At 38.6% G+C, this 144,179-nt stretch overlaps 1 protein-coding gene, 1 long non-coding RNA gene and 1 pseudogene across 5 annotated transcripts; 1 reads left to right on the top strand and 2 right to left on the bottom strand.

Annotated features, from left to right (window-relative positions):
* Positions 1-48,090: 48,090 nt before the first annotated feature.
* LOC143663192 (uncharacterized) lies at positions 48,091-79,408 on the bottom strand. Of its 2 annotated transcripts, XR_013165856.1 has the most exons (4): positions 60,103-79,408; positions 59,697-59,862; positions 53,046-53,129; positions 48,091-48,332 (listed from the first exon to the last, which is right to left on the bottom strand). It is a non-coding gene; the product is annotated as an uncharacterized LOC143663192 (long non-coding RNA). The 2 variants fall into 2 exon arrangements; XR_013165855.1 differs by having other exon boundaries at positions 59,697-60,138.
* Positions 79,409-79,576: 168 nt separating this feature from the next.
* Positions 79,577-117,051, top strand: BEND4 (BEN domain containing 4). 3 transcript variants are annotated; one of them, XR_013165854.1, is made up of 5 exons: positions 79,577-80,170; positions 89,623-90,186; positions 105,662-105,753; positions 111,881-114,085; positions 115,476-115,576. XR_013165854.1 is itself a non-coding variant. In XM_077136760.1 (5 exons), exons 1-5 carry the CDS (start codon positions 79,657-79,659, stop codon positions 115,691-115,693), a joined length of 1,629 nt encoding a protein of 542 aa, XP_076992875.1. In that variant the 5' UTR covers positions 79,577-79,656; the 3' UTR covers positions 115,694-117,051. The 3 variants fall into 3 exon arrangements, 2 of the variants coding, with proteins under 2 accessions (XP_076992875.1, XP_076992876.1); XM_077136760.1 differs by having other exon boundaries at positions 111,881-112,121; positions 115,476-117,051; XM_077136761.1 differs by having other exon boundaries at positions 111,881-112,050; positions 115,476-115,592.
* Positions 92,318-92,620, bottom strand: LOC143663580 (small nuclear ribonucleoprotein G pseudogene; annotated as a pseudogene).
* Positions 117,052-144,179: the final 27,128 nt, after the last annotated feature.

Below are 144,179 nucleotides of genomic sequence, written 5' to 3'. Positions count from 1 at the left end.
GGGATACAATTCTCACCTGCCATGCGGGAGACTTGGGTTCAATTCCTGGTCCATGCTTTTCCTAAAAAACAAACAAACAAGCAAAACAAACAAATTTAAAAACAAACGAACAAAAATTCAACAAATGGTGCTGCAATAACGGTATACTCACATGGAAAAATAACAAAATGTGGCCCCACCATACAGTATACAAAATAAAAAATAATTATGTTTAAGGAAGCAAGCTCAAGTTTCCCCTTCAAGCATTTGAAAATATTTTATTGGGGAGTTTTATATGAATTCAATATTCAATATTTTCCTAATACTTTGCCTTTTAATCATAATTATATACTATAAAGAAAATATAATGACTTTTTTACCAAGCTCCATAGAGACATCCCTAATTCTGTCTGATTTGCCCTAGGTACCCACAAATACTATCATTTTCAATGTCTGCCTTGGCATGCAAAGGGCCAGGAAACCCTGATTAAAAGAACTAATGATGGAGAAAGAGAAACACTTTGGAAGTTGTTGGTATTGAAACATATCCCCCACCAAAGACATGTTCAAGTCTTAATCCTCATTCCTGTGGCTGCAAACCCATTTGTAAATAGAACCTTTAAAGATGTTATTATTAGTCCTAGTGAGGCTAAAGTGAATCAGGGTGGGCCTTCATCCATATGACCAGAGGCCTTATAAAGAGAGGAAATTTAGCTTCAATCAGTTAAAAGAAGTAGAAGCCAGAAGCAGAAGTCAGAAGAAGCCGAAAAGGAAAGAGACATCACCCTCTGATGGAAGACTGCCATTACCCGGGATGAACAGACTCCAGGAGAAAGCACAGCCTTGTCAACATCTTGATTTTGGACTTAATAGCCTTCAAATCTATGAGACAATAAATTTCTGCTGTTTATGCCAGCCCACTACGTGGTGTTTGTCATAGCAGCCCTGGCAAACTAAGAAATCAAATTGGAAGGACTGTCATGGCAGCCAGGAATTCATTTGTTCTGAGTGTCCCTATGGGTGTAGACTTGGACCCTCAAGTGAAAGCTCCAGAGAGATGGATTTCAGCCAAATCCTAAGGATTAGCTCTGCTTAAAGTTAGAGTCCATGAATGTTGGACACAGTCTGGCTGACCATGCACCAGCAACATCATAGATGGAAACCCAAGCCTTAAAGGGTAACTGGCCTAAAGAACCTGGAAAACTTCTGACATCTAGAGTCTATGATATGATACCAACCAGTTCAGGATGCATTCCAGCATCTCCATCCCTGACAGCACTTACATTCTCAATATGGAGAAAAAAGAAGTCATCAATCAATATAAATTAGAAGTCATTGTCATGTCATGCGTGGCAGAAAAGATTTTGAAATAAGATCAACATTATGTACCCAGAAGCATCTCAGTGTCTACGGTCTTGACAATTAAGAAAAATGTGTGGGGAGACAAGCATTGACCATGGCTCAATGACCATGGCTAGTCTTTTCTAAGCCACCTGCTAACTACTAGGTACTAGGTAAGTCAATTGGCCTCAAATTTAATTTTCTTATCTATATAAACAGTGAGGGCAGGGTGGAGAAGCTTAATTGATCACTAAGATCTCAGCAATAAAAAAATTTTTTTGTGGGGAGCAGGCACCAGGGATCAAACCGGGGTCTCAGGCATGGCAGGTGAGAACTCTGCCTGCTGAGTCACCACGGCCTGCCCAGCAATAAAATTTTTATGATGAAAGATTGTAGATGTAACTTCTCTTGGTTTAATTTTTCCTTATATACATAATGAATAATACAGAAGTGCCTCTTTCACAGGGTGATTCCACTTATTTCAACATTCATTGAGCATACTCCATATCCCAGACTCTGTGCTAGGAAATATGGACACAAATATAGTAAACTGTAATAGAAAAGACCACAAAAGAAGAGCAGAGAGAAAGTGTAACAGAAGGCTAAGGAAAGGTAAGGTCAAAGGATGGGGTACCGAAAGAGGCCCTTGAAGGAGCCAAAGGGCACTGAAACAACTCTTGGGTTATATGGAAAATGATGATGTGGAAAGAATAAAACCATGTTGGTGACCATTAGGGAAATGAAATAAATTCTTCTACTCAACCCTACTCTCCACAGTGAGAGGGGATTTAGGCCACTGTGTGAGTCTCGAGCAAAAAGCAGTCTGGACAAGCAATAGTGACTTCATGGCCCAGGGCTTCCATGGAGAGAAGAAATAAGAGATTGAAAGTTGAGCAATAAACAAGGCATGGAAAGCAGCAATTGGAGAGGAACCATGGTTCCCCTAAGACAAAACTGAGAAGGAATTCCTGAAAGTGTACTAATGGAGTTCCAGGAAGCCAGAGTTTCAAAAACAAAAAGACACACATATGCTCACCAAGAGCTTCCTGGCCTACTTAGGAAAGGGAACACAGTGACAGTGGTGCAGGTGCTTTGGTACACGTAGGCCAACCAAGAATTCCATGGCCAAATGCCATCCACCCATGTTGATGTGTTACATATACTTTCTGCTCATTTAACAGCTCAATAAAATCATACAATATAATTTTGACAATGCTTGTTCTATAAATCAGATAATCCCAGAAATGCTAGGCAAGGGGATTTTTCCACTTGGCAATTTTCTTTGAAACAAATTACCCAGGAGAATTCAATGAACATTGGAAAGAAGAGGATCTTTATAAGATGAGTAAGACCCAGTTCCTGCAATCGTGGAATTTTAAAGCTAACGGGGTGTGCAGACATGTATTCAGGTATCAGTGTGAAAATAATGTGAAGATTAAATAGCATATCATATGTAAAAAGGGGTTGTAAACTATAGGCTGTGAAGCACATCACACATAAAGTATATTTGTATTAGTCGTATCTAGAATGTTATTGTCACAGAGCACTTCTTGATTTAGACCAACTTCCCTATAGTGAAGGGGCATAATCTTTCTCTCTGATCAAATGAGTAGCACCTAAACAGTGTCTGTTTCTAAAAATCATTATTCTATGCAAGTCTATTTTGTCCCTCAGCTGCGTGCTAAATGTCATTTTAACCAAGCATTTCTAACACCAGTGCAGTATGTTATATAATCCCCAGTTCCCCAACCCCACATTGAGTGTCTCTTTTTTTGTTTATTACTCTGCTTTCGCACAGAACTTGTCTGAACGGGCTGGATGCTTTCAATCAGGCCTTATCAGAGATCATGGTTGTTATTGGAACTCTCTGTATTTTACAGCTTCCATCTCATTAATGCCAGCACTAATTTGTGGTCCAATCCACAACCACCCCCATAAGATCTGCATGAACACATACTGGATTTCAATCTGCCATTCAATAAGCATGAAATCCTTTATGTTCATTATTAGCCCAACAGCCCCAGTTTATTTTCTCTGCATTCTTTCCATAGGGAAATAATTTTTCTATTATTCCAAAGCAGTTGCTTTTGTAGGAAATATGAGAAGAAACAAAGACAACAATAACACCCCTTCTTTCTCTTCCTTTTCTCTAGCAAATTTAATGTGGAGCCTCCAGTTCAAATTGAGTCACCGACTTGTTTATTAAAATCTTCTTTGCCAAGGGAAATGTTAGATTATATGTATGTTAATAGAATAAAAGTTAAAAAATTTTTTTCCACTATAAAAACAATAAACCCCAAGTTAAACTATGGACTTGAATTAATATTACAATTATAAGAACGTGCTATCATCAATTGTAACAAATGTTCCACACCAATACAGGGTATTGGTGGTGGGGTAGTTAGTATATGGGAATCCTTTATTTTACACATGATTGTCCTGTAAACCCTCAACTTCTCTAATTAAAAACAAAAAAAATCCTCTTTGCCAAAAAGAGCTCTTACCATGAAATTTTTGTGGTATATTATAAAATGGGCCTATTATTACTCTCAAAGGAGCAGAAGGACTGTTGAGATGAAAACTAACTCATATTCTGGCAGATATTTAAATCGGATTGCCAAACCCAAGCAAACCAATGGTACCAACGCCCAAGGTGCCAGGATGACCTCATCCTGATGCACCATTTCTTTTCCTAGATACTAGAATCTGAGGATTGTTATCATGGAATTCTTCTTTTTCAATTTACATGGTTAAATGATTTTTCTTTCACATCATTTCAACCCTATGCATCATTAACAAAAGTACTCCAGACTGCTATAATATTCTGTGATTCCTGTTCCAAGGAATGCCTCCTTCTTCAAGCTACTCACATACTTTTCTGTTCTGCAACAAATTTCAATCACAAAATTGGTTTGAGTAGGCTTGGCTGTTTGTATTTTCAGATAAATCAAAACTAGACTGAAAGTTGGTAAATTACAAATGGTGCAGTATCTATTTCAGCAAAAAGACCTTGCCAGATTTCAAAAGGGGTCATTTTTTGTAGAGCTGTGTTCCAGTAGCCATATTTCTTGAGGATGATTGAATAATGATACAGCTGTTACAATGTGACTGTGTGATTGTGAAAACCTTGTGTCTGATGCTCCTTCTATCCACCTTGTCAACAAAGGAGTAGAATATATGGAATAAAAATAAATAATAGGGGGAAAAATGCCAAAATAAATTTAGTTTGAAATGCTAGTGATCAATGAAAGTGAGGCGTAAGGGGTATGGTAGGTATAATCTTTTTTTTTCTTTCCTGTGTTTGTTTTATTTCTTTTTCTGAATTAATGCAATGTTCTAAGAAATGATGAATATGCAACTAAGTGATGATATTGTGAATTACTGATTATGTATGTTGTTTTATTTTGTTTCTTTATTTTTTAATTAATAAATAAATTTTTTAAAAAGGGGTCATTTTTCCAAGACAGAAAATCTCAAAAGTGAATATTTTCTCATACAATAAACACCTAAAAATTACTTCCTGTCCACCTCCATCTGAAACCTGTTGGCAGATTGCATTCCCCAGGAAGCAGATGATTTGCCTGAAGAGCTGTATTCAAGAGTGCTCTTGATTCAATACCAAGGAAGAGAAGGAAGTAGGATAGACAGAGGGAGAAATTGGGCTGCAGTGCAGTCACTCCAAGATCTCAGCCAACTTCTTATGTAGGGCTGAAGCAAGAATGTGCCTTCAAGTTGTCCCCATTCAAGACATGGGAACAGGGCTTTTATTCCTCAGCAGCTACCAGTAGGTGCATGAAGGCTGTCCCTGGGAAGGGACGATGACCCTGGGCAAGAAGGTGCTCTCTCCAGCTGATGGCAATTCCCAGGGATAGATATCAGCCAACAACCTGCCCAGAAGCTGAGGGCCATCCTGAAGGGGCATCTGGGCAAGGCAGTACAGTATCTAAGGCCCTTGGTAACCACTTATAACATGAAATATCTGATTAACCACCTTAAACTGAAACAGATTTCATGAGAAGATCTTTTACTAAAACTATTTAAATTCTATTTTGATGATTGGTCCCAATCACTGCTAAACAATTTACTCTTTATTGGGTCAAAATTATATATATTCATCCCCTATCTTCATAAAGAACAAACTCTTTTACTTGTGGTTTAAAAGAAAGTGAAGGTTTATGTCTCTCAGATCAACTACTTGTGTGCCTTAAATTGTCACTTAAACTCTCTAAGACTCTGCTTCTTCACTTGTAAAGCAAGGATAATGATATTTACTGTATCTTCCTCACAGGTTATTAAAGGAGGCAACAAATGTGAAAGCACTTTGTAGATAATAAAATGCATATACATACATATATATGTATAATGTATACATACATGCATACATACGTACACAGTGCATACTTTAAAGCATTTTGGCAGAGTAGGTGCTCAAAAAATATGTCCTGAACTGATGAAGGAACATGATCATAATTTCCCTACTTCCCCATCAAGAGTCTACATTTCTTGGCTTCCTTCCAGCACATTACAGTCTGGGTATCTCAATCTACCATCTTGTGTAAGGGAAGAAGTATAATTTAGTGTGAAGTGGAGGCACACATTCTACTGTGTGTGTGGCAAACAGTGAGACAAGAATTCTCTCTACCCTGGTGTCATGACTTCAGTCTTACAAGCCAAGGAAGGTCTCCAGAAGCAAATAATATTGTTGCCTAATTGAATCTAAGAAATAGCTCTTGATCAGTTATGCCACCTTGAAATTATTTTTTATGATAGACGTTGTCTTAGTTAGCCAGAGCTGCTATTACAGATATCACAAACTGGTTTTGGTTTAACAACAGAAATTTTTTTTACTTATGGTTTTGAGTTAGAAGATATCCAAAATCAAGATGTCTACAAAGGTTGCTTTCTCCTGGAGTCTAGTGATCTGTCTGGCTACCTGCAATACTTGGGGTTCCTTGGCTTGTATTTCTGCCTCCTGTCACATGGTGATGTCCTCTCTGGCTTCTGTAACTTCCAGATTCTCTTTAGAAAGCCTCTAGTAATCCAGATTAAGGCCCACTGTACTTCAGTGGGCCACATCTTAACTAAAAATAACACCTTTAAGGTGTCCTATTACAATGGGTCCACGTCCACAAGAATGTGGAGTAAGATTAAGGATGTGTTTGTTGGGTACATAATCCAACCTACCACAGGCATGCCCCCATGTTCAAATGGAAAATATTAAATAAGCCCATCCAACAAGTCAATTCGTATTCAGAAATCTTGAAAATATTGCCATAAGATGCAGGTGTGCAATCCCTCCATAGTTTCAAAATCAAAAAGCTCTGAAAACCAAAATTTTTCCCTAACTTATTTGGTAGCAAAAGCTCACCTGAGCCGATATGAGGTCATTTATGGTCTTCATTTATCCCTCTTAGTGTGAGCAGTCACACATTTCATTGCCAAAAATATCTCTGTGTTTTGATTATCAGGTGCTATGCAGATCCTACTGGCAGTGTTGCATAACATACAATATATGTTCTCAGACATGGTACAACTAAGGGTTTGGATATGGGAATACAGTGGACCTGCAATAATAGATGAAACTTATTAAGGGATTGCTATATATTCAAAACTGTTCTAAATGCTTAGCATGTATTATCTCAATGAATCCTCACACAACGTTATGAGGTACATTCTAAAATCTGCCCTTTTTTAACAAATGAGAAAATCCAAGCCCCCTGAGAGTATGTAAATTATTCAAGTCACACAGCTAGTAAGTGGCAAAATTAGGAACTGAAACCAGGCAGTCTGAATTAAAGTCTGCCCCTCCCTCTGCATGGAACTCATCTTGGCAAATCCTATAGTAGTCAGCAACAGGCAAAATTAGTCACCTTCAAGAAACATATTGAAATTTTACAGTGACTAAGGTGTTTCAGTCATTTCTACTATTAAAATTATCCAGTCTAAACTGGATCTGCTTACATTTAACATTATAGTTTCATTGGATCACAAATTGGGCAATTAAACATATAATGTTGCCCTTGGAGAAAGATATGCTCCTAGGCATAGACCCTTTGAGACACATTGGGTGCAGAAAGGATAGCAGAGTTGGTAATATACAAGGTGACCCCTTTGGATTTCACCAGAGAAGACTCCCTATTCATCTATGGTGTTGCATTTATTAGTATGGTTTTGTTCACAAGTGCTCAAAACCAAACTGAAACCAGATTAAGCAAATAGGGGGACTTATCATCAGGATTTGAGGGCCAATGAATATGGACACAGAATCTCTTCCTTCAATACCAAAAGTCAAATTTCATCCATAGATGAAATTTCATCAATAACAACAAAAAGGGGAAGGTAGCTGTATTGGCTAGGGTTGTCTAGAGAAACAGAATCAGCAGGAGATATCTGTAGATATAAAATTTATAAAAGTGTCTCACATAACTGTGGGAATGTAGAGTCCAAGGTCTGTAGGACAGACTGCAAGCTGGTAACTCTGATGAAGTTCCTCAATGAACTTCTCAGGAGATGCTGGCTGGACAATCATGAGAATGGAAGAGTCCAAAATCTGTAGGGCAGGCTGTGAAGCTGACAAGTCTAATGAACGGTCTAGATGAACTCCACAAGAGAGGCTCACTGGCTGAAGCAGGAAGAGTGACTGTCTCTTCTGAATCCTCCTTAAAAGCCTTCTGGTGATTAGATTAATCGTCACTTGTTTTCAGAAGATATTCCCCTAGTTGATTACAGATGCAATCAGCTGTGGATACAGCCAATATAATCATGATTTAAGTCCATGAAATGTCCTCATAGCAATAGACAGACAAGCACTTTCCCAACCAGACGACCGGACACCACCACCTGGCCAAGTTGACATATGAACCTGACCATGACAGCAGCTACAGAAAGAAACAGGAATTTCTGACATTCTATGGCTCTTAAGCATGACCTTTGGCCCTGATACCTTCCAACCATCTACCACCACCACCTCTGCAGTAGCAGAGTAAAAAATTCTAAACTGCAACTAATTTATTCCAAATTTGGAGAAAAGTGAATTAAGGGACCACCTTAATATTTTTTCCTTTTTGATTGGGAGGGAATAAAAATGGCTCCTAAGATGAGAGGGATGAAATGAGAAAAGGAGTCACCTTTGGGCCATTTCCTCTGCCAGAAGAAGGCTTCAGGGCCCATCGCTGAATCAGAGGGAACAGCCTGCAGCCCAGGGACCTCATCAAATGGGAATACAATCCTCTCCCAGCTAACTAGGTGAACTCTCCTACAGAATACTTGAAAAAATCCCTCAGAAAACAGAACTTGGTTTTCTAATAAAGATTTCCCACAGCTTTTGCCACATTTTCTTATCTTCCCCTTAGTTGCCATTGTCCAGGGTTAAAATAAAAAAAAAGGAGAAAGAAAAAATATCCAACCCCCAAGCTACCCAAAGTAGAAAATAATGAGGTCTTAGATAGAGTGGAAGGGAATCAAGGAGAATTCATGGCACTATGCCAGAATGGATAAACAGAAAAAGCTTATCACTATAAGCATAAGCAAAATGAAGAAAGGTTGTAAGAAACTATTCTAGCACAATATAGCAAAGAAGGACAAGGGAAAAGAAATGAAAGGAAGAAAAGGAAGGAAGGAAGAAAGGAGAAAGGGAAGGGAGGGCAAAAGGGAAGGAGGGAAGAAAGAAAGAAAAGATAAAGAACTAATCAGACTGGAATAAAAATGTAACCCAAGAAACAGAAGAAATAATCAATGATAAAGTATGTTTAAGACCACGAATTCATAACACAGTAGGTGTTCATTGGGCAGGGCCTAGGGTGTGTCCTAAGCAGATCCTCACTTGTATGACCTTGGTGGGGTTTTCCCAATTGCTTAGACCCAGAGAAGGTGAAAACTTGGGTTCATTCAAGGAGGGACTTTTGCCAGATAAATGTGACAAAACATGACAGAGTCAAGGAATTCAAGACATGTATCTCCTGCCCATCTTCTGAGAAGGATTCCCTAGTCTCCCCAACTGTAAGCCACCAAATAGCCTTCTGATAATTTCTTTTCTGCTTAAATTAACCAACGTTGATTTTTGTTGTTTGAAACCAAGAACCTAAATTGATACAGGTAGTGAACAATTTACCCATTTAAGTATAAAACTAAGATTAAATACTAGAGGGAAGTAGAGATAAAAAGCAGATGTAAATGTTATAAACTTTGCCAATATATAATAAACTAATTTAAATAGCAAAAAGGAAATAGAAGATGGAAGTGAAAGAAAGTAGGGGTGCTAATTTCTTCATCGTCCCTAGCCTGGAATTAATAGAAACTAATTAAAATGGAAACACATCTTTTTTTTTTTTGCATAGGCAGGCACTAGGAATCGAACCCAGATCTCTGGCAGGAGACATGTAATTTTAAATATATAGTAACTAATAATGTTTTTCATAATCATTTTATAAGTCTTTAAAGTGACATTTTAGGGAATACAGGTGAGGAAGCTTAAGTTCAGAAATGATAATTGACTCACCAAAACCTTACAGCTGGTTCATTCAATCAAAAATTCAAGAAATGTATCTGCTAGGAGCTAAGCATTAGGCAAAGTGTCAGGCTTACAGTGGAAGAAAGTTCAACATGGTCCCAGCCCTCATGGGGCTGACAGTCTAGTGAGGGAGTCAGACATAAACAATTGTACCAAGATATAAATATGAAATTACAATGCTGATAAATGCTGTGAAGGAAAAGAACAGGGCACTCTAGCAAAATAACAGAGAGGTGAGGCCCACTTGATACAGGGTGGACATAGGTGACACTTAACATGAGACTTCAAAATTGGGAAGGAGCCAGTATTCCAAAGATAAAGGGGTAGAAAGACAGAGGGGTTCAGCACATCCTAAAATCCCAAGAAAAGAAAGGATTTGGTGTGTTGAAAGAAATAAAAAATGATGAAAGTATAGTTAGTGAATGAGGCACATGAAATGAAGATGTAAAAGATAGGAGGAGTGAAATCTTGCAGGACAGGCTTGTGTGGGTTTGAGATGGCATTCAGTTTTTAGTCCAAAAGCAATGCGAAGTCTCTGAATAGTCTTTATCAAGGGAATGGCATGATGCAATCCACACTGTATAAAGACCACCATGGCTGCTGGGTGGAGAGAGGTTTGGAGGGCTGCCAAAAGTAGAATTGAGAAGATAGGTTAGGAGCAGACATCCATGAGAGAAATAGCATTGGGTGAACCTGGCTGATAACAGTAGAAATGGAAAGAAGTGAATAAACTGGAAACATATCTGGAAGTAAAGTCCAAAATCTTGGTGATGGATTAGACATGAATGATAAGGAAGACAGAAAAATGAAGGGTAAATCCCAGGGTTTTGGCTTGGATTATTGTGTGATATTATTTATTGAAATAGAGAACACTCTGGGATATACATTTTGGGGAGTGACTATCAAGATTTTTATAGGCATTTCACATCAAAGATAAGTGTGAAACATGGAAATGCAAGTAGCCTATTGGATATCTAACTCTGAAGCTCAAAAGAGAAATGGAGCCTGGAAACATCATCACACAAAATGGCATTTAAAAACATGGGAATGGAGAGAATGACCTAGGAGTGTGTAAAGGAAAAAGGAGGGCCTCTCACCAATGCCTGTGACAGTCCAGGACTTAGAGGTAGAAGAGAGGAGAAGGAAACATGAAGATAGGCATAAAACCAGGAGATAGTGATGTCCCAGCAGCCAAAAGAAAGCGCTTTAAAGAGGAAGGAGGGCAGGCCATGGTGGCTCAGCAGGTAAGAATGCTTGCCTGCCAAGCCCAAGGACTCGGGTTCTATTCCCAGTGCCTGCCCATGTAAAAAAAAGAAAAAAAAAAAAGAGGAAGGAGTTGTCAACTGTGTTCACTGGTTGCTATCATGTCAAATAAAATGAAGACTGAAGGTGGTCCATCAAATTGGTCAATCTATGAAAACGACAAGAGCAGTTTTGGTGGAGAGGTAGGAACAAAAGTCAGACAGCTCTTTTGAGTAGTTTGACAATGGTGAGAAGCAGAGAAATGCAACAATGACTAAAAAAGATTGGGTAAAGGGAGGAATTTGAGGATCCTTATGTGATTGAGTAGAGAAGAGAAATTGATGACTGATTAAAAAGAGAGGAGAGGTTCCAAGATGGCGGCTTAGTAAGGTACGTGCGTCTTAGTTCCTCCGACTCCAAATCAATTAATAGGTGAACAGAAACAATGCAGAACAGCTCCCAGGGCTACGGCAGGGAATGGACACACAGCATAACCCAGTCTGGACTGGCTAGTCTGACTGCGAGACTCAGCTGCGGTGAGATCCCCGAGCGGCGTGCGATTTCCCGAGCAGCGGCAACTGCGGCGGTCGGAGCTACTCCCTCCCTCCTTCCTGGGCCGGCTGAGAGTCTCGGAGAGGCAAGTTTCCCAAGCCGAGGCGGCCGGCGCCTCTCTTTTGCGGGCGGCTACGAGTCTCGGCTTCGAGTCCGTGGCTACGAGTCTCGGCTCAGAGGGCTATCCAAAGTCTGGACTGGCTAGTCTGACTGCGAGACTTGGCTGCGGTGAGACCCCCGAGCGGCGCGCGATTTCCTGAGCAGCGGCAGCTGCAGCAGTCGGAGCTACTCCCTCCCTCCTTCCCGGGCTGGCTGAGAGTCTCGGAGAGGCAAGTTTCCCAAGTCGAGGTGGCCAGCGCCCCTCTTTTGCGGGCGGCTTTGAATCTCGGCTTCGAGTCCGTGGCTATGAGTCTCAGATCAGAGGGCTATCCAAAGTCTGGTCTGGCTAGTCTGACTGCGAGACTCGGCTGCGGTGAGATCCCCGAGCAGCGCGTGATTTCCCGATCAGCAGCAGCTGCGGCAGTCGGAGCTACTCCCTCCCTCCTTCCCGGGCCAGCTGAGAGTCTCGGAGAGGCAAGTTTCCCAAGCCGAGGTGGCCGGCGCCCCTCTTTTGCGGGCGGCTTCGAGTCTCGACTTTGAGTCCACGGCTACGAGTCTTGGATCAGAGGGCTATCCAAGCCGCAGTGGCCCCCCCCACTGTGGGAGGCTTCCTGGTCTGGTGGGGAATCCCCCAGGCCCGCTGCGGCCAGTGACCAGCCACAGGGTCAAGCCGCGGCAGCTGACGCCCCCACCACGCGCGGCCCCTGAACCAACGGAGAGAATTGGATCGGAAAACCCCAGGCCATGGAGATCGGTGACCAGGGGGGACCCATTCCAAACACTTGAGACAAACGTGTGCCACGTGCGCCACCTACTGGGCAAGATAAGAAAAACAGATCCCAGTGATTTCACAGAAAAATCTTACAACCTTGCTGGGTCCGACACCCAGAGAAATATAAATAAATGCCCAAACGCCAGCAGCAGAAGATAACTGTCCACGCTCAAAAGATTGAGAATATGGCCCAGTCAAAGGAACAAACCAATAGCTCAAATGAAATACAAGAGCTGAGACAATACGAACAATTGCTGAACTGCTGAATACGAATAATGCTGAATATATGAACAGAAATGGAAAAACTCTTCAAAAATGAAATCGATAAATTGAGGGAGGACATGAAGAAGACATGGGCTGAACATAAAGAAGAAATAGAAAAACTGAAAAAACAAATCACAGAACTTATGGAAGTGAAGGATAAAGTAGAAAAGATGGAAAAAACAATGGATACCTACAATGAAAGATTTAAAAAGACAGAAGATAGAATTAGTGATTTGGAGGAAGGAACATCTGAATTCCAAAAAGAAACAGAAACTATCGGGAAAAGAATGGAAAAATTTGAACAGGGTATCAGGGAACTCAAGGACAATATGAACCGCACAAATATACGTGTTGTGGGTGTCCCAGAAGGAGAAGAGAAGGGAAAAGGAGGAGAAAAACTAATGGAAGAAATTATCACTGAAAATTTCCCAACTCTTATGAAAGACCTAAAATTACAGATCCAAGAAGTGCAGCGCACCCCAAAGAGATTAGACCCAAATAGGCGTTCTACAAGACACTTACTAGTTAGAATGTCAGAGGTCAAAGAAAAAGAGAGGATCTTGAAAGCAGCAAGAGAAAAACAATCCATCACATATAAGGGAAACCCAATAAGACTATGTGTAGATTTCTCAGCAGAAACCATGGAAGCTAGAAGACAGTGGGATGATATATTTAAATTACTAAAAGAGAAAAACTGCCAACCAAGACTCCTATATCCAGCAAAATTATCCTTCAAAAATGAGGGAGAAATTAAAACATTTTCAGACAAAAAATCACTGAGAGAATTTGTGACCAAGAGACCAACTCTGCAAGAAATACTAAAGGGAGCACTAGAGTCAGATACAAAAAGACAGAAGAGAGAGGTATGGAGAAGAGTGTAGAAAGAAGGAAAATCAGATATGATATATATAATACAAAAGGCAAAATGTTAGAGGAAAATATTATCCAAACAGTAATAACACTAAATGTCAATGGACTGAATTCCCCAATCAAAAGACATAGATTGGCAGAATGGATTAAAAAACAGGATCCTTCTATATGCTGTCTACAGGAAACACATCTTAGACCCAAAGATAAACATAGGTTGAAAGTGAAAGGTTGGGAAAAGATATTTCATGCAAATAACAACCAGAAGAGAGCAGGAGTAGCTATACTAATATCCAACAAATTAGACTTCAAATGTAAAACAGTTAAAAGAGACAAAGAAGGACACTATATACTAATAAAAGGAACAATTAAACAAGAAGACATAACAATCATAAAAATTTACGCACCGAACGAGAATGCCCCAAAATACGTGAGGACTGCAAAATACACTGCAAACACTGAAAAGGGAAATAGACTCATATACCATAATAGTTGGAGACTTCAATTCACCACTCTCATCAGTGGACAGAACATCTAGACAGAGGATCAATAAAGAAATAGAGAATCTGAATATTACTATAAATGAGCTAGACTTAACAGACATTTATAGGACATTACATCCCACAACAGCAGGATACACCTTTTTCTCAAGTGCTCATGGATCATTCTCAAAGATAGACCATATGCTGGGTCACAAAGCAACTCTTAACAAATTTAAAAAGATTGAAATCATACACAACACTTTCTTGGATCATAAAGGAATGAAGTTGGAAATCAATAATAGGCAGAGTGCCAGAAAATTCACAAATACATGGAGGCTCAACAACACACTCCTAAACAACGACTGGGTCAAAGAAGAAATTGCTAGAGAAATTAGCAAATACCTCGAGGCGAATGAAAATGAAAACACAACATATCAAAACTTATGGGACGCAGCAAAGGCAGTGCTAAGAGGGAAATTTATTGCCCTAAATGCCTATATCAGAAAAGAAGAAAAGGCAAAAATTCAGGAATTAACTATCCATTTGGAAGAACTGGAGAAAGAACAGCAAACGAATCCCAAAGCAAGCAAAAGGAAAGAAATAACAAAGATTAGAGCACAAATAAATGAAATTGAAAACATGAAAACAATAGAGAAAATCAATAAGGCCAGAAGTTGGTTCTATGAGAAAATCAATAAGATTGATGGGCCCTTAGCAAGATTGACAAAAAGAAGAAGAGAGAGGATGCAAATAAATAAGATCAGAAATGGAAGAGGAGACATAACTACTGACCTCACAGAAATAAAGGAGGTAATAACAGGATACTATGAAAAACTTTACGCTAATAAATACAACAATTTAGAGGAAATGGATGGGTTCCTGGAAAGACATGAACAACCAACTTTGACTCACGAAGACATAGATGACCTCAACAAACCAATCACAAGTAAAGAAATTGAATCAGTCATTCAAAAGCTTCCTAAAAAGAAAAGTCCAGGACCAGACGGCTTCACATCTGAATTCTATCAAACATTCCAGAAAGAATTAGTACCAACTCTCCTCAAACTCTTCAAAAAAATCGAAGCGGAGGGAAAACTACCTAATTCATTCTATGAAGCCAACATCACCCTCATACCAAAACCAGGCAAAGATATTACAAAAAAAGAAAACTACAGGCCAATCTCTCTAATGAATATAGATGCAAAAATCCTCAATAAAATTCTAGCAAATCGTATCCAACAACACATTAAAAGAATTATACATATGACCAAGAAGGATTCATCCCAGGTATGCAAGGATGGTTCAACATAAGAAAATCAATTAATGTAATACACCATATCAACAAATCAAAGCAGAAAAATCACATGATCATCTCAATTGATGCAGAGAAGGCATTTGACATGATTCAACATCCTTTCCTGTTGAAAACACTTCAAAGGATAGGAATACAAGGGAACTTCCTTAAAATGATAGAGGGAATATATGAAAAACCCACAGCTAATATCATCCTCAATGGGGAAAAATTGAAAACTTTCCCCCTAAGATCAGGAACAAGACAAGGATGTCCACTATCACCACTATTATTCAACACTGTGTTGGAGGTTCTAGCCAGAGCAATTAGACAAGAAAAAGAAATACAAGTCATCAAAATAGGAAAGGAAGAAGTAAAGCTATCACTGTTTGCAGACGATATGATACTATATGTCGAAAACCCGGAAAAATCCACAACAAAACTACTAGAGCTAATAAATGAGTACAGCAAAGTAGCAGGTTACAAGATCAACATTCAAAAATCTGTAGCATTTCTATACACTAGCAATGAACAAGCTGAGGGGGAAATCAAGAAACGAATCCCATTTACAATTGCAACTAAAAGAATAAAATACCTAGGAATAAATTTAACTAAAGAGACAAAAAAACTATATAAAGAAAACTACAAAAAACTGCTAAAAGAAATCACAGAAGACCTAAATAGATGGGAGGGCATACCGTGTTCATGGATTGGAAGACTAAATATAGTTAAGATGTCAATCCTACCTAAATTGATTTACAGATTCAATGCAATACCAATCAAAATCCCAACAACTTATTTTTCAGAAATAGAAAAACCAATAAGCAAATTTATCTGGAAGGGCAGGGTGCCCCGAATTGCTAAAAACATCTTGAGGAAAAAAAACGAAGCTGGAGGTCTTGCACTGCCTGACTTTAAGGCATATTATGAAGCCACAGTGGTCAAAACAGCATGGTATTGGCATAAAGATAGATATATCGACCAATGGAATCGAATAGAGTGCTCAGATATAGACCCTCTCATCTATGGACATTTGATCTTTGATAAGGCAGTCAAGCCAACTCACCTGGGACAGAACAGTCTCTTCAATAAATGGTGCCTAGAGAACTGGATATCCATATGCAAAAGAATGAAAGAAGACCCATATCTCACACCCTACACAAAAGTTAACTCAAAATGGATCAAAGATCTAAACATTAGGTCTAAGACCATAAAACAGTTAGAGGAAAATGTTGGGAGATATCTTATGAATCTTACAATTGGAGGCAGTTTTATGGACCTTACACCTAAAGCAAGAGCACTGAAGAAGGAAATAAATAAATGGGAACTCCTCAAAATTAAACACTTTTGTGCATCAAAGAACTTCATCAAGAAAGTAGAAAGACAGCCTACACAATGGGAATCAATATTTGGAAACGACATATCAGATAAAGGTCTAGTATCCAGAATTTATAATGAGATTGTTCAACTCAACAACAAAAAGACAGCCAACCCAATTACAAAATGGGAAAAAGACTTGAATAGACACGTCTCAGAGGAGGAAATACAAATGGCCAAAAGGCACATGAAGAGATGCTCAATGTCCCTGGCCATTAGAGAAATGCAAATCAAAACCACAATGAGATATCATCTCACACCCACCAGAATGGCCATTATCAACAAAACAGAAAATGACAAGTGCTGGAGAGGATGCGGTGAAAGAGGCACACTTATCCACTGTTGGTGGGAATGTCAAATGGTGCAACCACTGTGGAAGGCAGTTTGGCAGTTCCTCAAAAAGCTGAATATAGAATTGCCATACGACCCAGCAATACCATTGCTGGGAATCTACTCAAAGGAATTAAGGGCAAAAACTCAAACGGACATTTGCACACCAATGTTTATAGCAGCGTTATTTACAATTGCAAAGAGATGGAAACAGCCAAAATGTCCATCAACAGACGAGTGGCTAAAAAAATTGTGGTATATACATACAATGGAATATTATGCAGCTTTAAGGCAGGATAAACTTATGAAGCTGTAATAACATGGATGGACCTAGAGAACATTATGCTAAGTGAGTCTAGCCAAAAACTAAAAGACAAATACTGTATGGTCCCAATGCTGTGAATCGACACTCGAGAATAAACTTGGAATATGTCATTGGTAACAGAGTTCAGCAGGAGTTAGAAACAGGGTAAGATAATGGGTAATTGGAGCTGATGGGATACAGACTGTGCAATAGGACTAGATACAAAAACTCAAAAATGGACAGCACAATAATACCTAATTGTAAAGTAATCATGTTAAAACACTGAATGAAGCTGCATCCGAGCTATAGGTTTTTGTTTTGTTTTGTTCTGTTTTGTTCTTACTATTATTACTTTTATTTCTTTTTCTCTATATTAACATTCTATATCTTTTTCAGTTATATAGCTAGTTCTTCTGAACCGATGCAAATGTACTAAGAAACGATGGTCATGCATCTATGTGATGATGTTAAGAATTACTGATTGCATATGTAGAATGGTATGATTTCTAAAAAAAAAAAAAAAAAAAATGGTCAGCACAATACTACCTAATTGTAATGTAATTATGTTAAAACACTGAATGAAGCTGCATCTGAGCTATAGTTTTTTTTTCTTATGTATTTTTGTACTTTTTATTTTTATTTTTATTTTCTCTCTATATTATCATTTTATTTCTTTTTCTGTTGTCTTGCTATTTCTTTCTCTAAATCGATGCATATGTACTGTATTAGTTAGGGTTCTCTAGAGAAACAGAATCAACAGGGAACACTTGCAAATATAAAATTTACGAAAGTGTCTCACGTGACTGTAGAAACGCAGAGTCCAAAATCCACAGGGCAGGCTCCGAAGTCGATGACTCCAATGGATGGCCTGGATGAACTCCACAGGAGAGGCTCACCAGCCAAAGCAGGAATGCAACCTGTCTCCCCTGAGTCCTCCTTAAAAGGCTTCCCATGATTGGATTTAGCATCACTAATTGCAGAAGACACTCCCCTTTGGCTGATTACAAATGGAATCAGCTGTGGATGTAGCTGACGTGATCATGACCTAATCCTATGAAATGTCCTCATTGCAACAGACAGGCCAGCGCTTGCCCAATCAGATGAACAAGTACCATAACTTGGCCAAGTTGACACCTGTCCCTAACCATGACATGTACTAAGAAATGATGACCATTCACCTATGTGATGATATTAAGAATTACTGATTGCATATGTAGAATGGAATGATTTCTAAATGTTGTGTTAGTTAATTTTTTTTAATTAAAAAAAAAAGCCTATGGGCATAAAGCAAAAAAAAAAAAAAAGAGAGGAGAAGGCATACAGAAAACTTTTGAAAGGAGGGCCTGATAAGACAGACTAGTAAGGGGATAGGTGCAGACACAGGAGAGTGTAGATAAGGTGATGGAAAGATAAGGGTGCTCCCATCCCATGGCTTATTTTCTCAAAGAAAAGTTCATCTGTTAAAAGTTGTTGGGAGAAATGGAGGAAAGACTGGGAGGTTTGAGGAATCAAATAAGTCATAAAATAGCCACTGGGGAAAGTAGGAAAGCAAGCTACTTGAAGGTATGAGAGAGGACTGCCACCCAGTATAATGTAACAACACCCAGATGTTTAGGTGTAGACCCACTCAAATAAAGTGAATACATGGGTTCATCCAAGGTGGGAATTTTACCATGTAAAGGTGACAAAATACGATAGAGTCAAGGAATTCAGGATATCCATGAGGTATTGATTATAATAATGTATCATGGGATCTAAGTTGATTAATGAGTGAAATAAAGGACAGGAGGTAATTATAAGATACTGAAAAGGAGGTACTGACAGAGATCAGAGATCTCAATGACACCAACAAAATGTTTCAACAGGAAATCAGAAAAGACAACTGGAAGTATAGGTTTCAAATGAAGAGTGGGATGATTGCAATGGTAACTTTGGTAGTGTTATAAACTATATGCTTCAAGAAGCAGAACTAGAAATAAAAACTACATGACTAAACTATAAAACTCCACCCTGACTCTGGGTGGAACTGGGGGCTGGAAAAATCAATTTACTGACTGGTAATAATCATGACAAGTTTTTCTCCCCCTGGAGACTCCTCATTAGGAAGCATGGCAACGCTACTTGGGATAGAGACCACCAGGGTAAGGCTGCAAGATCAACCGAAGTAGGAGGGTCCTGCCTGGGAAGAAGAAAGATGCAGAGAGGAGAAGAGGAAATACACATTGAATAAGCACCTATTATGTGCTAGACTTGAGGGCCACTCCCAGGTGTAAGGTTCTGCCAGTTGTGCACTGCACAAAGGCACCACATTCAAAGTGTTAATACTATAATTTTGTATATTTATTCTGACAATTTTCTGACAAATGGCAGTAAAGTGTCTTGTTCTAATTATCAGCATATCAGGACAGTTTTCTACCATGTTGAAATAAAGTCACTTAAGGAAGGGGTGATTCACAGAAAGGTCCCATGTAGAGAGGAGGAAACTGAAGCCCAGAGAAGTTTAATGACTCGCCCAAGGCCACACAGTTTAACAAGTTGTAACTTAAATTTTTAGTCCTTTTTCCCTTTGCTTACCTTATACTCCACTATTAAATGGTCCCTCTTCTCATACTGAGTGTTTTCTATGTAATCTATAGAACAGAATAGACTTTCTCCTGTTTACCATATTATCTATACCCCTTTAGCAGGCACAACATCATCAAAAATAATTTACAAAGTAAATAAGGTAGCAGTTGTCTGATAATGCATTTGTTCCCAAAAAAATAAGTAAATGAAGATCAAGTTAAAGTTAAGCAATAGTTTCATTTTATCAAATAAATTTCTAGCTCTGCTTCTTGATGCATATAGTTTTTATTTTGTTAACTTGTGAATTTCACTCTAAAGATTTATTTGGCCCTCTGTAAAAAGCATATGGATTAATATTCAGCCATGAAATGAATCTTTTTTCATTTTCATTTTAGTGGAAATCAATTTGTTAAAATATTGTTGAGTGCAATTTGTTACTTATTCACTTCCATTTTTCTGCTTGAGTCGAAGTATTTGGAAATATCTATATAAACACTTTCTGTCAATACTACCAAGATTTATGTTGCCAAGTTACTGTAAACTGTTATCCCTGAAAGCACTATGAATTATATCTTGTGATGTTAAACTTTATTGAATTTATGTAAAAGAGAAGTGATCAATTAAAAAAAAAAAACTCAATGATTTTTGTCTCCAGAAGGAAGACTGAACAGCTCTCACCCCTTTAAAGTACGAAGAAACGGCACCTATATTAAAGAGATACAACCAAAACACTGGGTGTGATCTTCTTAACCAGACTGTCTTATCTAGTATGGTTTGGAGGCATTTCCATGCATTTCTTAACCCATTTCATATGGTGGTACTAAGCAGAATGCAGCACTATCAGTGCCACTTGGGCAGATCCTTAGAATTAGAATTTATTCAGAACTAAATATGTCTGTATTTTTTCTCTCTGTGTCCTTCTCTCTCAATATATAAATAGGCTCTTTCATCTCCCTTCTTATAAATAAAAATAAGACCTACCATGACTTTTATTCTTTCTTCTCTTTCACAGATTCTCAGGCAGACTCTTTCTGTATTTCCCCATCTATTTATTTCTAACCCACTGTAATCTGGCCCTCACCAAACGTTTCTGGCAAGTTCACCAATGACCACCTAAATTTTAAATCATCTTACTTTATAATCCTAATCTTACCAAACCTCTCTGTGTCTTTCAAACCTGTGAATCATTTCCTCCTGCTGAAACTGGCTTTCTAGGTTTTCACTCTCCTGAGATTCTCCTCGTCCCTCCACCTCAATCTTCTCACCATGCTCCCCAGATACTCCATGCTTCTGTCACCCTCAACCACCTGCCCTCCGATGACTCCAGTCCATGAATTTGACAAACATCTCTTCCTTGAACTCCAGGACATTCCCAAGGGTTTGCTTTCCAAATCCTTCTGTGTCTCAGGTCTCCTAAAATTCAACATGTCTAAATAGGACTCTTCCTCCTCCACATCTGCTTCAGTGGAAAATGACACCACCACTAGCCTAGGTGCCCCAGCCAGAAACCTGGAGCCACTCTGTCAATCACCCCTACTCTTAAACAGAAAATCACATAGAATTCCAATACTCTTTCCCTTAAAGTGCTTTGAAAATGTGATGCATAATTCACAACAGGGTTTGGAAAGGACTCCTTACTAGCCTAAAATCTGGATTGGTCTCACACGGACAAACAATAAATTAGAGCTACTTAAGTACAGAGGGCAGCACTGTTCCACCTTGCATGTTAGATTTCTACCCCTCCTTTGTGGTGCCCCTGAATCCCTGGCTCCTGCTGACCTGAACCTTCAGCCTGGACCCAGGTCCAACTTCTCCAGTGGGCACAATAAGTGTGATGCCTGGGGCCATGATCCTTTTAAGGGCCCATGAAAATATATTTTAAAATTAGAAGAAAAATATAAACTAAGAGCAGCTATTCATCTTTATGCCAACATCATTGTAAAATATAATTTTTGATATTTTTTTAATGGAACAAATGACCCATAGAGGCAAAAGTGTTTAGGACATAAAGCAGCCCCATCTCAGCTCTGTCCCTCTATGATTATCTAATGAAGAATTAAGAGTTAACAAATTGTTATAGTTACTGAATCATATACTTTCTTACTTTCTAGCACACTGTAGAATAGCCCAAAGTAAATACCTGAAACTACCAAAACTCACTGAACTGTAACCCAGAGACCTATTAACCTCTTGATGTAGCCAGAAGCAGATATCTATCTGTACCTATCCTAATTTACTGAACTGTAACATGATGGCTTGATGCTTTGATGATGATGCTTTATTGTGTAACTGTATCATCTTTACCTTGAAACTGTAAAACGCCATGACAATTTATAACTGGCCCAGCTTGTACCCCCTTATCCTATGTTGCATCTTCAAAGCCTTGTAATCACATAGGCAGCCCTTTAATGTTTATTAATGAAGGCACTTGAGTCAGCTCAGAGATAACCCACCAATTCCTAAGCTATCTTGCTAGACAAGGCTAGTTCTAATGAGAATTGACATGCCTAACATGCACAGTAGATAAACCTTAAACCAGAGGTGACCTATATCTCATTATAGTACTAAAATCATCAAGTAAAGTCTACCAACTGAAAAAGGAATATCTGTGTACGTACAAGAATAACCTCCAGAATGACCTCTTGACTCTATTTGAAACCTCTCAGCCACCGAAACATTTTGTTTCATTTTTCTTCCCCCTTTTGATCAAGAAAAAGTCTTTCTCAATCCCACAAAATCAGGGCCAGGCTCAACCCCAAGCTTCATATTCCATGTTTCCAGGGAGCTTTACATCCTGGGAGTCATATCCCACGTAGCAGGGAGGAAATGCGTTCACCTGTGGAGGTGGGTTAGTGAGAAAGGGCACTTCTGAGGAACAAAAGAGGTTCTCTGAGGGTGATTCTTAGGCATAATCATAAATAGGCTTTGCTTCTTCTATGCAGGAATAAGTTTCTTGAGGGCAAGCCCTAAGATGGAGGGCCTAGCCCATCAAGTTGGCAGTCCCTAGTGTTTTCAAAAATATCCAGGTCTTCCCCAGTCCCTCAATGGGACTTTGCAAATAGTTTTAATCTTCTTTTCAGATTACTTGGGGATCAGGGCATCCCACCAACCTGTATAAACCAAGATCTCACTCCCTATTTAAGGTTCTATGTAATTATGGTGTCCGAATAAGCTGACTATACAAGTTAGATTAGATACTGTGCTACTGAAAATAGAAATTTTGTTCCAAATAAACATCTCTTCTTTTGGTTTCAGGTAGAAGTTGAAGTTTTGAAACACAGTCAATATGATCCTGTACCCTTTAGCTTGCTTTTCCATAGTCCTACCAAGATCAGCTTCATTCTTATCTCTAATTGAAATCTGATCACTTTTTCAGTGTTTTTAATAATTGCTATACGGGGTAATGCTGGTTTTCATAGCTTCAGAGTTCTAACCCTGAGTCTCAGGTGTCACACATATACTCAAAGTTCCAAGGAACAACCAGATTATATACAAATAGCGCAGCATCTCAGAATTTAGAAATAATAGACACAACTCTGGAATAGATGTGACTACTGTAAGCAACTAGGAACCTTTATAGTAGGACTTAGCTTGATAAACTATGCTCTTGATTTTAATTCTCCAAATTTGTATATGATAGTTAATCCATATGAGTGAAGCATGATAATAATTGTCTTTTTGTCTCTGACATTTCATTCAATATACTGTCCTCAAGGTTCATTCACCTAGTTGCATGCCTTACAACTTCATTCCTTCTTGCAGCTGGTCTGTAGTCTGTTGTTTGTATACATTACAATTCTCCCTTCCATTCTTCACTGGATATACCCTTAGGCACCTCCATCCATTGTGAATCACAAAAACTGCCACCACAGGCAGCAGTGTGTAAACGTCCATTCATGTCCCCACCCACTCTCAGTTCCTTTAAGTATACAGTGAGCAATTGGTTGCAGGATCATATGGCATCCACATCCCTAGCCTCCTGTGGAGCCACCATGCTGCCCTCCAGAGGGGCTGCCCCTCTCTACTTCCCTACTAACAGTGAATAGGTACATCTCTTTCTCCACATTTTTTCTAGCATTTGTATCTCTCTGTTCATTTTTAAACAGTTTTATTCACACATCACACAATCCAACCTACGTAAGAAATCTTGGTTCCTGGTATAATCACATAGCCATGTCTTCACCACCATAATCTATAAAGACATTTCCTTTTCTTCCACACACACAAAAATACCCCTACCCCAAAACCCCTATTGACATTTAGCTTTGGAATACTGACTTTGTACTGGAAGCATACTACAATGTTACTGTTAATTATAGAACCTAGTTTACATTGATTATATATTTTTCCCATAACCATCTGTGCTGGTTTGAAAGTATTATGTACCCCAGAAAAGCCATGTTTTAATCGTGTGTCAATCTTGTAGGAGCAGTCATTTCTTCTAATCCTGATTGATTACTGTAGGTTGGAGTCTTTTGTTCAGATTTTCTCCATGGAGATGTGACACACTCAGTTGTTGGTGTAACTTTTTATTGGATGGAGATGTGACTCCACCCATTCCAGGTGGGTCTTGATTAGTTTACTGGAACCCTTTAAAAGAGGAAACATTTTGGAGAAACCTCAGAAATGGCAGGGCCTAGAAAAATGACAGAAGCCTCAGAGCCAATAGAAACTTCAAAGCAGAGCTGATACAGATGAAGAGACATGGAGAAGAGATGTTTGCAGAAGCTTGGAGCCCAGCTGATGTTGCCATGAGATGCTAAGCAAGCCAGAATCTGGAGAGAACTAAGGGAAGCCAAGAGGTGAAAGTCAACCCTGGAGAAGCAAAGTGAGGACCCCCCACAAAAACAGAGACTGAAAGCAATGGAGTCCAGGAGCAAGGGACCAGCAGATGCTACCACGTGACTACCCACCTGACAGAGGTGCTCCTGACCCATCAACCTCCCTTCAATGAAGGTACCCTTCCCTGAATGCCTTGGATTGGACATTTTCATTGGCTTAGAACTGTAAACTTATAACTTATTAAATTCCCCCTTTTTAAAAGCCATTCCAGTTCTGGTATGTCGCATTTTGGCAGCTTATTAACTAGAACACCATTCCATTTTCAACACCTTGAATGTTGGCATTCATTTGTTCTCCTTCATACAAAAATTTTCTTATATTTTGTCATGGTCAGGTTATTGTGTCAGCTTGGCTAAGTGGAGATACCCAGTTGTCTGCTGGGCAAGAGCTGGCATGTCTGTTACTATGAGGACATTTCATGGACTTAAATCATGACCATGTTGGCTGCATCCATAGCTGATTGCAAATGCAATTAGCTAAAGGGAATGTCTTCTGCAATGAGTAATGCTTAATCTAATCACCAGAAGGTTTTTAAGGAGGATTCAAAACAGACAATCACTCTTCCTGCCTGAGCCAGCCAGCCTCTCCTGACAGTTTGTTGAGGACCTTCATTGGAGCTGCTAGCTCACAGCCTGCCCTACAGATCTTGAACTCTTACATCCCTATGGTTGCCCAGCCAGATTCTCCTGAGAGTTCTTTGAAGACTTTCATTGGAGCTGCCAGCTCAAGGCCCTACAGACCTTGGAGTCTACATCCCCATGGTTATGTGAGAAACTTTTATACATTTCATATTTACAAATATCTCCTGCTGATTCTATTTCTCTAGAGAAATTAGCTAGTACATATTTATACATTTGATCACCATCATTGTTCACTCTAGGTGTTGCTCAATTATACTGTCACCAGTTTTTCTGGTGTCATACATGCCAACAGTCCTCTTCCCTTAACCATACTCACACTTAGCTTCTGTCAGTTTACTTACAATATGAGGTTACAATCACATAGTTTTGTGCTATCCATTTCTGGATCAGACCTGTTGTGCTAGGAGCAATGAGACAGAGGTCACATGCTCACTGCAGAGATATAGCAAAGCTGTCTCTGTGGGAATAGGCACTTGATATACTGAAAAGACTAAAGTGTTTCTAAACTGCTTGTGTCTGGGCCAGAAGGAGGCCTTGGGAAACGTGTGACTTTTGACTCATCCAGTATCAAGGAAGAAAGTGGTTGTTCTAGTTTGCTAGCTGACAGAATGCAATATACCAGAAACAGAATGGCTTTTAAAAAAGGAATTTAATGAGTTGCTAGTTTACAGTTCTAAGGTTAAGAAAATGTCCCAATTAAAACAAGTCTATAGAAATGTCCAATCAAAGGCATCTCGGGAAGGATACCTTGGTTCAAGAAGGCCAATGAAGTTTAGGGTCTCTCTCTCAAGTGAGAAGGCACATGGCGAACAGGGTCAGGGTTTCTCTCTCATCTGGAAAGGCATGTGGTGAACACAGCATCATCTGCTAGCTTTCTCTCCCGGCTTCCCTTCACAAAGCTCCCCAGGAGGCGTTTTCCTTCTTCATTTCCAAAGATTCACTGGCTGGTGGACTCTGCTTCTCATGGCTGTGTCATTCTGCTCTGCTCTCTCTGAATCTCTCATTCTCCAAAATGTTTCCTCTTTTATAGGATTTAAGAAACTAATCAAGACCTACCCAAATGGGTGGAGACACACTTCTACCTAATCCAGCTTAACAACCACTCTTGATTAAATCACATCACCAGGGAGATGATCTAATTACAGTTTCAAACATACAATACTGAATAGGGATTAGAAGAAACGGTTGTCCTTACAAAATGGGATTAGGATTAAAGCATGGCTTTTCTAGGGTACATACATTATCTCAAACCAGCACAGTGGTTCAGCTCTTGCTTCCTTCTCCCCCATTCTTTAGTTACATTTTTTACTTTCTTTACCTTGCAGCCCTATAAAATAAACAGTGCTGAACCTCTCGGGGTCTTTGAGTCTCCACCTGAGCTCAGAGTCCCACCTGGTCCCAGCTTTAACTTAATCTTTGTCTATTGTGTTTCTTTCTCAATTCCCTGTCACCTCTCTTCAGTCCCAACATTGAGCCACGCTGGTCATGTCACTGTTGAGTATTTTGTACTCCTTCAACATCAAATTGTCAATGTCTATCTTCTTACTATCATCAGGTAGTTACTTAACTACCTGTGTTCTCAACTTTAACTCAAAATTTGCTTATTAATGCCAGCTCATATTACTGAGGCCATACAGTATTTGTCTTTTTATTTTATTCCTAAATATTTGATTCTTTTGGTTGCTATTGTAAATGGAAGTTTTTCTTGATTTCCTCCTCAGATTACTCATTGTTGGTGTATAAAAACACTATTGATTTTTGCGTATTGATCTTGTATCCTGCCACTTTGATGTACTCATTTATTAGCCATAGTAGACTTACTGTAGATTTTTCAGGATTTTCAGGATCTATACACGATCATACCATCTGCAAACAGTGAAAGTTTTACTTCTTCCTTTCCAATTTGGATGCCTTTTATTTCTTTTTATTACCTAATTGCTCTAGCTAGGACTTCCAGCACACGTTGAATAACAATGATGACAATGGGCATACTTGTCCTGACCTGATCATAGAGGGAAAGCTTTCAGTTTTTTCCCATTGAGTATGATGCTAGCTGTGGGTTTTACATACATTCCCTTTATTATGCTGAGGAAGTTTCCTTCTATTCCTATCCTTTGAAGTGTTTTCATCAAGAAAGGATGCTGAATTTTATCAAATGCCTTTTCTGCATCAATCGAGATGATCAAGCAGTTTTTCTGCTTTGATACACTAATGTGGTGCATTACATTAATTGATGTTATTATGTTGAACCATGCTTGCATACCTGGGATAAAACTCACCCGGTCATGATGTATACTACTTTCACTGTGCTGCTGGATTTTGTTGAGGATTTTTGCAACTATATTCATTAAAGTGATTGGTCTGCAATTTTCTTTTCTTTTCTTTTCTTGTAGGGTATTTGCCTGACTTTGGTATTAGGATAATCTTGGCTTCATAGAATGAGTTAAGTAGCTTTCCTGCCTCTTCAATTCTCTTGAAGAGTTTGAGCAGGATTGATACTAATCCTCTCTTGAATGTTTGATAGAATTCACATGTGAAGCTATTTGATCCTGGACCTTTCTTTCTGGGGAATTTTTTTTTAAATAAATCTTTTTTTATTTTTATTTTATTTTACTTTTATTTTTTATAAACTTTATTAATTAAAAAAATTAACAAACAAAACATTTAGATTCTTTACTTATGATTGCTTTGTTGAGGTCATCTATTTCTTCTTGAATCAATGTTAATTGTTCATACTTCAAGGAAGTTGTTGATTTCATCTAATTTGTCTAGTTTATTAGCATATAATTGTTCATAGTACCCTCTCATTACCTCCTTTATTTCTGCAGGATCAGTAGCTCTGTCCCTCCTCCCATTTCCAATTTTATTTATTTGCATCTTCTCTTTATTTCTTTGTCAGCGTAGCTAAGAATCCATCTATTTTATTAACTTTCTCAAGGAACTCAAAAAACTTCTGGTTTTATTGATTCTTTCTATTGTTTTTATGTTCTCAATTTCATTTATTTCTGCTCTAACCTTTGATGTTTTTTCCTTCTGTTTGCTTTGCAGTTAGTTTGTTGTTTTTTCTCTAGTTCCTCCAGGTGAGCAGTTAATTCCTCAATTTTTGCTCTTCTTCTTTTGTAATATAGGCATTTAGGGCAATAAATTTCCCTCTCTGCACTGCCTTTGCTGTATCTTATAAGTTTTGAAATGTTGTGTTCTCTTTTTCATTTGCCTTGAAATATTTACTAATTTCTCTTGTAATTTCTTCCTTGGCCCACTGGTTGTTTAAGAGTATGTTCTTTAGCCTCCACAAATTTGTGAATTTTCCAGGCTGCTGCTTGTTTATATTTCCAAGTTCATTCCATTATGATCCAAGAAAATGCTTTGTATAATTTCAACATTCTTAAATTTATTGAGACCTGCTTTGTGCACCCACATGTGGTCTATCCTACAGAATTATCCATGAGTACTTGAGAAAAATGTGTATTCTGCTATTATTGGGTGCAATGTTATGTAAATGTCTGTTAAGTCTAGTTCACTTATTGTATTATACAAGCTCTCTGTTTCCCCATTTGATCCTCATTCTAGATGTTCTATTCATTGATAAAAGTGGTGTATTGAAGTCTCCAACTACTATTGTAGAAGTGTCTACTTCTCCCTTCATTGTTATCAGGGTTTGACTCATGTATTTTGGAGCACTCTGACTTGGTGCATAGATATACATGATTGTTATATCTTCCTGATGAATTTTCCCTTTTATTAAAACATAATGTCCTTCTTTGTCTCTTTTAATTGTTTTATTTTTGAAGTTTAATTTGTTAGATATTAGTATAGCTATCCCTGCTCTTTTCTGTTTTTTGTTTTCATGGAATATCTTTTTCCAACCTTTCACTTTCAATCTGTCTTGTGTCTAAAGTGAGTCTCTCATAGACAGCAGATGGATCCTGTTTTTTTTTAATCCATTCTGCCAATCTATGTCTTTTGATTGGGTAGTTTAATTCATTAACATTTAATGTTATTGCCACAAAGGCTGTACTTTCTTCAACCATTTTTCCTTTTAGATTTTATCTGTTGTATCTTATTTTTTCTCTTTTAACCCTATTAGTTACCCATCCTGCTACTCTTCCTTTCTATAGTCTTCTCCAAACCTCTCTTCTTTCTTTTCCTGTCTGTCTGCAGTACTCCCTTTAGTATGTTTTATACAGCAGGTCTCTTGTCTATGAACTTTCTCAGTATCTGTTTATCTGTAAATATTTTAAACAGTCCCTCATTTCTGAAGGACAGAAATGTTATAGAGTTCTTTGTTATAGAGTTCTTTGTTGTCAGTTTTTCTCTTTCAGTATTTTAAATATATCATATTACTGCCCTCTCACCTCCATGGTTTCTACTGTGAGATCTACAATTAGCCTTACTGAGCTTTCCCTATGTGATGGATCACTTTTCTCTTGCTATTTTCAGAACTGTCTCTAGGTCTTTGACATCTTACAATATGATTAGTAAGTGTCTTGGAGTAGGTCTATTTGGATCTATTCCGTTTTGAGTACACTGCACTTCTAGGACCTTTAGTTTTATGTCTTACATAAGAGTTGGGGTATTTTTATTGATTATTTACTCCATTAATATTTTTTTTCCTCTGAAACAATTTATTGGACAGCGAAAAGCATAGGGAAGAGGTAATGGAATGACAGTAGATGTTAAGTGTCCCAAGGGGAGAACAACTTGCTGTAGTCCTAGAATCCACTTCTTTAAGAAATGCATTTGAGAGAGGGGTTGGTTGTCTTTAGAAATTATAAAGGAAGATGTATTTATATGGATTCTTTTTCTAAAGATGGATCCAGTCATCATTCCATAGACAAATGTGTAGTCTTGATGACAAATGTTGATTGAAAATTTGAGTCTGAGTCTTGTGGCAAAAAGACTGAATTGCATTAGAAGATCTGGACTAGAACTGAGTAGACATGGAAACTTAATACCACAGCAAATAAATCTGGCAGTACAATTTAAAGCTTCACTCAAGAAAGGCCAGTGAAGTTCAGGGTTTCTCTCTCAGCTGGGAGGCACATGGCAACATCTGCTAGCTTTCTCTCCTCATTTCCTAAGGCTTCCCTGGGGCATTTTCCTTCTGCTTCAAAGGTCTCTGTCTGTGTTGGTGCTGCTGGTACTGGTGGTTCTATTGGCTCTCCTCCATTATTCTTTATGCCACTTTTCCCTTCTCTTCTCCTTCTAGGACATCCACAAAACATGTATTTGTGCACTTCATATTGTCATTCAAGTTCCTGAAACTCTGCTCAAATTTTTCTGTCTGTTGTTTTGTGTGTAGAATCACAAATGTTTTGTCTTCTAGTTCACTAATCTGTTTTTCCACCTCTAAAAATCTGCTGTTCCATGTCTCCATTTCCTTTTTCATCTCTCCTACTGTGAGTTTCATTCCCATAAGTTGTCACTTGTTTTTCCAAGCTTTCAAGTTTCTGAATGGACACTCTGTGTCTTCTTTATGTCTTTATTTTTTTCTATATTTTCTTTCAACTCATTGAATTGATTTAGATGTTTAACATCATAAATTAGTTGTTTCAATTCCTGCATTTTTTCTTCCTTTGGTTGGGTCATATCTTCATTTTTCCTGATATGAGTCATAATTTTTCACTTGTGTTGAGGCATCTGATTTTCTTGCTTAGTTTATTCTAAATGTCTTTTATTTCTTTTGCCTAGGGTTTATCTGTTGGTTGGATCTATTCTCTATCTGTTCATGTCTCTCACCAGCCAGTTGTCAGACTTGTTCTGTCCTCCAGTTTCCCCCCAAAACCAGACACCTGCAGTGGCCTGCTTTAGGGGTGGGAGTAGGTACTGGGCACCACAGCAATGTCTTTGCTTGTGGGTAAAACAAGTCTTCTGTCTTCCAATAGTGCTGTTTTTCATGGTACTACAAGAATAGGGTTAGTTTTAGGGTGCCTCTTAACTGTTGGGTCTTACTTGTTTCCTAGCCTAAACAGGGGTGGGTTCCCTTACAGGAGGTCTAGACCACTCCAGTCAGCTTGAAATAATTTTCTGGGTAGTCTCTGAAAAATCCCTCAATTCTCTCACACTTTTTGTTCTACCTAGCAGATGGCATTACTCAATAACTTAATTTTACTCAAAGTTATGTGCCTATGGAGCATAGGTTGTGCCTGACAAGCTCAGGTTGACTGTCAGGTTCCTCTTACCTCTCTTTGCTGGCAAAAATCTGGCAAAAGTATGGGTCTGTGTCCACCATTTCATTTGTAGTGGAGTACACCACAGCTGTTCCAGTTTTTAACTTCCCCCAGGCTAAAGATTAGGTCTCTTACTGCTGTTTCTCAAACAGGTGTGGGGGAGGACTTTCATACTCAGGGCTAACCACATCTTTTGTCCATGTTTTTTCAGCCTCTCTGAATGTCACTGACCTGGGTCTTGAAATTCTCTCCCCTGTCCCTCAGGTGTCCAAAGGTGAGGGTCTGTCCCACTGCTGTGAGAGATTTAATATTCTCTGTCCCTATTGGGAGGGGTCCCTGCTGCTGTTTCTCTGGCTGTCCTGTGCTATAAAACCAAATGAGAGGGAGGGGAGAGGCCAGTCCAGGAGAGAAACTTCCTACCTGATATTCTTCTATTTCTTCAATTCTGGATTTGTAGGGTCCCTCTCCAGTCAATATTCTCCTCCAAATTTCTAAACAATTCAGAACTTTTCTCTTCTTGGAAGAAAGATTTTCAGTAGCTGTTCAAGTCACCATGTTGACAGCATCACTCAAAAGACAGAATTTAAGAATGATGAGCCAGAATATTTAGCAGAAGAGGTTTCCAAATGAAATGTGGAAAATGCAACTTGGTTTCTCCTTGCAGCTTATAGTAAACTGTAAGAGGAAAGGGAAAAGCTGAGACGTGAACTTTTGAGTAGAAAGAAACCAGAAATTGATAGTGTTCTTGTTTGAAACTATCACGTACCCCAGAAAAGCCAAGATCTTCTAATCCATTCTTGTGAATACAGACCTATTGTGGATGGGACACTTTGATTACGTTGTTTCCATGGAGATATGACATTACCTATTTAAGTTGGGTCTTAATCTGCTTGCTAGAGTCCTTTAAAAGATAAACATCTTAGAGAGAGCTCAGAGCCTAGAGAAGCTAAGCTGAAAAAGAAAACACTCCCAGAGGAGCCAGAAGGACCCACAGGAGCTGAGGGAGCCATTTGAAAACAAACCCAGGAGAAAAGGGTCAGCAGATGTCACCATGTGCCTTCCAATATGACAGGGGACTCTGGATGCCAGCAGCCTGTCCTCCAAGAAGGTGGCCTCTTGTTTGTGTCTTAATTTGGACATTTTTACAGCCTTAGAATTGAAAGTTGTAACTTAATAAATCCCCTTTGCAAAAGCCAATCCATTTCCTATATATTTCATTCTGGCAACTTTAGGAAACCAAAAAAGATAGTTTGAAAATTTCTGAGCTCCTGGTAAATGAGTCTTGTGATAGTTAGGTTCTGGTGTCAACCTGTCCAAGTGATTATGCCCAGTTGTCTGATCAGACAAGTATTGACCTCACCATGCTCCAAAGATATTTTGTGACTGATTGATAAACTGGGAGGCTTGTCATTAAATTATCATTCAGTTTATTACATCTGTAGCTGATAAAATCTGTGATCAACTAAGGTGTGTCTCCCACTAATAAGATAATCCAATCAGCTGAAGGCCTTGAAGGAAGAAGACAGATTTTTCACTGCTTCTTCAGCCAGTGAGCATCTCCAGTGGAGTTCATCCAGAACCTTCATTGATGCTGCCAACTTCACAGCCTGTCCTACAGATTTTGGACTCTTCCACTCAATGGTTGTGTGAGAGACCTTTATAAATCTCATATGTACAGATATCTCCTCTTGGTTCTGTTTCTCCAGAGAACTCTGACTAATATAAGTCCTCAGAGGATAGTCCCCCATGTGAGGATTTAGCCAAATCTGGAACCAGTCAGCCATTTTATTTCAGGTCAGGATTGGAGATAGAGTTATCCAGAAAAGATTTGTAAAAAGTTCTATTGTCCAACAGATCAGACCCTGTGTGCTGCATGCAAAACAAACAAGTTTGTTGCAAGATCTGTATGAACAGAATCACTGTCAGCCTGAATTAAAAGGGACATAAAGGAGACAGATTAAAAGAAAAATGACTTCAAAGGCAGAACCATGAAAACCGAGGTCTGGAACCAAGGAAACTTGGATCAGGAGAGAAGACCCACCTATATCCATGGAAAGGGGGTGTTTACCTCAGAGTTTACAGAGAGTGGGTCTTCCTCACCACTATTCAGGAAGAGTGCTGCTGTCTCAGGCCTCAGAAAGGGTGTATCATGTTCCCCGTGGATTGGGGAGAACCTGACCACCACCCAACTCATCTGAGGAAGCTGAGTCTGTGCCCCAGAGATGGCAGAGAGTTTGGCTGCCAGCAGATGCTTGAGAAGGATGAAGAGAAGAACATGGTGGCCTGCCCAATGCTTGGAGATGTTGGAGTCCAACCCCAGTGTTAAGAGAGAACAGGGCAGCTGCATAAGCCCTTGCAGAGGGTGGGACTGCTGCTGTCTCAAGCCCTGAGGATAAAATCTCATTCTACAGATGACCTTCAGCCCTTAAAATCTAATGAAGTATGACCTACAGGTTTTCAGAAATATTTAGGTCCAGTGCCCCATTTTCCTTCTGACTTCTCCCTATGGATATGAGAACATTTATCCTATGACAGTTTCTCCTTTGTATATTAGAAGCAGGTAACTTGTTCTCAGTTTCACAGGTCCACAGCCAGAGGGGAATTTTACCTTAGGGCAGATCACACCTATAACTGATTCTGATGAGACTTTGTACTTAATATTGTTCCTGAAATTATTTAAGGCTTTTGTGCTATTGTGATGAAATTAATGTATTTTGCATATGTAAAGTACATGTCTTTTGGGGGTCCAGAGGGTATAGCATGCTGGTTTGAAGCTATTATACACCCCAGAAAGTGCCATGTTCTTTTTTTTTTTTTTTTTTTTTTTTTTTTTTTTTTTTTTTAGAGAGAGGGAGGAAAGGAAGGAAAGACAGAGAAGGAAGGAAGGAAGGAAGGAAGGAAGGGAGGAAGAAAGGGAAACATTTTTAAACATTTTCTTGTTTTATTATATTTTGTTTGTTTGTTTGTTTTTTACATGGGCTGGGGCCGGGAATCGAACCGGGGTCCTCCGGCACGGCAGGCAAGCACTCTTGCCCGCTGAGCCACCGCGGCCCGCCCCAGTGCCATGTTCTTTTAATCCATTCCTGCGGGTGCAGACCTGTTGAGGGTGGAATTTTTTGCTTGGGTTATTCAATTGAGATGTGACCCACACCATTCAAGTTGATCTTAATCCTTTACTGGAGTCCTTTATGAGAGGAAAAGGACAGAAAAAAAGCTGAGAGAGTGAGACAGAGAGAGAGAGAGAGAGAGAGAGAGAGAGAGAGAGAGAGAGAGAGAGAGAGAGAGAGAGAGAAACACCTAGAGAAGTTTGGAGAGAGCTTAGAGAGAAAATACCTGGAGGAACTAAGAGGGGACCCACAGAGGAAATCACTGAAACCAGAGCTGAAGGCAATGAAACTCAGGAGTGAGGAACTAGCATACGGTTGCCATGTGTGTTGCCATCTGAAAGAAGAGCCCTGGATGCCAGCAATCTTTCTTCAGAGTCCAGGTATCATCCTGTTGATGCCTTAGTTTGGATTTTTTCATGGCCTTAGAACTGCAAATTTTTTAATTAATAAAACCCCTTTGGGAAATCAACCCATTCCTACTATATTACATTTGGAAGCTTTAACAAAGTGAAACAATCTCATCGACCAGATGTGGCCTCTTTCTCAAAGCCCAACTCTGCAAGTGAAACCATGGACTTCCCCTTATGTGGAACAGGACATTCAAGGATGAAAGTCTCCCTGGCGGTGTGGGAGATGACCCCCAGGGATGAGCCTGATCCTGGCACTGTGGGATCAATAATGCCATCCTGACAAAAAGGGGGAAAAAGAAGTGAAATAAATAAGGTATTAGTGGCTGAGAGAGTTCAAGTAGAGTCTAGAGGCTACACTGGAGTTCACTCTTACACACGCTTTAGTTAGACACGACCTATCATAACTTGCCAAAGCCATACCTGCCAATCCTGAATAATACCTAGAGTATTTTATAAGATTCTACAAAGGTACTATGCACTAGGGTAACTCTCCAAAATCTACAACCTCCAGGACCAGATAAGTTCTGAATTGCAGAAGGGCCAGTCCTTCCAGAATACCAACTAGTTCCATCCCCCTATCTCATATTATCAACAGCCCCTTCCAACATGAAAAAGTTAGAATGGGCAGTTCCCAAATACCCCTAAGGAGTGGGAGAAAGAGCAAAGATTGCGGTGGAGTTATACAGAGAAGGCCGGGTTTAACAAACGAGCATGACTGCTGAATCATTATACTGATACTTCTTTTAGTCTCTAGTATCTTAGAGCGGCTAGAATTAAAAAACTAAAATTGTGGAATTGTAATCCATACCAAACTTTGAAATCTGTTCTACAACTAATTCTTGCGAGGTACTTTGAAATGTATTCCTTTTATGTATATATGTTATTTAAAAAGAAGGAGGAATATAACACAGAAGATAGGATTTAACAAATGAGTATGACTGCTGAATCATTTTATTGATATTTCTGTTGGTCTCCTGTATCTTAGAGTAGCTAGAAAAAAAAAATTGTAACCCATACCAAACTTTAAAATCTGTTCTATGACTACTTGTTAAAATGTACTTGGAAACTTATTGCTTTTTTGTATATATATCATATTTCACAATAAAAAATGTTTAAAATGGGGGAAACTGTTAAGTCTTAGAATTGATGCAATACTAATTTTTTAAAAGGTGAATGATAATGCCAATAAATAATAAAACCTCTGGAAAAAAATATCCTTTGGATAATCCATCCAGTCATTTACTGATATAAGATTCTAAGTTTTCCATTACCAAATGAGGAGTTCCATTTGCTTCTTTTCCTTCTGTTCTGACACATTGTCTGCTGCCTAACTCCTGGCCAAGAACTGCTTTAATACCTGTAACCTAGCAATATAATATGCTTTCAAATCTGCTGGGCTAAGACCCCACTATTTATCCCACATTTTTGAAATGTTCCTGATTATCCTAGTACTTTTATTCTTTCAGATGTAGGCAGGGTCAGAGAGAGAAGACAGATGGAGGACATGATAGACAAATGCATTCTAGGGCTAGTTCATATCCTCCTCAGTCTGATTTTCTCCAGGTGAAGTGTGGCATAATTTTATTCTTGGCCTGGTGGCTTAGTCTCTTTCTCTCCCTCCCTCGCCATTTTGGCACGTCCGGTTCTTCTAAGCCTCTGAATTACAAGCCTCACCAGCGACTAGTGATGATGCAGCCTTGTCTCTCTAACCCTATTGGCCTTCTCCTTAGTCCTCCACCTACCCAACATCCTCTGCTATGGGTACACTCAGGAACAGCATCTCTATGGTCACAGTCACTCATCCGTCCTCCCTGTGTGATTGGCTACCCTCCCCTGGAGGCCACACCCTAACTCCGCCTCTCCTCAAACTGTATATAATCCAGGGCTCGTCAAGCCTCGTGGTCTTTAGCTTCTGGCGGCCCTGGCATAAGCGTCTACCAACAATAAAGCTACCTCACTTCATGCCTTAATTGGCTCGGCCTCCAGTCCTTTAGACCCGCAGCGAGGTCTCCTGCGCGCGCCCCTTGGACCCAGACCCCCGGCTCGAGCCCCTTTTCTGCGTGCGGCAGTGTCGTCTAGCAAGCAGTGAGAAGCTGAGGAGTAGAGGGTCCCCGATAGCTTAGCGGTTGGGCCAAACCGCAGTGAAGGACTTCAAATTCCATTAACATTTACTGAATGCAGTGTGACTTAAGCACATTCATGTAAATTACATTAATTTCTTACCCTTCAGTGTTAATATCCAACTTTTTAATCAATTTCAAGTTTTTTATACTTGAAGGTTCAAAGGATATAGATAAGTCTTTTAGATTTTCAGAATTGTGAAATAAAATATTAGAGAAGTGAACATCCTGTGGACTGATATTCCTAGATTTCTCTCCACTTCTGAAGGGGGACAGACAAATATATCTCAATATCAGGGATTCACATCCAGAAACTCACTTGGCTGACAAGCACCATTTTCATTGTTTTATGAATGCATGTAAAAAATTCTGAAATTTTAGATGTGCAATTTTAAAAATTCAGCTTTAAACAGTAAATATCCATCCAAAAAGAACACATAAGTGCCGATAAATTAAAGTCCCATAATCCAGAGCATTAGGGACAGTTTCTATGTTGCCACCAGATGATGGGCTCAAGTAAAGACACATTTAACAGAAGGTGTGGGGGATGTGAAATCTTTCTCTCCCTCTGCCCTCTAGATCTAGTCTTCCATCTAGATCATTCCAGATAAACTGGACTGCCCATCCTGGGCAATGGTTGTATCCAGCAGCAAAAGAGCAGGTCTTGAAACCTGCATGATTTGAATCTGTTATGATCATTCCAGATAAACTGTACTGCCCATCCTGGGTAATGGTTGTATTCTAGCAAAAGAGCAGGTCTTGAAGCCTATGTGGTTTGAATCTGTTATGTATCCTAGAAAAGCCATGTTCCTTTAATCCATCCTTGTGGGGGCAGACCTATTGTGGGTGGTACCTTTTGGATAGGCTGTTTCCATGGAGATGTGACCCATCCCATTCAAGGTGGGTCTTAATTCCCTTGCTGGAGTGTTTTTCAGACGATAAAAGACAGATGAAACTCAGAGAACTCAGTAGAGAAGCTAAAAGAGAGAGAGGAAAACACCCTGGAGATGCAAAGAAAGGACCTACAGAAGCTAAGAGAGACAGCCATTGAAACCAGAAGCTAAACCTGGGAGAAAAGGACAAGAAGATGTTGCCATGTGCCTTCCCATGAGGAATCCCAGATGCCAGCAGCCTTCCCTCAGAGAAAGTATCCTCTTGTTAATGTCTTAACTTGGGCATAATTTGGCCTTAGAATTGTAACTTGTAACTTAACAAATTCCCATTGTTAAAAGCCAACCCATCTCTCATATATTGCATTATGGCAGCTTTCACAAAATGAAACAAAGCCTCCTAAAGGTAGGCTCCCAACCTTAAGTGTATCGCTTGCTTCTATTTGATGTTAGGCAAATCCCTTTACTTTCAGTGATCATTTCCATATAACATGAGAAAACAATGCCAAACTTTTGGTTTGTTGCATGGATTGAAAGGGTTAGTGCAATATTCATTAAAGAGCCTGTCAGGGAATAGGCTTCTATAAATAATTATATACTTTACAGAGGCTTTGAGTTTTTAATGACTTATGTCTTTTAAAATAAATATTAAAAACTCAGGACCTAGCACATAATTGTTGCTCAATAAATATCAGACAACAACTAATTAAGGCAATATCTCTCCAGAATAATGAATTTAAAAATCCATGAAAACACCCTTTTGGCTCTCTGAGTGGCACTATGGCAATTGGCAAGAACAAGTGCCTTACCCAAGGTGGCAAAAAAAGAGCCAAGAAGAAAGTGGTTGATCCAGTTTTCTAAGAAAGATTGATATGATGTGAAACCACCAGCAATGTTTAATGTAAGAAATATTGGGAAAACACTAGATACAAGGTCTCAAGGAACCAAAATTGTATCGATGGCCTTAAGGGTCATGTTTTGAAGTAAGCCTTGTTGATCCGCAGAATGATGAACATGCATTTAGAAAATTCAAGCTAATTACTGGGATGTTCAGGGCAAACACTGCCTAACCAAATTCCAAGGCATGGATCTTACCTGTGACAAAATGTGTTCCATGGTCAAAAAAATGACAGACCACAATTGAAGCTTATGTCAATGTCAAAACTATCAATGGTTATTTGCTTCATCTGTTCTGTGTTGCTTTCACAAAAAAACAAACAATCAAAAACACAGGAATCAGATATGGAAGACCTCTTATGCTCAGCACCAACAAGTTCATCAAATCTGGAAGAAGATTATGGAAATCATGACCTGAGAGGTACGTACAAATGACTTGAAAGAAGGGGTCAATAAATTGATTCCAGATAGCATTGGTAAAGACATAGAAAAGGCTTGCCAATTTATCTATCCTATCCATGACATGTTTTTTTAGAAAAGTAAAAATGCTGAAGAAGCCCAAGTTTGAATTGGAAAAATTCATGGAGCTTCATGGTGAAGGTAATATTTCTGGAAAAGCAACTGGAGATGAGACAGGTGCTAAAGTAGAACCAGCTGATAGATATGAGCCATCAGTCCAAGAATCTGTTTAAAATTCAGACTCTCAAAAGTGACAAATAAAAAATCTTATTTGTGATGGGAAAAAATCCATGAAAATGTCATACAATATCACTTTTTGTAAAACTCAAACATTAGAATTTTGTCTGTTCATCAATGAATGTAAAGGAAAGGAAGCAAAAATGACACAGTCCACTAAAAATGATAACCTAATTTACAATTTATTTTTCAAAAACTTAGTATTGCATTACACAGGCAATTCCAGCTTTGACTACATGTGTTCCTGAAGATGGGTGTGGATAATAGATCCAATTTTGAACAGGTTTCTATTTCTCATAAAACTAAAAAGGATTATAAATTTTCTGTATAATGTTTCTTCTTAATTTTGCCCTTTTCTTTCATCTTTAACCAAAGGAAAAACGCAACTGGTTTAAACACAAATGGTCCAGCTGAGGTTAAGATTTATAACTCTTTGCCTTCATAGTACTTTCCATCTTTGACTTGATGGAGTTAAGTTGATAAAATATTCATTTCCCATTATTTTAATTTTGACAATTTCTACTTGTTTTTATAAGTAATTAGGGCAATAAAAACAGTAATTTGGGGTACATGATGGGGGTATAGTGAGGTGTGGAATTTAGTTCATCCTCCAGAGAAGCTAGTAAATAGCCAGGAACTGTACAGAACAACTGCTAGGGGGACATCAGTGACCAGATACACAGCATACAGCAGTCTAAAATGGTGGAAATGCTGAGATCCCTCATAGAACTGTAAGTCTCACAAGTTGCAGAAGCTGGTGCCCCTACCCCCAAGGCCACAGCAGGCTGGCTCCCCAAGGGGAAAGCAAACAGACTTTATTAGGAGTAAGCACTTAGTGCAATCAGCCTCCAATTGTACAATTAATCAACAAATCCTGACTACTGAAAACAGGCACTGAGCACAGATAAACCTAGAATAAGCACAAAAGAAACCAAGAGTTTTCACCCTGTCAGAGAGGGGGTAGGGCTGACAGAAAAATAAATGAATAAATAAATAAATAACCAAAAGCTTTTCTAGTTGAATAGTACAAAATACTGGAAAAGGGCTGGATGCCAAAAAAAGATGGCACATAGACCCTGGGGACACATAGAGCCATGTACCAACTCCAGCTCTTTATTGACAAATCTGGGGGTAGGGATCTGGCTCTGAAAAGGCTTTTTGCTTTCTTGTTATATCTTATCAGCTCATTAAATAGAACTACAAATACTATCAGGTTCCACCACTGCCCCAGGCAAGGGTGGAACTAAAGCATGTCTAGGAGACAAAGTAACTATTCATGTTTAAGGAGTTAATTCCCTAAATGGTGTATCTTTCCCAGGAAAGGGAGGGCGGGTCCTAGATCAAGTGGAGGTCCTCCTTAATGGAATTCATGCCCCAGGGGCTGGAAAACAGAAACAATCAATGCCCACCTATTACTCCAGTTTCTGTCTCAACCGTGACCCTGGAAGGGAGAGGCTGCTGAAATTAAAGGCACCACATCAGTTTACATGAGTGGGAAGCCACAGGCAGACAAGCACCACAAGCTGGGCAGGATAAGAAAAGCACAGAGTTTAGAGGCTTCAGAGGAAAATCTTCTGGGCCTCACCCTCAGGGAAAACTCTGCTGGCTACACTCTCATAAGATGTGAGCCTGTCTGGTCTGGGAAAATCTGATGGGGATAGATAATATTTGAGGAGACCCTCCTCAAAATAAAAAGGCTCCATTTAGGCAGGGCAAGAAACAGAAAAACAAGAACTGAGAAATTATGATCAGTTCAACAGAACTTATGCTAGAGGCCTAGAAGTAGGTGAACTGAATGTCAAAGAATAGATAAAGAACAAAGCCATTCAGCAAGAAACCCCTAGGTAAAAGAGTGAAAACAACCTCCAGAATAAACCAATTAAAGAAATCAAATGCATAGAAAACAGCAGAAAATAATGAGTCATACTAAGAAAATCAAAGATACGGACCAGTCAAAGGAACAAAGCAACACTTCAAATGAGATACAGGAATTGAAATAACTTATTCAAAATGTTTGAACAGACGTGCAAAATCTCATCAAAAATCAAATCAAGGAGTTGAGAGAGGATATAAAGAAGACATTGGGGGAACATAAAGAAGAGCTCAAAAGTCTGAAAAAGCAAATCACAGAACTTATGGGAATGAAAACAACAGAAGAGATGGGAAAAAATGGAAATCTACAACAATAGATTTTTTATATTGTTCTTATTTTTATTTGATATATTATAGACAAATTTTCTACTGTCCTCTTTAATGCTACATATAATCCCATCCAAACAATAGGTCTGCCACCATAAGATTGGATTAGGATAAAGAATATAGCTTTTCTGAGGTACATAACAGCCCCAAACCAGCACAGATGCTATAAAACAAATATCATAAAGCTTTAGTCCATACAAAGTGAAGTCTCCAGTGTTATCAGAGTCCCTGATTTGATTAAAATTCAGGATTTTAGAACCCTCTCCAGGGAGACTGGACCCTGAGTGTGGAGGCAGGTATGGCAGATTAAGTTATATACCCAAGGGAAAAAAAACATTTTACAATAGATTTGAAGTGAATTAAAGGACTGGACATTTGAAATCTGACACACAGTAGAAAATATAGGGAAAAGAATGGAAAAATATGAGCAGGGTCTCAGGGAATTGAATGACAACATGAAGTACATGATTATATATGTTGTATGTGTCCCAGAAGGAAAAGAGAAGGGAAAAGGAGCATAAAGACTACTGGAGGAAATAATCACTGAAAATTTCCCATCTCCTGTGAAAGACATAAATTTACAGATCCAAGAAATGCAAGATCAAACAGAATAGATCCAAATAGACATATTCCAAGATACTTACCAAATAGATTATCAAATGTCAAAGACAAAGAAAGAACTTTGAAAGCAACAAGAGAAAAGTAATCCATCACATACAAAGCAAACTCAATAAGACTATGTATGGATTTCTAAGCAGAAACCATGGAAGTGAGAAGGCAGTGGTATGGTATATTTAAAATTCCAAAAGGAAAAAATGGCCAACCAGGAAATCTGTACCCAGAAAAACTGAAAATTGAGAGGGAGATTAAAATATTTTCAGTCAGTTACTGAGAGAATTTGTGACTAAGAGAATGGCTCTACAAGAAACACTAAAGGGAGGACTACAGGCAGATATGAAAAGACAGGAGAGAGAGAGATCTGGAGAAGACTGTAGAAATGAAGACTCTTAGGAAAAGTCAAAAAAGAAAAATATAGATATGACATATAAAATACAAAAGACAAAATGGTGGAAGAAAGTACTGCCTTTACAGTAATAACATTAAATATAAATGGATTAAATTACCCTATCAAAAGACATAGATAGGTAGAATGGATTAAAAAGCAGATTCCATCTATATGCTATGTACAGGAGACTCACTTTAGCCCTAAGGACAAAATTAGGTTTAAAGTGAAAGGTTGGGAAAAAATATTTCATGCAAATAACTAGAAGAGAGTAGTAGTAGCTATACTATTATCCAATAAGTTAGAATTCAAATAGAAGACAATTAAAAGAGACAAAAAGGACACTATGTATTAATAAAAGGAACAATTCAACAGGAAGACATAACAATCATAAATATTTATGCACTGAGCCAGAGTGCTTCAAAATACATGAGGTGTACACTGACAATAGTGAAGTGAGAAGTAGACACCTCTACCATAAAAGTTGGAGACTTCAATTCCCCACTCTCATGAATAGACCACACATCTAGACAGAGGACAACAAGGAAACAGAGATCTTGAATAATATGATAAATGAACTAGACTCGGAATGTTACACTCTACAATAGCAAGATACATACTTTTCTCAAGTGTTCATTGATCATTCTCAAGAATAGACCATATGCTGGGTCACAAAACAAGTCTCAATAAATTTAAAAAGATCAAAATCATACAAAACACTCTCTCAGAACATAGTGGGATGAAGTTGGAAATCAATAACAGACAGAAGGCCAAAACATTCACAAATATGGAAGATTAACAACACACTCTTAAAAAACCATAAAAGTGGGTCAAGGAAGAAATTACAAGAGAAATCATCAAATATTTCAAGGAAAATGAAAACAAAACACAACATATAAAAACTTATGGGATGCAGAAATGGCAGCGCTGAGAGGGAAATTTATTGCCCTAAATGCCCATATTAAAAAAAGAAGAAAGAACAAAAATTGAGGAATTAACTGTTCACTTGGAAACAAACTAGAGAAAGAACAGCAAACTAACCACAAAACAAAAATAAAAGGAAAGAAATAATGAAAACAATCAAGAAAATCAACAAAACCAGAAGTTGGTTCTTTGAGAAAATCAATAAAATTAATGAACACTTAGCTAGGTTGACAGAAAGAAAAGAAAGAGGATGCAACAGATAAAATCAGAAATAGAAATGTAGACATAACCACTGATTTTGCAGAATAAAGGACATAATGAGAGGATACTAAGAGCAACTTTTGCTAATGAACTAGACAATGTAGATGAAATGGACAAGTTCCTAGAAAGGAATGAACAATAACATTGACTCAAGAAGAAACAGATGACCTGAACAAACCAATCACAAGTAAAGAGATTAAACCAGTCACTAAGAAGCTCCCAAAAAACAAAAGTCCAGGACCAGATGGCTTCACATGTGAATTCTACCATACTTTCAAGAAAGAACTGGTACCAATTCTGCTCAAGCTCTTCAAAAAAATTGAAGAAAAGGAAAAGCTACCTAACCCATTCTGTGAAGCCAACATCATCCTAATACCAAAGTCAGGCAAAGATACTACAAGTAAAGAAAATTACAGACCAATTTCTTTAATGAATATAGGCAAAAAGAAAAAAAACTCAACAAAATACTTGCAAATTGAGTCCAGCAGCACATTAAAAGAATTATCCATGTACAGAATCAGTAGCGTTTCTATACACTAGTGATGAGCAATCTGAGGAGGAAATCAAGAAAAAAATTCCATTTACAATAACAACCAAAAGAATCAAACATTTAGGAATAAATTTAACAAAGGATACAAAAGGTCTATACACAGATACCTACAAGAAATTGCTAAAAGAAATCATGGAAGATATTTTTAAAATGGAAGGGCATACCATGTTCATGGATTGGAAAACTAAATATAGTTAAGATGTCAGTTCTACCTAACTGATTTATAGATTCAATGCAATACCAATTAAAATCTCAACAGTTTCTTTGCAGAAATAGAAAAACCAATAACCAAATTTATTTGGAAGGGTAGGGTGCCCTGAATAGCTAAAAATATCTTGAGAAAGAAATATGAAGGGGGAGGTCTCACACTACCTGACTTCAATGCATATTATGAAGCTACAGTGGTCAAAACAGCATGGTACTAGCATAAAGACAGATATACTGATTAATGGAATTGAATTGAGTGTTTGGATATAGACCGTTTCATCCTTGGACAATTGATCTTTGATAAGGCAGTCAAGCCAACTCACCTGGGACAGAGCAGCCTCTTTAATAAATGATGTTTGGAGAACTGGATATCCATATGCAAAAGAATGCAAGAGGATCCATATCTCATACTCTATACAAAAATTAACTCAAAATGGATCAAAGATCTAAACATTAGAACTAAGGCCATAAAACTTTTAGAATACAATATAGGGAAATATCTTATAAGTCTTGTAATAGGATGTGGTTTCCTAGACCTTACACCCAAGGCATGAGCACTGAAAAAGGAAATAGATAGATGTGATCTCCTCAAAATTAAATACTTTTTTTGCATCAAAGAACTTTGTCAGGAAAGTAAAAAGGCAGCCTATGCAATGGGAAACAATATTTGGAAACTACACATCAGATAAGGGTTTAGTATCCAGAATATATAGAGATTTTTCAATTCAACAACAAAAGACAAACAACCCAATTAAAAAATGGGCAATAGTCATGAACAGACAATTTTCAGAACAGGAAATACAAATGGCTAACAGGCACATGAAAAGATGCTCAACCTTACTGGCTATTAGGGAAAAACAAACCAGAACCACAATGAGGTATCATCTGATACCCTCTAGAAAAGCCATTATCAAAAAAGGACAAAACAACAAGTGCTAGAAAAGTTGTGGATAAAGAAGCACACTTATCCACTGCTGTGGGAATGTAAAATGGTACAACCACTCTGGAAGGCAGTGTGGCAGTTCCTCAGGAAGCTACATATAGCTTCATATATGAACCAGCAATCCCACTGCTAGGTATATATTCAGAGGAACTGAAGTCAAGGACACAAATGAACATTTGCACACCATTGTTTATAGTGGCATTGTTTACAATTGCCAAGAGATGGAAACAGCCCAAATGTCCATCAAAGATGAGTGGCTAAACAAGTTGTGGTATACATACAATGAAATATCACACAGCTGTAAGACAGAATAAAGTCACAAAGTATGTAACAACATGGATGAACCTTGAAGACATTAATGCAAGAGAAATTAGCCAGAAACAAAGTGACACACACAGTATGGTCTCACTAATATGAACTAACATTAATGAGTGAACTTTGAGAGCTGAAGTTAAGAACACAGATTATCAGGAGAAAGAAAGAGGGTAGAGATTGTGCATTTGGTGCTGAAGGAATACAGATTGTGCAACAGGACTGATCGTAAAAATTCAGAAATAGATAGCACAATACTACATGATTGTAGGACAATAATATAAGTATGCTGAATGTGAGGATGGTTGAGGGTGCAGGGCGGGGGGCATGTGTGAAATTAGAAGGAAACACAGAGGATAAAGACTGAAATGGTATAATTTAGGAATGCCTAGAGTAGACAATGATGGTGATTAATGATGATACAAATATAAAAACGTTTTGCATGAAGGAGAACAAATGAATGTTAACATTGCAAGGTGTTGAAATGGATGACATGCCAGTTTGAAAATATTATGCACCCCAGAAAAGTCATGTTTTAATCCAGATCCAGTCTTGTGGGGGCAGCCATTTCTTCTGATCCTGATTCAACACTGTAGGTTGGAAACTTTTGATTAGATAATCTCCATGGTGATGTGATGCACCCAATTGTGGGTGTCACTTTTTGATCAAATCAAGATGTAACTCCACCCACTCCAGGTGAGTCTTGATTAATTTACCAGAATATTTAAAAGGGGAAACTTTTTTTAAAAGCAGAAACATTTTGAAGAAACCGCAGAAATGACAGAGTTGACAGAAAATTTAGAGCAGAACTGACACAAATGCAGACACTTGGAGAACAGAGAGAGATATTTGGAGATGCTTGGAGCCCAGCAGATATGGCCATGAAATGCAAAGCAAGCCAGAACATGGAGAGAGCCAAAGGAAGCCAAGAAATGAAAGCCAGCCCCAGAGAAGCAATGTGAGGAACCCCCAAAGGAATAGAGACTAAAAGCAAGGGAGCCCAGGAGCAAGGGAGCAGCACATACCAGCCACATGACTTCCTACTGACATAGGTGTTCCATACCCATTGGCCTTTCTTAAGTGAAGGTAACCTTTTATTGGTGCCTTAATCTGTACACTTTCACTTCCTTAGAACTATAAATTTGTAACTTATTAAATTCCTTCTTTAAAAGTCATTCCACTTCTGGAATATCACATTCTGGCAACTTACAAACTAATACAGATATTAAACAGGAAAAAGTATAATCAATGCAAGTTAGGGTCTATGGTCGACAATAGCATTATAATATGCTTCCACTGAATGTAACAAAGGCATTATGCCAAAACTAAATTTCAACAAGTGGGTATGGGGGAAGGAGTATGGATTCTTTGTGGAAGAAAAGGAAATGTGTTCATATTGATTATGGTGGCAAAGGTATGTTTACTTACTTAGGTTGGATTGTATGGTGTGTGAATAAAACTGTTTAAAAATGAGCAGAGAAACAATTGCTAGAGAAAATGTGGAGAAAGAGAGGTACTTATTCACTGTTGTAGAGAAACTAAGAGATGCAGCCTCTCTGGAGAGCAGCATGGTTCCACAAGAGATTAAGGATGGGGTTGCCATAGAATTCTGCAGTTTCCATGCTAGATATACACTTGGAGGAACTGAGAGTGGGGACAGGAATGGACATTTGCACACTGGTATTTATATATTCAGGAGTTGTAACTATTATTTCTAAATTCTGAGATACTAAGCTATTTGTAAATAACCTTGTCATTCCCAGAAACTTTGGGTATTAATGCAACACCTGAGACTCAGAGTTCGAGCTCTGAAACCAGGAAAGTCAGCATACCCCATTGTTGGTTAGCTGATGGCTGGTTAGCTGATGGCTGGGGGTAAGCGGCCATACTGAGTCAGTCACACAGACACAGAGCATACAGCACACGACTCAGGGGTGAGTGGAAGGTGTCCGCTTTATTGAGGGAAGTGCACAGGCTTATATAGGCTGGGAGCATGCAGGGACACGTGTCGGATGGGGATTGGTGGCCATTGTTGCTAGGACGGAGGGCAGATTTCTGGGATTGGTCACCGTTGTTGCTAGAGCGGAGGGCAGATTTCAGGTCAGCCATTTTGTGTTGCCTTGCATCAGCCACAGCAGCCAGGTGAGCGATATTTTATGGCTTCTACAACATCCCATTAACAGCAACTGTTAAAAAAGTTGAAAAAGTGATCAGACTTTGACTAGAGAAATGAATGAAACTGATCTGAATAGGACTGGGGTAGATCAGACTACAAGGTAAAGGATGACATAGTTCATATTTTAAAACTTCAACTTTTGTGTGAGACCAAAGAGATAGATGTTTATTTGGTGTGAAATTTATATTTTGGGTAGCACATTACCTAATTTAATGTATAGGTTGTATAGTCAGTTTAGCTGAACACTGTAAGTACTTGGAATCATGAATAAGGCGTGAGATCTTCTTGGTTTGTAAAGGTTAGTGTGGTGTCCTGATATATCCCAGAGTAATTTAGGGCAGACAATAAAAACTTGTTTGCAAACCTCCCTTGGGTGAATGGGGAGAAAGTAGGAAATATTAAACTTTCTGATTTGGGGGAATTACTAATATTTTCACAAGCAGAGGAGACAACCAATTCAATAGGCTGAATCTTCTATCTTGGGGTTTGCCTTTATGAAACATATTCCTAAAAAGGTGAAGTTAGGCCTACTGATAATCAGTCCTAAGAGTCACCCCAGGAACCTCTTTTGTTGCTCAGATGTGACCTTTCTCTTTAAGCCAACTCAGCAGGTGAATTCACCTTCCTCCCCACTACATGGGACTTGACTCCCAGGGTTGTAAATCTCACTGGCAATGTGGGACAGAACTCCCAGGATGAGCCAGAATCCAGCATCAGGAGATTGAGAAGCCCTTTTGATCAAAAGATGGAAGAAAGAAATTAGACAACATAAAGTTTCAGTGGCTGAGAGAGTTCAAACAGAGTTGAAAAGTTATCCAGGAGGTTATTCTTGTGCATTATATAGATATTCCTTTTTAGTTTATGGTGTGTAGGGGTGGCTGGAGGGAAGTACCTAAACCTGTTGAGCTGTGTTCTAGTAGCCTTGATTCTTGAAGATGACTGTATAATGATATAGCTTTTACAATGTGACTGTGTGATTGTGAAAACCTGTGTCTGATGCTCCTTTTATCTAAGGTATGGACAAATGAGTAAAAAAAATAAGGATAAAAAATAATTAAATAATAAAGGGAGATAAAGGGTAAAGAATTGGGTTGACTGAAATACTAGTGATCAATGAGAGGGAGGGGTGAGTGGTATGGGTTGTATGAATTTTCCTTTTTTCTTTTTATTTCTTTTTCTGGAGTGATGCAAATGCTCTAAAAATGAGTATGGTGATGAAAACACAACTATGTGATGATATTGTGTACCCCTGATTGTATACTATTCTAGTTTGCCAGCTGCCAGAATGCATATACCAGAAACAGAACAGTTTTTAAAAGGGAGAATTTATTAAGTTGCAAGTTTACAGTTCTAAGGTCATGGAAACATCCAAATTAAAGCATATCTATAAAAATGTCCAAATTAAGGCACCAACAAGAGGTTACCTTCATTCAAGAAAGATTGATGAAGTTCAGGCTTTCTCTCTCAAATGTAAATTCACATAATGAACATAGCAATCTGTTAGCTTTCTTAGCTTTCTCTCCAGGCTTCTTGTTTCATGAAGCTCCCCCAGGGGCATTTTCCTTCTTCATTTCCAAAGATCTCTTGCTGTGTAGGCTCTTGTCACTCTCATGGCTCTTGTGCTCTTTCCAAAATGACTCCTCTTTTAAAGGATTCCAGTAAACTAATCAAGATGCACCTGGAATCGGTGGTCACACATCCCTCTAATCAAAGGTTAATAACCACAATTGGGCCAGCCACATCTCTGTGGAGGTAATCTAATCAGGTTTCCAATCTACAGTACTGAGTAGGGTTTAAAAGAAATGGCTGCCTCCACAACATGAATTAGGATTAAAACAAGGCTTTTCTAGGGTATATAATCCTTTTAAACAGGCACATATACCATGTATGGACTCTGTGTGAGTGAAGATTTCTCAATAAAATTAGTTTCTAAAAAAACAGTAATTTTCAGAAGTTTTTATAACAATCAAAATCTTTCCTCAAAAAAATACTCAGTAGTCAAATATGTATAACAGATCCAAGTGAAGCTGCTCTGGTTGAAGAAACCTGGAGTCTTGCTATCAACAACTACCCTCATTTCCAATGTGTAGGGTCCCTAAATCAGTCATGTCACACCTTGCTTAAGACCCTCCAGAGTTTCCTATCCACAGAGATTAAAACTCAAAGTTCACACCTTGCCTGACTTTTTCCACCCCTGACTACCTCTCAATTTTTTATGACCTAACATTTTCCTTCCCAACATCACCATCACATCCCTATGACCACCCCAATACCCTACTCCACCATCATGCTACTGTTCCTCACTACTCCTTGAACAAGCCAAATACTCCCTTCTTAGCTCTTTTGTATTTGCTGTTCCCTCTACCTGTAATGCAAATTCCCCTGAGCTCTAGTTTGCTAGCTGCCAGAATGTGATATACCAGAAATAGAATGGCTTTTTAAAAGGGAAATTTATTAAGCTGCAAGTTTATAATTCTAAGGCTGTGTAAATGTCCAAACTAAGGCACCAACAACAGGTTACCTTCACTCAAGAAAAGCCAATGAAGTTTGGCTTCACTTGGCGACATCTGCTAACTTTCTCTCCCAGCTTCTTGTTTCATGAAGCTTCCCCAGGGGTGTTTTTCTTCTTCATCACCAAAGGTGTCTGGCTTTGTGGACTCTGGTTCCGGTTGCTCTAAAGCATTTTCCAAAATAGTTCCCTCTTAAAGGGATCCAGTAAGTAATCCCACCTTGAATGGGTGGAGGCACATCTCCATGGAAACCATCTAATCAAAAGTTACCACCTGGAATTGGGTGGATCATATCTCAATGGAAACAATCAAAAAGATTCCACACAGCAATACTGAATGAGGATTAAAGACATGGCTTTTCTAGGGTATACAACAGATTCAAACTGGTACACCCTGTAATGCAAAAAGCCACGTGGTTTCCTCCACACCTCTTTCAGGTCTCTGCTAAAATGCAATCTTCTCAGAGTCTTTCCTGGTCAATCTGAACAAAGCAATACCCTCCCCCCTCATCATTAGCTATCCTTTACCAATTTTTTTCTTAGCACTTTTTATTATTGACACATTTTATCTATCTATCTAATATATATGGCCTCTTGTATAATATATACAGCCTCTGTGCCTCAATGAAATGTGAGCTCATTAGGATAGGGGCTTTGTTTTGTTCACCACTGCCTCACAAAATGGCATTTGGTGTTTAGTAAGTGCCCAATAAAGATGTACTGATAGGAAAAATGGTTGAGAAATCTATGCATGTTCATGAGGGAGTTTTTAAACTTCTGCAATAAAAATTCAAATATTATGTAAACAAGTTCTATTCTGTAAGACAAATACAGGGCACTTTGGGTTTTCATCTCTGTGGATAGGGAAACTTTGGAGAGTCTTATATACTGTGAAAACTGGGAGAAAAAAGGGGACACTGAAAGTGAAAATCCAAAAGTACAGTTGTTTGAAAATCTTAATGTTGTGTCTTAGGCCTAGAGTCAAGAAAAGCAGGGATGGTATGTGGATGATGAAATGAATCTCACAGATGCAGATTATTTTTGCACACAAGCCTCATGGAGCATCAAAAAGGATATGAGTTTTCTAATTTGAAGCTCTTAAGGTTACAGATGAAGGGCAACCCAACAGAATTTGACTCAGCTCAAAACCAGAAGTAGCCCTGGTTGAGACATCATTTGATGTTGGGTTTATGCTGTCACCAAGGATATAGGGGTGATAACTTTTTTCCTGCCTATTTCTGAGTCCTGGCTTTGCTCTAGGCTGCTCCCTTGTTGGCACCGTTGGCACTTACAGACTTCATTCTCTTCACACCAGGCAGAAAAACATTTCAGAAGTTTTCACAGAAGAATGGGTAAGATCTCTTAGCCAACATCTCCTCATGTCTCACTGGCCAGGGAGATGAGATAAAAATCTCAACTGTAATCATGAAGCTGTCCTTGAGCTCCAGGAGGAAGTTATTCCTTCTGAATCAAGACTGAAAGTGGCGCTAAAGTACAGCCCTGGCTGCACATTGGAAGCACCAGGGAAAGTATCTAGTAATTTTGTTCACTGGTAATGGATGGAGTCCAGGTATTGTACCTTGTTTTTTGCTTAATTCTCACATGTTTCTCCTATGCAGTCTTGGTTGAAAACCCTAAGGAATAACTATGCTGCTGGTAGGACAGGAAACAGATTCTGGGAAGAGCCTCTAAATGGTAACAGAAGTATCCTATAAGTCTTAGGAAAAATGAAATGCATCTCAGAAGTACTGTTGTCAGTTTCTATTTTTCAATTAGTGGAAAAGTAATGGATGAGCGGAGCCTCTGTTGCTGAACTCTAGCTTTTGAACTCTGACAGCATTGGCTGAATGTTTTTGCATAGATGATAGGAAGTTAAGGGCAGGGGTTAATATGAGTGGAAGACTAAGTTACAAGTGGAAGACCTTTCAAGCCTACTATACTCAGTAAAGTGACATTTTCTAGTCACTAATGGTTTAGTGCAACTAACTTAGTCTTCCCATCCCTTATTTGCTGCAAAAGTAAGGATTTTCTTCCAGTTTCATGGATGTGCATAAAACCCTATTTTGCCTTTTGAGGATAGCAGCCTTTTAAAGTCCCCTTCATGTAACGGAATATTTAATGCATATGTTTTTTAATGCTAGAAATAGTGAGCACTTCGGCTGAATGCTTATTTGAAGCTCTTCACTACAAATTTCTAATGTGGAGTACACTAACCTCCATGCCAAATTGCATATGGTCTCCGAAGCTTAGGGCATGTCACTCAGATCCTTGGTTTTCTCAGCTCTTTTGGTCCAAATTCTTCAAAAAAAGGGATGGGTAAGAGAAATAATAAAACTCCTATGAATCTCCAGGCTGCTCTTCCTTTCCCTCTTACTTCTTACTCTACCTGCCCTTTTTTTTCTATCCTTGCCCAAACATGAATCCTTTTAGGAAAACTGGGTCCAAAATCTTTAAAATGAGAAAAGTAAATGTGGAAATAAACCTCAGTACCCTGTTTTTGTTTTAGCATGGAGTTGCTTAGTGGCTTCAAAGGGATAGGTATAATAATACAGTTTGATTTTTAAAAGGCATGAGGCTTGAATTTACAGATGTGACTAAAATATGATAATAGGCAGAAGACAGATGATTTGCAAAAATATATATATATATTAACATGCTAGTTTCCTTGGAATTAAAATCCATAGAGGTATTTTGGACATTCTTGTTAAACTTACCGGTGGGTAAATTCTTGGAGAATAAGTTTTTATTTTTTTACTATTTTATTATTTTTAGAGCTGCTTTAGTCATAAAGTACTAGATAGCCACTAATTTTCCACTGTTTTACAAAGTGTTAATGTCTAAATTGCTAGTCATTTATTAATAAACCCAAATATTTTGCTCATAACAGTTTAAAATGAGACGTTAATAACTTAGATATTTGTGCTTATAACTTACTATTTTCAGTTTTTTATTACTTATAGTAAGACTGGGTAGGTAACACACAGAAATTTCATGAAGCAAATACCAAAACACAAACAGCTAACAGTTTGTTTGTTGCAAGAATCTTTAAAGTATAACGTTAAGAAATTAAATTTCATTTCATCTGACCCCAAAAGAATTGAAAGTAATCCAAGTGTTCACCAGCTGTGATGAATGGATAAACAAAATGTATATACACTCAACGGAATATTATTCAGCTATAAAAAATGGATAAAGTTCTGATACATACTAGAACATAGATAAGCCTTGAAGATATGTTGAGTAAATCAAGCCAAATATAAAAATTGTATGATCTCACGTGAAATACCTAGAATAAGCAAATTCATAGAGACAGTTAGTAGATTACTGGTTACCAGAAGCAGGGGTTCAAGAGGTATGGAGAATTACTATTTAATGGGTAAAATTTTCTTTTGAGGTGATGAAAACTTGGGGTTCTGGATGTTGATGGTAGCACTATATTGTGGGTGTAACTAATACCACCGAATTGTACAATTTTGAAAAGGATTAAAACAGGACATGTTGATTGTATGGGTTAATTCAATAAGTATTTTTAATTAAATAAAAAAGAATATGAGGGGCGGGCCACGGTGGCAGAGTTCTCGCCTGTTATGCCAGACACCGGGGTTTGATTCCCGGTGCCTGCCCATGCAAAAGAAAAAAGGATAGAGAACGACATGAGCAAAGGCTATGCTGAATGAGCACGTCTTCCTGGTGTCCACCAAGGTTGTGGTTTGTGATGCATAAACAGTCCATCAGGTCCAATAATCCCCACCAAAGGGGACCCTGCCATTTTGCTTCTACCCCACGCCCTGCCAGAAGGGTCATGTCAGTTCCCAGAAACAGTTTATACTGATGTACAGGGCATTAATTGTCCTTCTCATTAGGCTGCATACACAAGCCCGAAGGCTAGGGTTTCCATCCAGAAATTCTTGCTGCACCATTTTTAAGCAATATCTTTTCTTCACCTGTGCCACAAGGATCCAGGAATTTCTCTTATATGTGCACTTAGGGAATTTCCACGGGCAGATTCAGCCTACCAAAGCATGTAATCAGAGACCACAAAACCCCATAGCTTAAGTAAAGGACTAAACACTCTGGAAATGATTTACATAAACAAAATAAAACTAGACCCAAAAAAATTGTTCACCAAGGAGTCCTGGCATTCTCAATAAAACTCATGTGTACAGGTTTTATGAAGGCAGGCAGCATATCTAAAGAAATGTGGCCAGTTTCACTGAGATAAGATTGATTATTTGGGGCATTACTAAAACCCATATTTAAATTGAAGTTAACATGCTGTTAATCTGCCATATTGTTATTGATAAGTTAAGTTTAATGAATTACAGAACCCTGACTTTTGTTCTTAAGGATTTTGATTTGTTTCCGCTGTCTGGAATATTTTTCTCTTCTTTACTCCTAGATAACGCCTACTCATCTTTCAGGTCTCAGCTTCTTTCTCTGACAGATCCTCCCTTCACACCCCAGGAGGTCTGTCCCTGTACCTTCTCTCCATATACTCTCAGAAAGCCTGTAGTTTGCCTTCAGTGACCTTAACTCACCTGTAATTAATTATGCATTTACCTAATTAATGGCTGTCAGTCTTTCTAGACTAAAGGTGAGCTGCAAATAGACAGAAGCCATGTTTGTATTGCTTTGTTGTATTTGTTACCTCTAGCATGGAGTAAGTGCTCAGGCAATCTGATGAATACAGAAATAAATGAATGGAATACAACCTGAGCTATGTAATACCACTACCATGAATACTTATAACACAGCAGCTTTGTTAGGGCAACATGCCCCTCTACACTCGAAAAAAAGCATTGATCCTTGTTGTGAATAATTTTCTCAAGGTTCTTATTCCCAAGTCTCACTCATGAGATAATTCAAATACTTGTAGCAACTCCATGAATTCTTGGGCTGAAGTTCTGATCAAAACTTGACCGTACAATTTTAGAAACACTGATTGGAATGGCAGCCATCAGTTCAACTGTCATTCCAAAATTTCAGGCAGACAAAACAAAGAAAAATGTTCAAGAAATGCTTTTCAAATATACCAAAACTAAATTTCAATAAACAGGGATATAGAGGGGAGGAGTATGGGATTCCTTGTAGAAGAAAAGGAAATATTCTCATATAGATTGTGCTGGTGAAGGCATGGCTATGTGATTTGTACTGGGAACCAATGACATTTACTTAGGTTGAATTGTATGATGTGTGAATAAAACTGTTTAAAAATGAACAGAGATACAAATGATGGAGAAAATGTGGAGAGAGAAATGTACCTGTTCACTGCGGGTAGGGAAGCAGAGTGGAGCAGTCCCTCTGGAGGGCAGTTTCGTGACTCCACAAGAGGCTAAGGATGGAGTTGTCATATGATCTTGCAACCCTGTTGCTAGGTATATACTTGGAGGAACTGAGAGTGGGAAGAGGAATGGACATTTGCACACTGGCATCTATGGCTGCAGTGCTCTTGATTTTAAATGGACGGAGGTGGCCTGAGGGTGCACAAACTGAAGAATGGAAGGGGGAACTGTGGTGTATACATACAACCGACTACTGATCAGCTGCAAGAATGAATGAATGAAGTTATGAGGTGTGCTACTTTGAAAGGACATATGGACCCTAGAAAAGCTGTGTTTTAATCAAAATCCCATTTCGCAAAGGCAGAATAATCCCTATTCAATACTGTATGTTTGAAACTGTAATCGGATCATCTCCCTGGAGATGTGATTTAGTCAAGAGTGGTTGTTAAACTGGATTAGGTGACGACATGTCTCCACCTATTGGGGTGGGTCTTCACAAGTCTCTGGAGTCCTATAAAGAGGAAACATTTTGGAGAATAGGAGATTCGGAGAAAGAGAAGAACAACATAGCCATGAGAGCAGAGAGCCCACAAGCCAGTGACCTTTGGAGATGAAGAAGGAAAATGCCTCCTGGGGAGCTTCGCGAAACAGGAAACCAGGAGAGAAAGTAGCAGATGATGCCGTGTTCACCATGTGCCCTTCCAGCTGAGAGAGAAACCCTGACTGTTTTCGCCAAGTGCCTTCTCACTTGAGAGAGAAACCCTGTACTTCATTGGCCTTCTTGAACCAAGGTATCTTTCCCTGGATGCCTTAAATTGGACATTTCTATAAATTTGCTTTACCTGGGACAATTTCTTGGCCTTAGAACTATAAACTAGCAACTTACTAAATTCCCCTTTTTAAAAGCCGTTCTGTTTCTGGTATGTTGCATTCTGGCAGCTAGCAAACTAGAACATGAGGCATGAAGTTATGAGGTGAATGAAACTTGAGGACAGTATGTTGAATGAAATGTCAGAAACAAAAAGACAAATATTATCATGCCTCACTCATATGGACAGTATAACATACAAACTCAGAGGACTGAAATCGAGAACTTAGGTTATCAGATGAAGGCCTATTGTAAAGGTTCCTAGATTGTAAGCTCTTACAGCAGTCACTTCTATTCCGGAGCTGTAACTGTTATTTCTAAATTCTGAGATGCTGAGCTCTTCGTATATAGCCTGGAGGTCCCCTGGAACTTTGGATATCTGTGAGACACCTGAGACTCAAAGAGCACTGAAGCTAGGAAAGATAGAATTACCACATACAGTAACTGTTTAAAAAGTGGGGGAAAAAAGTGATCAGATTTTGACTAGAGATATGAATGAAACTGATCTGGATAGCTAAGGTAAACCAGACTATAAGGTAAAGGATGTGGTTTAGTCTGCCAAAACTGTCAACACACCAGAGATGGATTGGCTTTTAATAAAAGGAGATTTATTTAGTTAAAAATATATAGTTCTTGAGTGGAAAGGCAGCTAATTTTCATATGAGGTTCTCTATTACATGGGAAGGCACATGAGGACATCTGCTGACCTTCTCTCCTGGCTTCTGTGTTCCAGTGGAATCCAGGATGATTCCTTTCTGTTTCTCCAAACGTCTGGGCTGAGCTGCCAGTGCTGAGATGAGGGATGCTGAGCTGCTTGGGCTGTACTACATTGAGCTCTCTTCTGTCCTCAGTCTTTTAAGGCTTCAGCTAGTTAAACTAACATCACTCATCGCAGAAGATGCTCCCCTCAGCTGACTGCAAATGTAACCATATATTGATGAGTTGTGAGTGCTAATGATTCAAGTTCACAGCAACAGATTTAGGCACCATGGCCTGACCAAGTTGACATCTGAGCCTAACTACAGAGGATGATATCATTCCTATTCTAAAACTCCAACTTCTGTGTGAAACCAAAGGAAGAGATGTTTATTTGGTGCAAAATTTATATTTTTGGTAGCATAATATCTAATTTAACTTCTATAGTCAGTTTATTCGAACACCATAACTACATGGAATCTTGAAGAGGGTGTGAGATCTTACTGGTTTGTACCACTCAGTGTGATGCTTTGATACATCCAAAGTAATTTGGGCAGAGAATAAAAAAGCATTAAGCATTTGCAAAGCCCCCGGAGGGACTGGGGAGAAATGAGGAAATATTCAACTTACCCATCTGAGGAATTCCTGATATTCTCATGAATTTGGGGACAAAAAATTCAATAGGCTGAGCCCTCAATTTAGGGGCTTCCCCCTATAAAACTTATTCCTGCAAAGGAGAAACTAAGCCCACTTATAACTATGCCTAAGAGTCACCCCCAGATGACCTCTTTTGCTCAGATGTGGCCAGGTGAACTCACTGCCCTCCTCCCCCTACCCCCTGCCTACATGGGACATGACTCCCAAGGGTGTAACTCTCCCTGGCAATGTGGGACTCCTGGGATGAGCTGGGACCTGGCATCATGGGATTGAGAAAGCCTTCTTGACCAAAAGGGAGAAGGGAGAAATGAGACAAAATAAAGTGTCAGCGGCTGAGAGATTTCAGAGTTGAGAGGTTATCCTGGAGGCTATTCTTATGCATTATATAAATATCTCTCTTTAGTTCATGGTGTATTGGAGTGGCTAGAGGGAAATACCTGAAACTGCAGAATTGCATTCCAGTTTTCTTGATTCTTGAAGATGACTGTATAACTCTATAGCTTTTACAAGGTAACTGTATGATTGTGAAAACTTTGTGGCTGATACTCCCTTTATCCATGCTATAGACAGATGAGTTAAAAATAAGGACATAAATAAATAAATAAATAATGGGTGTGGGGACAAGGGGTGGAAAAAATTGGGTAGGTTGCAATACTTGTGGTCAATAAGAGGGAAGGGGGAAAGGGTATGGGATGTATGGTATTTTTCTTTTATCTCTTTATTTCTTTTTCTGGAGTCATGCAAATGTTCTAAAAAAGATCATGGTGATGAATACACAACTATGTGATGATACTGTAAGCCACTGATTGTATACTTTGGATGGACTGTATGGTACATGAAGATATTACAATAAAAAATTTTTTTGCAAATATTAATAAAATATTGAATGCAAAATTTGGCCTACTAGGTAAGTTATAGTCACTTTTTTTATCCTGTATTAGGCCCTTCAAGTATTCTCACCTTCTTGATTAGCTCCTACATATACATTTGTACAGGTGTGTAATAAAATTTTGATTAGTGCTCTATCAAAAAAAAAAGAAATGCTTTTCAGTGTCCAAACGACCAAATGCAGCAATAATAGACTTGGCACTAGTCCATCTCCCCAGTACTCAGAGTTAAGAATCCCATAACACCTGGAGAATTGGCAGCCTTAGAAGCATCTGGAGATGGCACCCTTGGCACATAATCTATGGCATGGTTCCCAATAGATAGCACCACCAGTTATGATGGTGACATACTCAGAGTGTTGGCTGGTTGGTTGGTTGGGGCTGGCTAGCAACTAAGGAGAGCCAAACCAGGAGAAAAATAACATAACAGAAACCAAATGATGTCTATAGCTGACACCCAAGTATTGGGGCTCACCTTTGGGGACTAGAAGAAATATTTGCTGGTTGAAGAGCTTTCAGGAGTGGACAGAGGCACTGCAGTGCAAGTAGGAGCAAGAACAAGAAATCTGGATTTCTGATGCTGTTGTGACTTCATTCTTATTTATCAGCTGGTGTGCTTGGTGGTTTTGGGGTAAAATCATCTGCACAAGGCACAAGGAAAAGGAACATAGAGGGAAGTTTAGAACAGTATGTGTATAGACTAAAGTTATCCTGGTACTAAAAAATTCCCTCCTTCTAATCATTTAATGAGTTTGATTACAGTATTTAGGTAATTGGTTAAGGAAAGCAGGTTATATTTATATGAAGTTCTACATAATTCGTGAATTAAAATTCTAGTAGAGCAGGGTGGGCCATGGTGGCTCAACAGGCAGAGTTCTTACCTGCCATGCCAGAGACTCAGGTTCGATTCCTGGTGCCTGCCCGTCAAAAAAAAAAAAAAAAAATCCTAGTAAAGCAGATATGCAGTTACTTCATTTCATAAATGTCTTTAGCATTTCCTCTCTAAAACCTTTGGCTTAAAGGTAGAATGTGAGCTTTTTATGCTTAGTCTGAGCTTAGAAGAGTTTTTTCTTTGCATATGTACAGTAAGAAAAATCTTAACAGATACTTTTTAGTTCAGTAAGAAAAATTATGTACATATATACATATGTACAGGACAAACTAAAAAGTTTGTCCTTTAAAGAATTTTTGACTAGGTAATTTCTTCCTTTTCTTGACAAGCTCCTCTCTTTGGACACATAGGCCTTCCTCAGAGGATTAAGCCTGGTTAAGTGTGGTTTTGTCCCTTTGTTCCAGTGTCCATAGTAATAGACTTTGTCACTTTATCTCTGCAGATTGATCCAGGGGGTATATATGCTAATTACCATGAGCCTTTTTCCTTATTTAAAGAAGCCCTTTTTACCGAACATAGATAACTTACTATTACTATAGTATTATGAAAGTATTAGGTTTGCGCTAAAAATCCATTGCCATTTGATACAAATGGTATCTGTTATTTCCATGTAAGAGAGATGCCCTTGAGTGTGTTTGTACACAGACCCTTCAGGTGATGAGTTGATGAAGCAGCATCACCCCCGCATTGTTTGCAGTGGTGGGAGATATCCCAGGGAGGTGCAGGGCAGGTTGGCTCTACTCAGTGATTTATCAGTGGCTCCACTGATTCAATGCCCCCTTGCCCTCTTTCCAGTTCAGTCTGACTATAGTATTTGCTTTTATGTTGGTGTGTTAAAGCTTGTACTTCTGTGAAAGGTAGACATCCACATCCTATTCAGGCTTTAGCAAGTACATGTGGTAAATACTAACTTTTAACTCAGCCCCATGTTTGAGTACTGTGCTTCACTGTGCTTATTAATAAAAATATCTGCATAGTTAGTATGATGTTCTACAATGAAAACTGCTAAAAATTATAGAGTGTTTTTCAGTCTGGGTGTCCACCCTTACCCTGTTGTCAGAATGCTGAGGAATAGCAGCTAACCAAAAGCCTGGAAACTACCTCTGCCCTAAAAGTCCCACCTGCTCGTGAGACCTGCACACAGCCATGCTGTAGGTGACTTGCAAAGGTACAGGCAAGACCTTTTACAAAATAAGCTCCTCCTCTCCTTGAAAGTTGGTGAACACAGGGTTTTCAGGGAATATTATCTGCTTTTCAAGTCTCACATTTCTCTGAGAAGACTCATGGCTTAGAGCTTCCTGGGTTTAATGAAATTGGTTAAAAAATGAGTTATTTAAAATGAGTGCTCTTTCCAGGTAAGAACTACTTGTTTTGGTTTGTTTTGAAGATAAGAAAAAGAGGGGACATTTTGCTCTTTCAATTTAATAATTAAATTCAGTCTACAATGAAGTATTTGATTATGAGACAGTAATGCCATTAATAAGTTTTCAGTTGCCAGAAATTAAGTGCAAACATCAGTACAGTACTCTTTGTGATGGTAAAGACAATTGTCTTGAGATAAATGACTCATATTTTGGTGCAATGTTTGGTGTCCAAAGTGAGATGTTACAAAAATAAACAAATGGAAACTTAAAAAAGAAAATTCCCTCCTTGGAGAGAGAGAACACAAGAATTGCTACTATTATATATATGGGAACACTGTATTTTATGCATAATGTTTATATAAACCTATAACTTATTTAATATAAATAATAATAATAGAAAGAATTACCACCATGGGTGGCAAGTGGTCCAAAGAGCTGGAACTGAAAGGTGAATGCCAAGGCAGTAAGCAAACCGAGTATGACAATGATGCCTGCAGTGTCTCATAGGTTTGAAAATGTTCCTAATTACTTGTTTCATCTCCTGGGAGATTTTTTTCTCAAAGAAATGCATCTTTAATTTCATAATGAAAAGCAAGAGAAAAATAGATTTTATTTCATAGTCAACTTAACAAAAAATTCTATTCCATTAATGGATGGATATTTGTATTTATTGTTCAACCACTGTTTTATTTGCTAGAGGATACTTCAGTGAACAAAATTCTCTGTCTCCATGGAGTTTACATTCTAGTGAGCAGAGGAAGACAAAACCAAAGGAAAGAAGTGAAAAGTATAATAGACGATTATAAAGACTTTAGAGAGAAAACAGGAAACGTGTTAGTGAGCATGAGGGCAGTGCAGGAAAGGTCCCACTGAGAAGGTGACGTTTGATCTGAGACTTGAAGACACTGAAGGAGCAAATCACGTGGAACTGGGAAGAGAGTTCTAGACAAAGGAAACAGCAAGTACAAAAGCCCTGAAATGAGGCTGCTCTTTGAGAGCCCCACCAAGAGCAGTGAACTAGTGTGAATGGAGTGGAATGAAGACAGGAGAGTGAGAAGAGAGAGGTAGGGACAAGAAAGCAGATATGAGAGGCTTCAGCAGGCCTTGTGTGGACTCTGTTCTGAGAGAGAGGGCAAACCATGAGGGTTTGAGCAGAGAAGTGACTTGATCCCACTTACCTCTAAAAAGCTTCACTCTGGCAAAAGCAGTGCTGGATATATTCAACTTGAAGCCATACACACACACACAAAAAAAGCGAGCACGAACTTGCAAAGAGTTGTTTCCCATTCCAGTCTCAACATACTCATTGAGATGTTCAAAGCTGGGCTGAAAGTCAGTTTTTCAAGACAAACAGAGTGAAGAAGAGAGTTTATATATATATGATCGTAGGGTCTGGCAAGTCCCAGCTCCACAGAGACAGGCCATAAGTTGTGAACTCCAATAAAAGTGATATTGATGTCCTTAGTCCAAATTCCCTAGGGGAAGCTGGCTGGCTAGAAATCTCAGCAAGAGCCAATGTTGAAGTTGAGGCAAAAATTTTCTTCTGACCTTGGAAACCCTCAGCTCTGGCTTTTTAGACCTCCACTTGATTGAATGAGGAGAGTTTCCACATTGCTGAGGGCAGTCTCTTTTGTTGATTGCAGATGCAATCAACTGATTATAGACACAGTCATCTGATTGTAAATGCAAATCCCAATGATAAAATACCTTACAGTAACAGGCCAGAGTTTGACCAAACAACTGGATGTGATAACCTAGTCAAGTTGACACATGAAATTAATCATTACAGTCATTTTGCAAAATTGCATAAAACAGCATTGCTGTTATTTTAAACATACTACAGAGAAGCACATGGCTGGAATGGAATGAGGAGTTGCCTCTCCACAATAAGTCAGGCTATACATGTGTCTGATTTTATAGCTTCTGGGCCATCCTCAGAACTCAGATTGGCCAGGAGATTGGGGTAAAGTGACCTAAGGAAACATTAGGGCAGAAGAAAGGAAGAAACACAGGACTGTATCTGACCCAAATCCTAAATTCAGTTTTGAAGAAAGAATCAGGGATTACTGCTCCCAGACTGAAGTATGCACTATCTGCTAGGACCCACGCACTTACTTTAATATTTGATAGTCCTAGAGATTGTAGGAGAGTCATGATTTCATGTGTTATATCCCATTGGCCCCATGAGCCACTGAAATTTCTCTGAAGAACTCCCCACAAAGCTGCTATTGTTGCTTGGAGTTATGTACCCCCCAAAAAACAAGTTTATAATCTTAATCTATTCCTATGGGTGTGAACCCATTATAAATAGGACTTTTTGATGAGTTTGCTTCAGTTAAGGTGCGGCTCAATGGAATCAGGATGGTTCATAAAACATTACTGGGGGTCTTACAGACAAGGTCACAGAAAGAAAAGTCATGGTAAGGAGCCAGAAACTGGAAGTCAACAGAACCTGCAAGAGAAAGGAAATGATGCTGCAACATGTATTGCAATATGATGGAAAAGCCAAGGACCTAGAATTGCTTACAGCCAAGTCCAGAATGCCACAGTCTGCAGGAAAAAAGCAATACATTGTTGATGCCTCAATTTTGGACTTCTACCCTCAAAACCAAGAGCCCATACATCCCCATTGTTCAAACCACCCCACTGTATGGTATTTGCTTTAGCAGCTAGGAAATTAAAACAGCTTCATATAGAAAACATTAGGGGTCTCTGTCACAGAGAGAAGAGAAGGAAAGGATGGAGGAAAGGAGATTCCGTTAAGAGTAACCAACCCTCAGATTGACAAGGGGTGAGTGATAGGGCGATTCAGGCAGTGCAAGGGGGTGGAGTCCCAAGCCAGCACCTTATTCCTATCTAAGGGTTTTTCTCGGGTTGGTAGTTCTCATGAAATAATGCAACACACGATGCTTCCCAGCACCCAGGCATGCAATAAGGCCAACTCAGTTCCCTCTCCTCTGAGTCATCTGTTGTCATCTTTAGGAAGGAAGGAGGAGAACATCAAGCTTTAGATGAGTTGTATGTTATGATTCCATTTTTGTTGGACATACAACCATGGACATGCACCCTAAAAAAGAACATCAAATAGAATGTAAGTCAAAGTGTTTACAGCCCTTATTTCTGGGTAGTGGTATTATGGGTAATGTCATTGTTCTGTATGTTTTCCTTTTCCACAGTGAGCATGGATTACTCATACTTTTTAAAGGCGGGAAAGTGGTATTGTATTTGTGAAAGATTTTCAATGGAAATGGCTCAGGCAAAAAAAAGAAAGTCCCTGAAAAGCTAATGTTTTGTCATCTAAACTAATGCTCCTGAACTGCCTCATGTCTGGCAGTTCATAAATCACTGGCCAGACCTGAACACTGGTTTTGGTTTTAGAATATATGGTCAGCACATCAACCAACCCCTAAACAAACTGGTTTCCAAACAGCATGGGAATTAAGGACGGGAGTGTGTCTTCCACATCTCCTCAAAGAAATGTATTATACCTGCACTGCTGTGTAATCATAAGCTTGCCAGTAAAACCGCTTCAAATCAAGTGCCTGGACTTTTGGAGGAGTTTCACCACTAGAGAAATAAGTCTGTGCTGTCCTTGTCTAACATGATGCAGTAAAGGCTAAAGACCCATGATTACTGCATTCTGCTTTCCATTTTCCCTTTTCTAACTGGGAGTTTTTATTGGATATCGAACTTAGCATCTTTTATCTCCATTATCATATATTAGGTATTTGGGGGATATTGGTGTGCTGGTTTGAAAGTATTATGTGCCCTAAAAAGAGCCATGTTTTTATCCTGATCCAATCTTGTAGGAGCAACCATTTCTTTTAATCCCTATTCAGCACTGTAGGTTGGGAACTTGATTAGATCATCTCCAAGGATAACTTAACACAGGGTGCTAAAGTGAGGCTGAGAGTGGCTATGTCCCCTGCCATATCGGCAGGATTAATCTGCAGTAGGAGAGAATGAGGCCAATTCTCAAACAGAAACTGAGACAAGCAGGGTTGAGGGATGGATGAGGAGGAAGGGAGCCCTGCATCACTGAGACCTTGTTTCTAGCTGCTTCAGCCCTGATTGCTATAGCGAGGGTGTCCTTCCCAGCTATGTCAGTCAGTACCTTTTCTTTTCTCCTTAAGCTGGTCTAAACTGGGTTTATCAATGACACTTGCAACCAAAAGGACTGAGATATAATAGCCATTTTCAAAGAGGCACTGGGTCCAAACCCATGATCCCTTGTCATAAAAGAAAGCTAACTAGTTTATTTTCTTTCAACTTCATGCTGATCTTCCATAGTTTTCTGTTCTTAATTTACCTTCAACTGGTGTCACAAGGCTTCAGGATTACAATGAAGCATTAAATAAAAAATGTAAACATTTTGTCATCAGGCCAGCCATTTAAACAACATTTATCACAGCAACAATGGTTGTTAAGATAGACCCATGTTTCCCCTGTGGAATTCCCTGGCAACTGAACATAAATAAAGAATTCAGCCATGGGAGGGAGGCCCTGGGCCTCACAGGGCTACTGGGGTGGAAAGGGATGGAGCTCAAGGCTCAAATGGGAGCAGCATTTCCTGTGTTACCTTCAAGACCCGGGCACCTGAGGGAGTGCAACCTTGACAAATATGCAGAGTGTAGTCTCTCACCCTAGGAATTACCAAAGAAGCTAAAAACAGAAACATGCCCTGCATAATCTCTAACCTCAGGGGACAACAAAAACAGAATTGCTGTGTCGATCTCATTTCCTTGTTAGGCACATTATCATAAGTGCGGTCCTTTCCCTCTAAACGCCACACTTCACTAACATTTACCCAGCACCCGCTTCTGAAATATTGAATTCCATAGTAATTTCATTTTTTGCTTTTGATCTTTACTATTCTGCTCATTTATCCATAAACATGAGCTACTGAACCGAGTTTAAATTAAATAGCTAAGGTTAAAACCTGAAGCAATCCAGATAGGATTAAACTGGTAGCCCAAGGAGGACCTCGTTTTTGAGGTGAGTAATAATGATGATACTGCAAATTCCTATCTTTGGATACCTCTATGTAAAATTATTTGACGATGTTCCATGTCTTGATTAATCCTGAGGCCCTGCTTTAGGAAGAGAGGAGATTTATACGACAGGGGAGGTTTTTCGGGTGTAGATGGTAAAGGAGTTCTTATAATATGAATTTTATAAACCTGCCCCAAATGTCAAGACACTGTCTTATAGGATGGTCCTGTGCAGGGGAATCACTCTGCAAAGCATTTATTTTCTATTACCTGACTGATTTTTAAAGTAGCTCATTCAACCAATTTTGGCAACTGAACTATTCTCCGGAATCCAGAATAGCAAAGACTTGAGAGACAGGAACAAAAAGGAGACTTAAAAGCAAGTGACAGTGCGGGGTAAAATGTCTTCCATTTACTGAAACATCATCAGTGGGCTGGGGGAGAGAATGGGGTGCACCTGAGATACTGCCCTGAGGCTCCTCACTTACAAGGAGGCATGGACCTCCAGCAGCTGACAAATGTGCACGCCCTGCTCAGGAGTGAGTTGAGTGTGATACTCCCAGTTTTATTATTGAAGAAAATGGGACTCAGAGGTACATAATCTTCCCAGGGTGACACAACCTGCCCAGAGTCTCAGCGCCAATAAGTAGTTAAGCCACAATTTGGGTCCAGGGCTGCTGATTCCAAAGTCTGTGCACTTCACATGGCTTGAGGAGAGGCCGGCAGAAGAAACTAAACTTTAATGACCTCTTCATGGGATGTTGCCCATTTTGGATTAAGATACACACAGAAGGTGGAATTTGATTATTGCCAATGACGAGAAGACAATGATGATGAACCAGTTTTTCCTGAGTTTTCTGTGAACTACTAATTCTCTTAATCTTCAAAACAACTCTGCTAATTGGACACTATTTTTATTCTCATTTTACAGACAAGGAAGTCAAGGCACTCACTTGTGCAAGGACATACAGTTGGTAAGGGAAAGAGACAACAGAAAACCCAAGCGGACTGGCCCCAGAGATCATGTTCCTCATCTCTGGTGTCCTGTCTCTCAGTCCACAACAGGGTGATTCTAAATTGCACCACCCAGGCTTTCATTCAGAAGAACACTCATGCCATTCTTCTACTGGCGAAAATGAGCCACTTGGGACATAGAGCAGATTAAAAGTTTCTAACTAAATAAAAAAAAAAAAAAATAGGATCTCCTCATCTTTAACTCCATAGGAAAACAAATCTGTACTTGAGACCAGATTTGTATTCTTGGAAATCAGGAAGAATGGCTTTAACATGTGGAAAATGCACACCCCCACTGGTTCAAGTGAGGGACTCCTCAAGGCAGGAGTAAATGATAGACCCATGGTCTCTCCTAATCTTCTGAACTCATGGATGACCTTGTTTGCAAAGCCTGGAGTCCTGCTTATAAAAACAAACAAAAGCTAGGCTCTTTTATTAAAGGGAAAGCAACCTGAGTAACAACTGTGGTCCTGCATATTACAGAAAATACATTACTTGCTTTACAGAGCAGAGTATGTCAAAAATGCGGCAAGTCATTGTTTGTGCAGGTGTAGCTGTCTGTGAACAAACAAATCCAGATCAATCCTCCTAAATTTCACCAACTAGAAAAGAGAGATAGCATAGCATAATATCATCTGACTACCGTTTTGACATTCAAGAACACATGCAGATTGACTGTGTCCTCTCATTTTTCCTTTACAATTCCAAACATGGTTTTTTTGGTTTAGGGAACATTTTTATCCCTCAGAAATGGCTTTTTATTGGAGGATGAAAGAGGAGCTAGCTATTAGTTCATTCACTTGGAAAGATACAGTAGATTTTTTGGATCATGTTTTTGATGCCAGAGGTCCTAGGTCAATGTATTGGCAAGACTTGCTTTTTTCCAGAGTCTGTATGTTCTGGTGCTGGCTACTGACAATGCTTAGGCTTCCTTGTCTTATATGCCTGTCTCCTGTCACATGGTGATGTCCTCATTCTTCCTATGTTCTTTACTCTACAGGTTTCCACTGACTTCTTGGTCCTGTTTATAGAGCCTCCAGTAATCTGGATTAAAGTCCACCCTGCTTCAATTGGCCATACCTTAACTAAAAATAAAATCTTTGTACATCCTGTTTACAGTGGGTCCACACCCACAGAGATGCAGATCAAGAAAACGTGTTTGCTGGGGTACATATTTCCACCTACCGCAGTGGTATGTAAAATAACAGTGCATCTTACAATAAGTGGTGTCTTAGATTGAAGGAAACTCAGTAGCCAGTTGGATATAAGTATAAAGAGGATAATATTTGAGATATTAATCTTTACTGAAAGTCAAATACATGCAACACTATGGTGTCTCTTACATTAGTGGTTATTTGAGGAGATGGAAAGAAGTAAGTGAAGAATTGCCTTAGTTTTCCCAACCCAAATTCCCCTCAGTGCCATTTGGAGCAAATGGATCTCATCTGACTCTCACGGTTGAAATTCTGAGGCTTTGTCAGCTAGGGTTTTGGGGGGATTAAATCATGTTCCCCACAAAAGACATGTTTAAGTCTTAACCCAAGTTCCTGTGGATGTGAACCCATTTGTAAATAGGACCTTTGATGATGTTGTTATTAGTTATGAGGTGGACACATTTGTGAATAGAATCTTCAAAGATCCTATTCAGATGAGGTCAAATTGAAGCAGGGTGGCCTTAATCCATATCACAGGATTCTTATAAGTAAGGGAAATTCAAAAGCAGTTAGTCAAAAGAAGCCAGAAGTCAGCAGAGGCCAGAAATCAGAGAAAGAGACACAAGGAGAAAGAGGTAGCCATGTGGTAGAGGGTTGCTGGAACCCTACAGCTTCTGGGAGAAAGCAAGCCCTACCAATATCCTGATATTGGACTTCTAGCCTCCAAAAATGTGAGAAAATAAATTCCTGTTGTTTAAGCCATCTCATTTTGTGGTATTTGTCATAGCAGCCCAGGCAAACTAGGACAGGGTGGAAGCAGACTTAAGCAAAGTGGAGTTTACTGGAAGGATACTGGAAACTCACACATCACTGTGAAGGCTAGAGTACCAGGCTTAGAAATGGGAAAGAACCAAGACAACTTTAGAGAGCCAGGTGGCAGGGACTACAGACATTATCCCAAAGTAGGAATATTGTTGGGCTGAATAAATCTCATCATCTTCCCCTCACTGCTTAAGATTCAGAATTATGAGAGAGAACATCCAACTGACCAAGTTTAGGTCACTCCCTTGGCTGTGCTTGGACAAGTGAGTGGAAGACTGGTGAAAAGAGCCTATATTGCCCAACAGAGACCTTACATATGATGTAAAAGAGAAAATTTCCCCAAAACAAATGGATGCTGAGTGTCTGTTAGGTGAACAAAACCTAGCAAGTGTTTCCAGAGTGAACCAAATCAGTATCCTTTACAGAATTCTGTCTTTAATACTTCAGTGAGAATGTGGCACAGAGAAAAGTGCCCAGATGTCCTGCTTCTAGAACCCAGACACTCTTATGCCAAGTCTACCACTTCTTGAACAAGTCACTGCACCTCTCTGAGCATCAATTTCCTCTTCGGAAAAGTGAAGACACTGGATTTCTTCTAAGGTCCTTTACAGAAGGAACTTTTTAAGTCATACACTTGAAAAGAAAGTGTGTGACTCTGTTATCATTCATCTTGGATGTTGTTGTGACAGAATGAAAGACCCAGAAGTTTGAATGACCTCAAAATAATAAGTTATAGAATCACTGCTGATCTTCATGAAATACAGGAGATTTACTACCAGCTGCAATTTGGAGACAAAGAAGAGAAAAAAATAACTTCCTCTTTCTTAGCCCAAAAGACAGCTCCAGAAAGCCCAGCTGCCTGGACCTTGTAGAAGGGTAGAAAATTATCACAATTTTTATAGCAAAAAAAAATTTCTATTGGTTTTCAAAAGTATGTGATTACAAATTATTTGTTAGAAGACCATGAAATGCTCCACACAACCAGGACACCAAACAGTTGCTTTCTTGCCTGGGGACAAATGGTATAGATTAATTTATAAAATCCAGGACAGTTTATAATGCATGATGTTACAAAAACCTCAAGTTTTTGACGTTTAAGGTTGTAATTCACAGGCTCATTTCTGAAACTTCTCTACCGAAGTTGGTCCTCCTGTAGTACTATGTAGTAGAATAAAATCTTGGCTTAAATACTAATTAACATTATGAACTGGACATTTCCTTTTCCATGACAGTATCCTAATAGAGAAGTTAAGAGAGGATAGAATGGAAATTGGTCTTACCACTCAAGACTAACTTCTGCAAACTTCTTAGAAATGAAATCATCCACAGTTTGACTTGCTCTTAAATATATTCTCAACTTTTCCTTAATAATCCTTTCCCCCTTTTTCCCTCTAGGCTTTAATTTCCAAATATACAACCTTAAATATCTCAAGCTCATACTTCTGCCCATACATCAGTTCTTTGGGAGGAATGTTCTTTTAGAAATTAGAGGAATGTGAAGAATAGAGAATAAAAAATTAAATTTACTAAAACTGACAAGGTATATTTGTTACTTGATTAAACAGAAGAACCCTGATGAGTTAAATCCTTCAGTGATTTGCTTTATGACTTTGGGGAAATTTCTTTAATTCTTCCGTTTTCTTCACTTTAAGGGAAATCACATCAACATCATAATATTAGAAGGGCTAGTGAACAAATAAACTAATCCATTATCAGTACCCAATTAGTCCATGAAAGTCAACACTGGCACTTTTGTTGGGGCCAGTGGGAAAGAGATGATGTCTTACCATTGCAGTTGACAACTGCTGGTGGCCAGACTGACATCACAAAGGAAGAGTCTGCCTGCGAATGAATCAATACAAAGAAAATTGGAGTAAAGAAATGGAGAAAGGTAGATTCGTTTTCACATTATATAAGTATCCATGCTGGTTTAACACCAGATATATCTCTAATTTTCTGGGTTATATGAACCACTAAATTCTTATGTTTAAGGCCATTTGAATTAGATTTCCATCACTTGCAAGTAAAAGAGTCCCAATGAATATAAGATTCTAATACTGAAAAAAAAGTAATTATATCAAAGATGATTGTCCTTTTTTGCTCTGTAAAAGGATGAGTCCATTCCAAAAAGAGCAACCAAGTCAGTAAAGGGTCTGGAAAATCTTACTGGAAGATCGTCTACCGTCTACAATCCACAATGTGGAGGGAATCTTTTAACACATGGTAGAAAGACCTAGCAATCCACTTGCTGGCATTTATTCCTATAGAAATAAAAACTTATGTCCACACAAAAACCTATAAGTGACAGTTTCTAGGACCTTAATTTGTAATAGCCCCAAACTGGAAACAACCAAAGTGTCCTAAAATAGAAGAATGGTTAAATGAAATCTGGTACATCTATACCACAGAATACTATTCAGTAATAAAAAGGAATGAACCATCAATATTGCTATCACCAAAATGTGGACTTGCTGTCCAACGCATACAGTGACAAATCCTGCGACACTGGAATTTTAAAGAGAGGAAGAGCTTTTATTGCAAAGCACAATGTAAACAGAACAGGAGGCCTGTGAGCTTCATCTGTCTCCCAGAACCTGAGAGACTCTAAGAGTTTTATAGTATTCTGACAAAGGCAGGTGGGTTTAGGATAATGAGTGTAATGGTATGAGATGATGAAATTAAAGATAGTCACATTATTGAGCATATGCATACTGATTACATCCTTAGTCACAAAACATATATAAGAAAATAGTGGACTCAACACAATGATTTTAGTATTAAAATGAGGTATAGGTCACCTAAAGTTTAATTTAAACTACTGCACATGCCAGGAAAGCTAATTCTGGTTAGAACTAGCTTTGCCTAGCAAGATACCCTAGGAATTGGGGTGGGTTAGCTCTGAACTCACCCAAGATCCTTCATTAATAAACATTAACGAACCACCTCCATGATCACAAGGCTTCAAAACTGCAAAATAGGATAAAGAGGTACAAGCAGGGCCAGTCACATGTTATCATAGGGCTTTACAGTTACAAAGGAAAGATGATACCATTATACAATAAAGCATCATCATCAAAACTTCAAGGCATCAGATTACAGTTCAGTGAGTTACCATAGCTATACATTTTTGCTTCTGGCTACATCAAAAGGTTAACAGGCAACTGGGTTCGAGCTCAGTAAGTTTTAGGTATTTACTTTGGGTTATCCTACAATGTTCTAGAAAGTAAGAAAGTATCTATAATGATTCAGTAACTATAATCATTTAACTCTTAACTCAGTTACAATGCACGCAACAACATGTATGGACTTCACAGTCATTACAGTAAGCAAAAAAAATCTCAAAAGGTCTCATATTATAAGATTCCATTTACATAACATTCTCAGAATGACACAACTCTAGAGATGAAGAACAGATTAATGGGTGCCAGGATTAGGGATGGTGGAAGAGAGGGGAGCAGGTATATTATAAAGAGGTACCATGAAAGAGATCTTTGTGGTGATGGAATAGTTCTGTATCTTCTTTGCAATGGCGATTACACAAAACTATGCATGTGTTATAGATTGAACTCATTTCCCAAAAAAGAAATGTTAAGTCCTAATGCTCAGAAGCTTTTAGATGTAAGGTTGTTACAGATGGAATTAGGGTTATTGTTGATGGATTTGGCAAGTTAAAAAGAGGTCATACTGGAGGAGGGAGAGACTATGACTGTATCCTTACAAGAAGAGGAATTTGAATACAGAGAAACAGATAGTGATAGATGAGAAAATGCCGTGGATTGTCAGCAAAGCAAGAAAAAGCATGGAATAGACTCTTCCCTGAAGGAAGCTTAATCCTGCAGATCCCTTGATTTCTGGCTTCTACCCTTCAGAACCGTGAGAAAATAGATTTCTTTTGTTTTAAGTCACCCAGTTTGTGGCATTTCGTTATGGTAGCCCTAGGAAACTAAGAAATCATGTGATAAAATAACATAGGACCGTATATTTACCATGTGGTAAAATAACATAGGACAATATACTTTTCATACTAATTTCAGCTTCCTGATTTTGATACAGTAATATAGTTGCATAAGATGTAACCCATGGGGGAAACTTAGTGGAGGGTACTAGAACTTCCATGTACTATCTTTTTAAACTTCCTATGACTATGCAGTTATTTCAAAACAAAAAATGTAAAATAAAATTATAGAAAAGAAATTGTGTTTCAATGGAAACTATACATCGTCTAATCTTTCCTTCAGAACTATCTGATCTCATCTTTTCATTATCTTTGAGCTATTTTTAAAGTCTGAAAGTTTAGATAACTAATAGACATGCAAAATGTACTGTCTGGTAAAGATTCCCTTTCCCGCATCCCAACTCACCCACCTGGTGAGTGTGGGTGGTTGGGGTAGTGGATATATTTCCACCATGGAAAACAGAGTTTTGCTTCTATTTGCACATCCAATTCAACATTCCTTTATTCCATATCAATTTGTGCTTTTTAAACTTTTCCTTTGGACACCATGAGGGCATTGCATAAGTTAAATCTTTAATACATATTCATTTTCATAACCATAAGAAAGCCATAATTTTACCTTTTCTGAAAATCATTTTTTCAGAACATTAATCCAGTCATGTCACTCCTGGGCTTGACCACTTCTGAAGGCTTCCCATTGCATTTAGAATAAATCCCAAACTCTTCACATTGGGGTACCAAGCCTGACCCTAGCCTTTCTCTTGAGCCTCATCTCCTCAGGTCACCCCTTACCAGCTGTAAATGCAGCTACAGGCCTGCATTTTAGCTCCTTGAGAACATCAAGCTTGTTGCTGCCTTCTGGTTCTTGCTCTGTCTAGCGTGGACTGCCCTTATCATGGCTGGCTCTTTCTCATGAGTCAACTCTCAGCTCGAATGTCCCTGGGAGAGGTCCCTGAAATTCTATAAAAAATAATGCTATTTTTAACTTCATCATCATTTCTATCTGAAATGATCTTGTTCAGTTACTTACTAGTTTATTTGCTTGTTATCTGCCCCTTCTCCCACCAAAAAACAAATTCTGTAATAGAAGGTTCTTGAAATGCTTCCCCATTATATCCTCAAGTACTTAGAAAAGTCATACTTAGCACATAGGAGGCACTCAATAAATATTTATTGAATGTTATTGAATAAAAAACTGTGAATGATGCTTCTGCAGGTAGTGAGGTTCCATCCCTGGAGGTGTTTAAGTATGATTTGTACAGCCACTTCAAGGGTCATAGAAAAGTTATGGACCCAGGCTCAGTCACAAGAATAAAGTTCCCTTTCAGCCCAATGAGTTTATAATTTTGTGGGCACCATACCATTTTTGTTATGCAGTGGGAAAAGCAAAGGAATATTCCTCAGTCATTTTCCACCAAATGCTAGTATGCACACCCCTGTTCCTGCTGCAATATCATCTCAGCATTAAAATGTTGAAGCTAATCAGACATTTAATTTCAAAGTGGAAGGTCATTATCTTGTCACAAAATTTTATTCCAATTACTTTTTTTTCTATTATATGAAATGAATTAAAAGTAGCACAAAACATTGGGAGATCAAACAGTCAATCAGAAGCTCATTAAATATCATTGAAATTGGTGCAATAAAAAGCATTTCCCATGGCTGCGTTATTATTTAAAAGCTATATTCTGGATGGCTTAAGGAATTGACATGCTGCCAATCAAAAAAATTACCCTGTCCATAAATAGCCACTTGGTTTTTAAAAGTACACTATCATTTAAAAAAAAAAAAAAGAGCAAATAACTTTAAAAGATTTAAAGTTTGAGTGTAATTACCATCCGACCCTAAGAGACCCCCTAAGAGAAGATAGCAAAGTTACCATCTGATAATTTAGAACAAAATCCTTATAGATGGCTACCAGTAATTTTATAAACATTTCAATACATTTATGTACAACACTCAGTTAAGTACAATCCTAAGCAGGGATTATTGGTCAGTTACAATTTTAAAACTGAGTTTAATGCCACATTTGGAGTAAATGCTCATTTTCTATACACTGACTACCAAGCACTTCATTTTTCTATGGACCCAGACACAGGAGACTGCCAGCATGAGGATTTGAAAGCTGTTCATTTTCAATTTCTAATATTTTTTTCTGGGGGCTTCTTTTTTATTCTCTAGGTGAACCACTAATTTGAATGTTCAGTTACATGGAAATTACTATTTTTTGATATACAGTTGATAAAATATAACTGCAGAAGTAGTGTCCCCAACTCTTCAGGTGTTTAAGTGGTGCAGATGATGCAAATTAGAAACACCTAAGCAGAAGAGAAAGAGCTCAGGTATAGGAAATTACTAGAAGGGTTAAGGATTATTCCCCACTAAGCCCTCCACCACCTCCTCCACACCCCAATTTCTTTTCAAAAGCCAGGACTTATTGGCAAATTATCTGAGAGTAAAATGGGAAGGAAACATTTTGATACAAAATTCAGAACTGCTTTATAGAAAGGAAAGTATGGGGAGGTTTGTTATTATTTATTTCCTCCAATATATCATTCAATTTCAGCTGTCTCCCATCTCAGAAGTAGCTCCCCCATTTCTCACTTATGTGCCTAAGAAACATCTCCCTGGCATCTCATTCTTTCTGTCTTTCACCAGCATTTCATTATTTCTTAACTGTCCCTCTCATGCTGTCTCCCTTTTCCTTAGTGATCCACGTGTCCTCATTTAGCAGTTTTAAGAAGCCAGGGAGAAATGTTGCAAATAATGTTAAATATGATTAATATCTTGAATTCCTTGAAATATGACATGCATGAGTTACAATGAAACCTCTTTTATTTCCCCATGAAATGCTTTTGCATAATGAGAAAGAAAATGTCCTCTATGCCCTAATCAGCCCTGACAGTTCCTGGACTCCCAAATACTTTTATTTATGGCATTATTTATTTCATCTCTAATAAATGAAGGGGGAGGGGGGGAAACTACAGCATGATCTGAGAAGGCTGCAAGGGAGAGGGAGACAATCCAGGGTGGGAGAACATAGAAGCTGAACCAGCAAAGAAGAAAAAGAAGGTTTCTAGAGGTAGGGAGATCTGAGAAAAGAGAGGCGAAGGAACTGAACCCCCACCAAAAGAAAATGGGTTCCTTTCCCAAGACTAAAAGGAAAGCTCTGGAAAGAAAACTAATTTTAGAGTAGATAAATGAAGGCTATACATTAAGGAAGAGAAACATATCCAGAACTCTTACCTGGCAAACAGACTGAAGGCAGGAAACCAAACCTGGGGGGAGGAGGGCTATATATTGGAGTATTGGAGTACCCCAGAGAAGGGATGATTCTGAATGGACCTTCTGCTACAAAGGGTTGCTGGGAAGGGCCCAGATTCCCCTCTAGGTTCGAAGATATCTCTGCCCCCTGCAGATTCTCCTCCAAACCACTCTTCTCTCATTCAAACAGCTACTGAAATTGTGTGTCCTCCAGAAACCCTTGCTTAGTGCCCCTGATACTGCAAGCGTTGCTTTTTCCAATAGAAGAGCCCACCCAATCCAGCCCTACAAAGGAGAAACATGTCTCTCAGTGAGAAAGTGATTTATTGCAAGCACACAAGCAAGGAACTGGAGGAATCACTGCCAAACCAGTTTGAAGTAAGGATGTGAGTTAGGGTTTTACAGGTAAAGGAAAGGGAGTAGGGGTCAAAACTCGGTAATGGCCACATGATACATTTGTGTCAGGTTGGATCTTTGTGAGGAGGGCACAGGCAAATTTTTCAATCCTGGGTTGTCTCAAGCACGTCTTGTTCCAGCATCGATGATTAGATTAAGACAGTGATGTGCAAGCTCTTACGTGCAGAGTCTTCATGACTCTTTTCTTAGATATCTGCTTAGGAATGTCAAACTTTTGTCTTTTGAGGAGGAAGTCACTGATTCATTGGGCCACACTGTGTTCTTGATGCTATTCTGTTATCTTATTCATGTAAGCAGAACTGAGAAGGTCTGGTTAACGTCCCTCTGGGAACTAACTACAAAGAGTAGAGTGCTAAGATTGGATTAACAGAAAACCAGCTCAGCTAGGGTATAAGAAGATCCAGAACTGCTTAAGTAAAGGAATTCTTAATAAGCTAGCAGCCCCAGCTGCAGTGAGGCAATGGCTGGGCCTTGCAGCAAGTGAGAGCTCTTGGGCCACCTTAGTCCTGTAAGTACATTTACATATATAAAAAAATGACATTATTAAAAGTATCTGTCTTCGTTTTCTAGGGCTGCAATAGCAAATACCACACATGGGTTGGATTAACAACAGCAATTTATTGGCTTTCAGTATGGGAGGCTAGAAGTCCAAAATCAAGGTGTTGGCAAGGCCAGGCTTTTCCCCTGTAGTCTGCAGAGCTCTGGTGCTGGCTTGCCATAATTTTTAGACTTTCTTGGTTTGCATCTCTGCCTCCTATTCCATGGCAATCTCTCTCTTCTCATGTCTGCTCTTCTGTTTCTGCTAATCCCCGGCTCATTCATGTGGCTTTCTCTGATTTCTACATCTTCTGGTTTATCTTTATAAAGCCTCCAGTAACAAGGATTAAGGCCCAGCCTGACTCCGTTTAGCCACTCCTAAATAGACTCTTACAAGATCCTATTCACAAATGAGTCCACACCTTAACTGATAATACAACTAAAAGGGTCCCAATTACAAATGGGTTTACACCTATAGGAACATGGATTAAGATTATGAACATGTCTTGTTGGGGTACATGATTCAATTTACCATGGTCTCCACAGTGCTTCATTTCACATGTCAACTTGGCTAAGTTATGGCGTTCCGTTGTTTGGTCAAGCACCAGCATTCTTATTAATGTTGAGTGTACTTCGAGATGGGATTTGTATCTATGATCTGTTCATTGCATCTATAATCAACAAAGGAGACTGCCGTCAGCAATGTGGAAGCATCTCATCCAAAGCCAGAACTGAGGATTTTAGAGGTCAGAAGAGGAATTTCAACTCAACTTCAACATTAGTTCTTGCCAGTTTTCCCTGGGGAAGCATCACCATTATCCAAGTTCCCAACTCATGGCCTGCTCTACAGAGTTTGCCAGTTCCCACTATGTGAGCCGATTTGTGTGTGTGTGTGCAATATAACTTTTTGGATAAAAGTATTTACTTACCATCCCCAAGGGAAAGGTCAGGTCATGGCCCCGTGAACTGCAGAGTCTACTTGTTATGAGAAGAGGGACTCAAGTGGCATGGCTGCATCTCTGCAGCTCAGCCATACATTCCTGAGTATCTGATTTGGGGCTAGTTTCTTCAGTCCCCTGGAACCTCGGTTTTCTCATCTTTAGAATGGGGATATTGAGGCCCTTACGCAATTTCTAAGGGTCCCTATAGGGGCTAAATAAAATAATGTTAAAAACCGACGCCTTTTGTGCTTTTAGGACGAGCCTGGGTTCAAGGGCCTCGAGCTCCATAAAGGTAGGGTCCCACAGCCGGGCGAACCCGGCACTGCTACCTGAACCAAGACCTCAAGGTGTTCTTTTCAGAGGGATGGGGGATTCCCGCTGGCAGAATTTACTGCCATGCCTAACACACGCACCCTCAGGACCTCACCCAGCCTTAACTACTACCACGCCTTCGGTGCAAGCCGGAGAGTTTGGGATCCCGCGGAGGGGAGGGATCTGTGTGTGTGAGAAGGGGTGTCGCCAAGAACTCGCTTCCTAACCGGACCCCGCCCGCAAGAGCAAAAGCCGCAAGTCCACATCTGAGGGTCCAAAGTCCCTCTGTACCGGGGAGGTCCGGGAAGCTACCTCACCCCGCCCGAAACCCCGAGTCCCTATCCCTTTCACCTGTTAGCGGTACGCACCGCTTCCCCCTCATCCTAGTCTCGGGTTCCCCTCCCCCTCCCCCCTGTCCAAGGCGCAAACCGGGAGGGTAGACCCCGCGGGCCGCGGCGGCGCCAGGCCCCGCCCCTACCCCCCATTATCATTAGCAGATATTACCCTAAACACTTGCTCTTTACCTCCTTTCTCCCTCCAGGCATTGGCGAAGCGGCCTGTCAATCAGCGCTCAGGCTGCAGCCCCCCGCGCTGGGGCTCGGCGGCACCAGCCCTAGCGACAGGCGGCGGCGGCGGCCACGGCACAGACACACATCCTCCCACACACGCGCGCGCACTGGAAGAGCCGGCGGGCGGGCTGCGGAGGCACCCTCCGAGCCCAGCGCCCAGTGGGGCGGGGGCGTCCGAAGGGGCACCAGTCCCGAGGCGCAGGATGGAGGAGGAGATGCAGCCGGCGGAGGAGGGGCCCAGCGTCCCCAAAATCTACAAGCAGCGCAGCCCCTATAGCGTCCTCAAGACGTTCCCCAGCAAGAGACCGGCGCTGGCCAAGCGCTACGAGAGACCCACCCTGGTGGAGCTGCCGCACGTCCGGGCGGCCCCGCCACCCCCGCCGCCCTTCGCACCGCACGCCGCGGTCTCCATCAGCAGCACCGAGCCGCCGCCGCCGCCGCCGCAGCAGCAGCAGCAGCAGCAGCAGCAGTTCCAGGCACAGAGCTCCTACCCCTCCGGGCCCGGCCGAGCCGCCGCTGCCGCCTCGTCGTCGTCGCCGTCCTGCACGCCCGCCGGGTCCCAGGGACACCTGAGGACTCCGGCGCCGCCGCCCGCGTCCCCCGCTACCTCCTCGTCCTCCTCCTTCGCCGCAGTCGTCAGGTATGGCCCGGGCCCAGCGGCGGCGGCGGGCAGCAGCAGTGCGGGCAGCGACGGCGTCAGCCTGGAACTCAGCGCAGGTACCAACTTTTTGGGCTCAACTTTCCTTCTTGCCACGCTGGGGGGAGTGGGAAGCGGGACGGGACCCGGGAAAGAGAAGCTGGTTACCGGGTCTCCCTTCCACGCTCCCAGCTTTGGCGGGAGGGGCGCTGGGGGGGCTCCGGAGGGGGCGTACAAGCGGCAGAGGCAGCCGGGCGTCGGGGCGTCGGAGCGCAGCCGGGAGGCCTCCCCGCGCAGGCAGCAACTTCTGGACGATTTCCCAGCGCCGCAGCCGCGTCCCAGGCTTTCCACGGCGCGCGCGCCTCCTAACAGGTGGCGCCGCCGCTGGGACCCCAAGCCCAGTGAGCTCGCGATGGCAGATTGGCGGCCAGGGCCGTCGGGTGGGGGTCGGGGAGGCAGCCCTGGTTTCGAGGCCGCTGCCAGAGTTGAGGAGCGGGCGCCCCAGGGTGATAGCCATGGACTCTCCCGGAGAAGCAGGAGCAGAGTCGGCGACCCCATGGAGACACCCTCCGTTTATCCTTCACTGCTTTACTTTTTTTCCTTCCATTTCTTCCTGTCTCCCTTTACCCCTTCTCCCTATTTTTTTCTCTCCCTCCTCCACTTGTTTTTCTCCGTCTCTCTACCACTCTGGCTTCTAGTTCTCTTTTTTCTCCACCCCTTTAATGCACTCTCACGCTGCTCCGGTCCTCTCCTCCTTGCTCTAGGGCTCTGTTTCTCTTTCTCTTTTCTTTTCTGAGCGCTGTGTGTTTTTCGTGCTCTCATGGTCTCCTCCTCTCTTCCGCTCTCTTTCCCCCACCCACCCGTAGTCCAAGTTGGGGAGTATAAGATACCCGGCTCTGCACCAGCCCGCGGCTGGAAGTGGCGCTCGCTTTTACCGCGGACTCCAGGGGAGGAAGAGAGATACTCGCCCCTCCTCCTAACCCTCAGATCCCGCGCCGGCCCAGGCCACACCGCCCCTGCCCTGCGGTAGGACGCTGACGCTGCGAGCCAGCCCCTCCGGGTGTGTCTCGGACCCAGAACTCGGGCGTCCGAGACTCCCGGAGCTGCATGCGGCCCGTTGGGGAAAGTAGCTCTCCCTGTCTACCTAACGAGATGTGAACATAGATGGGCTGGTGGCACAGCCTGGGGCCTGTGCCCAAGGACGCTCTCCACGTTTATCCCGCTCTTCATAGCTAAAAGTTCCTGCTCAGGCATTTTAGGGCACTTTGTAGACCTTCAAATTATGTATGTGGGTGGATTCAAGACCTTTTTTAAATAATGAAAATACAAAAGCATTGTCTGTAAATGACTTATAGATGCCTAGGCTAATGTTCTGTTGTTTGTCAATATTTTGACACATGAAGGATAGATTTTGAGAAAGAAAATCTAATTACAGGTTATAGTGAAGACTTTTCTGTCGCATTCTTCACTGTTGTGAAGATGTTTGAAGATTTTAGTGAATGGTCCTTATGTGGGTAACCTTATTTAAGACTCTTTTTTTCCTCTTACTCTTGTCCCAATACTCTACTGTGTTTTAATATTCATTGTTAAGCTATTCACCCACTTCCATTTTCCTCCTTAGTTTTCTTCTGTTTGCCTCCCTTCTTAATGGGGTTCCAATTCTTGCTCTCTGGGAATAGGATCTTTCTTCTCTTTTCTGTACCACTTCTCATCCATGGCCTGTTTATTCTCAGACTCTGCTTTACCTTTCTTTCTTTCTTTCTTTCTTTTTCTTTTTTTTTTTTTTTTTTTGGTTTCCAGCAGTTTCAGTTCCTCTTCTTTCTCATTTTTCTATATGTTACTTACTCCTTTGGATAACCTCAGTTCTACTAGGCTCCTTGGTTTTTGATAGGTGTATAGTTTTTTTCCCTTGTTTATCTGCTCAATTTAGTCTTTGATCTCTTAAGTTTCTTCCCTTCCATTTTGCATTCTCTTTTTAGTCTTTGCTAAAAAGACTAAAAATTGCTTTTCAATCTTTGACTTCCCCCTTATACACCATAAATGCCCCTCCCCTATTGCTATCTTTATCCATAATTTCAACCTTTCTTTTTTTCTTATTTTCTGAACCAACCCCTTCTTATCCATTCCATGATCCAACTCTGGCAGTTTTTTTCTCATTCTTTCTTTTACATATTGCTTTTATTTTGTTCCCTCCTTCTCGCCTTGTTCTAAATGTTCTCTTTCAATGCTTCTTCATATGTCCTGTTTATTTGGTTTCTGTCCCTGGTAGAAATCACAATTTTGTTGAATCTAAAGGTGAGAAAGGGGCTTTGTTGAGACCCTTCAAAGTTCTCAAGGCAGCTTCCTTTTTTATTTTTTTAAATTTTATTTTAAGGAGAAGTCAAAGACAAGCTAAGGGCACGTACACATGTACTTATTGGAAAGATAGGAATTGGATGGTGAGGAAATAGAATTCTTTAAACACTTCCTTTTTAAAGAGAGTACTCTGCGGTATGAAAAATAGAAGTTAGAAAATAAAAGCATCTTTGGAAGACTCACTTGTCTTAAATCAATGAACTATTTCTTTAAAAAAAAATGCCATCCAATTTTTTTTTCATAATGGCAAACATCAACACAGCAGAACAGGATGCAATTTTTCTAAATAAATAAATCAATGATATGTCATACAGTCAGGAAAATGGTCTGGGAGTGAACAAAAAAAGCCTCAGTACAAGCCATTGTACTGTGCAATTCAATGACCACATTGAATTGTGGTCATAATATCAATCACTGATGGACAAAGCCACCTTTTACCAAGCACAGTGATGTGAGTGGCTATCAGAGGGACAGTCACCTGAAGAGCTGATTGGTTACTTGAGGCCCTAGTGGTTCCACTTTGAACCAATGAACATGTGCACAGGCCAGTTAAGCACACTGGATGATGGTGGTGGTGGAAGTGGAAATTGCCTGTTGCACCCTTGCAGAAAGCATTATCACAATGTCTCAAGCCACCTTGTAAACTGAAAATAGTAATAAACATCAATGTGATGAAATGAGTCAAGGATAGAAGTGAAGACATAAATGCGTGGCTAGAGTAAATGCAATAAAAAGATGGAAAAGGTTGAAGTGAATCTTATTTGTCATTAAGGGCCATAACCCTTTGAGAAGAGAGATATGTGATTAAAAATAGATTTTTTCAACATTCTTATAAAATCTCTTGAACAGTGTAATTTTCCTTAAAAGGGCTAATATACCATGGTTTTAAAAGCATATTTTTACTCTGTGGGAGGCTTAGAGTTAAAACCCACATAGATCTTGATATGCAGCCTAAATTTGGCATCAGGAAATGGGAAATTGCATCTTTAAGCAGAGTACAATCAAAAATGAATTACAATAAATCCTATATAATTGCATAGGTCATTCTCTTTAATGAGATTTTACTAACCTGACTGTCAAGCTTTTGAGTCAGGCAGATATTTTATCTTCTTCAACTGATAAAAGTGTCAGCTATAAACCACCATATAAATATTCATAAATCTACACATCTGTGGCAGCCTATCAGCATCATTCTTTTGGACATTAAAAGCATTCTAATTACTTTCTGTCTAGCAGAGCTGAAATGCTGCCTGTTATAGTATGTGCTTGGCAGGCATGATTGCTTTTGTTTGCCATCACAAATAGCAGCATCCTATTTTATATACCGATGGTCCAGAAAATATTCAGGGATTGACTGAGCAGGATGAATATTAGGAAGCACCATCTGGTTTTGATAGCACCGAGTATATTAACTCATCTGTTAATTTTTGACACATCATTGATTTATTTATTTAGAAAAATTGCATCCTGTTTTGCTGTGTTGATGTTTGCCATTATGAAAAAAAAATGGATGGCATTTTTTTAAAAAAAAGAAATAGTTCTTTGATTTAAGATAAGTGAGTCTTTCAAAGATCCTTTTATTTTCTAACTTCTATTTTTTATACCACAGAGTCCTCTCTTTCAAAAGGAAGTGTTTAATGTCTGAAGGAATTCTATTTTGAGCTAGTTGGAAATTCTTTTGGTAGATATAATACGTGAATACATGGTGATGGTGGGTGTCAAAAGATTTCTGCCTCTGCTTTTTTAATATTAATATATTTCACCCTTCGGTGGGCAAAAATCAAAAGGTTACCACTAATCTTGACTACTGTGGTCTCCTTCATAGAAACAGAATACTCTTGGGGATGTACTGTGATGGGCAAATTCCATTCAAGGCTTTACTTACAAAGAAGGACGTTAAAGTAGGAAACCTGTGCTTGATTGCAGAGTTCCATCCCTGTTCTAGTCACTTATCAGATTTAAGATGGGTTAAGCCAGTTAAATTCATAAGAATTTCTAGAAATGGATTTTTTAATTAAAAAAATCATGGGTTCATATTTTGAAATCACACTGGGCACAATTTGCAACATGATATTATCTCCCAGTAGGTTGCACAATAAAGCAAAATAAATTAGACAGAAGTGGTCATTTTAGAGGGCTTTGTGATTGTGATTTATTAATCTTTTATGGTGTTTATCTTTGGGAAGTTAGGGATAAAGAAGAATAATTTTAAAGCTCTCTGTAAACTGTTGGTTTTGTACTTCCCTGTTATCACATGACGGGGAACTCTGTGAGTAGGGAAAAAAAATAGTTGAAAAAAGCAAAATACATGGTCACATTTTGTCCAATTAAGAATCATGGATCAGTGGCCATTCAATTGTGTTCATATGAGAACAAAACTTTTCTCCATTTCTTAACAATAATGGCCATCACACAGTACTTGCATTTCTAATTACATTCTGTCTGGAAAGCTAATGTATTGCTGTCTGTGATATGTATTAAGTGGAAAGATTTGCTACTTTCTACAAAGTTTAATAATATTTTCATCACATCCTTCAACATATTAAATAGTAAATACGATTCAAATCTTTCAAGGTTTTAAAAAGGGGAGAAATTCAACTTTAAGGGTTTGCAGTTACTATTTTTGTGTATATCACTTTTGAAAACAGATTCAGAATGAAGCATTTTAAAGGCTGCAGGCAAGAACTATTTTATGATTGTAGGTATTCTCTGATACTCTGAATGCACTTTAATACATTATGTCATAATGTAGTGTATTAAGTAACGATTTTTTTCTCAGCATAATATGAGTTTATCCTTCAATTAAGAAAATAAATCATGCTTGTCTCTAAGTCAGATTTTTTCCCATCAGAATCTATACCCTAATGTGATTTATCAATGTGATTAAAATACTGAGTGTTCTTTAGGACGTTGAATAAATATATTTGATGAGTTCTTTCTAGGCAATTCTATTTTAGCCTTCTTTCATACTTTGTCCCTTTCATCAAGGTTATGTTAAAGGTGTATGTGCTGTAAATCAATTGGAACTATGCTGATTAAAATGCAAACAGTAAATACAACTTCAGGTCTAGAATGGGATTATAGGATTAAAATGAATGGAAGCTGCTGTTGTGCTCAAATTGAAAATTCCCAATCAGTTTCATCCTTTGATTTTACTAATAATAGAACAAAAGCCGAGAAAGTAAAGAAATAAGAGTGCAACATCTTAAACCTCCCCACTTATATGGTACCACTACTTTGCTTTCTTATTTATTTGTTTTTGTTATTGTAAAGAAATGACACCCAAATATTTGGGGTCTTTTCCCATTAAGTTTTGGTTTAGATCCTAAACTCAGTTTTTTACTTCCTCCTGGGGGACATAACAGTTCCAGCCTCGGGTATGAAAAAGATATTTCCTAAATCCATATCATTTGTTCTCCAGAGTAGCAAACAGACTACCTCAGCTGCCTCTTTCGCTAGGTTCTGAGCATATCGTCCATGGGATTTTTTCGCCTGAAATTATACCTGGCATTTGGCTCTTTCTACAGCACTCAAAATAATTATGCAAAAAATGGGCCTTCATCTAACATTTGCAAGACTCAGGACCCTAGGTAAAAATGGAAGCCCACATGCCATATACCTAAATAGCTAAAAGATGTGAATCAAACTAATTGTCACATATGTTTTATCCATCTACCTTAACAAATACACTTTCCTAATGGAAACCTGAAAGGCCAGGTTGACTTTGAAATTTTCTGATTCCTAAGACGTGGAAGGGAAAAGCCACACCGTGGCATTCTCTTCTATCTGTCACCAGGGGACCCTCACATACACATGTGTGGACACTCCAGTCCAAACTTCCAAGATCTGGCACTTTGGTCTGTCTTGGGGAGGATGGCTCAGGAGAGAGACCAGCACAGGGCTAGATGCTATCTGAGCAGGAAACTCGTGAGTCTCGGGTAGCTCACCATGGGAAAAATGTGGACTGGAGGAGGAAGGGTCAGAGCATGGGGCCAGGGCAGGGGTTCCCATGCTTAAGTCTGAGGTCAGTTCTGCTCCCAAGAGTGAGGAAGCGCTATCCAAAAAAGAAAATATTCCTAAGGACCTCTGTCTGCCAAGGATGGTCTCAACAACCCCACCTTTAGGCGAGTAAATCCAGAAATGCCATAAACTAAACTAAAGTTTGTACATATTTACAAAAGTCCACTCAGACGTTTAATATTTCTTGAGGAACATGTTGGCCCTCAATCCTCACTGATCACTGACTACATGGAACATAAAATCTATGCTCTCTCCTGAAAGGAAGAGACCTGACCTCTGTACTGGGACTTGTGATACTTTCAGAGAGATTCAGACACAATAGCATTTTATAGGTTTTGGGCTTCGTGTGCATATTTGTACTTAATAGTTGGAAAGAGGGACTTGGAACCCCTCAGTTCCCCAGTTATATCGTGAAAGAATAGTAAGAGAAAGGACACAGTAGAGCATCCACTGCTTGGAGGTTTCTTGAGGTGTGGTTTCAGTGGTCAATTGTCCAGGGTTTTCTAGACGATTTCTTATTGCAGCTCTTCTGGTTGGTTGTCCCCAAAGAAGCCCTCATGCACCTCACCATTCTTTGTTTTGAACTATTTCTTTTCTTCAGAAAGAAATGCAGCTTGTTAAAATTTCCAGAGGGAGCAGATAGCCACTTACTTTTTTATCATGAACAGTTACAGGTATCTAAAATCCACAGTGTTTTATTTATTGCTATTATTCTAGCTAGAGGGGAAAGGAAATGGAGAGGCATCTTCATACCACTATGAAAAACCTTTTCTGTATTTCCAGTACCTATTCTGGGTGGTGCTCAGGAGAGAAAGAGAATCTACCTTGTGGCATTTCCATTTGAGATGAAATATCAAGATGCTTAGACTGATATAGTTTTATTGCGTCATCATTTTTGTTTTGCTTTGCTCTTTCTTTGTTTTTGCAGTAAGTCGATTGCTTTCTGACTGCTTGCTTTAGCTGTTTACTGATTGACAAGAGATATGCTTTTGAAGTCATGTATATAGACTAACTTTGGTTACCACAGCACATTCCATTTTAGGAGATTTAGCAGCCTAATGGATGACGCTCTAAGATGAGGCATTCTGCTGATTTTCAAATGATACTGAAGTAGGTCAGCCTAAACCTTGGCCTCAACAAGAGAACCAAGTTAGCAGATGAATTAAAATTTAACCTAGATGCACCTGAGACTCAGAGTTAGAGTGCTGGTGCTGTGAAAGTCACCATTACCCCATTCAACAACTGTTTAAAAAAAAAAGCTGAAAAAGTGAACAGACTTTGTCTAGAGATGTAAATGAAGCTGATCTGCGTAGGACTAAGGTAAATCAGAATACTTGGTAGAGGATAATATGACCCATATTTTCAAACTTCAACCTCTGTATGAGATCAAAGGGAAAGATGTTTATTTGGTGCAAAACATATATTTTTAATACCACATTATCTAATTTGACCTGTACAGTCAGTTTACTTGAATAGCATAATTACATGGAATTTTGAATGTGGCGTGAGATCTTGTTGTGTATACAGGTTAGTGTGATGTCCCAATATATCCTAGAGTAATTTGGGCAGAGAATAAAAAAGTATTTGGAAAGTCCACTTGAGGGGCTAGGGAGAAAGGAGGAAATATTCAACTTCCCCATCTGGGAAATTCCTGATATTCTCATGAGCAAGCAGTGAGGACAACCAATTCAATAGGCTAAGCCCTCAATTTTAGGGCTTGCCCCTATGAAGCTTATTACTGCAAAGGAGAAGCTAAGCCTACTGATAATTATGCCTAAGTGTCACCCCCAGAGAACCTCTTTTGTTGCTCAGATGTGGCCTCATTGCTAAGCCATCTTGGCAGGTGAACTCACTGCCCTTCCCTCCTCCCCGCCACTATGTAGCACATGACTCCCAGGGATAAACCAGGACTGGCACCATGGAAATGAGAAAGGCTTCTTGACCAAAAGGGGAAAGAGAGGAATGAGACAAAATAGTCTCAGTGGCTGAGACTTGACTCAAACAGAGTCAAGAGGTTATCGTGGGGGATATTCTTACACATTATATAGATATCCCTTTTTAGTTATCGTGTATTGGAGTGGCTGGAGGGAAGTACCTGAAACTATTGAACTGTGTTCCAGTAGCCTTGATTCTTGAAGAAGACTGTATAACTATATGGCTTTTACAATGTAGCTGTGTGATTGTGAAACAGTGTGTCAAATGCTCCTTTTATCCAGGGTATAGACAGATGAGTTAAAAAAAAGAGGATTAAAAATAAATAATAGGGGGAGATAAAGGGTAAATATTGGGTAGATTGAAATACTTTTGGGTCTAACTCTGAGTCTCAGGTGCTTCTAGGTGCTTGGGTCAAAGAGGGGGGAGGGGTCAGGCGTATGGGATGTATGAGTTCTTTTTTTTTCTTTTTATTTTTTTCTGGAGTGGTGGAAATGTTCTAAGAATGATCATGGTGAAGAATACACAACTATGTGATGATACTGTGAGCCATTGATTGTATAATACGGTTGGACTGGATGTGTGTGGATATTTCTCAATAAAAATGCTAAAAAAGAAAAACAATTGAGTTAGAAGGGATAATGGAACACAGATGTGGGATGACAGGCAGTTTTGCTTTGGGCTCAAGTTTAACTTCTCAGGCTACCCTTTGTTTTATCTCATATGTCTACTGAGATCTTGAAAAAAGTCTTATCTTATCCCGTTTGCATCTGGGAGCAAAGTACACTCGACAGGGATTGTATCAGCTGATTAATACAAGGGAATGAGGGTACTCCAGAGGTAGAAGTAATGATTGCTTTAAAACCCCTATCAATGAGGAATTGAGTCTGCAGTGGCTGGTTCGATTCATTAGAGTGAGGGCATTAATGAGGCCAACAGCATGAGTTCAGACCTGTACAGGCCAGTTAGCGCCACATAGAAAAGTTGTGGTCCAGCCATTTCCCCAAGTGAGAGACTGAGAGTGACTCATCAGGCACCCCAGCAGTCTCAGAATAGGAAGCTATGCGTTCTCACAGGGAATTCACCATGTCATCTGGGCTCATCACTGTAAGAGTGGAAATACATATTTTAACACTTTTCATTGTTAAGCTTGAAATAACTGATGACCTTGCTTATCCCTTGCCCTTGACTGTCAGTTTGTGACAGATCCTTTCATTTGTTTCAGAGAGTCGTATGATCCTGGATGCCTTTGCCCAGCAGTGCAGTCGAGTTCTTAGCCTCTTAAATTGTGGAGGAAAACTGCTGGACTCCAACCATTCTCAATCCATGATTTCTTGTGTCAAGCAGGAAGGCTCAAGTTATAACGAACGACAAGAGCAGTGTCACATCGGGAAAGGGGTCCACAGTCAGACCTCAGACAATGTAGACATAGAGATGCAATATATGCAAAGGAAACAACAAACTTCTGCCTTTTTAAGGGTTTTCACTGACTCCCTACAAAATTACCTGCTCTCAGGGAGTTTTCCAACTCCGAACACCTCTTCAGTCAGTGAGTACGGCCACCTGGCCGACGTGGATCCTCTGCCCACCTCGCCCGTGCATACACTGGGCGGCTGGACCTCCCCAGCCACATCTGAATCCCATGGTCACCCATCATCTTCTACGCTTCCAGAGGAGGAAGAGGAGGAGGAGGAAGGTTACTGTCCTCGCTGCCAAGAGCTGGAACAAGAGGTCATTTCACTGCAACAAGAAAATGAAGAGCTCAGAAGAAAGTTAGAAAGCATCCCAGGTATCTCACCATATTATTTGCAAGAAACTGCAATTCCTACTTCCACCAGTTGTTTTGTTTGTATTCATGTATGTATGCATATATGTATGCATGTGTTATTTTGGCTGGCAATGTAGAAAAGTTGGAAAAATAGGCAAGCACAGGAAGTCCTTAGCCTGTCCAATGCCAATTGGATGATGAGCCACTGGCTTCACCTTGTCTATATTTAAGCTACCATGTTTTGGGGTATAGACCTGAAAACCATAATCCTATTAATATATTAATATGTCTTTGTCAATTTAAAAGTGATTCCTAGATGTGGTTCAATGAGATTGAAGTAGGTCAAGTGTTGTGATCCTGAGCTTCCGTCTAAAAGTGACCCTGTTCCTTTAAAATGGCTTCTGTATTTTAAAGGCTTTGATGTATGTGTTTTATTAGTCAGTGATAGAAATTAAAATGAAATGATACTTTCAGCGGCAGGACTTGAGTAGTACTAAACAAATGGCCTCTGCTATTCCATTAATTTCCTTTGCCTTTCTTGTTCCATTTCAGCAGGCATAGTGTCTTTTTAGCATGTAAATTTTCCCTTGAGATTAATAAGAAACTGTAAACTAAAACTAATTGGTCGAAGACAGACCAGTAATTAAGTTGACCCAAAACCCTGTTTGCCCCTGGCTAAATATGAGGCATTTTCCACCTCTTAGAGACACTATATTTGTAGAACAATAAAGTTATCTTTTTGGTAAGATCTCCAAGCCCAAATCTGTATTAGTCAGGGTTCTCCAGAGAAAACAGAACTAATGGTGTGTGTGTGTGTGTGTGTGTGTGTGTGTGTGTGTGTGTGTGTGGTGTGATTTATTATAAGGAATTGGTTCATAGGGCATGAGGGGGCTGGTTAAGTCCCAATTCTGTAGGCCACATCACAAGCTCCTTAGTCCAAATTCTCAAAGCCAGAGGCTGACGGTTCCTGCAAGAGCCAATGTTGAAGTAGAAACAGAAATTCTCCTTCTGACCTCTGAATCCCTCAGTCTTGGCTTTTCAGACCTCTAACTGATTGGATGAGGAGACCATCCACATTGTGGGCAGTCTCCTTTGCTGAATGTAGATGCAATCAACTGATTGTATATGCAAATCCCATCTTTGCAGTAACAGGTAGGTCAGTGGTTGATCCTAAACAATTGGACACCATTACCTAGCCAAACTGACGTGAAATTAAGGATCACACAGTCGTTTTTCACCATTTGGAAAGGTATTGATTTAGCTTCTAACTTTGGATTCATTCCTGCATATCCATGACTTTTAAAGATTTTTAAGACTGTTAACTAGTACAATATTGTCAAACCTTTTTAATCGTGCAGCCTATTGATAAAAATATTTGAGCATACATTTCCTGCAGTCTACACATTTCTTGACTGAGAGGTTGCATACATGTACTACTATACTAATATATTACATACAAGAAGCATTGCTAAAATTTTAGACAGATAAAATAGAAGTTAAGTTTTTTCCCCTAACTTTGTATTTGCACCACCAAGTTTGGTAGCTGATCTAGGAGGAAAGAAATGAAGAAAGTTACCCACTTGTTTATTAGTACACATAGAAGTAAAAACAACAAAAAAATGGGGGGTTAAGAATTGCCAAGTCAGAAATTACTCTTCCTCCTTCCTTTATTATAAAAGCATTCCCCGAATAGAGCCCTACAGAGACTTCACAAATTAAAAAGTGGGGGCAAGACTGCCAGGAGTGCTGAAGGGAATTTTGATATAAATTTAGAACTACAAATTAACACATGACATCTGTTGGTACTAAGATGTACATATACTGTTAGTAATAGCATTCATTACAATTTTTGTCAGGTAATACCTGTGACAAATACCCTTCATCATTTCCAGTTATTTTTCACCATTCTCTTAGCTCTGCTAAGCCTTGGCCTCTTTATTCGTTTTATTTTTTTCACATTTAATAAGATTCTTCCATTTTAATGCAGAAACCTTGAAATCAGTTTCAACTTACAAGCATCAGGAAAAGTTTGTTAGAAACAGTCAGAATAAAAGCTAATATTCTATTTTCTATTCAAAGCCCTTGAGAAAGGATTTTTTGACAATTACAAAAGTTTAACAAAAAAACTTAATGTGAGGAATGTACACGGCCTAATTATTAAATCACAGTAAAAAGAGGTCCTTTGGGAAGGGGATATGTGGAAGCAATTGATTTCTCTGCTGAACACAGCTGTTATTTATACTTGTTCCAAGGCTTCTAACATGATCACACTGTTCCCTCGTTTTACCGCTGTCCCAATGCTGTTTTATTGTTCACTAGTTGCCATCTCCATACATTCATTGATCACAAGATTCATAAAGGGATCAAATACCCACAATATTCCCTGGACATGTCTGGCACCATTTAATTTCAATGATAACTTCTTGTCCATAAATTTTTTCAGCTCGCGTGGGTGAGCTTTGTCATGGTGCTATTCGGTGGGCTCAGTGTGACTTTCGTCTCTTCATTCTTGATGTAGCTCATCACCCACTTCCTTGATCTTTTTCTCTGGCTCTGATAGTTTTTTATTGTTCAATACATTTGGCCACTTCCTTTTTTGGGTATCTTCTTCCTCTTACTTCTAGAAGAATCTCTAAGTCTTTTACACTGTCCTCTAGAAAATCAATATTATTGTTTTCAAAATCAAAGCCTATCAGACTGAATATTAATAAAAAGTATAATGTTCATCCTAGTTAAAACAGGATGTCTTTGACTTGGTCCAAAGGTAAAAAGAACTTTAATGTATTTACACAGAAAATATAAGTATTATAAACATTTCAGTCTCTTTAGAGGTTTGGAATTAGATTAAGTTCAGTTGTCTTGTACGGATAAAGCAAGAGTTGAAGTAAATCCATTCTCTCTTCCTGGACTTGAGCCCTGAGGTTAGATGCGAAGTCATGGTGTTTTCCCAAGTCAGGAATGAACTGCAGGGGAGAGATGGGTTGAAACAACCAGAAAGAATGCAATGGAACCAGAGTGCTACTGGTTTTCGCAAGTCAGGGAGGTGTGGGTTGAGCTAAAACACTGCCAGATTTTACTAGTCTCACAGCTCCATAAATTATGGTTGATTCACTACATGTCATTAGTTTTACCCAAAAGAGAAATTTTTTCATTCTTATTCCTCTTCCACAGGAGAAGATAGGGTCTTGGAGATTAGCTGCACAGAGACTTACACCAGTCATTCAGAACCACAACCAAAGGAGCCCCGCTTCTGAAGAGCTGAGCAATACTCCTTGATAATCTGCTGTGGTTGAGAATTTCAGAATGCAAGGACAGGTGACCCAAATATCCAGAGTTATTACTGTTTAATTTCTCATTCTAAATATTTGGCAAGCAGTCTATCCTTGATATGACCTAAGCAAATTTAGGATTCAGTCCACCTCCCATTACTTAAACCTGTGTCTGTGAAGTGTCTGCGTCAGAGATAACCAAGCGCTGGCCTGCCTCCAATCACTGTCCTTCTGTACTTCCTAGGAAGATGACCCTGCTGCAGATTCTTGAGCCTACTTGATGCTCAGATATTGAATGAAATGACGCTGGTTGGAATTAGGCTAATAGTCACCACTGTTACCATGAACATTGCAGCCCTGTTGACAATCCCTGCCATAAGCCAATAGCCATTGCACACAGAAAACCATTGGTTACTTTAAGTAAGCCATACTGCATCCCAGCCATATGGGTAAAAAATCAGTTTATCAATTATAAATAGAAAAGAATTACTATAAAATAAAGGAAAATATCAGCTTGTTTGTGATTTCCACATGTGCTCATTCTCTAGGGACACCTTAGTCATGGGAATCAGATTGAATGTGCCACTTGGAAGGGAAAACTTGAATCAAAGGGAGATACCTCTGCCTTCTCACTCTCCCTTCCCAATTCCCATCTTTGGCTAAACAACAAGCCAAAGTGTGGTTGATCACTTAACAATCCACTCTTCGCTCTAATGGCTATGTATGTTTTTGGATGGGGGAGGTAATCTATTATTTTTAGATGCCCATTTGAAGAAAAGTACAATATGTGATACTCTGGTTTTGCATGTGATAAGTATTCTATATTATAGTCAAGCCATAACTCTCCTATATAATTTGGGATCAGTTTTCCATAAGCAATATCATTGCTTCCCTGTGGTCCCAACAGGCCTCTGTGTTGTTCTTGAGGCCAGTCCATTTCCATGGAAAAACCTGAGGCTTTCTTTTAGATCCTGTTATATTGTAGATCATTTTTTGTTTTTACATCAACCGGGATGAGTGTGTGTAAAGGAGAAAGTAGAACCCACTAGTCAGCTGAGGAAATAAGATTAAAAAAGAAGATGAGATACCTGTGACAGGCCAGAACCTGGACAGTGCTACCCAGCCCCTTGTCCACCTCTGCACAGGAGTACTATGAACAACTCTAAGATTCTTGTTTCTTTTTTTTTTTAAACTGAAATAAAGCGTTCACACTTGGGGGCAGTTCTTGATGTGAGAGTTTAAAAACAGCCTATTAGTCTATAGGAAAAATGTTTTCATGCATGTATCTTAAAAAGTGGAAAAGGAAGGGGCTAGACCTCACCAAAAAGAAAGGAGTTGGGGAGAATTAAGATTTCTGGCACCACCTGAGAGGGCCTGTGTTATTGTATTAGAGAGATCATTGGAATATATTCAACAAAGTCTTTTTGATCCTCACCTCCATGCAAGGCAAAGGACTTCTGAGAAGTACCTTTTAATTTAGCTTGGTAGAACCTGTAATTAAATATTTTGTCCCAAGGGAAACACATGAGCACATTTTCTTTTTTATTAGGTTACTACACTATAATTTAAAAAGTCTGTTAAAAGTTAAGATTTTGAAAAGAAAGTGAAAATAGATTAAAAGTAAAAGCCACAAAAGGAAAAGTTACTGGATTAAGAATACAGAGAAATGAAAGAGTATTAAAGGAAGGAAAATGAGGAGTGAAACTTCTCAATGGAGAGAGTGTCAGATGTAGTAGCCACATTGATTTAGAAAGCTTATAGTTAAGAGAAGGATATTGCCTTAGCTTTTCTAAGCTACTATCACAAGCACCACAAACTGGTTTTGACTTAAATAGCAGGAACTTATTGGATCACAATTTCAGAGGCTAGAGGGCTTGCCTCCTCCTGGCGCCAGTAGCATTCCGGCAGCCAGCAAACCCTGGGTCCTTGGCTTTCCCATCACAACGTGATGTCCTCTCCCTTCTCTCCTGGCTTCCAGTTCCTCTCTCATGCCTTTTTCTCTATGTCTGAATTTCTTCTGCTTATAAAGAACTCCAGAATCTGGATTAAGGCCTTACATCATTCTGCTGGGCTATCCATTAACTAAAATAACACCTTAGGAGATCCTATTTATAATGGGTTCACACCCACAAGAATGTGGACCAAGACCAGGAATATGTCTAAATTGGGGTGCATTATTCAGTCCATCACAAATATAAAATACCGTATTTTGTTTCATCTAAGATGCCATTGAATAAAAGATACACCAGTACTTTCTATTCCACCAGAAAAGTAAGAAAAAACTGCACATCATAATTGTGCATTTTTAGGGATTTTAAAATGTGAAAAAATATGGGTCTTAGAATCTCTAAAATGCAATAATAAAAAAATTCCAAAATAAAATAATTATGACATGTTAAAAACACCTCAAAATTCTCTAAGTGCCAAATATAGGAAAGATATATTTATTGTTGATATTATTATAGAGCGTTCTGCTTTTAAAGAGTGCTTCTATGATTATCAAATTATTCCTCATTCTTCCATGGAGCCATGACAGATATTAGTCCCATTCCCATTTTACAGATGAGCAGGTTGAGACCTGGACAGGTGAGAAGGTGGGTACAGGTGGGATTATAATCCAAGCTTCCTGACTCCAGAGCAGGTAGTTTGCCCTTCTACCCTCATTTATTAACTCAAAAGGCTACAAACTGGAGAGCTAACCTTGGATTCTATAGCTCCGATCCTATTAGCCCACAGTTGTCCTTTTCTAAGTAGAAAGATTTTTAAAAGATAAATTAAAAGTGTTAGTTTTGGGATGATGGAGAAAAAATCCCAGAGCAGATGCAATGCAAACCTGTTAGTACTCTCCAGTGCAGTGCCTTCACTGCCCTCCAAACTCATATAGGCCCAGAGGTACCTGTGGAAAAATGCTCAGGTAGATAGACTAGAGCAAGTGATAGAAACAGATGTATGAAGAATTGGGCTTTTTTTACTTTGAATTTAGAAAAAGTCATCATAAATTGTGTTAAAATGAGGAAAGTAGAACAATGTGAGTTAAAGAAGTTGGATTTTTGAGTCAAACGTGGGTTTAATGTCTTCCCCTGCTACTTACTAGCTGTGATTTTGGCAAATTATTTAACCATTCTGAGCCTCAGTTTCCCTTGCTATACAGTGAGGTTAATAATACTTTAGGGATGTTGAAAATACTAAATTCATTAAAACTTCTGAGGACGGGCCATGGTGGCTCAGCAGACAGAGTTCTTGCCTGCCATGCCGGAGGAGACCTGGGTTCGCTTCCCAGGGCCTGCCCATGCAAAAAAAAAAAAAAAAAAAAAGACTTCTGAGTACTTCTTAGGGCTTTAATAAGCACTCAATAAATGGCAACTCTAAGAAAATGAGAAAGGAAAACTGCTTTCGAAATGCAGAAGTTTTTTCTCAGATTATAAATGGTAATCTTACTGTTCAATTAGTTACCCAAGTTAGGACCCTCAGATCCATCCACAACTCATCTCTTTCCCCGACTTCCAACCCATCTCTAACTCCCAAATTTCACTGCTTACATGTCCATCAATTCTTTTCCTTCCTCTTTCTCTCCATGGTTGCACCCAAGCCTATCCCCAGCAGAGATATTTCAGTAGTCACCCAATCCTCTCCCAGATTCTGGTCTCCCCACTGAAAATCTCCAAGTCACCCATTGTTGAAAAGCCTCAAAGGGCCATAAATAGTCTATGGAATGAAGTCAAGTACCCTCAGTGGCATACACCTCACTACCTGGATCTTCCTGTCCGTTCTTAGAGATTTGAACCTCAGTTCCCACCATACATCAAATGTTCTAACCCCACTGGACAATTTGTAATTCCCAATTTCTTTACTCTTGCCATTCCTTCTAACCTAAAAACATCCTTCTCTTCTCTCCTTGAAAACTCCTACTCATCCTTCAGTGTCCCATTCAAGTGACATATTCCTCTGTAACATTTCTCCCAGTTCCCAGGCAAAATTAACTGCTTTTTGTACCGCACAATACATGCTTCTGTTAGAGCTAGTGAAGGAAAGTTTTCACTCTTGGTGTATCTGTCTCTCCTGATGTCCTGATGCGAAGAGAGACAAACCAAGGGCCTTGAAGGCTTACACTAGTTCAAAGACACCTTCATATCCCCAGTTTCTAGCAATGAAAGGCATGTTATAGCACCTACACATTAATTGGATTGAATTAAATGGGGACGTTGTCATTATCAAAAGTATAATCATGCATCTGTAGACTGAACGTACTTTAAGATCATAATTTATTTCTAGATATTTACAGTTTAAGAACTTTACAGAGACGATGTGAATAGGACACATATTTAAAGATGATATAACCACACAGATGGCCATGGCAGTCAGAGATAGCAAATAATTTCAATTTCTCTGTAAAATTATATGCAGTGTATTTTAGAGATAAATGTTTTGAATCCTTAAAAACCACTGTATAACAAAGTGGATTAAATAATACAAGAGGAATGAAAAAGAGAAACTCAGATCAAGATGTGATGATCTGCAGTGAAAATTAGAAACCAGCAACCCAAGTAGCCTTAATATCCACAAAACATATTACTTAACAGTCTTACTTAACAGTTGCTGAGACATTACAATAGCCAGGTAGGCTCTGTAAACAGTCATTTAAATGGCACCCATAAGGAATTTACTAGACTGTTAGTCTTAAAATAGCAAAAGCTTACATTGCCCTATATTTATTGGGTCCCCTCTACTTTATAGGTATTATTTCAGTTCATCCTCATAATAACCTTATATAGCAAATAGTTATCCCTATTTCATGGATGAGTAAACAAAGGTTCAGAGAGGTTAAGTAACTTGGCAAGGATCATATAGTTAATAAGTGCCAGAGATCGAACAAGTGCATTAAACAAACAAAAAAGCACCCAAGAATCACTTTGGGACAAATTCCTGTGTCTTTTGTCAGTTACTGTTGTATACTAATATCAGCTTAGAATTTTTTAAAGACCTTGTGGATTTAATAACTTGGCCTGCCACACAGTGTAGGGGAAGTTTTCATTTCTGAGAGCAGGACATCAATGTCGATGGCACAGATGCCACATGGAATATTTGTAACCCATTCCTCTCAATTTTATTTTGTTGACTCAAAATATCTTCCAACTTACCTTTTTTCTTCCCAGATATTTTACTCTTTCTAGGATTATCTAATAAGCATTTAAAAATACTGTTATATAGAGAAAAAAAGGATTATGAATATCAATATTAGGATAGGTAAAAGGTACATTTTAGATACCTTTAATAGCCTCTCTTCCTTTCAATACAAGTTTATACAGTTTTTGGTTCCTCATCTAATTTTCTATTAAACTTACTAGATTCAACCTACTTTTTTTCTATAGGATGAATCGATAAATAAGTGAATGAATGTAACCTGCCCAGTGGATGTAAGGCTTTTCCATCAGTGAAAATCATAATTTGCATTAGGAGATACTTAGTTGCGAAGGCCTGCGGGGCATAACCTGGCTTCTTCTTTTTACCGCTGTAAATAAACACTGACCTCACTCTTTCTTCCCTTGGAGGCCAAAGGAGCAATGAGGCGTCCTGGACTGCCGCGAACTGTGCATAAAGCACAGACTCATTATGCCCGATCTGTGCAGGCTGTGTCCTTACTTGGAAAGATCCACAGAACTATAGGTTAACAGAACAAAGCGGAAAGAAGATAGGTGGTTTTCCAGATTCCATTTTCAGTGCCGCATGATTCTCCCAGGCAGGCAGCATGGTGTAGCTGTGAGAAGGGAAAACATATTTCCTTTCCCTCCCATCCCCACTTTAATACATACACATTTCCATTTTCCAGACTGACAGTGTTGTCGTTTGCCAGGGCTGCTGTGACAAACACCCACAAGCTGGTTGGATTCAACAGCAGGAACTTAGTGGCTCACAGTTTAGAGGTTAGAAGTCCAAAACTGGGGTATCTCCAGGCCTTACTTCCTCCCCGAGTCTGTAGTGCTCTGGTGATGGCCTCCAGCCGTCGTGGACGTTTCTGGGTGTGGAACTGCATCTCTGCCTCCATCACATGGTGTTCTCTCTCCCTCCTTCTCTGGCTTCTCTTAACTGATTGCATCTAAACTTCCTCTGCCTGGTAGGACTCCAGCCATGCTGGAGTAAAGCCCACCCTCCTTCAGTTTGGGCACACCTTAACCAATAACATCTTCAAAGGGCCTATTTACAAATGAGTTCATACCCAGAGGACTGGGGGCTAGGACTTGAACATGCCTTCTGTGATTCAATCCCTAACACGTAGTGATTTTTTTTTCTTCAAATAAAATATTTCACTTGAATATACAGCTTTCTCCTATACACCCTGGCATGCCCCCGGTCCGGAGCGATGTTCCAAATCTCTTGCCTTGGGAATGGAGAAAGGGCCTGGAGGCCTCTGCCTTGCTAGCTTTGCATCTTAAGGCTCAGGGGAGGGGAAAGGTACTCAGAGGTATACGGCCACGGCTATTTCAGATTTTTAGCAATCGACTGAATATGAGCCTCAGCCTCAGTCTTCCCGGCTTTCAGCCCTGTGCCCAGATATCAACCTGGAAGACCCACATGTCTGAATTAGAGCTCCCTACAACCAGGACATACACAGGAAATTCTGCTTTATTCCAACATGTGTGAGTCAGCTGGCCTTACTTACATATTAGTACTGCTCTCTTCAAGCTGGGGACACAGAAAATGGGAAAAGCAGCCTCCAAACCCTTCAGGGCTTTCTTATCAATACTGAAGGTAAAGTAATAGCGAAGGAAGGGGGGAATCAATTTTGTGGACAACTGATTTTTTTTTCTAAAGCAAGTTTATATTCTAGAAATAGCACATGATCACTGTAGACATTTTTTTTCTTTTTTATTAATAAAACTAACATACAACACTAACTCTTAATGTATGAACGTTCCGTACTTTGTGTGCGATCAGTGATATTCATCACTATGATCATTTTTCAGAACACTTACATCACTCCAGAAAAAGAAATAAAAAGAGAAAAGAAGAAACTCTTACATTTCATACCCCTTACCCCTCCTTCTCATTGACCACTAGCATTTTTCCCTCTATCCAATTTATTTTAACATTTCCCCCTATTATTTATTTATTTTTAATCCATAGTTTTTACTCCTCTGTCCATACCATAGATAAAAGGAGCATCAGAACAAGGTTTTCATAATCACAGAGTCACTTTGTGAAAGCTGTATCATTATACAATCATCTTATAGAAACATGGCTACTGGAATACAGCTGTGCAGTTTCAGGCACTTTCCTCTAGCCTCCCTAATACACCTTAAACTAAAAAGGGGTTATCTATATAACACATAAGAATAACCTCCAGGATAATCTCTCGACTCTATTTGAAATCTCTCAGCCACTGACACTTTATTTTGTCTCATTTTTCTCTTTCCCCTTTCAGTTGAGAAGGTTTTCTCAATCCCTTGATGCTGAGTCCCAGCTCATTCTAGAATTTCTGTCCCACGTTGCCAAGGAGGTTTACACCCCTGGGAGTCATGTCCCACGTAGAGAGGGGGAGGGCGGTGAGTTTGCTTGCCATGTTGTTTGAGAGATAGGCCACATCTGAGCAACAAAAGAGGTTCTCTGGGGGTGACTCTTAGGCCTAATTTTAAGTAGTCTTAGCCTATCCTTTGTGGGGATAAATTTCATATAACAAACCCCAAGATTGAAGGTTTGGCTTATTGATTTCATTGTCCTCACTGCTTGCAAGAATATGGCCTTCTCCAAACGGGGAGTTGAACTTTCCCTTTTTCTCACCATTCCCCCAAGGGGACTTTGCAGATATGTTTTTATTTACTGTTCAGATCACTCTGAGATTTATCAGGGCATCACTCTGAACAAACCTACAAAATTTCATGCCCTACTCAAGGTTCCATGTACTTATGGTATTCAGTTATATTAGGAGATGCACTATGAAGATATAAATTTTGTTACTGTAGACATTTTTGATAAAACTGATTTTTATAAGGATGATAAAGGATAGAGATAATAAAAATTATCCTTAATCCCACTACTAAAATATAACCATTGCTAATTATCATCATTAGCACTTTGGTTCATTTCTTTTCAATCTGTTTTCTATGCACGTAATTATTTTTAGCATGGTTGAGGTCATACTGAACATTCAATTTTGTATGCTGCCTTGGAAGCATTTTTGTACTTCATTTAAAAATCTTTTCATAAACATCTTAATGACTGTAAAATATGGGTAAGAGATCAAAAGAAATTAATCAAGTCCTAATCAGTCAATGAGTATTTACAAATTTGATTCAAACTTCCAAACTAAATCCAGGGTAATATTTTGCACACATCAGTTTGCAAAACAGTCAGGTATATACAGTTACATTTTATTCTGACCACAAACTGAAGGACACAGGCTAATCATGTTAGGATCTTCATAGTTCGCTCTGTGTATGAGACCAAGATATAGGAACTAAAAGGAGTCCCAAAAGTCATGTGGTTGGTTAAAAGCCCATAACTCCAGTGCAGACCTGTCCCTGTTTCTATCCATTTCTCAAGTTGTCTGCTTTCCCCATAATTAATGCCCACTGCCTGAAGATGTGTTCTCACTTACGATGGCATCAGTAAAGTAGATTTGGGCTTTTATCAGGCTGGTAAAATTAGAGAGATTAGCAAGTTTTATGAAATGTCGGTGAGGCCTCCTTCAAACTGATACATGTAAATGTCCTTTTGGTTGACTTTTGTGGTTGTTCAGCAAATGCTTCTTCAATTTGAAGAATATATTCAAATGATTATTCAAGAGTGGCTCATGATACAGGTCTATAATTATGGTTGTTTAAAAAAAGATTTTTTGGAAAGAAAAATTTCCTAACCTACTTCTGCTTCCTACCATACAGATTGTTCATCAGGATGTTGTGATGATTAGTTTTATGTGTCAGCTTAACCAGGTTATGGTGTCTAGTTGTTTGGTCAAGCAAGCACTGGCCTGATTGTTACAGTGAAAGTATTTTATGGATTGGTTTGCATCTATAAGCTGTTGATTGCATCGAGGGCTGATTGCATCAACAATCAATAGAGGGGATTGCCCTCAGCAGTGTGGGAGTCATCTCATCCAATCATTGGAGGTCTTAGAAGTCAAAACTGAGGACTGCAGGAATCAGAAAGAATTTCTACCTCAACTTCAGACAGCCAGCTTCTCTTAGGAAATTTGGCATCACTTCAGCATCACCTTAATCAGTGTTTTCACTTTTGCCATGCCCTTTGAAATTCAGACTTGCCAGTTCCCACCATTGTATAAGCCGATTCCATATACTAAATCTCTTTTTATAATATATATCCTGTCAGTTCTCATTCTCTGCAGAATCCTAACTAATACAGATGTTTATGTAGCTTTTGATTTGTTATATTACAATGTGATATCACTTGAAAAACCTAAAGCTTTTAGCAGTAGAATAAGGATGACAACCTCTGTTTGCAGTCTAAAAAAGAAAAAAAAACAGTGGTGAGAAAAACAAGGTGAAGAACGTTCAGTGGTGATACTTTAAAATTGGGGCTTAGGTTAAATATTTATTATTTTCTTTAATGTGACAAAACATCTTAAGAAAACACACAGCTAAGACAGATTGTAGCAATGATTTGTATAAATTAGATTATTAACTGAGCTATCAAGACCTTTAAAAGCAATTAGTTAATACTCCTGAAAAGGGCTCTAACATATATATCTTAAGATGTAGGAATTATTTGTGCAGTACAAAAAGATATGCTTTATATTGGGTCAATATCCATTCAGTTCATTGTAATTTTGAATGAGTCTGTAAGAGTAATGTTCAAAAGGTAGTGCAATAGTTAACCAAACACATGATAGTCAAATCCGATTTGGACAAAATCAACTGAACTTCTTGAGAGGAGAGAGAATGGGACACTTAGCATAAGAACTGTGAACCCAGGCATATTCATATTATGGATAAGTCTAAATTGTGTTAAATTCTTGTAGCCTGAAGATTTTAGGAACAAATCTGTCAGTAAATATGAGTATTATTTTATTGTTTTAGTGAAGTATTAATTTTCAGTACTTGAGAAAAGCATTGTCAGTTGCTATTTTGGTTTACTAAAACTGCCAGAAAGCAATATGCTGAAAGCAAAACGCCTTTACAATTGAGAGTTATTACTTTACAAATTTATAGTTCTAAGGCCATGAAAACATCAAAATTAAGCATCTAGAGGAAGATACCTTCTCTGAAGAAAGGCTTCTGGCATCTTGCATTTCTCTGTCACATGGAAAGGCAAATGGCTGACATCTCTGGTCCATTTTGTCTCTGGGCTCTCTCCAAATGTCTCTGAGTGGTTTCTCTCTATGGACTTCTGGGTTTTATCCTCATAAAGGGCTCCAGTAAAGGATCAAGACCCAACTTGAATTGGGTGGGCCACATACCTGTAGCAGCAACCTAATCTAAAGGTCCTACCCTCTATTTATGTAACACCTGAGACTTAGAGCACTCGAACTATGAAAGTCAGCATTACCCCATTCAGCAACTTTTAAAAAAAGCTGAAAAAGTGATCAGTCTTCAACTAGAGATGTGAGTGAAGCTGATCTGGACAGGACTAAGGTAATTCAGAATACTAGGTAAAGGATGATATGACCAATATTTTCAAACTTTAACCTCTGTGTGAGGCCAAAGGGAAAGATGTTTATTTGGTGCAAAATTTATATTTTTAATAGCACATTATTTAATTTAATTTGTACAGTCAGTTTACTTAAACACCATAATTACATGGAATCCTGAATAGGATGTGAGATTTTGTGTTGGTTTATACAGGTTAGTGTGATGCCCCGATATATACCAGAGATTTTGGGCAGAGAAACAAAAAGTGTTTGCAAAGTTTCCTTGGGGGACTGGGGAGAAAGGAGGAAATATTCAACTTCCCCATCTTGATATTCTCACTAGCAGCGGGGACAACCAATTCAATAGGCTGAACCCTCAGTCTTGGGGTTCGCCCCTATGAGCCTTATTCCTGCAAAGGAGAAGTGAAGCCTACTAATAATTATGCCTAAGAGCCACCCCCAGAGAACCTCTTTTGTTGCTCAGATGTGGCCTCTCTCCTAAACCATCTTGGCTGGTGAACTCACAGCCTTCCCCCCTACTTGGGTCATGACTCCTAGGGGTGTAAATCTCCCTAGCAACATGGGACCTGACTTCCAGGGATGATCCAGGACTGGCATTATGAGATTGAGAAAGCCTTCTTGACCAAAAGGGGGAAGAGAGAAATGAGACAAAACTAAAGTCTCAGTGGCTGAGAGATTTCAAACAGAGTCCAGAGGTTATCCTCGAGGTTATTCTTATGCATTATATAGATATACCTTTTTAGTTAATAGCATATTGGAGTGGCTAGAGGGAAGTACCTGAAACTGTTGAACTGTGTTCTAGTAACCTTGATTCTTGAAGAAGACTGTATAACTGTATGGCTTTTACAATGTGTCTGTGTGATTGTGAAAACCTTGTGTCTGATGCTTCTTTTATCTAGGGTATGGACAGATGAGTAAAACAAACAGACAAGCAAAAAGGATAATAAATAAATAAATAATAGGGAGAGATAACAGGTAGAAATTGGGTAGATTGAAATATTGAGGGTCAATGAGAAGGAGGGATAAGGAGCATGGGATGTATGAGTTTTTTTTCTTTTTCTGGGGTAATGCAAATGTTCTAAAAATGATTATGGTGAAGAACACACAATGATGTGATAATATTGTGAGCCATTGCTTGTATAAATGGTTGAGCTGTATGTGTGTGAATATTTCCCAAAAATATTTTTTAAAAAAAGGGTCCCACCTGCACCCGCAAGAATGGATTAGAAGAGCACAGCCTTTCCTGAGGTACATAACAGCTCCAACTACCAGAGGTACTAATTCTACAGTTTGAATCAAAGAAGACATTCACATCTCTCCTGTGAGCTGTTCTTGATTGTTATTGTTGACCCAAATTCATCCTAGAGTAATTTTTGACTTGAAAATTCTCAGTGAATTGTGCTAAGCCTGTGAGAAACCTAAAAATTCTACTCAGACTCTAGCATCTGTTCTGGATTTATAAACTGAAATAATTACGGATGTCAAGTGAAAGAGGATTCTGTTTCCTTTAGAAAATAAGTATTTTTTTTAGAAGTTTACAGCAAAAATTTTTTTAGACTTAAAGTATTTTATTTTCATGTCACAGGATAGCGAATATGTAATCATTGCTATTTGTTTCACCCAGTGCCCTGCCAGACTGTTTTAGATTACTTGAAGACGGTTCTACAGCACCACAACCAATTCATGATACCCCAGCCAGCTGACCAACCAACTGAGGTAGGCCCCCAGTAAAAAGATAAATGTTGTTACACTTGGAATTAAAAAAAAAAAAATAGCCTCTACCAATATATAACAGAGCAGATTGGATAGCAAAATATATTTTTTATTGTCAGAAGGTTAGGGGTATTACAAAATTTACGGGTCTTTATAAAGAAGTTTATTGCAAGTATAAATGCTATGGAGTTATAAAGGGCATGTGTTTAACTCTTGAAATTCAACTCTGTACCTTAAGTTAAAAAAAAGAAGAAATGGCAATTTAAATAGTGTGGGCAGTTCTTCCCACTGGCACGAAGGGGACTTGAAATGGGAGACAGTAATCTGACATTCCCTCAGGAAGAGCCTGTGTCCCAGGATGCCTCTTGTGGGGCATTTCCCACACTGAGTGAGATTCACACGTGTTTAGATGTTTTCCAGACACCAGGGTCCATGAACACAAGCCAGTTTCCTCCTCTGGTTCTCAGTGGAAGAAACAGCAGTCTGTTCCACTTGGCAGGGAAAATGGTCTGTTTTGATGATAATACGTCAGTTTAAACATGGGGTCTTTTTATAAGATTTTCAAGGCTCAGTTTGAATTTGTTATTTTCATTGTACTGGCTTTAGAACCTAGCTCCAGTGGAAGAAGTAACTGTACTGTACCTTACTGGGATAGTCAATGTCTTGGACTGATAATGATGGATAGCGTTCTATTTAAGTAGTTAAATTTTCTTCAGTTGATATGGTAAGTTGCTCTTGCTAATAATGGTAGGATATTTACCCTCTCTTTTATCTTGTGGTTACATATCCATTGATATTCCTTTTTTTTAGGCTAAAATCATCAAATTCCATTCACATGCTGACTGTTTTAGTAGATCTGACTGTGTCCTTGTTGTTCCCTCCCTGGCCCTATATCGCTCTGTTGACATGGAGTGCTGAGCACACCACCTTCCAGTCTCTGCATGTAAAAGAGACCAGAAGATGAAAAATGGGAAGTTAGTCTAGTGCAGTTTGAAACTCTTTCATCTTTGTGTGTGGCCTGAAACTTGATTTCCAGTTTTCCCTTTTTCTGTGCCCTAGAGGAACTACTTCAAAGGTTTGTTCTGCTCCTCCAGTCACCAGCCTGCCCCTAGTCCACCACCCTCCTTCCTTTGAATGTAGCAAGAAAGAAATAAGTCAAATTTATCCTGTGCCCCCAGTTCCCATCTACCACCACCCTTATTTCATCATTCATACAGCCCCCACCCCTCCGTTCCAGCTGGAAGCAGTGTCTCTCCCCTTTGTCATTGCTGAATGCTCCATCTAGCTCTGCCTCTCTCTTCTAGGACATTGTGCCATCAGTTATTTGTCTCTTACATCTATTTTTCCTTTGCTATTAGTCCATTCCCATAAGTAGCAAACAGACTCAAGTCTCCCCACCCTAAAAATGAGCCTTCCTCAATTATTGTCCTTTCTTTTTCTCTTTCTGTCATGGAGTGCTCCTGTAGCATCCTCTGTCTGAGCATTTCCCATTCCGCATTATAACACAACTCCCTTCTTGAAGGCAGGGCCCAAGTTTTATCCTATCTTTTATAGCATCTCCAGTGCCAGTAACACAGAATGCACTCAATGCTTGCTTGCTGAAAAATTGCCTCATTTTTCAATGATTAAACACTTACAACACTGATCCATATTGGTATATCCACTCCCTCATTTCCATTTGCTCTTCCACCTCCTGTAACCTGGCTCCACTAGAGTGCTCTGCAAAAGGCCACCATTGACATTCCATTTGTCCAGTCTTTATCATCCTCAGGTGCCCACCATGCTGTCTTCCTGTGGCCTCTGTCAGTTCTCTCCCCTTGTTCCCTGTCCTCTTTTATTTTACTCTCGTGTTTGTATCTCTGTTTTCCCAAGTTTTAGCTTTAACCTTCTTCTCTTGTTCCCTACACTTTTTCCCCAGAGCAGTTGTGTTCCCTCTTATAACATCAATTCTAGACTAACTAGTTTCAAATCTAATTCTAGAGCTATAGTCCCCATGGCTCTACACTAGACCAGTGTGTCCAGCTGCCTGACCGAGAGTGGGATGCCCACACACCTCTCAATCTCATCACACCTACTCAGTACCCATCTTAATTCCTTTTGTTTTCAATAAAGACAGCACCATACCCCAGGAACCCCAGGTAGAAACTTTTGAGACATCACTGACCCTTTCCTCTTCCTCATCCCCAATATCCAGTCACTCTACAGCCCATGTTGAATTCTCTCTTCATGCTAGTTCAATCTCATCACTTTGCACTTGGTCTGATGCAATCAATTCTTTCTTTTTCAATCTCCACACTGGAAAGTTATTTTTGTAAAGTGCAGATTGATTCAAGCTAATTATCACATGCTTAAAATTCTTTGATTGTTCCCTAGAACAAAGTCATAGTTCCTCATTTGACATTTACATCCTATAAAAGGCACACTGTAAAGCCCACTTCCTCCAAGAAGCTCTCCCTAGTGTCACATCCCTGCTTTGTGTTCATGTAACACATTGTTCCTAAGTTTCATTCAGAACCAGCTATATTACTTTATCACTAATATACACTTATCTCTTCCATTTGGCTATGAGTTTTTATGGACATTGAGTGTTGTTCATATTGGTTTTTCCAAAATGACCCACCAATAGGGCAGAGTTTAGTAAGTATTGGTGGCTAACTATATAATCAGAATTCCATAAAACAGGGAAATGTCCACATTTCCCGTGGATAGCACTATTTAAACATTTATTACCCATCATTATCAGTACTACCTATACTATTTTTACTGCCATTTCAGGTATATAAGCATTTTCTTATTTTTGTTATTTATCACATTTAAGAATGCTAAAACAAGATTATAAATCTCATCCACAACACAGAGAGCATTCTGAATTGTGTTTTGGGTAGTAATTTACTTTTTTTCTTTGTTTTCCTTTTTCTTGAAGAAAATGACCTCCACATGGCATATCTATATTTCATGAGAGCTGCTGAGCTCTTCCATATGTGGAATTTTTTAAGGGGTTGAGAAGGTTCCGTCCATTGTCACCTCCCTAATCACAAGTACCTCTCATTTTGAAATAGACTCAACCCCCGCAGGAGGGGGACAGCATCACAGGCTGAGCCCTGAACTTTGGAACAGGGTTCCCCAGCTCTGCCTCTTTGCGACCCGAGTCCTTGGGAAAAGCTTTATACTCCTTTGCAAGATAGATAGTTATGGTAACCCTAGTTTGCTAGGTGAGCTCACAAATCTGAGGGAAATCGGTTTTAAAAACTGTACAACTTTAAATAAATAAATGGTTTAAACATAGCCACAGAGTCTCTTTTTCCAAGGCTGAGGAATATGCCTGGTTATCTACTTACAGGGACCATAACAAGAGGATGACTTTAAATTCTGTCCCTAGAATCCTCTCTTTAATGGTCCCTTATTTATGTTGCTTTGCTTTGAGTTCTTTAAGGGAAGGCAGCACTTTAGACTCTGACCTTTAACTTTGCTGATTTATGTTACTCAGAAGCTCTTAAAGTGTCCCAGAACTCCAGTGGGGGAAAAAAAAAATTAAGAACCCTTTTAATTGTAGCCACTGTTGTTGAGTGTCTGCTCTGTACCAGACCCCGTATTAGGTGCTGTACCACGTCAGTCATTCAACAAATACTTACTGCATCTCTGGATGCCAGGCACTGCACTCAGCCCTGGGAGTGTGGCATTAAATGAAACAAATTAAAAGCCAGCCTTGATGGGTTTCTCTTCTGGTAGGAGGTGGACTCCTTACTACAAACCCCGAAGCTGGAGTGATTTTTTTTCCCACTTAAAAAAATTTGGAATATAAATCACATATTATAAAATTCATCCTTCTAAAGTGTATAATTCAGGGTACATGGGTGGTTCAGTGGTAGAATACTCGCTTTCCATGAGGGAGACCTGGGTTCAATTCCTGGACCATGCACACCCCCCCCCCAAAAAAGTTTATAATTGTTTTCTTAGTATATTCACAAACTTGTGCAACTACTATCTCATTCCAAATATTTTTCATCCCCTAAGCTGGAATTATGCTCCTCTTTTATACTGAAAGAAGCTAAAGTTTGGAGATGTTCAGTCACCTGCCTGACGCTCAACACAGAGCCCAACTCTGGATCCCATTGGTAGCTTTGCCTGGGAGAAGGAGGCAGGTGTGGAGTGCTCAGGATAAGCACTACAGGCTGGTAATCAATCGCTCAATCCAGTTATTATTGACAATTACTGATTAAGGTTCTTCCACAAAAATATTTTTGACACAGTTAGTGGTTTTAAGGATATTTCTTCTGCATTTACTTTTGGATTTGGCTTATTAAGATAGGATAAAGACTACTGTATCTAACCAGCAGGTCTTCTCATTTTCTCGTCATGGCACACATGGAAATAGACAAGCCTGCTAAGACGACCAGCCTGGGGATTCCAGCTACCACAGGCCTTACCTGACTGCCCTGCGAGCTGAGGGGGCAGCCAGTAGAACCTCTGTGACCCCTTTCCTCCCTGTGCAGAAAAGTAGTGGAATTATTTCCCCCTCTGCCTGCCTTCTCCTCCCTTATTCCCTATCTTTGTGAAAGGCATCATCATTTCATCTGGAGGTTGTCTTGGCCCCTCAGTCTCCCATACCCTTACTCTTTGAATTGGTTGTCTGGCTGCTTGATTGTACACCTTTCATCCCCGTCTTCCCATCTCCACTGCCACAGACTCTGTTCATGCCTCAGTCATCTCTCACCTCCTGCCATGGATCAGCATTGTGGCTGAGGGACTTTTTCAACCTCTGAGCTTCCATTCATCATCAAGCATTCATTGTACACAGTGTTGTCCATTGTAATAAAGCCAAGATTTATGGTTTATTCAACTAAATATTCACATCTTAAACCCAGGATAATTTATGTCTTCCCATTTTACATTTGGTCCAATAAGAAGAAATAACGTGCTCAAGAAACACATCGACTAAGACATAGAACCAAGGTTCCAGTCAAACCCAGGCTGACTCTAAATTCAGTGCACAAACCACTTGTCTTCAACTGTCTCCTTTAAAAAAGAAATTAAATTGCGAATTCAAGAAAGTATTAATGCTGTAGCAATAAGTGTCAATGTTGCAATTCAGTAAAAGTTTCATAACCAAACCCGGCTATCTTTTTCCTGTTGGCTCCTCTACTGTTTACCCATTTCAGGGCTTAGCTGAACAGAACATTCTTTGAAATAAAACCCTATCAGATCCAAACAGTGCCAAATGTATAACTTGTAGTAAATTTGCATAGTTGTAAAACTGAATGAGTTTTCACTTCTTTATTTTGTACACCTTAATTACTGAGGAAGGAGTACATTAAAACTGAGATCATGGGTTAACAAATTTGTCCTGCACTGTAGAATTTTATGGACATCCAGAACTAAAGTAATGGTTGTGTAGGTGTAATCGACTAAACATGGTTTACAAATGATACAGAAATTCCTGTAATTAGTCCCACTGCAGCTATTTAGCCTGGGAATTTTATAGCAGACATAAATTACGAAGGTGAAAAATAAGAAAATTTTTGAGTTGACACAGTGGTATTTGCAGAAGCTATAATTTGTAGAAACATGTTTTGCATTATTATTAATGATTTTGTCCAGTTTCCACAATTCCCCCTTTTTTAATTCACTTTTGTATTGCTGTTTCCACTGTAATGAAATGGCTGTTTGGTGTTAGGTGCACTAAACACATGTAATACCTCACAAAAACAGACCTCCAGTGTAGAGAACTTAATTGTCAACCAAAGGAGGAAGAGATTTGTTTGATGGGAGCCCTCAAAGTCATTTCTGCATATTCTAATAGATTGAAAAGGAAAGTTACAGGTTATATTTAAATAGTGTTCCCTGTCATTGGATCTCGACACATTTTAACCTACCTGTTAAAATGCAAGTTATAAATAGCTCTTCTTTCAAAGGTGTTCATTATACCTCATTGGCTCTTGTTATAGAAAATGCAAATGTAATTTGAAAAGTGCCCGTTCTGAGTGTGAGCAATTACTTGTGCTCTTCAGTACCTGGTTCATTGTCAGCAGAGCCACTTGGTTAAAAAGCAGATTTCCCTTTGAAATGGAGATCACCTCGGCTTCCGGCTGGCTGGCTAAGTAGGTAATGAGAAAATATTTCACTTTTCCAGGGAAGCAAGCAGCTGTTGAACAACTATCCTGTCTACATAACAAGCAAACAGTGGGACGAGGCTGTAAATTCTTCAAAAAAAGATGGGAGACGACTCCTTCGATACCTTATCAGATTTGTTTTCACAACTGATGAGCTTAAGTACTCATGCGGCCTTGGGAAAAGGAAAAGGTCAGTGCAGTCAGGAGAGACAGGTCCTGAAAGACGCCCTCTGGATCCAGTTAAAGTAACATGCCTCCGAGGTACTGCATCCTTCCGCTCAGTGTCCGCCATCTGTGATCTCATTTCACCGCATTGGCTGTGGCTCCCCCATACGAGTGTTCAGCCTTACTGTATTTTGATTCCCCCCCACCCCCTGCTGAGACCCTATAGGCTTCATGTGGCCCGTCTACTTGGTATTGAGGAAGTTCTTTAAAAATTCCTCGTTTGTTTTAGCCTTGGTGTTCTCACTTAATGGTACATAAGCATTGCCTAGCGCCTCATGATTCACGCTTGAAATTCAGATTTTCTTTGCTGCCGGAGCTGGAGAAGGCCACCTCTAGCAAAACCAGAGAGTTGGGGAACGCACAGAGAAAGGGAAGATGTGGAGTTTGAAAAACAACAACAATATTTGGTCAAATGATATCCCATTTCCTCTTCTAGCCTGTGGCCGCCTTCTAGCTTCTTTCTCAAGAATACTTGGTCTCAACTCCTTAAATTTATTTAGAATTAATTTTCCTTAGTGCCTACAGTACACCTAACCCAGTCAAGCTTTCCTTTATTAGTTAAAAAAAAATACTGCTATATAAAAGTGCTGTTTGGATACTACTGTATCATTAGTATTAACAGCTCTAATCACTTTACAGCTGATCTCCACTATGGTAGGCCAGCCAGAGGGTGCTTGGGTACATGCAAGTTTTATCGGTAGCAGACATTGCCTGGGCCCACCTACAGAGATTTCTGATTCAGCAGCCCATGTATTGCTGCTTTCACATGTACCCCAGGTAATTCAGATATAGGTGGTCCATACTTGAGAAAACTAGACAAAATGAAAATATGAGCATTAAGTCAGCACAGGGGCTCCAGAACACTTCCTCCTGGCCAGTCTGAAAATCCTGCTTGTTCAGTGAGTGCATGATAGAAATTTCCACGGTCTGTCTTAGCAAACTGGTCATGGTTTCCTTTATTATTTAACATCATGATGAGAAGTCACAATGACAGTGCTATTGCCAAGAAACAGTGGTGAGCTTGGGGGCTCTACTGAGTGCACCTACCATATTTACTCATGAAGTTGCTCTTAGGCTTATAAGGGAACAAGAAAAAGGGTCCCACAACTGTATGCCTTTCCAGAAATTCATATTACACATTTTACATTTTACCTAACATGTCAGTGAAACCAAGCAATTAAAATACATCCCATGCACTAGTGCTGCAGCCCTGAGAATGTCACCAGACCCAGTGAGACTTCCATTCCACCCTTGGGTGGAGAATACATAGGCAGAAGTAGTGGCTGTCTGGGTTGTGGGGTGACAGCGCTAAAATCCTAGACCCTTCCTATGAACAAGATATGATTCCATTCTTATCTAGATGAGCTTAGGTACTCATCTAGATGGCATGGGGGCCTGCTGGGTAACCTGTAACTCCTGGGGTGGCGTCCTTGCTGTGGTGAGCAAGATTAGGATGGCCAAGGAAGCCCTCAGATTGTTGGGCACCTTAGAGATGGAAAACAGGGTGCTGTGGGGAATGGAATCAAATTCCAGCTAACTACTCCTGAAGGTGGTTTGACCCTGCAGGAAAGAGGAAGTATTTTGCATCCTCCTGGCAGAGCCCGTGAAGATGTTTCATATTTGTATAACAGAATGATCTCTACTTTTAGTCTTTGCCACAATTTGAGGTGGGGTCAGGGAGGTGTCACAGAGCAGCCCATTCTTACAGAGCTGCAGTGTTGCAGCTGACTTTTGCATGACAGGCACTCTTGTCCTCATCCATTAGCCTCTGTTTCCTCTAGTTGATCTTTTAGTCTCTTGTTTTCTTGTGTTCATGAGTGTGGGGAATCTGGATAGAGATAAGAAAGTTATTTATGAAACAGCTATTGAATCCCTACTGCATCCAGTAGGGACTTGAGTAAGATAAAATTGGAATGGATAATGGTAATCCTTCTGGATTCTTCTGGAGCTTATGGTCTGGCTGGAGAAAGAGACTATTTGACGCCAATTGTGAACAACATGTAAATATAAGGAAAATAGTTGGGAGTGGGCTAAATATGTGAGCTTCCTTTCTCTCTGCTCTCCATTATTGTGACCAGGGCCTAGGTTCTGGAATTATCCTCCAGGATACCCTGCACCCCCAGGATAAGCTACCCTGATTCTTGGTAATTTTGCAGAATGAGGCGATGAATAAACATGGTTCTTTCCCCAAGGAAGGCAACCAGGATTGGAACTAGCAGAAAATGAATAGGCTCCCACAAAATTTAAAAGGCTGCCAAAAAATTAATAACCCCATGCTCCTCTGTTAAATGAGACTCTACTGCATGCACACATTTGAGTTCATGAGGGTTTTATCTAGATTAATGACTTGAAAGAATCAGCTTCTTCAAAGGCAAATAGAGCCTGGTATTCCAAAAAAGAAAATTCAGACAAATAATATCCTACAATCAAACCTATTGTATTGTGGGGGGAGTAGTGCCAGAAAAGAAAAAGGATGTAAATAATAGCTATCTCAAATTTTTAGTCAGCTGAATGACTTTAATCACTGTGTAACTTTAATCACAGTGTGACTTTGAACTTTTCCCAAACTGCCCCACTCAGTTTGCAAGTGTTCAACAGCTACTTAAGAGTTATCTATAATTCCACACCCTCTTTGAGAAAACAGAGTAAGGGTTCATTTGAGGTCAAGTTCAGGTAGGCCATGTTTCCTTCACTGGAGGCTTAGATGGCTATTTTTTATATATTCACTCTTCAATGGCTTTTTGTATATATATATAATTCACTCTTCCAGGAAAGCTAACTGTTGGTGCAATCTAAAGACCTATTTAGAGGAAATCTTATTTAGAAAATATTTGTCAGTACATGTTAGATATCACAATTAGAGAAACAAGTATAGCCAATAGTGTAACATTTTAAGAATATAGAAACATTTTTTGAAACTAAAAATTAGGCACCTTCTCACTCACTGAGACTTTGCTATCTTATTGTACCCAATCCTCAAGTTAGAAACTGGTTAAAGAATTCCATACTAATGATATTTGTATGCTTCTGGAGATAGTTAGCATTCTAAAAACATAAACAGGTAGCAACATGGGATTTGAAGTGGACCCCATAACTTGTGTCAAGTTTGGTGCATGCCATGTCTTACAAGCCAAAATTTACCTTTTATTTCCACAGCAATGATTCTCAGAGGGATCACTCTCTAGCTTATGTGATTTTTGCTTTTGCACATGAAAGGCAAACTTAATATGGAATAAATTAGGTCTGAATGACATCATCATGGCATTACATTGGATTTCCCATAAAGCTTATAGAGCTTCTGTTTAAGTTTAAGCAGCCTATCTTATTATCTTCTGCAAAAACCAGCTGTTTCTCTCTCTCTCTTTTTCATTGTTGTGTATATTCCCACAGAATTCATTAGGATGCACTGTACCTCCAACCCCGATTGGTGGATGCCCTCAGAAGAGCAAATAAACAAGGTGTTCAGCGATGCTGTGGGTCACGCCCGGCAGGGGCGGGCAGTGGGTACTTTCCTGCACAACGGCGGCTCATTTTATGAAGGGATCGATCATCAGGCTTCACAGGATGAAGTCTTCAATAAAAATTCCCAAGATGGATCTGGGGATTAGTGGACAAAATCTCTCCACTATAGGAGCCGGTCCTCTCAAAGAGATCCAATTGTGAATGTCCCATTAACATCACTTTAGCGTCCAAAGCATATCATATTGTCATACTTTAGACATCCTAAACCATAACTCTCTTGACCTCCTGCCACAATTCCCAAATCAAAATCCATTTTAGGGTTGTTTGGGAAGTCTAGGGAGCCTACAACAGACTTCTGGAGTATTATATTATAAAAAAAAAAAAGAAAAGCTATGACTGATTTTAAATGATTACTAGCTAGACAGCCATGGTGAAAGAATAACTTAGTTGCTAGTCACCTGTCCAAAATCTTCAGGTGATATCAGCTTCCTGAGCAGAACTGGTGCACAACGAAGAATGGGTTAATGTTCTTGATCACAGGAGATGGTAGAAACATGCAGTTATTTTAAGGAATAAGGAACAAGCATTCTCCTGTTTTAATTCAATTATATTGTCTTTATGTTTTCCAGAGACATTTGATTTCAAAAGAGTTCTCAGCCAAGACATAGGATAAGTGACACTGTATGTTATCCCCATATTGACAAAGCCTGTTATGAAAAAAGAAATGAGAGAACAGAAGCCACCTCTATAGTGATTAATTGAAAGTTAGCTGTTTTTCTATTATTTTTGCAAAAATTCCACTGTGTTGATCAAGAATGCATAGTGGTCTCTAGCGTTTACAAACAGTGATAGTCTTCATTAGTCAGTGAAGAAACATCCAACAATCCAAAACCATTTTCAGATGCTTGATTTCATAGTTTCATAGATCCAGTTTCCATAGCCTAAAATCAGGCTCTGTTGACTCAATGCCAAAGTGATGGTTGAATAATGAGAATTTCAATCAATTAGTTATTTGGTCTGCTGAGAGTCAAACAACTGGCGTGACCCGTGGTTTTCACTGAATTGACCAGATGTTCTGGCATTGTATACATACAACTTCAAGGCACTTTGAGCATTATGCAATGACTTGTTTGTATTTTCTCTGAAAGTTAAGGAGCTTTCTGTCCTGAATTGATCTTTATAATTTGCATAAAACTTCATTTGTGCCATTGTCGTTAAAGAAAATGTCCCCACCCCCCAATTTTGTATGCCTGTTCTCCCCAAAATTTCCCTGATTAAGCTCTGGATAAGTTAAAGCTGTGCCACTCCACTCCTTCTCCCCCTGTGTTTCATTTGTTGAGCTCCAATGTGAAATCCTTATAAACAAAAGACAGAGAGATGCTAGAAGAGTTATTCCTGAGAGCTTTAGATTTGGATGTCAGAAAGGCTTCCTTTATCAAACTAGTCAGTTTTACTAATTCTCTGTAAAGCTAATGTGCAGCATTTATTGAAACCTATTCACGCAAACATGAGTAAAAGTTTTAAAAATTGGTTGGAAAGTCATTTAAAGTTTATGAGTATCCGTATATAATTTTTTTTTTGCCATTTTTTCCAAAGCAAAATAATAAATTATCCTTTCTATTTAACAATTAGCACCTATTATATGTAGCAAAGTCCTGTAGCTTCTACTAGGACTACTAGCTTTCATTCATTGAAAAGCTTAGTGTTTATGGAGATAGTTGTTTGTCAGATCTATTGTATGGTTTAGGGAAAACTAGTATTTAAATTCTCTTTGGGAAAGTTAGCTACAGTTTGCAAGTAAAGGAAATGATACAGGCGCATGCAGTGTTGTATATGGGAACCATAAGATTAATATCTTCAGCCCTCCAAAGAAGAAAGATACTTTTTATCTTGAGGAGTTTTCAGAAGTCTGGGAAGACATGTCTTAAAAGATTCTATGGCAACAAAAAATCTTGGCCAAAAGAAAAGCACGACCATAAGCTTATCTGTCTTTCCATCTGACTTTTTCTTTGTTTGCATTGAACTTTAGTTATTCATACTGCTGAATGCATTATCCTTTTTTTCCTATAGCAGCAATATATAAACACTGCTTTAAAAAACAAACTTCCAACCCTTATTGTTTTCCTGCAAACTTGTGTATTCTTCTTTTACCGTCACATTCCAATCACCAACTTGCTCTGAGTTATACCAGTCTTTACTGAGGGTAATAAGAGCACTTCCAACACACCAGTTTGCCTTAAGTCATGCTTAAGGATGAAGTCTTTGCACCACTGCTTTGGTTGTAATTATCACAGCTCTCCCTCCCAAGCCGTATGGTTGCACATCACCTTTGTTCCAAAGGCCTTGGTCCTTCTGTATCCCACCCCCTATCCCATTCCAGATGAGTTTTTCCTCTATCATCTGTTTTCCAAGACTCCACAAATCCCAAAATGTTGGAACTAAATGTTGGCATCCCAACATTTGCACATGAGGAATCTAAGGCCCAGAAAGATGAACTAACCTACCCAGAATTACGCAAGCAATTTTAATACCTCTCCTGAGCTTAGAACCTAAAATCCCCTGCACTCCAGTGAGATGTGTTTATCCGAGTAAACTTTTCCTATTCGTGTAATTACCATATTCTTCTAACTTAGTTCACTACCTGACCCAGGTGCTAATAGCCACTTAGGCTATATTACAGCATCTATTTAAATATTCTGCTGTCACCTCTCCTTAGTACATGTCTTGTTCTGCCTGCCCTTTGAGCCTTACCTTTAAGGTTTATATGTTACCTGGGTTCTATGGCTTACAAAAATTGTTCATTTATTTTTTTGTTAAGACCAGTATGGCTTCTATGTAGCAAGGTTTAAAATCTCACAACTAAGAAAACTGGATGCTATCATTGCTCTGTCAGCCCTGAAGATGTTACTTATTTTCTTGACTTGATTTTCTACATCTTTGTCTGGCAGTTGGACAAATTGCTGTCATGACAAAAAATTTAGTCTCATGTCAGCTTTCAGAATCCTCCTTGAGTCAGTTTCGTGTTAGTATAACATAGACTAAATTTTAAAAATGAGCTCAGGATATAGCTCTGCTTAACTCCATTGGTGAGAGAAGGAAGTCACAGGACTGACATGATACCTATAGTTAAACTTGCCATTTTTGTCAGCGACTAGGTGTGTTCCATAATCCCGGTTATCAGACGACTGCATACCACCAACAGAGATGATGTCCTGTTTTCCCAAATATAAAACAATGTCACAAAATCCATGCCCCTGTTCGTCACAGTGAACTGAAGCCTCAAGCACACTTCCAGCCCATCTCAGGATATTCTTCAGTGAACTCCATAACAGGAGGACTTAGGCCAGGAACTTGAAGAGGGGAGCAATATTCTTTAGGCAGTAATTAAAAATCAAAGTTTTCACAGTCTCTTTTGAAGACTCGTTGTTCAAAATCTCATGGGTTGACCTGCATGTTAAATGCTTTGGAGAAAAACAGTGTAAACATTGAAGGTTGTATCTTCCCCCTTTGATTTGAAAATATTTCATCAGGTCCCTGAACCTGGACATTGCTCTCTCAACATTCCTCATCTCCACTACAATATTGACATTTACTGTCACCATTTTTGTTCCATATGGCTTCACTAGGAATGAAGGGGATAATATCCATTAGGCATCTGCAGAAAATTACTGCCATCTTCTTTGGTAGAGAAATACATTTGTAGGTACAGATATTTCAAAGCGGTGGAGCAAGCGGGTGATTTTATATTCTGGATCTTTCCTTATCACTTTATCAGTCATAAATGCAATGACATAAGAGTTTCCTTCATCAGGATTATAAAAAATAAATTATGACAATATATTATTTGATCCAACTAGTCCATCTGGCATCAATTAACAATTACTGAGGTTGATATTTCCCCCAAATCTAGACAATAACCCAAACTTAGGAATCTACAAGTTCATTATTTCTACATGTCCTTGCCACCTTTAATGACTCGTACCTTTCCTTTCATTGATATCAGAAAATACTTACATGATGGAGCATCATGTAAGATGAAACATGCACTATTTTCAGAAAAACATACTTTGCCCTCATATAGATTCGAGCTCATTCAATGTATGCTCTAGAACCTAAACTTATACCCATTAACTACCTCCTTGGTTTCTTCTAGATTTCTATTATTGTTAAAAATCTCATTCTTGAATGATCTAATATTTAGAAGAGATTTAAATGTATAACTTTTTCTCACTCATTGCTATGTCATTTCACATTAGAAATCTGTGTTCATTCTTGACAGTTCTTGTATACAAATGTAATAGAAAATGATTTTGCACATATGGTGCAGGTCTTGCTGGTTTATGTTTAATGTGGCAACACTTGCCAAAACTGCTTGGCAAAACATGTCAAATAGGATGTTTGAGTCAGAACTCTTAATGTAAATGTGTCTAAACAGCAGTATGTATCATTATGATGTATTTTTGTAAACATAGTGATGGCTTCTTCAATTCATCGTAAGTCCTGGGTAAAAATAACCACTCCACTTGGAATAATGTAGAAAAATGTCAACCAGCTGATAGCCCTCTGTGAAGTTACTTGCATTGTTAGCCAGTGGCATTGGTTCTTTTATTTGTGTTGTTCTTCAGAGGAGAGTGAAGAATTGACATCAGGAGACAACACAGAATGCAAAAATAACAACCCATCAATGCTTACATTCAGATACGTAAAATTCAACTGTACCTGATGTTTTTATACTTTAGAGGCCATCCATACCCTCCGAAATATTCAGTTGCAAGAAACATTGACTGAATTGGACATTGCTCATCCAGTGACCACCTTGGTCAGTTTGACTGCTAAAAGCACAGACTAACCATATCTTTGAGGTAGTAGTGACCAAATTGATTTTCCCATGACCATCCATGGCTGGCTACTTATAAGGGCTATGTTCTCATTGACTCACAATTCCCCAAACCGCAATGAAAATATATCTACTAAGACTCATTTGAAAACTTGTTCATTCTCAAAATAATCGTACCAGTTCAAGTGGCCAGATGCTTCTTAGCCACATTGGAAAATTATTTAGGCCCATTTAAACCCATTAACAACAGTAGTAACTATAGTTGATATTGATTGGGTTTTTGCATGTCAGGTATTTTACTCAGCACTTTAATGCATCTCTTGTTTTAATCCTCACACGATCCTATGAGGTTGTTGCTGTTAATATTCCCATTTTACAGGTAAGGCAACTGCCTAAGGTACTTAGCTAGTAAGAGGTTTGCTTTGGGCTTACTAGACAGAATGACTAGTTCAGTTTTTTCCGTTTGTCCTAGTGAATTTCTCAAAGCCCATCGATACTTTGGAATGGATTTGTTGCTTTATTTATGCTACTGAGGGAACATTATTTGGTTTATTACAAACAAATTATAAACCATAATTCTCTGGGAACTGCCCAGACTTGCATAAGACTTGACCTATATAAGATCTTATGATAAAGACTAGAATTATTTTTTTAAGTGGGTAAAGTCATTACTTCATACGTTCCTAGTACAAAAATGCAGGGACATAAAAACAAAAATTTGAACTCAGTGCAGTGATAGTCTTTGGGAATTCCTAGAGATTAGGAATGGCACTGGGCAGGAATTAGACAATGTTTCATTCACTTTTCACATTTGCCGTCTTTCTATTCTTAGAATTGATGAGACTGATTTGGAAGTGAGGGTTTTCATTTATGATGTCACTGTGAGACCTGGTCGTGAAGATTTTGTAGCAAAATATGGTAATCCTTTCTGTTGGTTTTTTTCTGTTGTTTTGTCTTTAACATCCCTTTGGCTGTGCTTAAGTTCAAGAGCATGCCACGGCCATGAGGGGTCTAGCTTGGGCTTCTTGGGAACAGGACATGCCAGACCATGAGGTGGGTCATGAAACTTTTTAAGGTCACTGCTCCAGCCTGGCCCTGCCCAATTTAAGAATTGCCTTTATGCTTCTCCTCTCTGGAACTTCATGTAGCAGCCTAACACTGGGGCCAACTTGCCTTTATTCTCTTTTCTATGATGAATACTTGTGGAGAAACTGTGACAAATCCATTGATCCTAATATTTTTATTGTTGGAGTCCTGTTGCTTCTTTATGGATAATTTCTACTTGATTGTACTGTGTAGAGTTAATGCCCACTAGGGATATGCTAATATAAGTACAAATGCATAGTGTAAAATAGAATAGCAAGATTTTTTGTGAACAATTTATATAGAAGAGTAAAGTTGTTTTTTAAGTGTTAGGCACATTTCTTTAGGAAATTAAAATGTTATAAGAGTTTTTAAAACATTCAATATTTTTTAATTATGAGAGACATTTGTTACTAGAGCCAATTATTTCAGGTGTTCTAATTGGAGTATTGATTTTATTACCTCATATACCTCTAGAATGCCACATGTTCTGTTGGGGATAAAATTGCACAATAAATGTCAAGTCTCTGTCAAGTGTTTTAGCTTGGTTTTTGCATATTTCTGCAATTCATTAAAGATACTTTTCTGGTCTTTTTTAGATAGAGAACTTTTCCCCCTGAAGTTAAGGTATTTCTGCTTGTCTCCGAATGCCAAAAATATGTTATATACATAATACCCAAATGAAAGATACTCAGTTACTCAGGAAACTGACCAAAAATCATCTATTAAAGGACAACCAATGATGATCTATGAGTAATGTAGAATCAAAGCAGATTTCCATGCAATTGAATATCTTTCACATCCATACGTAAACACACAGGCTTCCTGCTCACGGTACCATTCTATCAGGGAGAGAAAAATCTCAAAACTGCTACTCATGACCTTTAAAAATGAGTAAATATTGATTGTTTATGGCTTTTGAGCAGTGATCTGAGTATAAAGGCAAAGTAGCTGTGGCTAAACAAAGTGGCATGGTCATGTCTTCCCACTTTTAGTTATTGCATAAGATCTAAATCTGACACATCAATAAGAAAGACTGCATAAATGTTATTTCACAAACTAGATTAAGTAAGGACTAAAACAAATAGTGTGTCATCTCAGGGAAAATATAAGGTGTTTTATTTTTTCCTTAAACGATGCAATGTTTTAAAACAATAATCTAGTCCAAATTATCTCAGTTGTAATGCCAAAGAATGAAATTAAAGCTATTTTATTATTCTAAAATCTGGTAAAAGAGGATTTTTAAGTTATTTGAGTCATTAAGTATTTTGTAGCAGGCGCACAAGGTAAAGCCACAAATCCAAAAACTCATTTAGGGAAAACATCTTGGTAGTTCTTCAATAAGTTAAATATGACCCAGCAGTTTCACTCCTATGTATATATCCAAAGGGACTGAAAACAGGTATTCAACAGAAAGTTGTACAGAAATGTTCATAGTAGCAGTATTCACAATAGCCAAAAGATGGAAGTACATCAATAGATGCAAATATGAACAAAATGTGATATATACATACAATGGAATATTATTCAACTGTTAAAAAGAATGAACTACTTATACATACTACAACATGCCTGAACCTAGAAAACAATTTGCTAAGTGATAAAAGCCAGACACAAAAGGCCATGTATCATATGATTCCATTTATACGAAATATCCAGAATAGGCATCTCCCTTATATTTACTTCTAGAGAAAGTAAATTAGTGGATCCAAGGGGCTGCTAAGAGGGAGAAATGTGGAGTGATTACTTATTGAATTGTATACTTGAAAATGGTTAAAATGTTGAACTGTATACTATGTGAATTTTATCACAATTAAAATATATCAGGGTGGTGCAATGGTGACTCAGTGGCAGAATTCTCGCCTGCCATGCCAGAGACCCGGGTTCAATTCCCAGTGCCTGCCCATGCAAAAAGAAAAAAAGGTATCAGGAATAAGTTCAGCAAGGTTGCAGTATATAAGACCAACACACAAAAATCAATTGCATTTCTATATACTGGCAATGAAAAATACCAAAATCAGGTTAAAAACACAATTCAATTCAAATTATTCTCAAAAAGAATAAAACACCTTGGAATAAATATAATAAAAGTGCAAGACTTATGCACTGAAAAACTAGAAAACTCAGAAATTAAAGACCTAAATAAAGGAAAGCAATACCATGTTAACGGACTGGAATACTTTATATTATTAAAATGGCATACTCCCCAAATTGATATACAGGTTCAATGCAATTCCCATTAGAATTCTAGCTTTCTTCTTTACATAAATTTTGATCCTAAAATTCATATAGAAGTGCAGGGAATCCAGAATAGCCAAAATAATCTTTGAAAAGAACAAAGTTGGAAGACCCACAATTCCAAATTTCAAAACTTATTAAAATGCTGTAATAATAAAGATAATGTGGTACCAATATAAGGACAGATACATAGCTCAAAGGAATGGAATTGAAAGTCAAGAAATAAACTCTTGATTTTTGACAAGTTTGCCAAGACAATTCAATGAAGAAGGCAATCTTTTCAACAAATGGTGCTGGGATAACTGGATATCCACATATAAAAAAGAATGAAGTTGGACTGCTACCTCAACACCATATGCAAAATTAAAGCAAATCATAGACCTAAATATAGAGCTAAAACTATAAAACTTAGGACAAAATGAGTAGAATCTTCATGGCCTTGAATTAGGCAATAGTTTCTTAGATATCATATAAGCAACAAAAGGGAAAAATAGATATATTGTACTTCATCAAAATTTAAAACCTTTATACTTTAAAGGATACCAAGGAGAAAGTGAAAAGACAACTCCCAGAACGGGAGAAAATATTTGCAAGCTATATATCTGATAAGAGACTTGTAGCCAGAACATGAAAAGAACTCTTACAAGTAAACAATTAAAAGACAAATAATCCTATTAAAAATAGGCAAAGGATCTGAATAGACCTTTCTCCAAAGAAGATATAGAAATGACCAATAAGCATATAAGAAGATGCTTAACATCATTAGTCATTAGTTAAATGTATTATGAGATAATACTTCACTAGGAGAGCTAAATCAAAAAGAGGCAATAACAAGTCCTAGCAAGGATGCAGGGAAATTGAAACCTTCCTATATTGCTGCTGGGAATATAAATGGTCCAATAACTTTGAAAATAATTTGGCAGTTCCTAAACTGTTAAACATAGATACCATATGACTCAGCAATTCTACTCGTAGGTATATACCCAAGAGAATTGAAAATATATGTCTACATAAAACTTGTCCATGAATGTTCATAGCAGCATTGCTCACAATAGCCAAAAAATGGAAACATCCCAAATGTCCATCAACTGATGAATAGATAAACAAAATGTAGCATATCCATACAATGGAATGTTATTCAGCCATAAAAATGAAGTTCTAATACATGCTGCAATATAGATGATCCTTGAAAACATGCTAAGTGAAAGTAGCCAGAAACAAAAGGTGACATACTGAATGGTTCCATTCCTATGAAAGTCCAGAATAGTCAAATTTATAGAGATAGAAAGATTATTCATTGCGAGAGCCGGGAGGGGCAAGGCGTGAAGAATGAGGAGTGACTTATATGGGTGCAGGGATTCTTTCTGGAGTGATGAAGATGTTCTGTAATTAGATCATGGTGACAGTTGCACAATATTGTGAATATATCAACAATTATTGCATTGTATACTTTAAAAGTTGAACTTCTGGTATGTGAATTATATCTCAGGCTGTGGTTAAACAAGTCTTGAAAAAGCAGAGCAAGAGTCAGGAATGGAAAGAAGGTGGAAAGAGAGGAAGCTTAAAATACTAAGTAGCAAATTTTAGAGAATGCTGCTTCATACATGATTTATATAATTAAGGAACCAAGCATATAACGATATATTCCCTTTTAAGTCAGCTATACATTTATGCAATATATTTACCAGAGTAATATATACTCTGATGTGCAAGGTACCATGTGTCCCATAGCTGAATAGAAAAATTGAAGGAACATAGCTAAGTCCAGGTAACTATTTGGAGAAAAATTACAAAGACCTATTAATTATGAAAAAAAATGTCAAGTTCCACTGGGCAACTTGTTCCCCAAAATACAGATAACTTGCTAAATGTAAAAGCTGAATCAGGCTTTGATTCAGCTTTTTATGCAATGTCTGCATCTCTTTCATAACAGGACGGCTAAATTTGACCTTCTCAACCAAAGTACATGCCAGTTCAAAGAAAGAATTGTTCATATGTGATTTGGTATACTCCCAAATCCCAGTTGACCCATTCTTTTTTTTTTTTCCTTTTTATTCCCCTTCACTTTTAGAGCTATTATTCAGACCTTACATAAACATAATTTTAGTGATACATACCTGGTTTTTTAGTTGGAGTCTATTAGAAAAAATAGAAGGCAGGCTCAAGTTGAGAAAAACTGAATAAAAAGACTTGGTGCAAAGGCATAGGTGGAGCGGATGGAGACTCCAAGGGAAAGTGTTGGAGCCAGACCTGCTAGCAACAACCTGCTGTCATTAGCCTGAAGAGGTGAGGAGAGAGAGTAGTTGCTGGCCCTGGAATTAGAGAAAGCTCCTTGTTAGAAAAAGTGATCTCTGTGTGAGGAACAGACCTTGCAGGGGAGGAAACGAGTGAGTCAATACCCTGACTCCTCATCCCCCCATTACCTGGTGTTCCCCTCTAACTGAACTCAACTGGAAACCAGAGGGCAGGAGAACCCATTGATGTAGTCCATCGCCATCAGCATCCTGAGCACAGAGCAAGGTAGAAGAGATAAAGGGAAGGTTTTCTGCACAATTGATAAAGGGAATGATTCTAATAGCACAAAGTCCTTAATGAAATCCTGAGAGTTGACTTCATGTAAATGACTTCTTCATTCTTAATAACTCAAATTGTTAACATATTAAGTCTGAGTAAAGCGCTTTGCCATCATCTTATTGAATCTTCTTAATAGGCTTATGGGGTAAACCCTAATATCGTCTACACTCTGCAGGTAAGGAAATTGATGCTTAGAGAGATAAAGCAATGTGTCCGAGGTGACAGAACTAATAGATGGTGAAGCCAAAATTCTCATCCAGATGGTCTGACTTCAGATAAGAAACCCACATTTTTACCCATGCCAATAAAATTTCTATAAAAATTTCAAGACTGAGAATACAAGTTGCAACAGTTAGGTCAATGCAACAGTAACAATCTCTTAGTCCACCCAGTTTTAGCTGATCAAACTATAATTTATCTCAATCCGGCCTGAGAAAACTGCTGCTCAAAATTCTGAAAAAAAATGCACGATAAATATTGGTGCAATTCCTGGGTCCCAGGTAAGAGATTCTTGGTTTTGATTTTGTCTTGATGTTCCACAAAGACACAGTCTCAATCTATGTGCCAACCCAGCAATTTTCAGAATAACCTATGTGTATTATATTACTACTACTTTCTTGTAGGTAGTTAGAGGTGCAACAGCCCTCTAACCATTTGTCCTAATGTTTTAGAAACATGTTTGCTTCTTTTATTAAAAAAAAATAAATAAGTTGGGTGGGATAAAAATTAGGTGGGATAAAACACACCTAAAATAGTATTTATTATAGTCCTTGTATTTATCAATTGTCAATTTTTAGTAAATTGCATCAGACCATGGTTTCAAATTGCAGCTTTAAGTTAAACAGTCATTCTTTATTTCACAAAAAGTTTATGGACAAGATTAATCATGATTTTTTGTTTGTTTGTTTTTAGTGTACAAAATTAAAATTCATCAATGCACAGGATGTATAATACCACTAATGAAAAGTAAGCTACATAGCTGCATAGAAGCAGAAAAATGTAACTACAGCTATAGGCATTTTTTTTTAAACCCAGAGTTCTCTTCCAAATTTACCTAACAAGAAGTGAGACTTAAAACAGGTACTCTTCACTCTCTACCAAATTCTGGGGAGAAATGCAGACCCTGCCAAAGTGTGAGGAACAGAGCATTAAAGATGTCTTCTAGTCTTTTTTTTTTTTTGTACCAATGACAACATCCCTTTCTCCTTCCTGGCAACACAAAAGCATTTTCAATTCATTTGAAAAAAAAAATTGCATTTGATTGTGGCTTGTGTTGTGTTTTCTATTAACATTTTGTGCTAAATAATTACCCTTTCAGTTTCTGGAGTATTTTTGGATAGAATGTTTTTCTGCAGTTGAAGGAGAATGTCAAAACCAAAAGTAAGCATATCATGTGTGAAATATATGGTAGCTATGAAATTGGTAAAATTGGGAATTTTCCTAATCCCTTCATATTTCTCGTTATTACATAATGGGGAAATTCTCATGAATCTACTGGAAACTGTAAATATTTGTTTAATGAAGAGACTATATAATTCTGATGAAAAGAATAAAGGAAGTCATTTCTCTGAAATATCATTAGTATTAAAAAGTTAAAGGATAGAAAGAATTTAGAGGTCTTTTAATTCAGCAGGAAATTACTATCACTTACAAGAAAGTAAGGAAAATTCTAGTAATCTTCTCAAGTTCATGCAGCTGTTTACTAGCAGTGCCTGAATGAATATCAAAATAATAAAATCCCCTAAACCATGAGGTTTTTACAACCACTTTCCCAAAATTTTTATTAGTGTTTTCTTGTTTTCCTTGGCTGCTAAAAAGCCCAAAGTTAAGTCTTATGTTGTATGCACAATTGCAGCTTCCCTTTAGCTTTTTTGGTATGCTTATTCTCTACCACAATCAGCTACCTATTCCTGTTCTTGTCTTTGCATTTATTTATAAAATTGTATTGTTCCTGTATTTTATTATAAAGAGATGAATTATAGATACTATGTATGTGAGGATCGTCCTGGAATGTACGCAGTAGTGGTCAGATTCCTAAGCTAACCTCAGGAATGAGACACCTCCCCACAACTTCTACCTCCACTGCCACCCTGCCTCCCACTACTCCCGCTCCTATATTAACAAAACCTTCCAAACTATGTCCTCCAATTTATCCATCTGGAATGCATCTTCTCAGCCTTGCCATCCCCTCTTTGTCTGCAATGAGAATAATGCATTATCTTATGCATTCAGAGCCTGAATGGATAAGGAAAAAAGAGGAACTTGCTCATAGGTGAGGACTTGTAGTATCCAGGGGACCTGGTCCTTCCCTGTCTGAGGTCCTGGCTAGGAGACTTTGAGCAGAACAAGCACTGAAAAAACATCTGTTGATGGCAGAAGTTGAAAGGGCATGCAAGTTAAGAAGAGAAATAATACCCAGGTATTAAGCTGCTAAGGTCTCAGGATTAATTTGTTACTGCAAATTAACCTAGGCTATCTTGATTAATATTACAAGATTCTAACTCTTATCGGTCAAGATCACTCTAGGGATCTTATGAAAACTAAGAACCATCTCTTCAGATGAAAATACAGTCAGGATTTTCCAGGAAATTCTGAGGGGTTTTTCGTTCCTCTAAATCTTATCAATGGTCCTTCTCTGCTCAGAATAATTTTTCCCTGACAGTTTATTTTGCAGCTTTTCATTCCTTCTTATAGCACTTGTTGGTTACACAGAAAGGCATTGGAGTAAAATATACTGCCCTAAAAAGCTGAAATGAAATGCCCAAATTATTAGTCTAGAAAGAAGTTAGCAGAAAGCCAAATGGAAGGGCCTGTTCCCAAAATGGAAATTCCACTATTAAAAAAAGCATTGTGTTACAATCATTATTGAAATGAAGCAGATTTGCTCCCCAAGATACCTAAGACCTAATGTACATAACTTCTCAAAATTATGCCAAGGTTAATATGGTTGATTCTTTAATATTAAAAAAAAATCTCTGGTTTACTAATAAAAATATTTATAAGGAAACTTTTTTTAAGACAATATTCTATGCTAGAAACAATCCCTCCCATTTTGTTATCCAGACTAGCTTGCCCATTTATATTGCAAGCAGGCACAAACACTGCAGACTCAGCCACCAACATCATTCTCTGCATGTTCCTGCCCTCCCCTCCCTCCTCTTTGCTCTAATCAGAAAAGCAAATGGAATTTTTTGAATGCTGTTTCTTTGTGCAGTTATATCTGTTCAGCAAGCAGATGTCTCTATTGCCTAGGTACTAAGAGTCAACTGTGAAAATTAGTTGGGGAGAATATTTTAAATCTGGCCATTTAAATTTGTTCCTAAAATAATGCTATTTTTACAAGCAAGTACCATACAATGATCCATTGCTTTTGCAAGGTACCTTTAAAAACATTGTTTCTTATTTATTCTTGCTCTGATTCTGACCCAAAATTAACAAAAAGCTAATTTAAGTTCTGTCTCCTTTCTGAGCTGTTTAAAACCAAACACTTATTTTATTTTTCTTTCTTTTTTTAAACATTTATTGAATGTTTACTATGGGCTGGGCACTATGCAAGTGGTCAGACCTGGGCAGTATACAAGTGGTCAGGTCTGGACCCTGCTCCTGGGTCCTCAATGCCCTATCACCTGGAGAAAGATGGGATAGGGAACTCAGATCAGAGGCTTTGTTTTGAGAGAGTCAGAAATAGCCCCTGCAAAATCTGTTCCTGGTGAGACAGGAAGGGGCCTCCTCCTAGTACAAAACCCAGCTCAGCAACTCCCAGGACATAGCTTGTGGTGAAGGCAGTAGAGCCTGAGTGTGCCACTTACAGGCTGTAGGTTACATTGGGTATGTCTACACCTACTTTTAAAAGGAATACAAGAAATGAAGAGTTTTCTTCTGAGGTCTTATGGTTAAAGTCGGTGTTACAATGAAAAATTTCTAGTTAAAACTTCAGTCTTAAAAATCATCATTCTGAAGTGCAAGGACTCATACTTTTTGACTTTCGAGCATTTCATAAAGCCAAAGTGGTCAAAACAGTGTGATACTGGCATAAATATTGACATATTGATCAATGGAATTGAATTGCGAGTTCAGAAATAGACCCTTAGATCTATGGTCCATTGATTTTAGACAAGGCTCCCAAGTCTACTCAACTGGGACAGAATAGTCTCTTCAATAAATGGTATTGGGAGAACTGGATATCCATGTCCAAAAGAATGAAAGAGCACCCTACCTCATACCCTATAAAAAATTAACTCATTATGCATCAAAGACCTAAATATGAAACCCAGTGCCATAAAACTCCTAAAAGAAAATATAGGGAAACATCTTTAAAATCTAGCGACAAGCAATAGTTTCTTAGACCTTGCATCCAAAGCATAAGCAACTAAAACGAAAAATAGATAAATGGAAACTTCTCAAAATCAGATATTTCATTGCTCTTTTCTCTCTCTGTTTTATATATATGTTATATTATACAATAAAAAAGTTTAAAAAAAAACCAAGATATTTCAGTGTTTCAAAGGACTTCGTCAAAAGGGTGAAAAGGTAGCCAACTCAATGGGAGAAAATATTTAGAAACCACATATATGATATGGGCTTGATATCCAGGCTATATAAAGAAATCCTACATCTCAATAATAAAGACAAACAACCCAATTTAAAAATGAACAAAAGACATGAATAGACATTTATCCAAAGAGAAAATACAAATAACTAAAAAGCACAAGTAAAGATGCTCAGCTTCACTAGCTATTAGAGAAATGCAAGTCAAAACCACAGTGAGATATCATTTCACACCTACCAGAATGGCTGCTATTAAACAAACAGGAAACTGCAGGTGTTGGAAAGGATGTGGGGAAATAGGAACACTTACTCACTGCTGGTGGAAATATAAAATGGCTTAGCCACTGTGGAGGACTGTTCAGTGTTTCCTCAAAATGCTAAATATAGAGCTGGCTTATGATCTGGCAATTCCACTGTTCGGTATATACCTAGATCTGAAAGCAGGGATATGAACAGACACTTGCACAAAAATGTTCATAGTGGCATTATTCACAATTGTCAAAAGACAGAAACAACCCATCAATAGATGAATGAATTAATACAATGTGGTATATAGACACAAAGGAATATTATTTAGTAGCAAGATGGAATGAAATCCCAAAGCACACAATGACGTGGATGAACCTTGAGGACATTATGTTGAGTGAAATAAGTCAGATATAAAAGGACGAATATTGCATGATCTCAGGAATATAAACTAATTATATGTAAATGCAGACATAAAATCTAGAATATAGTTTACCAGGAAGTGAATGGGATTAGAGAATGGGGAGCGGTTGCTTAACATATGCAGAATTTTTAACTAAGTTGAATTTAATCATTTGGAAATGGATAGAGGTGATGATAACATGTCATTAGAGTATAATTAATAGTGCTGAATCATGAGTGCATGTGGTGGAAAAGGGAAGTTTAGAGTCATGTATGTTGCCAGAAGGAAACCTAGAGGTTAAAACATGGGAATATATAAGACAGTGAATTTTGTGGTGGATGATAACAAGTGATTAACAGTACAAATATTAAAAATTTATTTCATGAACTAGAACAAGTGCATGATACTATTACAAGGAGTCAATAATAGAGTGGCTGGGTGCACTAGTAGTTCAGTGGTTAGAATGCCCGCTTTTCATGAAGGAGACCTGGGTTCAATTCCTGGACGATGCACCCACCCACACACACACACACACACACACACACACACAAATAATAATAATAATAATAGAGTGTCATATGGGAAAAAATGAACCTATTACGAACTCTGACCTATAATTTACAGTAATATCTTAATATTCTGCTATCAACAGTAACAAATGTTCCATATGAATACCAGAAGTCAATAATAGGAGGGAACATGGGGTACGGGATATTTTGGGTTTCTTTTTCTTTTCTTTTTTTTTTTTTTTTGAGTAATGAAAATGTTCTGAAATTAAATGTGGTGATGAATGCACAACTATGTGATGATACTGTGAGCCATTGATTGTATAATTTGGATGGATTGTATGGTGTGTGAATATATCTCAATAAAATGGCATTTAAAAACAGAGACTTGAGATGTAGTAAGCAATTGCAATGTATGAGCCTTATATGAACCCTGATTAATAATAAAACTATAAAAATTATCACATTTAAACACTACCTGGATAGTTAATACTATTAAAGAATTGTTTTGTTTTGTTTTTTTTTTTAACTAAAAAGAATTCTTTCTTTTAGCAGTATAGAAAGGAAAGGGTGAATAACATTCACAATAATTGCAGGCAACAGCTCTTACTACTCAAGAAAATACATATTTACCTAGCTGTGATGGTAAATAACACAAAATAGGTTGTCTTGAATAATGGTAATTTATTGGCCTATGATTTTGAGGGTAGGAAAAGTCTAAAATCAAGGTATCAGTAAGGCAATACTTTCTCAGAAGACTATGGCATTCTGGGGCTGGCTACCGACATCCTCTTGGTTCTTGGATTTTCTGTCACATGGTAATGCAAATGGCGATGTCCTCTCTTTTCTCTAGGGCTCCATTGACTTGCAGCTCCCAGCCCCTCACTATGGCTCTTTCTATATATATATAACTGAATTTCTTCCGCTTATGAAGGACTCCAGTAACCCAGATTTAGATTCAACTTCATGTAGTTGGGCCACACTTTAATTAAAAAACACATCTTCAAGAGATTCTATTTACAATGGGTTCACATCTACAGAATTGTGGATTAAGACCAAAAACATGTTTAAATTTGGGGTACATAACTCAAGCCACCACAATAGACTAGAAATATCCTATGAAAACTAAATTACTGGGGTCCAACTATGCAAAATTTGAAAGAACTGTTTTATTACTAAACTGTATTACTTACTGACAACTTCTGGCTTGATGGTTTTGTATAGTTTCCAAGTCTTAAGAATTTTTAATGAAAGAATAATCTCATTGAATTTGTGGATAGCAATGAATAACCACAGGAATATTCTCAAAATTTGAAAGGAAAACAAGCAACATTACCATGGTAACAATTTTCTCAAGGGAAAGGGAGTGGGTACCATTTCTTCTCCAGTTGTTCCAAATAGGTCATTCTGTTATCATGCTATCCTGTTTCTTTCATAGCACTTATCACAATATTATAATTATAAATTTGCATGATTCTTTTTTTGTATAAAGCCTTTATGCGCCTTAGCTTGTGAAGTCAGGGGATGTAATTTTTCCCCATGTTATATCTTTTGCCTAGCACAGTATCTTGCATATTGAATGGAGCATCAAAAATACTTTAAAAATCATTTTCATAGTGTATTGTGCTAACAACATGTGTATGTACACAGATGATGAAAAGCAAAAAGCTTTTAAAGATTTGAAGAGATTTGTGGGAAATTATTTAGATTGTGCTGTGACCAGTGAGAAAATGCAGTACACAATATTTTTGGTTTTTTACACCATCTCATCCTACCCCCTCAATTGTAGACAATCAGGACATATCATAGCCTATTGGAGGTAGCGAAGACAGATGGGGAAACATTCAAGAATATATTTCCTTCATGTAGCTTCACTGTCATTTTAAAAGTGAGAATATATTTTAGTTATGTAGGTATATTAAATTTAAATGTCAATTCAAAGCGCCACTTATGAAGACACAGGTTTGGTTTTCCAAATAATTCTACACAAGTAGCTATAATACACATATATATATATACACACGTGCACACAATATAATGGCCATATATAAGGTGCATAGACCTTGGAAGATATATAGAAACTAATTCAAATCTCAGCCCCAATACATACTGTGTATGTCACTTTAGGCAAATTCTTTGAAGTTCTCTAAGTTTCAACTTCCTTATTTCTTTTTTTGGGGGGTGCGTGGTCCGGGAATCAACCACATGAAAGGCAGACATTGTAGTTTCCTTATTTCTTAAAATTAATATATCAATTATAACTAACATCTTGCTATTTTTTTTATTCCTCTCATATTTTCTTTGTTACCTTTTTCCTTATTTGTTTTGCCATGCTATAGATTATTTATCATAATTACATTTTATCTTCATTATTTGCTTATTAGCTGCACCTCTGTGTGTATGTATTTTAGTGGCTGCTTTATGATTTACAATATACATCTTTAACTTATCACAATCTTCCCTGAAATGATGTTTTATCACCTCACGTAAAGTGTAAAAATCTTACAATAATGGAAAAATCTTACAAAAATGCTTGTCCTCTGTGTTATTGTTATCATACATTTAATTTCTACATATGTTCTAAATTTTTTATTCAATTCCATTGGAGTCAAAGAACATGCTTTGTATAACTGGAGTTCTTTAATTTTATTGAGACTTGTTTACTGGCACAGCATATGGTTTTATTGGAAAATTTTCTGAGGACACCTCAAAAGAATGCGATTCTGCTGCTGTGGGATGGAGTGTTCTATGTCAAATAGATTAAGTTGGTTGATAGTGTTCAAATCTTCTATATATTTAATGATTTTTCTGTCTGCTTTTGTTATCAATTATTGGGAGAAAGATATGTGGATTTATCTATTTCTCCTTTCAATTCTATAAGTTTTCGCTTCACATATTTTGAAGTCCATTTTTAAATACAGACTTATCTAGGATTGTTATGAAAATTAACTTATAACTCCTTTGTTATTGTGATATAACCTTCTTTATCCCTGGCAATGTTTTTGCTCTGAAATTTACTGTCTGATGTTAATATATCCACTCCAGATTTTATTCATTGGCTTTAGTATGTTATAACTTTTTCCATTCTATTACTCTTAGACTATTTATTTTTATACTTATAGTAGATTTCTCATAAGCATCATGTAGTTGGATCTTGCTTTTAAAATCCAGTCTGATCACCTCTGCCTTTTAATTGGAGTGTTTAGACCATTTACATTTAATGTGATTGCTGATCAGTTTAAATCTATCATTTTGCTATTGGTTATCAATTTGTCCCATTCCTTTTTTGTTTCCTTTTATCCTTTTCTTCTGCCTTGCTTTGGGTTGTGTCTTTTTTTTAATGATTCCATTTTATGCACTTTGTTGACTTAATACTATACCTCTTTGTTTTGCTTTGCTTGGTTGTCCTATTTTCATTGTTTGCTTTAGGGGCTAGAGTATATATCTTCAACTTATCACAGTCACCCTTCGAGTAATATCATACTACTTGCAGGTATATTATAAGAACCTTATAACAGTATATTGTTTCTTCTTAGCTGATATTTGTGCTATTGTTGTCATATTTTATTTCTACTTGTGATAATAATATTATATAATATATATTTTTTGCTTTAAACAATGATCCATTAATTTATTTTTTTGTTTTTTTCATCTTTTTGTCCATTAATTTCTTAAATGAGAAAAATATTTTTATATTTAATCACGTATTTACCATTTTTGCTGATTTTTATTCCTTTATGTAGATCCAGATTATCACCTGGTTTCATTTTACTTCTCCCAGAAAGATTTACTTTAACATTTCTTGTAGTCCAGATCTGCTGCTTTTGAATGTCTGAAAAATTCTTTATTTCAACCTCATTTTTGTAAGATATTTTCCCCAAATATAGAATTCTAGGTTGAGAAACTTTCTCTTTCAGCATTTGTTCTAGTCTGCTAGCTGCCAGAATGCAATATACCAAAAACAGAATGGTTTTTAAAAAGGTGGATTTAATAAGTTGCTAGTTTACAGTTCTAAGGCTGAGAAATGTCCTAATTAAAGCAAGTCTATAGAGATATCCCATCAAAGGCATCCAGGGAAAGATATCTTGCTTCAAGAAGGCTGATGAAGTTCAAGGTCTCTCTCTCTCTCTCTCTCTCTCTCTCTCTCTCTCTCTCTCTCTCTCTCTCTCTCTCTCAAGTGAGAAGGTGCATGGTGAACACATGGTTTCTTTCTCAGCTGGAAAGGCACATGGTGAACATGGCATCATCTGCTAGCTTTCTCTTCTGACTTCCTGTTTTATGAAGCTCCCCGGGAGGCGTTTTCCTTCTTCATCTCCAAAGGTTGCTGGCTGGTGGTCTCTACTTCATGGTGCTATAGCATTCTCTGCTCTCTCTGAATCTCCTGGCTTTCTCTATTGTCATTATCTTTTATAAGATTCCAGTAAACTAATCAAGACCCAACTGAATGGATGGAGACACGTCTCCACCTAATCCAGTTTAACAACCACTCTTGATTGAGTCACATCTCCAGGGGGATGATCTAATTACAGTTTCAAATATACAGTACTGAATAGAGTTGAGAAGAAACGGTTGCCTTTACAAAATGGGATTAAGATTAAAACATGGCTTTTCTAGGGTACATACCTCATTTCAAACCAGTACAGCATTTAAAAATGCCATTCCATTTTCTTCTGGCTTATATAATCACTAATGTAACATTTCATTTATTTCTTATATAAATATTTTTATATTAAGTACTTCTGTACATAATGTGTATTTTTCCTCTGGATGTATTTAAGATTTTTTCATTATTGCTGTTTTCCAGAAACTTAAAAGTATGATGTGCCTTGGTGTGTATTTTTTCCCTCTCTTGCTCTCTCTTTCTCTTTTTTTTTTTAGTATGCTGTATGGTGGGGCCCACATTTCATTCTTTTTCCATGTGACTGTCCCATTATTGAACCACCATTTGTTGATTTTTTTTGCTGGGGGAGGCAGTGTACAGCTGGAATCAAACCCCAGTCTCCCACATGGCAGGCAAGCATTCTACCACTGAACTACCTATGCACCTCTGGTGTGAGTTTTTTAAAGGTTTATTTTGCTTAGAGTTGTTGAACATCTTAGATCTGTGGCTCTATATTTATTACCATATTTTTAAATTTTCCAGTTATTTCTTTAAATATATTTTCTTCTTTTTTCTTGCATTCTGGTACTCCAAATACACATTGTATATAGACTAATGCCCTCCCCCCAAAGATGTCTACAACCTAATCCATAAAAATCCGTGAATATGTTAGGGTACATGGCAAAGGAGAATTAAGGTTGCTAATTAGCTGACCTCTAGTTAGGATAATTATCCGAGATTATTCAAGTGAAGTCAATGTAATGACAAGAGGCCTTAAAAGTAGAAGAGAGAAGCAGAAGAGAAGGTCAGAGTGATTTGATGTGAGAAGGATTCAACCTCCATTGATGGCTTTGAAGAGGTAGGAAAGAGGCCATGAGCCAAAGAATGTGGGCAGCCTTTAGAAGCTGGAAAAGACAAGAAAATGGATTCTCTCTAAGAGTCTCCAGAAAGGAACACAACCCTGCTGACACCTTGAGTTTTAGTGCAGTGAGATCATGTTGGACTTCTAACTTACAGAACTATAAGATAATAAATTTCAGTTATTTTAAGCCATTAAGTTAGTGGGAATTTGTTGTAGCAGTCATAGAAAATTAATGCACTTGTATATATTAAACTGCTTGATATTGTCCCATGTCACTAGGGCTATTAACATTTTGTTTCTCTCTGCACCTCATTTTGAATAGTTAATATTGGTTCAAATACACTGATCTTATTTTCCACAATGCCCAATCTACTAATAATTCTATCCAGTATATTTGTCCTTAGATATGGTATATTTTATTTCTTAAAGTTATATTTGGTCTTCTTTATATATTCATATCTAATCTCATATTCATGTTTTCTTTTACATCCTTAAACAAATGTATAATACAGCTGTCTTAAAATACTTGTCTGCCAATTCTTTCATCTCTGTCATTTCTGGGCCTCTTTTTGTTGATTGCTTTTCCTCCTCATTATAGGTCACATTTTTCTGCTGAGAATTGTTGACTGGATGTCAGACATGAATTTTGTGTTATTCACTGCTGGATTTTGTTATATTCCTTCAAATGTTCTGGCATGCAGTTATCTACACACCAATTTGATTCTTTTGAGTCTTGCTTTTAAGATTTGTTAGGGTAGATGGAGAGAAGCCTTTACTCTAGGGCTAAGTAAGCCTCACTACTAACATCTGACCTTTCTTAAAGACTCTATCAAATGTTCTGTGTATAATAATATCTCTTCCTTCTGACTGGTAGAAATCCAAACTATTCCCAGCTCCATGTGAGCTCTAGGAATTGTTAGTTCTATTGATTTCCAATTATTCTTTCTCCAGTTTGGGTGAATTTCACCCATGTTTGCACAGATTGGTGTTAAGCCAAGACTCAAGGGAGCGGGGCCAAGATGGCGGCTTAGTAAGGGACGCACGTCTTAGTTCCTCCTCCAGAGCAACTACTAGGTGACCAGAAACAGTGCAGAACAGCTCCCGGGGCCACGGCAGGGACTGGATACACAGAGTACCCCAGTCTGGACTGGCCGCAAGACTCTGCTGCGGTGAGCTCCCCGAGCGGCGTGCGCTTCCCCGGGCTGCGGTGGCTGGCGGCCAGCACCCCTCCCTCCCTCCTTCCTGGACCAGCTGAGAGTCTCGGAGAGGCAAGTTTCCCAAGATGCGGTGGCCGGCGGCCAGCACCCCTCTCTCGTAGGCAGCTTCCTGGACCGGCTATGAGTCTCGGATCAGCAAGTTCCCCAAGCCGTGGCGGCTGGCGACCAGTGCCCCTCCCCCACAGGCGGCTTCCCAGTCCCACGGTGAGTCTCGGATCAGCAAATTCCCCAAGCCGTGGCGGCCGGCAGCCGGCGCCCCTCCCCCACAGGCGGCTGCCTGGAGGGAGAGGAGGGAGTTTCTGACAGTGGCAGGGACTGGGTCCAACCAAACACCAATAATGGCATTAATAAAGGAGCCACAACATCTTTTGCTGGTGGGACTCGCACTCAGACAAGCGCCACATACTGGGAAGGATTAAAAAAACAGAGCCCAGAGATTTCACAGGAAAATCTTTCAACGTGCTGGGTCTCACACTCAAGGAAATCTGATTAAATGTGCAGACGCCAGCAAAAAATAACAAATCACACCAGGAAAATTGAAGATATGGCCCAGTCAAAGTAACAAACCAATAGCTCAAATGAGATACAGGAGCTGAGACAACTAATTCTGAATATACGAACAGAAATGGAAAACCTCTTCAAAAACCAAATCAATAAATTGAGGGAGGACATAGAGAAGGCAAGGGATGAACAAAAAGAAGAAATGGAAAGTCTGAAAAAACAAATCACAGAACTTATGGGAATGAAAGATACAGTAGAAGAGATGAAAAAAACAATGGAAACCTACAATGGTAGATTTCAAGAGACAGAGGTTAGCATTAGTGAACTGGAGGATGGAACATCTGAAATCCGACAAGTTACAGGAACTATAGGGAAAAAAATGGAAAAATATGAGCAGGGACTCAGCGAACTGAATGATAATATGAAGCGCACAAATATATGTGTTGTGGGTGTCCCAGAAGGAGAAGAGAAGGGAAAAGGAGGAGAAAAACTAATGGAAGAAATTATCACTGAAAATTTCCCAAGTCTTATGCAAGACCTAAAATTACAGATCCAAGAAGTGCAGCACACACCAAAGAGAATAGATCCAAACAGGCGTTCTCCAAGACACTTACTAGTTAGAATGTCAAAGGTCAAAGAGAAAGAGAGGATCTTGAAAGCAGCAAGAGAAAAACAATCCATCACATACAAGGGAAACCCAATAAGACTATGTGTAGATTTCTCAGCAGAAACCATGGAGGCAAGAAGACAGTGGGATGATATATTTAAATTACTAAAAGAGAAAAACTGTCAAACAAGAATTCTATATCCAGCAAAATTGTCCTTCAAAAATGAGGGAGAAATTAAAACATTTTCAGGCAAAAAGTCACTGAGAGAATTTGTGACCAAGAGACCAGCTCTGCAAGAAATACTAAACGGAGCACTAGAGTCAGATACGAAAAGACAGAAGAGAGAGGTATGGAGAAGAGCGTAGAAAGAAGGAAAATCAGATATGATATATATAATACAAAAGGCAAAATGGTAGAGGAAAGTATTACCCAAACAGTAATAACACTAAATGTTAATGGACTGAATTCCCCAATCAAAAGACATAGACTGGCAGAATGGATTAAAAAACAGGATCCTTCTATATGCTGTCTACAGGAAACACATCTTAGACCCAAAGATAAACATAGGTTGAAAGTGAAAGGTTGGGAAAAGATATTTCATGCAAATAACAACCAGAAAAGAGCAGGAGTAGCTATACTAATATCCAACAAATTGGACTTCAAATGTAAAACAGTTAAAAGAGACAAAGAAGGATACTATCTACTAAAAAAAGGAACAATTAAACAAGAAGACATAACAATCATAAATATTTATGCACCAAATCAGAATGCCCCAAAATACATGAGGAATACACTACAAATACAGAAAAGGGAAATAGACACATCTACCATAATAGTTGAAGACTTCAATTCCCCACTTTCATCAATGGACAGAACATCTAGACAGAGGATCAATAAAGAAACAGAGAATTTGAATATTACAATAAATGAGCTAGACTTAACAGACATTTATAGGACATTACACCCCACAACAGCAGGATACACCTTTTTCGCAAGTGCTCATGGATCATTCTCAAAGATAGACCATATGTTGGGTCACAAAGCAAGTCTCAACAAATTTAAAAAGATTGAAATCATACACAACACTTTCTTGGATCATAAAGGAATGAAGTTGGAAATCAATAATAGGCAGAGTGCCAGAAAATTCACAAATACGTGGAGGCTCAACAACACACTCTTAAACAACCAGTGGGTCAAGGAAGAAATTACAAGAGAAATTAGTAAATATGTCGAGGCGAATGAAAATGAAAACACAACATATCAAAACCTATGGGACACAGCAAAGGCAGTGATAAGAGGGAAATTTATCGCCCTAAATGCCTATATCAAAAAAGAAGAAAGGGCAAAAATTCGGGAATTAACTGTCCACTTGGAAAAGTATAGAAAGAACAGCAAGCTAACCCCAAAGCAAGCAAAAGGAAAGAAATAACAAAGATTAGAGCAGAAATAAATGAAATTGAGAACATGAAAGCAATAGAGAAAATCAATAAGACCAGAAGTTGGTTCTATGAGAAAATCAACAAGATTGATGGGCCCTTAGCAAGATTGACAAAAAGAAGAAGAGAGAGGATGCAAATAAATAGGATCAGAAATGGAAGAGGAGACATAACCGCTGACCTCACAGAAATAAAGGAGGTAATAACAGGATACTGTGAACAACTTTACGCTAATAAATACAACAATTCAGATGAAATGGACGGGTTCCTGGAAAGGCATGAACAACCAACTTTGACTCACGAAGAAATAGATGACCTCAACAAACCAATCACAAGTAAAGAAATTGAATCAGTCATTAAAAAGCTCCCCAAAAAGAAAAGTCCAGGACCAGACGGCTTCATATGTGAATTCTATCAAACATTCCAGAAAGAATTAATACCAACTCTCCTCAAACTCCTCAAAAAAATTGAAGTGGAGGGAAAACTACCTAATTCATTCTACGAAGCCAACATCACCCTCATACCAAAACCAGGCAAAGATATTACAAAAAAAGAAAACTACAGACCAATCTCTCTAATGAATATAGATGCAAAAATCCTCAATAAAATTCTAGCAAATCGTATCCAACAACACATTAAAAGAATTATACATCATGACCAAGTAGGATTCATCCCAGGTATGCAAGGATGGTTCAACATAAGAAAATCAATTAATGTAATACACCATATCAACAAATCAAAGCAGAAAAATCACATGATCATCTCAATTGATGCAGAGAAGGCATTTGACAAGATTCAACATCCTTTCCTGTTGAAACCCTTCAAAAGATAGGAATACAAGGGAACTTCCTTAAAATGATAGAGGGAATATATGAAAAACCCACAGCTAATATCATCCTCAATGGGGAAAAATTGAAAACTTTCCCCCTAAGATCAGGAACAAGACAAGGATGTCCACTATCACCACTATTATTCAACATTGTGTTGGAGGTTCTAGCCAGAGCAATTAGACAAGAAAAAGAGATACAAGGCATCAAAATTGGAAAGGAAGAAGTAAAACTATCACTGCTTGCAGACGATATGATACTATATGTCGAAAACCCGGAAAAATCCACAACAAAACTACTAGAGCTAATAAATGAGTACAGCAAAGTAGCAGGATACAAGATCAACATTCAAAAATCTGTAGCATTTCTATACACTTGCAATGAACAAGTGGAGGGGGAAATCAAGAAACGAATCCCATTTACAATTGCAACTAAAAGAATAAAATACCTAGGAATAAATTTAACTAAAGAGACAAAAAACCTATATAAAGAAAACTACAAAAAACTGCTAAAAGAAATCACAGAAGACCTAGATAGATGGAAGGGCATACCGTGTTCATGGATTGGAAGACTAAATATAGTTAAGATGTCAATCCTACCCAAATTGATCTACAGATTCAATGCAATACCAATCAAAATCCCAACAACTTATTTTTCAGAAATAGAAAAACCAATAAGCAAATTTATCTGGAAGGGCAGGGTGCCCCGAATTGCTAAAAACATCTTGAGGAAAAAAAACGAAGCTGGAGGTCTCACGCTGCCGGACTTTAAGGCATATTATGAAGCCACAGTGGTCAAAACAGCATGGTACTGGCATAAAGATAGATATATTGACCAATGGAATCAAATAGAGTGCTCAGATATAGACCCTCTCATCTATGGACATTTGATCTTTGATAAGGCAGTCAAGCCAACTCACTTGGGACAGAACAGTCTCTTCAATAAATGGTGCCTAGAGAACTGGATATCCATATGCAAAAGAATGAAAGTAGACCCATATCTCACACCTTATACAAAAGTTAACTCAAAATGGATCAAAGATCTAAACATTAGGTCTAAGACCATAAAACAGTTAGAGGAAAATGTAGGGAGATATCTTATGAAACTTACAACTGGAGGCGGTTTTATGGACCTTAAACCTAAAGCAACAGCAATGAAGAAGGAAATAAATAAATGGGAGCTCCTCAAAATTAAACACTTTTGTGCATCAAAGAACTTCACCAAGAAAGTAGAAAGACAGCCTACACAATGGGAATCAATATTTGGAAACCACATATCAAATACTGTACGGTCCCACTGATGTGACCGGACATTCGAGAATAAACTTGGAATATGTCATTGGTAACGGAGTCCAGCAGGAGTTAGAAACAGGGTAAGATGATGGGTAATTGGAGCTGAAGGGATACAGACTGTGCAACAGGACTAGATACAAAAACTCAAAAATGGACAGCACAATAATACCTAATTGTAAAGTAATCATGTTAAAACACTGAATGAAGCTGCATCTGAGCTATAGGTTTTTTTTTTAATATTATTAATACTTTTATTTTTTTCTCTATATTAACATTCTATATCTTTTTCTGTTGTGTTGCTAGTTCTTCTAAACTGATGCAAATGTACTAAGAAATGATGATCATGCATCTATGTGATGATGTTAAGAATTACTGATTGCATATGTAGAATGGTATGATTTCTAAATGTTGGGTTAATTTCTTTTTTTCCGTTAATTAATAAAAAAAAAAAGAAGGAAAAATCTGAAATTGTGGAACTGTAAGTCATGGCAAACTGTGAAATCTTTCTATAACTACTCGTTAAATTATACTTTGAAATTTAAAAAAAAGGGGTGAAAAGGCATCTGACTCAATGTAAGAAAATATTTGGAAACCACATATTTGATAAGGTTTTGATATCCAGAATGTATTAAGACATCCTATAACTTAACAGTAAAAAGATAAACAACCCAATTTAAAAAAATGGGCAAAAGACATGATTAGACATTTATCAAAGAGAAAAATACAAATGGTTAAAAAGAACATGAAAAGTTGCTCAGCTTCCCTAGCTATTAGAGAAATGAACAGTGAGATATCATTTCATAACTACTAGAATGGCCACTATTAAACAGGGAATTACGCGTGTTGGAGAGGAT

The sequence above is a fragment of the Tamandua tetradactyla genome, chromosome 19, assembly GCF_023851605.1.
Source record: "Tamandua tetradactyla isolate mTamTet1 chromosome 19, mTamTet1.pri, whole genome shotgun sequence".
NCBI lineage: Eukaryota > Metazoa > Chordata > Mammalia > Pilosa > Myrmecophagidae > Tamandua > Tamandua tetradactyla.
The sequence above is the reverse complement of the archived record's forward strand: the minus strand, read 5'-3'. Positions and strand labels throughout refer to the sequence as shown.

Excerpts from the sequence above, each read along its gene's own strand:
- BEND4 (XM_077136760.1), top strand. The coding sequence starts at position 79,657 with ATGGAGGAGGAGATGCAGCCGGCGGAGGAGGGGCCCAGCGTCCCCAAA. Across the intron at positions 80,171-89,622 it reads CAGCCTGGAACTCAGCGCAG|AGAGTCGTATGATCCTGGAT; the intron begins GTACCAACTTTT and ends CATTTGTTTCAG. Across the intron at positions 112,122-115,475 it reads TAAAGTAACATGCCTCCGAG|AATTCATTAGGATGCACTGT; the intron begins GTACTGCATCCT and ends ATATTCCCACAG.